The sequence below is a fragment of the Achroia grisella genome, unplaced genomic scaffold (genome assembly GCF_030625045.1).
Source record: "Achroia grisella isolate CSIRO2021 unplaced genomic scaffold, CSIRO_AGI_Agris_v1 utg546, whole genome shotgun sequence".
In the NCBI taxonomy this organism is placed as follows: domain Eukaryota; kingdom Metazoa; phylum Arthropoda; class Insecta; order Lepidoptera; family Pyralidae; genus Achroia; species Achroia grisella.
This window is the reverse complement of record NW_026712931.1, coordinates 3,738,098-3,847,435: the sequence shown is the minus strand read 5'-3', so window position 1 is coordinate 3,847,435 and position 109,338 is coordinate 3,738,098. Positions and strand designations below refer to the sequence as shown.

General features: G+C 33.0%; 12 protein-coding genes and 1 long non-coding RNA gene across 22 annotated transcripts; 6 read left to right on the top strand and 7 right to left on the bottom strand.

The window, feature by feature from the left end:
* Nucleotides 1–2,917: 2,917 nt before the first annotated feature.
* On the bottom strand, nucleotides 2,918–14,292 carry LOC131848206 (tubulin polymerization-promoting protein homolog). 3 transcript variants are annotated; one of them, XM_059197989.1, is made up of 4 exons: nucleotides 14,161–14,292; nucleotides 5,448–5,591; nucleotides 4,601–4,882; nucleotides 2,918–4,031 (listed from the first exon to the last, which is right to left on the bottom strand). In XM_059197989.1, the coding sequence occupies exons 2-4, from the start codon at nucleotides 5,571–5,573 to the stop codon at nucleotides 3,840–3,842; spliced, it is 600 nt and encodes a 199-aa protein (XP_059053972.1). In that variant the 5' UTR covers nucleotides 5,574–5,591; nucleotides 14,161–14,292; the 3' UTR covers nucleotides 2,918–3,839. The 3 variants fall into 3 exon arrangements, with proteins under 3 accessions (XP_059053972.1, XP_059053973.1, XP_059053974.1); XM_059197990.1 differs by lacking the exon at nucleotides 14,161–14,292 and adding an exon at nucleotides 8,862–9,081; XM_059197991.1 differs by lacking the exon at nucleotides 14,161–14,292 and adding an exon at nucleotides 7,393–7,411.
* Nucleotides 14,293–16,199: 1,907 nt separating this feature from the next.
* On the bottom strand, nucleotides 16,200–24,582 carry LOC131848143 (glycerol-3-phosphate phosphatase). The gene is made up of 5 exons (XM_059197907.1): nucleotides 24,265–24,582; nucleotides 21,816–21,976; nucleotides 21,371–21,508; nucleotides 17,082–17,425; nucleotides 16,200–16,628 (listed from the first exon to the last, which is right to left on the bottom strand). The coding sequence occupies exons 1-5, from the start codon at nucleotides 24,473–24,475 to the stop codon at nucleotides 16,457–16,459; spliced, it is 1,026 nt and encodes a 341-aa protein (XP_059053890.1). The 5' UTR covers nucleotides 24,476–24,582; the 3' UTR covers nucleotides 16,200–16,456.
* A 1,632-nt stretch (nucleotides 24,583–26,214) lies between these two features.
* Nucleotides 26,215–28,895, bottom strand: LOC131848194 (uncharacterized). Its single transcript, XR_009357746.1, has 3 exons — nucleotides 28,813–28,895; nucleotides 28,667–28,727; nucleotides 26,215–26,681 (listed from the first exon to the last, which is right to left on the bottom strand). It is a non-coding gene; the product is annotated as an uncharacterized LOC131848194 (long non-coding RNA).
* Nucleotides 26,678–28,281, top strand: LOC131848193 (enoyl-CoA delta isomerase 2-like). 2 transcript variants are annotated; one of them, XM_059197972.1, is made up of 3 exons: nucleotides 26,678–27,076; nucleotides 27,386–27,475; nucleotides 27,591–28,281. In XM_059197972.1, exons 1-3 carry the CDS (start codon nucleotides 26,699–26,701, stop codon nucleotides 27,873–27,875), a joined length of 753 nt encoding a protein of 250 aa, XP_059053955.1. In that variant the 5' UTR covers nucleotides 26,678–26,698; the 3' UTR covers nucleotides 27,876–28,281. The 2 variants fall into 2 exon arrangements, with proteins under 2 accessions (XP_059053955.1, XP_059053956.1); XM_059197973.1 differs by lacking the exon at nucleotides 27,386–27,475.
* A 94-nt stretch (nucleotides 28,896–28,989) lies between the features above and the next one.
* On the top strand, nucleotides 28,990–39,425 carry LOC131848277 (sodium/potassium-transporting ATPase subunit alpha-B-like). 3 transcript variants are annotated; one of them, XM_059198080.1, is made up of 18 exons: nucleotides 28,990–29,157; nucleotides 29,813–29,962; nucleotides 30,747–30,919; nucleotides 31,802–31,972; nucleotides 32,215–32,344; nucleotides 33,121–33,357; nucleotides 33,490–33,705; nucleotides 34,062–34,082; nucleotides 34,457–34,647; nucleotides 34,983–35,154; nucleotides 35,472–35,620; nucleotides 35,849–36,050; nucleotides 36,437–36,591; nucleotides 37,075–37,261; nucleotides 37,712–37,951; nucleotides 38,300–38,488; nucleotides 39,048–39,165; nucleotides 39,236–39,425. In XM_059198080.1, exons 1-18 carry the CDS (start codon nucleotides 29,010–29,012, stop codon nucleotides 39,348–39,350), a joined length of 2,964 nt encoding a protein of 987 aa, XP_059054063.1. In that variant the 5' UTR covers nucleotides 28,990–29,009; the 3' UTR covers nucleotides 39,351–39,425. The 3 variants fall into 3 exon arrangements, with proteins under 3 accessions (XP_059054063.1, XP_059054064.1, XP_059054065.1); XM_059198081.1 differs by lacking the exon at nucleotides 33,490–33,705; XM_059198082.1 differs by lacking the exon at nucleotides 28,990–29,157 and having other exon boundaries at nucleotides 29,873–29,962; nucleotides 31,822–31,972.
* Nucleotides 39,426–40,742: 1,317 nt separating this feature from the next.
* Nucleotides 40,743–48,395, bottom strand: LOC131848276 (uncharacterized). 3 transcript variants are annotated; one of them, XM_059198078.1, is made up of 6 exons: nucleotides 48,112–48,395; nucleotides 47,067–47,491; nucleotides 46,130–46,285; nucleotides 45,299–45,392; nucleotides 43,109–43,193; nucleotides 42,685–42,815 (listed from the first exon to the last, which is right to left on the bottom strand). In XM_059198078.1, the coding sequence occupies exons 2-6, from the start codon at nucleotides 47,415–47,417 to the stop codon at nucleotides 42,779–42,781; spliced, it is 723 nt and encodes a 240-aa protein (XP_059054061.1). In that variant the 5' UTR covers nucleotides 47,418–47,491; nucleotides 48,112–48,395; the 3' UTR covers nucleotides 42,685–42,778. The 3 variants fall into 3 exon arrangements, with proteins under 3 accessions (XP_059054060.1, XP_059054062.1, XP_059054061.1); XM_059198077.1 differs by lacking the exon at nucleotides 43,109–43,193 and having other exon boundaries at nucleotides 40,743–42,815; nucleotides 48,112–48,393; XM_059198079.1 differs by lacking the exons at nucleotides 43,109–43,193; nucleotides 48,112–48,395 and having other exon boundaries at nucleotides 40,743–42,815; nucleotides 47,067–47,512.
* Nucleotides 48,396–48,735: 340 nt separating this feature from the next.
* Nucleotides 48,736–57,465, top strand: LOC131848255 (vacuolar protein sorting-associated protein 8 homolog). Its single transcript, XM_059198056.1, has 9 exons — nucleotides 48,736–49,214; nucleotides 50,031–50,210; nucleotides 50,807–51,616; nucleotides 52,950–53,281; nucleotides 53,846–53,969; nucleotides 54,449–54,602; nucleotides 54,744–54,961; nucleotides 55,454–55,615; nucleotides 55,952–57,465. The coding sequence occupies exons 1-9, from the start codon at nucleotides 49,125–49,127 to the stop codon at nucleotides 57,293–57,295; spliced, it is 3,414 nt and encodes a 1,137-aa protein (XP_059054039.1). The 5' UTR covers nucleotides 48,736–49,124; the 3' UTR covers nucleotides 57,296–57,465.
* A 2,330-nt stretch (nucleotides 57,466–59,795) lies between these two features.
* Nucleotides 59,796–72,244, bottom strand: LOC131848260 (chromodomain-helicase-DNA-binding protein 1-like). Its single transcript, XM_059198061.1, has 7 exons — nucleotides 71,862–72,244; nucleotides 71,022–71,171; nucleotides 66,562–66,705; nucleotides 62,086–62,226; nucleotides 61,219–61,365; nucleotides 60,282–60,406; nucleotides 59,796–60,162 (listed from the first exon to the last, which is right to left on the bottom strand). Exons 1-7 carry the CDS (start codon nucleotides 72,117–72,119, stop codon nucleotides 60,138–60,140), a joined length of 990 nt encoding a protein of 329 aa, XP_059054044.1. The 5' UTR covers nucleotides 72,120–72,244; the 3' UTR covers nucleotides 59,796–60,137.
* A 2,362-nt stretch (nucleotides 72,245–74,606) lies between these two features.
* LOC131848222 (acyl-coenzyme A diphosphatase FITM2) lies at nucleotides 74,607–76,464 on the top strand. Its single transcript, XM_059198012.1, has one exon. The coding sequence runs from the start codon at nucleotides 74,854–74,856 to the stop codon at nucleotides 75,940–75,942; it is 1,089 nt and encodes a 362-aa protein (XP_059053995.1). The 5' UTR covers nucleotides 74,607–74,853; the 3' UTR covers nucleotides 75,943–76,464.
* A 39-nt stretch (nucleotides 76,465–76,503) lies between these two features.
* On the bottom strand, nucleotides 76,504–80,554 carry LOC131848163 (ganglioside-induced differentiation-associated protein 1). The gene is made up of 5 exons (XM_059197932.1): nucleotides 80,310–80,554; nucleotides 79,904–80,096; nucleotides 79,504–79,683; nucleotides 78,458–78,658; nucleotides 76,504–77,787 (listed from the first exon to the last, which is right to left on the bottom strand). Exons 1-5 carry the CDS (start codon nucleotides 80,430–80,432, stop codon nucleotides 77,486–77,488), a joined length of 999 nt encoding a protein of 332 aa, XP_059053915.1. The 5' UTR covers nucleotides 80,433–80,554; the 3' UTR covers nucleotides 76,504–77,485.
* A 610-nt stretch (nucleotides 80,555–81,164) lies between these two features.
* On the top strand, nucleotides 81,165–83,952 carry LOC131848157 (YTH domain-containing protein 1). The gene has a single exon (XM_059197922.1). It carries the CDS (start codon nucleotides 81,370–81,372, stop codon nucleotides 82,705–82,707), a length of 1,338 nt encoding a protein of 445 aa, XP_059053905.1. The 5' UTR covers nucleotides 81,165–81,369; the 3' UTR covers nucleotides 82,708–83,952.
* A 616-nt stretch (nucleotides 83,953–84,568) lies between these two features.
* On the top strand, nucleotides 84,569–99,552 carry LOC131848305 (glutamate receptor ionotropic, NMDA 2B). Of its 3 annotated transcripts, XR_009357754.1 has the most exons (18): nucleotides 84,569–84,646; nucleotides 87,064–87,397; nucleotides 91,117–91,506; nucleotides 91,627–91,766; nucleotides 91,871–92,086; nucleotides 92,200–92,437; nucleotides 92,889–93,202; nucleotides 93,306–93,550; nucleotides 94,221–94,422; nucleotides 94,666–94,989; nucleotides 95,078–95,355; nucleotides 95,800–95,902; nucleotides 96,216–96,364; nucleotides 97,096–97,316; nucleotides 97,622–97,722; nucleotides 98,770–98,999; nucleotides 99,251–99,354; nucleotides 99,437–99,552. XR_009357754.1 is itself a non-coding variant. In XM_059198116.1 (17 exons), exons 3-17 carry the CDS (start codon nucleotides 91,131–91,133, stop codon nucleotides 99,285–99,287), a joined length of 3,174 nt encoding a protein of 1,057 aa, XP_059054099.1. In that variant the 5' UTR covers nucleotides 84,569–84,646; nucleotides 87,064–87,397; nucleotides 91,117–91,130; the 3' UTR covers nucleotides 99,288–99,552. The 3 variants fall into 3 exon arrangements, 2 of the variants coding, with proteins under 2 accessions (XP_059054099.1, XP_059054100.1); XM_059198116.1 differs by having other exon boundaries at nucleotides 99,251–99,552; XM_059198117.1 differs by lacking the exons at nucleotides 84,569–84,646; nucleotides 87,064–87,397; nucleotides 91,627–91,766 and having other exon boundaries at nucleotides 91,432–91,506; nucleotides 99,251–99,552.
* A 1,163-nt stretch (nucleotides 99,553–100,715) lies between these two features.
* On the bottom strand, nucleotides 100,716–106,437 carry LOC131848077 (opsin-2). Its single transcript, XM_059197835.1, has 8 exons — nucleotides 106,376–106,437; nucleotides 103,695–103,883; nucleotides 102,935–103,144; nucleotides 102,361–102,497; nucleotides 101,762–101,927; nucleotides 101,147–101,333; nucleotides 100,897–100,979; nucleotides 100,716–100,827 (listed from the first exon to the last, which is right to left on the bottom strand). The coding sequence occupies exons 1-8, from the start codon at nucleotides 106,435–106,437 to the stop codon at nucleotides 100,716–100,718; spliced, it is 1,146 nt and encodes a 381-aa protein (XP_059053818.1).
* Between the last annotated feature and the right edge of the window lie 2,901 nt (nucleotides 106,438–109,338).

Below are 109,338 nucleotides of genomic sequence, written 5' to 3'. Positions count from 1 at the left end.
GCTAGTGTTTAAATGGTAAAGTAACTGTAAGTCTCGGTTTAGGCCGTGTGAATTAAAATAAAATGCAGTGTTTATGTTAAGTTTAATCTAGAATATGGTGCACCTTGGTATCGATGTTAAATTAATGTATTATGTTATTCTTAACGTGCTCTAAACTTCATCTTAATATATGATATAATGTCCTAATTGTTCAATACACTCAGCGCAAATGAGTGCCTAAACAATTGTTTGAGTCTGAGTTCAAAAGATCTTTAATATTACTATTTGAGGTAATGTTCCATATATTCGTAGAGGGTCCATTCCATGCCCTCTTCTAATCACCTAAAGATGAATTTTCCTTAGTTAATAGGTGCAATAGTTCTAAAACGCATTTAATTAACATAGATTGAGTCGATTGAAAATCCAGCGACATGTCCAGTAACATTGCACTATGCCAATTCACATCAAAACGTTAAATGGTAATAAGAGACAAGGTTTGGATGAGACAGGAAATCCTCATGCGGATAATAAATTGGTAGATTTTATTGGACGTGTAAGAATTCATACAACTTTACCGCTAGATTTTATTGAACATGTAAGTTCATTTAACTTTACCGTGAGACCCTGTTATATTTCAGATTAAATTAATGTACTCAATTGTATATACCATGAATGCTGCACATTGTATTGATATATCGCCATGAAATTTATTTTTTTTACTTTGGGCCCTAACATTTATGTTAGGGCCCTTCTTTACATTGTATATATATTTTTTTCAAATATGTTAATTCCTGTAATTAAGGACAAATTTTTGTAAATTTCTTACCTCCACAACAAAATAATAATAATAACATTGTACAGTCAAGAGCACCTATATGTAAATACTAATTATTTTTTAAAGTCACACATTTTTTTATACCCTTATATGACTGACAATTCCTTATTTCAAAACCAAACAAATAAAAATTTATTACACAACTCATCTAAGGCTGCATGGTTGATAATATTTAATTATTTTTATTACCTTACATTTGTAAATCTTCATTTAAGAATAACACACAAACACACACATAGCTCAAGCCAACATCATTTTTTCATTTATAGGAAGTACCATTACTTCATAGATCAAATACCATCAACGCCACTAAGTAATAAATTTATTTTAAAACGGGCATAGAGGTTAGCGCTCTTATAGGTTACCAATTTCGATTTGGATTGAACTGTATGTTGGAGGCATGAAATTTTGAATGTAATGTCTTTTTTATAACTCACTATTATTTACATAGAATACATAAATATAAGGCAAATGTTACGATAAATAGTTGGTTTAATTTTATGTAACCGCTTTACACAAATTTTAACTTTTCCTATACTTAGCCGAGTTTAGAATTAAAAATGTAACAATAAAGAAGGAGAATAGATGATAATGTTCGTATAAAAGATTATTTGAATCGGTTTTTCTGTCTGTGTCTACAGTTATTGATTACTAAATATATTTTTGTTATCAACCTAATAAAGTTAATAGAAAGGTCGATTAGACTATTTGATTTGTTTATTGTTCATTATAGAGTAAACATTTATGTTATAGATATAGTAATGTCATGCTAAATGGGTCCTGCCCGTTGCCTGTTTGTTTATTATGTACCCTATATAAAAATGTATATAACTCATTATTTAAAATTAAATTCTTATTTTATAAAGTAGTGTTTCAATTTAATATACGTTTCCTATTCTCTTGTAAGTATAATCCTTCGCTATTGTCATACTACCATTATGGCACAATTTCAAATAAGTTTTTATAAATGCTAGTACTACAAACAATCTTTAGTCTGTAAAATAGGTCCTATTTTACAGATGATTCTGGAGTGTTGAAATATGTACATGTGGAATATATACATACGTATGTGTATCTTTGAGCGGCAATGACTTCATCACCTTTATCGGCATAAATTGGCACTAATACGTTAATTATTTTATATAACGTAAAATTACTAACTATACTTAATCAAACTATAGTTAAACCTTCATACGGATGAGTATATCATTTTTTGGTTAATATTAAAAAAAAATGTTATAATATAAAATAACATTTCACGTAAAATAATTACAAAAAAATTTAAGTGTTTTTTAAATGAAGAACTTTAACAATAAAAAAACTTTAAATTTTTTTGTTAGTTTATTATATATCAGAACTCAAGTTTACCAAAAAAAAATATGAATGGAATCGTCTTCATTTACCTACCTGGTTTTGCCATAGTTTATATAAATAATGCTAAATGTAAAATAGGTTCTGTGGCTGCGTCATAATGAATCTACATGACAATGCGCAATGTGACATCGCAGTGAGTTCACATTTACTGACTAGTTGATTGTGCACACTGCCACGCCGTATCTCATTAGTTCAGTTTGTTACCGGTGTTTCCATAACCATAGAGTCCGAAATACAAATTGACACAGTCTTGTTTGGGGTCAGCCGGATTTGAACTAGCGTTGTTTGTTGTAGCGTTATATGTGTAGTAAACCACAAGGCTGTGACACACTCTTGCTTCTGTTTAAAAGTATTCGCAATAAAACCCATGATAGGTAGGTAACCCTGTGTAAATGTATTCACTTATGAACTAATTGTGTCTACGGGTCCAGATTTGGCATTTAGTCTTCTTGTCAGTCGTGCGACTGTATGCACGACTGTAAAACTGTTACTTCTGTAACTTAATAGATAGGAATGAAAACTATTTATTTATGTGTTTTTATTTATTATTATTATTATTAGATATAGAACAAAATAATGAGGTACATGTTATTTTTGAGATAAAATATTGGTATTTTCTTGAACCAACGCATACTATACGGAACTGTGCGTTGTAATATAATGCTTAGCAAGTAGCTACAGCGTAATTACCTACTATCTTATAACTAATTAGGTACCTATTATTATTATAAAAATATTTAATATATATAATAAAATATAATTCATATCCCGTTTCAAACAAATTATGTAACAATGCTGATATTTTTCGTATTATGTATATAAGTAAAATTATTCAGATATTATATACCTATTTTTTTTACTTATGTGCCTACTACACAAACGTACCAGTTCGTGAATAATTATAGCTGCTTGATTGGAAAAAAATAGTACATATGGAACATACACAAAAAGAAAATAAATTGATTAAGACGACATTATAATAAAAATTCCTCTGTACTTAGGTACCTACTTCATTCACGACTAGATAATTTTATTGTAATTTTGACTTCAGTTAATACAGAAAGTTAATAAAAACAGTGATTCAAAAATATCAGGACCTTATTCCCTAATATTACACATATAATAATTTAAAGAATGTCAATAGGTAGTAGTATATTTGAAATCTACATAGAAGGAATGTCATTTGCTGCACAACATACAAAGCTAAATTCCAAGTTCTAAAAACTATAATATACGAAACAGTTATATATAATAGGTACAGGAATTCTGAAGGTTGTTTAATTTTTAATAATTAATACACACCCTTTGAACTTTGTCTATCAATCTCTGTCCCGTAGTGCTCTATATTTTCTTTGTAAAAGAGAGGAAGCATGTTCGATTTCTGAACGACAAAAATTTTGAAAAGATACATCTATACATTACTACATAGTGTTTGCACCGCTTATGTTCACAGTACAAAAAAAACTGGAATCGAGCAATATGGGTGATTTATTGTAACATTATATAAACTTCTAGATTCTTACGTTTTATTCTTTTATAATACATTTAAAAAAATAGTTGTACCGCAGCATATTGAAGTGGGCGTTTTTTGTCCTCATAACAGACACAATTTCATAATCATTACTTGGACAATTACTCTTCCCATTCGCAACTAATGAGATTTATCGTAGGTATCCTTGTGTTGGTAGCCGCTTACGTAACCTGATCCGTCCACGACGTCCTTCCTGCCGGCGATGCCCTTTCCTTTACCGGTCTCATCGAAGCGTTGTTTGTGAGAACCAGTGTACTTGGTAGTGTCTGTCAGCCTGTCAACTGCCGCAGCAGCTGCCGGCGACTTAGTCACCTACAATAGCAAAGATGTATAATATTCTCACACCACAATTATATTTACCTACGCAAATGCTGTTTTTTAGTAGGTATATGTAAGGTAAAATCAAAATCTCTAGTGCAATCTAACATACTATAATCACCTATTTATACGTAACTAGGTACTCACCCCGGCCTGGCACGGGTGTACATGTATTATATAATATATAAAAAAACGCATCAAATTCCGTAGTTTTAAAGATATAAGCATACATAGGGACAGACAGACTGCGACAGCGACTTTATTTTATACTATGTAAATTAAAATAATAAGTAATTTTTAACCCCCGACGCAAAAATAGGGGTGTTACTTTGATGTGTCTGTATATCTGTGGCATCGTATCTCCTAAACGAATGGACTCATTATAATGCGGTTTTTTTGTTTGAATGCTGACTTGATGGAGCGGTTATTAACTACATTTATTAGAGATTTTATGATTCGGGGGTTTATTACAATTTTATAATTATGTACCTATAACTTGAAGTTGTTATAGGAACAGTCTATTAGGTGTATTATAAAAATGATAATCAAATTCAACCACTCACGTGCGATGACACTCCAGGCTGTCCGCAGGTAGTCAGCTTCCTTTTTATTTCGTCAAGTTCAATCTTTTTGCTCTTAGCCAGGTCATCAAGGAATTTTGAATAGTCTTCAACGCCAACTTTCAAAGTCTTGAGTTTCTTGAAGTGTATTGCTGTGTCTGTAGTTGTGATCTTTTTCCCATCTATAACTTTCGCTTGTTTCATCCACTTGTCGCTTTGTGATAGTGTAATTTGTTTACCATCTGATTTTGGGTCGCCAAATTTAGAAAATGCTTTGAAAGCATCCTGAAACATCAATTTTAAGAATATTAATACGTATATCCACAATATCCAGTGTCTAACCGAAACTAAATTTTATCATCGAAACTGAAATACTTTCCGTTGCGCTCGAAACTAAAACATATAAACTACTTTTGTAAATCTTTTGTAGTATAACTTTTATGTAAGTTTCTATTGAAGTAAATATATGATACGTTGTTGAAATTAATATAATTTAAATAGGATAGATAGATTTAATCCTTTGGCCGTCTCATAGGTCTATATATTGTTTTTTTGCAACAAATTCTGCAGTCTTAGAGGCTGTAGTCTTAGAGTTGTTATATGATAACGTTATGTATGATCAATATTAATATTGGAAAAATCTATACCTATTCTAAATTTCTAAATGTAGAAATATCATATCTTATTATTAGTAATAGCTCTATATGCATACAAAATGTTAAAACCAATACATTCGTGGTCGATATGTATATTTACCATGTAGCCAAACTACATGGTAAATGTTTTGTGTTTTGTAGACATAATATACAAACAACGTGAAGTATTATATAATAGGTGAGTATAGATTTACCTTAAACGGTATAGCGTTGTCATCCTTAGTAGCGGTTCCATTGGCTGCTCCAGCGGCAGTCCCGTTTTCCAGCTTGACGTCCTTCACCTCCTGTGTAACCTGCTCTACGGCGTCTTGTGAAGACATTTTTCTTTACTTTATATTCTGAAATACAATAGGATTTCTGTTATTAAATCTTAAATTGGGACTGCTCGCCGTATTGCTAGTAATGTTGGATACGTTTAACCCTAGTAAGTTAACCACCACGGGATTCTCCCTCGAATTTTGGTTAATTCCTTGTAATTTTGCCATTTTTGACTAACCAGATTTCATTTATATCCTATCATCATATCCACTGGTGCCCCGCCAGTATGCCGTTTGTACAGGCGGATACACTATACCATTTTCATCCATTAATGGAAAATATAATTAATTATCATAGCATAGTAAACATTCATATATATAGTTGTATACTATATACCTACAGATGTAATTACTATATTAACTTGTGTTATTACTTCCGTATTCTGTAATTTCAGTTTCCTCAACCGAATTAGAGCTCGCAAAGCACACCAGGCAGCGACTGAAATTGATGAGACAGAAGTAACCACGCAGACTTAATTGTCGTCGATAATTAATAAATACAATATATATTATATTGCGTTTTTTGCATTTTCTCTGATATTGAATTTAGTCAATTATAGGACTGAATGCTTGGACCACATTTCTTATTTTTGAATAGGTAACTTAGTCTGTAGTAAAATCATAGTAACATGGTCTAATTTAATTACATTATAGGTTATTACCCATCTACCAAATTAATAAAGATTCATAAATTGAAATCGTTCATTATTATATTACGCACCCGCGCCACGAATGACCCGGAAAAATTATTCGTGACCTATCTACATATATATAAATATAGCTATTCCAACGTCAAGGCAACATTACTAACGACTGGGACAGGAGTGATGTCATACCAAATATTCAAACATACAATTCCTACCTACCTATCGCATTATCACACACGCTAGATTCACGGCGGCTTGCGTTTGGACGCTAAAAGTGGCAATTACATCACCGACCTTGCAACGTAGCGATTGCCGTAAACTTGTAAACATCAGCTGAGATTCAAACTTAACGCGCACTAAAATGTAAACGGCTATCAATGAATAAATAATACATACAGGTTCACAGGTGAGTTGGTAGGTAGGTACACTAATATAAGTGTAAGTGTAAGTGTAAGTCTATCTTAATTGGTTGCGGGTTGCGGGTTTGATTATCACAGAACTAATATTAGTATTCAAATCTGTAGGTATGCTATTTCCATGGTGCTTTTCTGTGTAATATAATTGACTTAGGGGTACTAAATAGACATCATAACAGGGCCTCTAACATTATGTTATTTAATGATATCCATCAGTATCTATCTGGAACTCCTTTCTATCTGCCAAGCCTGTAAAACGTACAGACTAGGCAATGAGAACGAAGTTCCTGATTCTACTAATATACTTCTATACCTTTCACACTACTAATATAGAGCTCCATTCACTTTGACTACACCATATTTAAAGAACTAAGAGTGGAGAGGCTCGTAGATAGTTAATATATATATTTTAATAAATATTTTTCTCTACGAGGTGAAAGGATTTTATATAAGTAACAGATTTATTCATAAAAGAATTAGAAAAATATATAGCTGATTACTCTATCTAATTCTAAATAAATCTTTAATTACGTTTGTAAGCCAACCTTGGAATAAATTCTGAAAACAATCTGAAACCAGAAGTGCCCACTTCAATAAAACCTGACATAAATAGGTGTGGGAGCAGCAACAATGAGCTATTAGGTACACCTCCGCACATAAATATATGGGTGGGTGCACTGCTGTGTGATCTAGACTAAATGATATGACCTACAAAAGGAATTAAAGATGTACTAAACTGCTAGGCATACGATTATTCACAATAGTTTATAAATATGATCGTTTATAAATTATCACTGACAAGGTCAATTCATGTTATATCTAAAATACTACAGATTATCTTCTAACGCATTCTTTTTGGTATACGTATCACATGGCTACCGTAATTTGTTTTGAACGAATGAAATTAGATAAGTACCTACCTATTTATATTTATGCGACCTCTAAAAAGAAGACGCTCCTTAAAATAATATATAAATATACAATCTCTCCGTCAAAACAGAATTGATGCTTTATTATACCAGTTTTAACGTTTCAACTGGATAATTTTCATGGAAATTTTTGCCACTAATGAGAACACGGTTTTGAAAATAGTAAGTAGGTACCAAATATTATCAAAGTAGGTAATCCATAAATATGGCGGCAACGCTTAGTTACTGTCTAGTATTTATAAAATATTATAGTATCTATCTATTGTTCTGTGTATTCAATACCTAAAAAGTCGCACTGCGGAATCCAATTGTAACATCACCTTCCGCCACAAAGGTTAAGAAATGTGTTTTCCAAGGATATCCTTTCAACTTGTAGACTAAATCAAAGAGTTTCAATCACTTATGTCCTTGGTAGACATACCCAGTCAGATACACCAAGTCAAAACTTAATATGTATGGAAGGCGAAAAGATGAGTAGGTGTAAAATACCTTGAACTATCTAAAACAAATAACTGAAAATTATATGCAGTATTCGTACATTTGACGTAAGTAAATAAACATTTTTTTATAAAAACATAAAACACTGATATATTCCAAAGGATCAAAACGGTAAATGCGCTCACCACTCATTTTAAAAAACGGACATCAGAGAAGAAGGGGTCTCAAGTAATGTTTAGATTGAGCCTTGAGCTATATCTAAATTTTTCATATTTCAGAATATTGACTGTAGTATTATAACATTACCCATGTAGCACACAAACCACAATCATCATTACTATTATTAATAAATGCACCAAACGATAATTTCTTAGTGTAACCTACTCTATAATCCCATAAGCTGTGGTCGCCTACATTAATTATCAGAATAGTTCGTTATTGGTGCCATATCAGCATGCATTATAGTTAGCCGTTCCTACATAGCTGTAAATTTTACAATAACGAATATATACCTACGTAGTTATATGTTATATATTATACTTAACCAAAATTTCAAGTTGATAGGATGCGTCATTAAGATATTTTTATAATTTAGACTGAAAAAATAATAAAATTCATACCTAGTACCTTAGGGTCTAAATGTATGTAATGTAAGTAATATTGTCACTTTTTCACGCAAATGCTACTGAATGGATTTTAATGAAACTTTACAATAATGTAGTTTATACAATGTAGTGTGTATGTGTATGTGTTATATAATGTAGTTTATACTTAAACTTTACAATAATGTAGTTTATACACTGCTAGTATCTAATAGTAAAGTAATTTTAGATGAATAAGTATTATTTATTGTGTACGTACTTGTACTTTTAATATTATTCCTTAGGTACGTGATGGGGGTGCGGACGTCGACTCGTGCTCGTGCCACTAGGTTTGCATGCCACCGCTCCGACCTACTTTTAGTTAACAGCGTATTATGCGAGTCCAGACGTTTATTTGTTCATTTATGTTACTATATTTACTGTATACCTAGAGCTCTCATTCTCACATCGACTACTGGCGCCACCAACTAAGACTGCATTGTACCTACCTGACTTTATGTATTACACCTATCATTAGATATGTGTGCATTCTACCAATCTAATCTTATCTCACCAGCTGTGACAAGACTTGATACAATTATGTATATGTTGAAGAAAAATATTAAAAGTTACATAACCCTGAATGGAATAAGCGATAATTATTAGTAATAGTTATAACCCACAATCACATCAATTCCTAATTAGGTAATAGGTACCTGTGTCTCTGCAAGTGTGTGTGAAATGACGTATCGAGTTATATTTTTCTATTCTAATAGACCCAAAAAAGTTCAGTGAGATTATATAGAATAGATAGATACTTTCACAATAAAGACTAGCGTAATATCAAACATCCTAAAGAAGTACGAGTACCTATATAGGTACCGGGATATAATATAACATGCTAAACAATTATGGGTGTAAATTTACTATACCTAATCAGAAATTATAATTTATATACGTTACGTTTACATGTATTATCTATTTTCCCAAATTAAATAGTAGGTAGGTACCTACGTACCATTTTATACCGCGTTATATTCCCGTCGGGATATTACGTCCTCTAGTCGATAGAGATGACGTCATCTGCGACAACATCGCGTATTTAATCATTCAACGTGAGTCATTTCTGCTAAAATAATATATCTACTATCCGCAATTTTTAGGTACTACTTGACCAGATATTGTTGAACTACAGTATTGCCGTATAATTTCAGATTTAAATAACTCTGTAAATTTTATAACAGATATACGTCACTGCAACATGATAGGTACTTAGATGTTCCTAGTATCGTATATATTATATGTACGGTAATATATATATAGATAGGTCTTTTTGACTTTAAAAGCAATTATGTACTAAACTCTACCACTTGGAGCTTAAAGCTGCTAATTTGATTGATAGAAATTGAAGTCTAATGTTAGATTGATTTAGTAGAGTCCTATATACCAAATAAAATCTAACATTATACATTAATACTTCTGAAAAGAGACCCGTACTCCATTCGTATAACTGCTATTTTACCTAGAAAATGTATACTGTCAAGAGAACCTAAAGAAAACATTAGCAATGAATATCAACCTAAATTTGTAATATAATATCAACATTAAATATAGACGGTTGAAAAATAGGGGAAATATGGGTAAAGCTGGAACGCCAGCACGTTCGAGATTGGAAATAGCTACATAACCAGTAGTCATCTGGAAGAAATTAAGGATGACCTGCATAATATACAATAACTTGGAACAATTTTATGTATTTGTCTTTGTGGCATTGTTATATTCTTCTTGTTACACATTCTCATTATATCTAGGTACAGATCCAATAGGTACTCACTGGTTACTTATGTAAACTATAATACATGACATGAAAACATAATAGGAACAATTGATGACCTCCAGTGGCATAGCAGTAACTTAGCACAGTGATTAAACAAATCGAGTCACGTATAAGTAGACATGTACAGACCCTGATATAAAATTTTCTAATTTGGTTTGGTTCTAGGACTGCGTACCAACATTTTAATTATTTACCTACTCGTACCGTAAAGTAAACTGTATATATGTACTGTAATTCAAGATAATATTAATGTACAGGCCAGATATAATATAGTTATTTACTCAAATTTTATAATTACTATAGGTATATAATTAATTAAAGTATTTGCTCCTCTAAACAATTTAATCATGACAAAAATGATAATGCTATGATTTTAACCAAAGCTCAGGCAACAAAAAATACATCAAAATGTGTTACTAAAATATCGTTTACCTACCAAGCGCAATAAAATATTGAAGAATTTAAAACCACAATTTGGTTGATTAGTAATTGGCAAGCGACAAGACAGAAACTTAACTAAACTTGTTATCTATGTACCTATATTACGAATACAATTGAATACTTTGTTAATTAATACATATATGTATGTAACATTTAAATTACTTACTTGTACGTAGAATAACTAGGTAAAAAAGTTAACTTCAAAAGAAATGCAATGACTTTAGTTGTCTGTAGCAAAATCATACATTGCCGCTCCTAATTTTAATCAATATAGTACTGGATGACAGAGATGGCAATAAAAAGTTAAGAGGTGCTTAAGTACCCGAAAAGATCCTATATTATTTTGAATATTCATATTTTTCTTTTCTTAATAATTCGGGAAAATACGGCGCAATATATCGATAAATTTCAGATTAAAAAATAATAGTTAAGAAGATACGCAAGATTTAACAGATCTATTATTAAAGAAAGATATAATTAGGTATGCAGCAAAGTAAATTTTACATCTTGAAAGATAACCCTATTAAAATTTGACTGTAGACTCTCTTCTACGAATTAGTTTATGATCAGCATGCAGTGGTATATTATTAAGGTAGGTATAGTATGCATATAAGAATAAGAATTCTTTATTTGAAATATGGCGTATACAAGTGATCTTAAATTAATAACATTTGTGCTACACATGTATATTATGCACGTTTAAGGTATGATAGGTATTCCCTAGGCAGTTATTGAGACGCAACATACCTACACCAAACATTATGCAACGTTTCCAAACAACGTAATTCACACTCTGCAAACAATGTGCGTCTTTTTAAATGTATCATGCATAAAATACTGACAATCTCGGCAGAATGTAGAGCCAACAAAACAACATTGGACTGAACTTTGTCTGAAGTCTGGTGTATACAAAACAAAAACATAAAAATACCGCCTATTAAAGAATCTCATCATTTTGATAGTCGGTTTAAAATTTTTCGTGATTCATACGCATAGAGCTGGCAAGACGAATATCCCATAATACTAGAGAGCAATTTGCTTTTACATTTATTTTGAACATAGTTATATTATATGGATAGGCCAGATCAAAATTAACAGATACGATATTGCCGTATTCCAAAGATAGTGACAAAGGGAAATCTGGAAAGTGAAATAGCGTGCAAAAACCCAGACAGGGTGTGAACGGCCTTGCAAGTTTCTATATTGGAGTTGATAGCTAACAGCTAGCTCTACATAAACTTTCCCTGTTTGTTACGCCCGCTTTAAACTGTGATGTTACCATGGCATAACCTTTTTTATGTAACTTTGATTAAATAACAATTTATACGCCTTTATACAAACTTATCGGCCATTTTCAATCGACTGACAAGGAAAGATATTTTTTATTTGACCGTGTTTAAACAGGTATTGTTTACATGATATCATTGCTAATTCTATAGTATAAAGATATTTTTAAATGGAAAAAATCTTTCTGTCTTGCAATAATGTTTCTTTATTTATTTCTGTACATATAATAGGCATATCCACATAATACTGAAATAATATTTTTACTTATGTAATGTAAATTAGCATTCGATTCGTAGCCTTTACACACAAAAGTTCGCAGTCTTTTTTTTATAATACTAGTGTTACGGTGTATAGATGATTAGCTAGGTATACATCGAGGCTATCACTACGTGCATTATGGTATAAGTGTTCATTTTAAATAAATAAATTTGATATAGTATGATGTAGGTACATGTGTAGTCACCCAACTTTCATTTGGATTAGTCCAACCATTTCTTAAATATGAAGTACATTTAAATTTAGTAGGATTGGTTACTAAAAATGACTCAAATACTACGTTTTTGATAAATCAATTAATATTTATACATATGTAGACGTATTATCAATATTATTAACATATTATGCCAACCCCATATAAAAGGGATAAGGAAGATGATCATGATGTAGACGTAGACCGGATTGTAATTAGAAGCTTGCAATATATAGATCTGACGCAACATTTGAAATTAAGACGGTGTTAAAAAAAGTATATAGGTAAGTATGTTAAAAAATAGATAGTAATCTTTTAAACCGAATACGACACAGAAGACAAAATGTAAGGAAATAATATAAAAGTAATATATATTAAATGAATCATTAAAAACGGGTACCATTATACCTACATATAATACAATAAAAACGAACAAAATCATATTTTTATGAAACATACAAAAATAGAAATATATATATGTATATACATAAATATCCCTACAAATATGTCTTAGTTATATTTTTAATATTATTTTCGTTATAGAATTATTTTTTAACTCCAGACACAAAACGAGGAGTGTGAGTGAGTTGGGACGTCCGCATATCGTGGGTATGTCTGCCTGAGGCTTTGTAGCTACTAAACTAATAGACGGATTATAATCGGATTTAATCTTTAAAAGCTAACATGATCGAGATGATTCTTTTCTGATCTACTATTTATTAGATTTTAATTCGGGGCTTACAATTTTTTCTTTATTCTATTATTAGGTATTTGTAGATAACTATATACATATAATTAATGCAGGCTTACAAAGAAACACAGGTAAAATGTACTAATTATATTATACTATTTATGTTTAATGAACTCGAAGTAGGTATAAGGTATTGTACTGATATAAAATATTTATCATTGATGCAACCTTCAGTTACAGGTTTCATAGTAATAACTGCAACATTGCGTAGAACAACACTCGAGATAAACATTTATCAAAGAGGAAACAAATGATATCGGTAATCACTTTTTACACGTATCTATTGTAATTAATAAAAAAACACTGAACGTTGTTAACGTTAAGTATTTCGAAAGATCCCGGCTTAACAAAACCCACAATCTTTCCGATTCTGTTATTATCGACATCATACTGATTATTAGCAACGTTAGTTAGTAATTTCTATTTTATCTAGGTAATTAGAACTTACTCAGACTCTAGTACACTGTTACTACTATTATACAGCGACTCTAGTCTACGTTTCTTAAATAGATCGAGGGCAGTTTTAGCTATCTACTCCTAAAATTGGGGTGCGCCATGGGGGATGTGCGAGGCAGCGTTTACACCCCTGCGATTTCTTTGTTTTTGGCAGTCGACATTTAAGAGGTTAGAGACGTTATTGATGTTGTATTTTATTTGAAAATAAATTGAAATAAACCAGTGAAGATAATCAACAGTATATTTTGTAAAACAGTTTGGACGAATTCTGCAATACTGTTCTAAAATGGTCTATATTTTATTATACATTACATAAACAAAAATAAATATTGACTTACATCAATTAAGCAGAAAGAGAAGATAAAAGTTCCTATGAGATCACATAAACCAAGTTCTATGGTAAATACACTAGTACTACGGCGGCGACGGCGCTCGTCTTTCGTAGCTCTACAGATACTGGCGCGCGCGAAACTCCAGTCCCGCCGCGTATGTTGTATACAAGCAAGGCCCGGCGGGCGAAGCGACCCTGTATTATGAGCAAGATCAGCCAATGTACGGCTCGTATCACACAACGCAAAAGAACGACGCATGCGCGGAAAGTGCTTTCCAAAATATAGGCCACAAGACCTATAATGGAAGGGTAGGTCTCTGGAGTGTTCTCGCCATTATTGTTAGCAAATAGATTTTATTGAGTGTTGATGTGACAGACCTAAACTTAACTGGCATTTGTTGGCTGTTGTCAGGAATATTTTGGGTGCTATACTCACCATTCTTAAATTATTCCGTGTATTAAACAAATGGTATTGTCATTTCTCTACTTACATGACGAATTATGTACCTCGACCGAAAAAATCGTAATTTTTTCATTATCGATAAACATTGTGACATGAAACTATTTTTACGTCCAAATATCCATTATAGGCAATCGAGAATATTATTTGCTTGATAGTAAGCGACCATGTTACCGGATATTTGTAACAATAGATCATAAAATTTATTTATTATTTGTTCTAAATAAATATTAACTATGATTTTACCATTTTAGTAGATATGTAAATATATTATTATATATCTGATATGTTATTATATTATGGCATCTTATAATATAATTAGGTACTTACTAAAATTATACAGTTACGGGGTACATATATCTACCCCTATTTACAAAAGATACTCAATATGATAAATAGAACACAAATGTGACATATTCCAATAATGTAACTAAAACTCGTACGTCTACTTGATCGCCAGTATTATACTTTCAACAAATCTGCTTAACAGCAGAACTTTATTATTTAAAGATACCCACAGTGTCTCAGCCAGTTCAATCACTATTTACGTTCACGTTATATTCAAAGTTGCCTTCCTTATACCAAAAATAAACCGATAAGAATAATCGCGGTTCAAACAAACTCACTTTCGCATTCATAATATTAGTTATGACGTAGTAAATACAGTTTATTTTTATGGTTGCTACAGCACTCGTAACAGCTGCTTTTAAAAATCTCGATCTATCACATTGGCCTACATTTGCAACATTGCACGGAGGTAGTGTTGTTATTTACAATAATACATCTGCTTTCTTCATGTTGTTTTAAAATTGTGTTAGTTTTAGAATATATCTTGCGGTTGTTGTTATTTCGAAAGGTTCATCAAGGTTCCAGGCAAATGTAATGTAACATTCCTGGTGAATTTGATGGGCTAACTGACATGACCTCATGCTGGATGCGTATGATAACTTGATGTCCTTGACTTGAGGGCAAACCCTTAGCACAGGGTATTTCATTATAATCCTTTAAAAAAACTAGGTACATATATAGTGTACTAAAAAGTCCTCACATACATAGTAATTACAAATAAAACCATATACCACAGATATAAATAAATGGAGTAATGTATTTTTTTCTAAGATTTTATGTCTGTCCGACACTAAACGACATATTAAACGTGCTACTGTAATAATAGAGTCAGTCCAGGCAAAATTGCGATTAAAATTGGAAAGTATTGACATCACACACAAGGTCTCTGTATAGAGAACGAATTCTGAAAAACACCTATTAATATCGTAATTTTATTACGTAGACACACTCCTCTTAAGCTATAAAATATACACAGACATACACTAAAATAATAACATCTATATTAAAAATGTTTAACAGATTTATAAAAACGGCTTTACAGATTATATTTTTTACAGGAACTAGTTCAAATATAAATTAACAACATTTGGAGCTTTTACAATACATTACAATATGATATATGCAATCCTGTAACAAGACGGACCTGTTTCAAAGTTGCTTTGTATAGGAACACTTGTTGCAAACAGTTAGCTTTCAGGTTCTTGGCATTAAAAGAAGAAAGAAAAGAAACATCGGGATCAACGGACATACATTTATTAATTATTATTTTGTCTACTTACAAATTATACCATTGCAATTCTCGCATTATCAAATCCCTAATCCAAATAAAACATATTTGTTTTAAATAAATATTATTCAATAAGCGAAATATACTACACTGTACTCTTATCTTATCACAATTGTATTGTTGATATATGTTTGTACTATAATGCGTATTTCATACAATAAATATATAACAAATATACATGTACAAACATTAAATGAAATAATTGCACTATGACGGTATTAGAGATAGCAAATCTCCTAATTTCGGCAAGACAACATCAGGCAGTGGTGGCTTTTTTTCGCTGCGAATTCTCTCCAAATCCTTGGTAGATGTCACACCAGATAGAACTAGAAGTGTCTGAAAACCACAGCGTGACCCAAACTCAATATCTGTACTGCACCTGCAAAAATAAACCATCACTTATAAAATACAAGTAGACTTAGTACTTGTACAATACTAGCTGCATGAAGCAAAAATGTCCGCAATAGATAGTTCAGACTTTATTACGCGTTGACATCGTACTAATGAAAGACTCATTTAATGACGATCTCGGTGGTCTAGAGGTTACTTAGCACTCTGCTTTGCGCTGGGAGCAAATATACGTTTGTAATGATTTGGGTGTTTTCTATGTACATTACGTATTAATTTTTAAAAAATGTATTTAAGTATAAGTTCTCTAGTACCCATGAGACAAGCTCGGCTTAGCTTGGAACTAGACGGCGCTGTGTGAATTGACCAGGATTATTATTACTGTTATTACTACGGTTTTCGTGGTTTTATTATGTAAATTGAAATGCATGAAAAAGCTGGCGACACTTAAATTCAAAACAAACTTAAATTCTAAAATAGTTACCTATCACCGATCATTAAAGTTCTTCCTGGATCAAGACCAGAAGACTCGAGAAATTTCCTGACATAAGCATGCGGCTTTCCAAGTACTAGTGCCTTCCTTTCGGAACATGTTTCCACGGCTCTTACCAACGTGCCCGTACCGGGCACAACTATTGAATTTGATTTAGGAAACCTTTCATCTGTATTGGTAGCTATGAAGAGACATTCTTCAGAAGACAAGTAAGAAGCAGCCTTCATTAATTTTGGATAGCTGATATGTTCATCAAAGCCCACAACTACTGCTCCTACTTCAGGATCAAGTTCTGATGGCTTCATTGATTTGAAATCTGGTTGCACATGGTCAGGCTACAAACATATTTACAAAAGCAACATAATTATTTCCAATAATTACATGACTTATACAGTCATCATCATCATCATCGCAGCCCGGAAGACGTCCACTACTGGACATAGGCCTCCCCCAAAGATCTCCACGACGATCGGTCCTGTGCTGCTCGTATCCAATGCCTTCCAGCGATCTTGACCAGATCGTCGGTCCACCTTGCTGGAGGCCTTCCCACGCTGCGTCTTCCGGTCCGTGGCCGCCACTCGAGGACTTTACTGCCCCAACGGCCATCTGTCCTACGAGCTATGTGCCCTGCCCATTGCCACTTCAGAGTCGCAATTCTTCGGGCTATGTCGGTCACTCTGGTTCTTCTGCGGATCTCCTCATTTCTGATTCGATCACGCAGAGTAATTCCGAGCATAGCCCTCTCCATTGCCCTCTGAGTGACTCTGAGCTTGTTGATGGGGCCCATAGTTAGCGACCACGTCTCTGTTCCGTAAGTCATCACTGGCAACACACATTGGTCGTAAACCTTCGTCTTGAGACACTGCGGAAATTTGGACGAAAAGATATATCGGAACTTCCCGAACACTGCCCATCCGAGTTGGATTCGACGATTGACCTCTTTCTCGAAATTGGATCTACCTAGTTGGATAGTTTGCCCTAAGTATACGTAGTGATCGACAATTTCGAGTGTAGAATCTCCGATTTTTACGGGAGCAGGTACGACATGGACGTTTGACATAATTTTCGTCTTGTCCATGTTCATTTTAAGACCTACTCCTTGTGAGACTCTACTGAGGTCTTCGAGCATTTTGCTAAGGTCTTCCAGGGTCTCAGCCATGACCACGATATCGTCGGCAAATCGAAGGTGATTGATATACTCGCCGTTAATGTTGATGCCCAGCCCGCTCCAGTCCAGAAGCTTGAAGACATCTTCCAATGCAGCGGTAAACAGCTTTGGCGATATAACATCGCCTTGCCTGACACCTCGCTGCAGTTGGATAGGCTTCGAATTCTGGTCGTGGTGGCGAACTGACATAGTTGCGTTTTCATACAAACATTTCAACGCTTCGATATATCGATAGTCAATTTGGCACCGCTGGAGAGACTGTAGCACAGCCCACATCTCGATCGAATCAAAGGCTTTTTCATAGTCCACAAACACCAACCAAAGTGGCAGGTTGTATTCTTCGGTCTTCTGAATTACCTGCCGCAGCGTATGAATGTGGTCTATGGTACTGAAGCCTTTTCGGAACCCGGCTTGTTCGGGAGGTTGGAAGTCGTCAAACCTGCGCGCGAGACGATTCGTGATGACTCTCGAAAACAACTTATAAACATGGCTCAGCAGTGTTACGGGTCTGAAATTCTTCAGAAGCGATTTGTCTCCCTTCTTGAAGACAGAACCACCACACCCCTTTGCCATGCTTGAGGCGTTCTGCCTTCGAGGATGACAGAGTTGAATAGCTTCTGGAGGATTCGTAAAACAGGCCTACATCCAGCCCTCAGAAGCTCAACAGTAACTACATCATCGCCCGGCGCCTTGTTGTTTTTAAGTTGTTTAAGAGCCATACCAATCTCGTACAGGCTGACGTCCGGGATATCTTCGGCATAGTGTCGGGTTAATTTGGCTCCAGGGTCTTTCGCCGTGTTGTTAACAGGTGCCCGTGTTGTCGTGTATAACTATCCATAGAACTGCTTAATTTCCCTCAAAAGTTCGGGTTTGGACGATACGATCCCGCCATCATCCGTCTTAAGTCGCGTCAGCTGGCTCGGTCCGGTAGCCAGATCCCTGTTAAAGACTTTTAAGCCCTTGTTTTTCTCAATAGCCTTCTTTACACAATGTGTTAAAGTGGCGTAAGTCACGAGTCAAGGACTTTGAGATCTGCCTGTTAAGCTGGATACTGGGAAGCGTCAGTCGGAGACTGCGGGACCATTCTTCACCTTTCATCCATCAGTTTAAGAGTAGAGATAGATATTTTTCCGGTTCTTTCTGCGCGACGGGTTTTGAAGTGCTTAGACCCAGCCGCACGGACAGTTTCCACGAACCTGTTGTTGTAATCATCCATGTCAACGCAGTCACCAAGGCATTCGAAACGGTTTTGCAATTCTAGCTGAAAGCTTTCGGGGTTTTGGATCTGTATAGATCGCTAGGATCGATGTAAGCCGGAGCCTAGATTTCACCAGTCGTTCGAGTTTAAGATTCAGATTCAGTGTGCCTCTTACCATCCGGTGATCGCTTCCAATTTTGACGGCATTGATCACAGAGACATCATTGAAAATCTGTCTTCTCGTTGACAAGATGAAATCTATCTCGTTTTTTCTGGCACCATCGGGACTAATCCACGTCCATTTCCGGTGTTCAGGCTTCCTGAAGAAGGAGTTCATCATAAAGAGGCTCTCCTTCTCCATGAAGTCGGCCAGCATTTGACCTCGGAAGTTCCGATCACCGATACCAAATTGCCCCACTCTCAGCACCACCGCTTCGTTTGCCCAATTTTGCGTTAAAGTCCCCCATGATAACGTTAAAATGAAAAAAATTGTACTATGTATGGCTCTGGAGATATCCGCATACATAGCCTCAACCTTATCGTCGGGGTGCGTCGAAGTTGGAGCGTACACTTGGATGACCTTCAACGAATACCGTTTGGTAATTCTGAGTATCAGGTACGCTACCCTAGTCGACACGCTCTCGACCTTGATAACATTATTCACAAGGGACTCGTGGACGAGGAACCCCACACCGCCTTGGGACAGTTGATCGCCCTCCCGGAAGTAAAGCAGATTGCCGGATTCAGGACTATAGAGTCCTCCCCCTTTCTTCGGACTTCAGATAATGCCACGACATGCCAGTGCAATCTGCTCAACTCTTCCTTCAGTTCAGTTAGCTTTTCGTCGGTCCGCAGTGTTTGAACGTTGTATGTTGTCAGGGCCAGTGGTCGTCGTTTCTGGTAGCCTGGTCTAACCCGGAGATTCTTCGCACCCCACAGTTTCCATGACCGCTACCATGGTCAAGACTAGCGGGGCCGCCGGGAACTGGGGGCCGGGGCCTTGGGTGTAAATGCATATGGGGGGATGTTGCCATAATCGCCACGCTTGGCATGCGGGTTGGCGATCGCAGTCTGATGGTATTTACTCAGTAGAACGCTGCTGCCCGTCCACTGGTCGATGTATCCCTTAGTCGCCTTTTACGACACCCACAGGAAGAGAGGGGGTGGTGCTATTCTTACGGCGACACCACACACAGACTTATACAGTAGCATAGCATTATCTTTCCCCGACTGAGACCAGTTTGAAATTCCAAGATTGGAATAAAGCATATTACTGAAATTTATAAAATTCTTAAGTTAGTGTTAATTGTACTACTTCTCCGACACGGTTTACCAATTTTTATGAAATTTTATATCTACCCTCAGTAGGTCTGAAAATAAGTTATCTATTATTTATACTGATGAGAGTGGCCCAATTTATTTTTTGGACAAACTTATATTCTTATATTTTTTACCCTTCTACCATAAATTCCTATTTTAATAACGATATTAATTTATATGGCAAATAATGTTTGCCTGATCTGCTTTTATATACACATTTTTTTTAATGAAATTTTGTTTTTTTCAATGCAGTTTAAGTTTTACTTAAAATCAAGATGATTGTGTGTATTAAAGAATATTACACTAATAATATTTATCATTTTAATAGTCCGTTAGTAACAACAACTAGAAGAATATAAAATTAAATTTGACTACTACTTATATTACCAGTAATCATATAGGTAAACACTTTTGTATTTAGTTAAAGAAAAAAATTCTTAACTTCTTTTTGAACCAATATCTGTAGACTAATACTCCAACTCATAACTTCTGGTTAAAATGTCAGCCAGTCAATATTTCCATGAGTAAGTAATAGAGTTCTACCAAATTAAATGATTACTAATAGAGTTCGTTTAAAAATAGAATGTAACTTACTCCAACACCAATATATCGTATGCCAACTGCTTTGAGTTCCTCCCCAATGCCATTGGAACCCAACAAATAAACTTTCTTAGTAAACCCAATGCCTTTAAGGTAATGTGCTACTAAGTATGCAGTTGACAGAATTTCATCCTGGAAACAGTTCATATTATAAATTGTAAAATATTTAAAGTAAGCAAGTGTATATTAAAACCAGATTTTTTCAAATGTATAACTATAGAATGGCTTCCCCTAAATGTAAATATGTGTGTTAAATTACACACATTTACGTTTAGTGTAGGCATATATGATATAAGTGTGTTATGTCAGATAGTCCATTGTGTCAAATTCACCAGGAATTACCCGCAATGACCTCATGGATGTAGATCTGATATTTGTATTTTGCTGGCAATGGTGGGTGGAGGGGAGCATTGCTCATTTAATCAATAAAAAAAAGTACCTGGGATGCAATAAACCCCAGCTGTTGTGCCTTAGCAGCAAAGTCACTACGAATTTTTGTTGAATTATTGGTGACATAAAATATCCGTTTCCCCTGTTTACGAAAATAATTTATAGTGTCTGCTGATCCTGGTATAGCTGTAGTGTCAATCCAAAGAACACCTGAAAACACCACATATAGTATAAAAAATATAAAATCATATGCTTATAATAAAATCACAAAATTGTGAGGAAGCAAAAACTGTCCGTTTATCAGTAATTGATGATTGCTACTAATATATATTTCATACTTGTTTCTCTTGGTCTAGTGAACAAATATACATTTACTTAGATGATTTAAATCAATTTAGTATTGTAGGGCAGATGTCCCGGTCCCGGCCATTTTAAGACTTTTGTCCACTTTGAGGCAATCATAATTTATAGTTTATCTTGCCAAGGACATATTGTTTGTAAAAAGTCAAAGAAAACATATTACCCTTGCATAACAAAACAATTTTATCATTAAACATTCAATAAATATTTATTAATAATAAAAAATAACCAAAAAGTGATTTTGTGTCATTTTTGGCCATTTCTCCCCCATTTCTGCACACGGTCCTGTGCCAGGCCATCAAAAAAATTAAACACATAATTTCAAAATATATTGTTTTTTATTAGTAAATTGCATTATATTTACATGTTATATTTACGATGTTTTTTATTTAAGTAGTTAAGTATCAAATATAAGAAATTCTAATCAGTCAAGTTCAAATTAAAGTGATATGAGGTAGGTAATACTAAGAACTACCTTATTACTTAAAAAATATACCTTAATCGAAAAAATAGGAACATCAGTAGTAGTTACAGTCTTTTGATTAACATCTTATACATATAATATTTTTATTAATTTTATCTTTGCATTAATAGCTAATTATTCACTTTTGCTTATCCCTCTAAAAAATTATACCTTTTCTAAATTTATCTTAATCTTTGCAATAGTTATAATTGTACTTATATTGCCAATTCAGTAGGTCAGTAAATTGTGTTACTTAATGTCATTGTTAGGTACTCAGTCTTGGATAAAAACTAAATATGAAGGTTTCATGTGTATATGTTAGGCAAAATTTTTTCCATTTCAGTAACTCTGAAGAAGCCTCTATTATTATGCTCGACAGGTGAACTTATAATTTCGACCACATCATGAACTGTATACCAAATTTTGTCTGGTCTTTCTGGCCATCGGAAAGTATTCTTTGTAGATAATATCATTGTGCTAATTTCGTAAAAAAATTTATCTTTATTCTTAATTCTCTCAGGAAAGTATTCCCCTTCATATTTAATAATAACATATGATCCTATTTTTAAGCTCTGATTACACTTTTCATTATTTATCTTTTTAGGTACCTGATTCAGAGGTAACTCTGATTTAGAACTTGTGTCATCAGTATCAGATTTTTTTCTTTTTTCTAGTCCTTTTTTTAGCATTTTACTTCCTTTTCCTATCCTTTTTTCATCATTATCACTCAGCTCAGCCCATTCACTTTCACCGCTTTCAATATAGGTTACCTCACTATCTTCTTCAGAAGACGAAATTTCTTTAGCTTTCTTTTTTTTTTTAGATTAATTTTTGGGCCTTTCTTATTTATGATGCCTTTTTTTTCTATTCTGTCTTTTTCAGTTGCTTTCATAATATCCCGCCATTTATTCGACGTAATAACTGAAGGTATATATATTGCGTTTCTAGTATTTTTAGGTATTACTTTTCCTGGATATAATACACAATCTTTCATTAAATCTCTAGCTGTTTGTGTGATAATTTGCAAATTTGATATTATTTAACATTTGTTCTCGTCAGTTTCAACTGCTGTTATTCCTGACGCAATTTCCTCTTGATTACAGGTATCCATATTGTTAATAGGAAATTATTAATAGTAGTAATGTAAAAGACAAAGTTTATCTATACAACCAATTAATCACAACTTCACAGCGCCTTTAGTTTAATTCTAACAGTGTATGCTTTGCACACCAAGTTAACTTTTGAATAGATAAATTTTTATTGACTTATTATCACTATTATACATTTCACCCAATTCAAACAAATATTTTTAAATTATAGGTTATCTGTCATTCTGATGTATAAGCCATATTACTATAATGTTTCATCAGAATCTGTTCAATAGTTTTTGCATGAAACAACAGACATCCATTCAACTCCCTAATAATCCATCCAAACTTATATATATTTACATATTTTTTATATTCCTGGATACAGCTTCCTCTAATCCCAAACTAAGCATAAATATACGTTTTTTTTTATATAAAAATATAAATCACCCAGACTAATACAATAACGAACATATTCATGTATCAAAAGTAACCGCTAGACCACAGAGGCCCTCAAATTATTAGTAGAAAGTAGTATAGTCTATTTTAGGGAATTATATTTATAGGGTACTATCAGTACCACTTACCATCACAATCAGTCAAAACAGTATCAAAGGAATTTAAAAATTCCTGAACTTGATCTTTCGATGCTTCGTATAGGTTAGAAACTGAAGATTTGAACATTTTATATGATGTATTAAAATTTTGTATTTGCTTCGTTTTTAAGGCATAATTCAAGAGACAAGTCTTATTGTATAAATTATTGTTCTTCAAGATTCTAAGCAACGATTTTACCATTACTTTCTTAATTGAAAAAATACAAGTACTGTATAAATAAAAAATGAAAAATAAATATGATTTTTCATAAAGAAGGAAAAGCCATCAGCCCTTTTGACACATTTGACATTCGAATTGACAGCCATTGACAATAGAGCTGGAATCTATTCGATTATGAAAAATTAATACGAGTTCCAACAGATATGCTTAAACTGGTTTACATCATATAATATAGCGCTTAATTCAATGAAAACAACAAACGTGTTTTTTTTAGCAAATGTAACGACATCTGTTAGATTGAGCTTTTACTCTCAGAAAAAATATACAATTGACTTTAACTCAAAGCTAGTACATTTTAGTTACTTCCATAGTAGAATGTCGTATGGTGTTAAAATATAGGAAAGAACTGCTGATGTAGAATCTATTATTATATTACAAAAACGAGCAATTTGTTTAATATTCAATTTACCCTGTCGTGAATCTCTTATGTTGGCCTATGTCCAGCAGTGGACGTCTTCCGGGCTGCGATGATGATGATGATGATGATGAATCTCTTAGAGAACAAATTTTCCTAGTTCTCAAAAAAGTAAGTACATGTTTTTATTATAAACTAGCTGTTCCCGCGACGTCATCCTCGTAGAAAATAACTTTATTTTTCTAAAATAAAAATAGTCTAAGTTACTCCTCATTACATCAGCTACCTGCCAAAAGAAAGTCCCGTCAAAATCGGTGCAACCAGCCATTTCAGAGATTAGCCGGAACAAACAGACCGATAGACAGACAGACAAAAATTGTGAAAATGTTATTTTAGTGTACGTACCGTATTTATATTCATATGCATCTAGTAAAAAACGGTTATTTCAATATTACAAACAGACACTCCAATTTTATTTATATGTATAGATTGACAGATAGTGTTTTGGATTTAAATGAAGCGAATTTTATGATCCTACATGTAGAAATTACAACAAAGCATGTTATAAAATAAACGGGAAATTGAATAACTATAATGCGTGGGTTTAATTACAATTTTAAGTTTTGTTGAGGTATATATTCGTCATGTCTATGTCAATAGGAAATTAACATAGTCATCAATGTTCAATATTCTGTTTTATATAACAAGGAGTGGTGGTTATAAATTTATTAATGATATATTGTAATTTAAATAATGTAAATTAAATATTGCAATGCGGAATTGTAATAACAATGACATAGGCTGTAACAATCACAGCATTCACTATAGTGTGATTGATACAGCCTATGCTATAAATCCTATAAATGACGTAGTCGAGTAACTTAAAACTGTAATGCTCGGTATAAAGTTTAAACTTGTGGTGGCGAGATGGATCGAATCAATGTGCTCATCTATATGGTTATATGGTTGAGGCTGCAGAATCAATGATGGCTCGCTCATCCGTCATACTCTTGAACGGGTGCTGTTTGTGGGGACAGGGTTACACGGATATCACGGATTTTATTATTTCCTTTTGACAATGCAATATCAATGTTGCTGGTCACTCTATTCTCTCTAATATAAATTAAAAAGTGATTCTGTTTTTCCTATATATTGAAAATAAAATATCGTCTGCTGACTGTAGCGTCATATATTATATATCAGCCGATAGCACGACCATGTAAAAACGTCTGTGATTTTCGGTCACACTAAAATTTGTTAGATGTTAGTTTACATGCTATTTAGAATACATTAAATTGTTCGCTAGCTGTAAGTTGATGGGATAGTAATACTAGTATCTCAGTACTAGTCAGCTGAAGTATTTAATTATAACAGTAATAATTTTGCCCTTTTATAATAATATATAACCCTATACACCAAGTTTAAAGCCCATATCTAAATACTGACGCTACATTCATACTTCTTATAATGCTACCACAAATCCATAATAACCTTTACAGTACTTTTTTTACACTATAAACATGCATCAATCGAATACAAGTTCTATGCGATAGTAATTGATTTGATTTCTTTACGATTATGTACTACATTACCGGTCGCTACATGCGAGTTATAATGTCAGAAAATCAATTAAATTTTTGTATTTTCTAAATGAGTAATAGAAGAAAAGAAAACAAATTAAATTAGACATAATTTAATAGATGTGTCAAACGCTCTAAGTAGTCTGTATTATGTATATAGTTTTTATATCTTTCTACTGATAATGGATAACACATTGACCTCGGTATACACTTGAACAACTTTGTCCACGATCTAAAAAAATAACAATAATGAGCCTCACAGATACAATTATTCAATACAAGAAAGAAAATATTTTGGTAATTTGTTTTAATAAACCAAAAAAGAAGAATGCTCTCGATTCTAACATGTATCAAGAAGTCAAAGAAATTTTCCAAAAAGCTACAACAGATGATGAGATTGCAGCAGTCGTGATCACTGGAACTGGGAATTTTTACAGTAGTGGGAATGACTTGTCATATATACCAAAAACTGATGAAGAATACCTTGAGTTCATGAAAGTATTGAGGAATTTTATTAGAGCATTTATAGTGTTCCCTAAAATCCTTATTGCTTTAGTAAATGGACCTGCTGTTGGAATAGCTGCCACTAGTTTACCTTTATGTGACCTAGTACTAGCGTCAGACAATGTAAGTAAAGAAATTATATTAAATTTCCACATACCTGTTGAAACTTGAACTTTATCTAATTAGTACTTTAAAAAAAAGTGACAGATTTGTTTTTATAATTTTATGTGACTCTGGTAGTTGGTATTCACATATATTTTTATTTTAAAATGTACTATTGTGCTAAAGACTTTTTGTACACAGATTATTCTATTTTATATATTACATAATAATATATAATAATATATATTGCTGAACCAAATCAGAAATGAGAAAGTATGCTGTAATAATAGGTATGTCAAATATAATAAATAAAATATATTTTTGCTTCAGTCATATTTTTCCACTCCATTTACAAAGTTGGGCTTTGTAGCTGAAGGTTGTTCTACATTGACATTTCCAAGAATAATGGGGGATAGAAAGGTGTGTAACATATTACTATTTATAACAGTTATTTAATATTTGTATTGACATAGTTATTTTGTCATTTTATATTTGCAATTTAACAATAAAAGTATAACAAAACTCACTATTACAGGCCTTGGAAATGCTACTATTCAATTATAAACTAAGTGCAAAAGAAGCTCTTGAGTGTGGATTTATAAATTATGTTTATAAACATGATGAGTTCCAGATTAAAGCCTGGGATAAAATAAAAGAAATTACAGAACTACCTACAATACCAATGTTTGCAACTAAAAAGTTGATAAGACATCAAATACAGGAGCAGTTACTGAAGATAAATGATAAGGAATTACAAAAGATTATTCAGATTAAAACAAATAGATTAATGAAGTTTGAAAATGAAAACAGCAAATTATAACAGACCTTTTCTGTAAGAGTTTTAAGTTAATTGACAACTAAACAATGTTTGTTATGAAACAATTAATGATCTACAGACATATGTTAATTGGTGCTGCTTACATTATATGTGGTAAGTTGCAATATGGGGAATTATTTTGGTGCTATAGGGATATTGAGTAGATTTCTAGTCTGTATATTTTAGTTCTATCGAGAAATTTTATATTCATAGTAATGTAGCTATATATATTTGATGTAAAATCCTCTAAATGAGTTATGGGACTAATTACTTAAGTATTTTTTTCTGAAGACTGTCATTAGCAGTAATTGTGAGATCACAGTTGTGAGTGACTACAATGTTGGGGTATATTTTTTTATGGCTTTTATACTTAATTTATATTTTTATTAAAAAGTATTTATTACAACAATCTCTTTTTATTTTCGCCTTATGTAAACGAATACAACTTGATACATTAGAAATTAGTCCAAGTTTTATAAATGCCATTGCCATTAGTCTGAGTGGTATGTAAACATGTGACGAAACTATAAATTTAATGCACCGATGATAACAGGAAGAGCCCAGCAGTCCCAACTAATAAGGACAACATATCCCAATGGTCTCTCAGAAATAAACCCATTCTTATTAACTATTTCACTGTATAAAGTCTGTAAAAGTACAACAAGGGAGGAATATACTTTAATCATCATCATCATTAAATAGAATTTGTACCAGTAATATAATAATAATATATATAAAACAGACATACCTAATCATTAATATAAATATTTATATTATACTGTGAAGCTACCTACGATGATTGTAAGAAGAGACAATTCCAACCTCATGTCTGGTGCGGTAATGATAGTGTGGTACCTGGAAAGTAAAGTAAACTTCATTATTATTAGAACAATTTGTATACTACAATTAATTTAAAATAGATGCTAATTATTATGTACACCTATTAATAACAGAAGTTCATCGATGACGTATCTCAGGGCGCAAACTTAGGCCTCATCTCATCTCCCTATCAATATATTGTGTAGGTATATTTGACAACATACGCCATACCAACCCGATTTCAAAAAATAATAGATTTTGATTAATTGATATATCAATTAAACAAGGCGTTAAAGGAAATAGTCACCACAAGCAATTATGAATTCTAGAAGTTCAAGTTTATCCTCTATTTCAGATTTATTTCGTCCAAATAACCCTAAGGGGCTCAGGTCAAGGGATTTGAGTAGTACTCGGCTTAGCGTACTGAAAAAAGAAATACAGACTGATATACATCTCATACCATTAAGTATGTATGTAATAATATCTGTAACTAATGCATATTTAACTTTTATTCTCTCTCTGTAATATTATTTATTTAGAATTCTGATCCAAAAAATAAAACAGAAACCGCGGTGTATTTTAAAATCATTTAGTGATCAGCTATCCATTTGAACTAGTTCTTGAAACTGCTGGCACATTTATAATAAAAAGTAAATATCTATTTCGTAAAAATAATATTTTTTTGCTAAATAAGTGAGTAGAGTAGTAGTGAGTGAGTAATTAAAACCAGAACCTTATTAGCTGACTTTACACGTAAGCTCTTTCCCGCCCGAATCTGCTTTCACAGAAGATTTACCCTGAATCATCTCATAATAGATGTAATTTCATTAAATAGTTGGCTTAAATGGCTTTATTCGGCAGACCACTACAGTTCCAAACTCTGTTCCTTTTGATGACTTTCGAAAAAGGTGAATGGATGACAATATGGAACTAGATCCAATGACAATTGGAATACAATTACTTATGGGGAAAGTCGTACAAGACCAATACTCATACCTGCTCATCATGCTCACGAATAAAAATGTTTGTACGACGGAAGTTAAGCAGTGTGCTAAACCGCTAGAATACTGAGTCCGTCAAGTATATATTAATATATCGTCTTACTAGCTTATTATTTATAGAAGAACTATTTGTATTACTTGGAACTGATCCTGTACAAGGGTTGTCACTTGCTCGAGCTACGGAACTGCTGGAGTATTATGGACCTAATACGCTAACACCAGCTACGCAGTATGGATGGCCAAAGGTTCTATTTAGGTCATTGTGTACAGGTACCTACTAGCATATTATGTGTACATGTAGTATTCTGAATTATTGCTAAACATGTCAATAAAAGTAGCTTTGTCGCAAAGAGCGAGTAAATTATGGCCAATAGACTATCTATATATCTACTATACTATAATACAAACTAGTATAAAAGACAGAAGTTAAGATAGATGAGGGATAGCGGGAGAAAGAAATATAAAATCTGTAAGAAGGTAACGTAGAGAGATATATGTAATGGCAAACAGGCTAACGGCCCACTTGACGATAAATGGTAACTGTTGTCTATATAATACTAAATAAACAGCGCGGCGCTATGGACATCACATCACCTTATGACACCCGTGATACAACTTATACATTGCCACTCCATAGAAATAATTCAAGTATTTTCACGCCACAATCTTACCACTACATAGTTGTTCTATTTACATTTTTTGCTTCTTATATTTACTATATTATTATAATACATCATAATATGACTCGTTTACTATTTTCTTTTATAACCCTCGGAACCACTCTTACAATATTCTAAAACTTTTTCTCTGCTTTTTCTATTTCCTACTTTCCTTCCTTCCTAATTTTTGTAATTTTTCTCCTTCACTTTGATTCAAACGGAAATGGGCCGTTTCTAGTCTAAGTCTTTGCTCGTCAAAGCGAGGACAGTGAGTTATCAAGTGCTGTACAGTTTGTGACGTGTTCTGATCACACGAACACGACGACCGACGGGTTGACCCGACACTTGGCGACTAGCTAGCTAGCTAGCTTTTAATTTACCATTAATATTTTCAGGGTTTTCAATTCTGATTTGGTTGGGTGCATCATTGTGTCTTATTGCATATTTCATTGAAACCTCCTCAAAACCAAATGCAAGTCATGATAATTTATATTTGGGATGTGTTCTTATCGCTGTCGACATCATATGCGGACTTTTCAGCTTCTACCAGAAATATAAGAGTTCTAAAGTCGGTATTTATGCTTAATTTAATTTATATTAAAAAGGAAATATACGTTAGGTACACGTATTTCCTACTTTCGGTCCTACCAAATCCATATTATAACAAAATTTTGTACTCTGTAATTTCACTGTTATATCTCACTTACAAAGCACGCTACTTGCCGGCAAATATATGTAGGTGAGATAAAAATATGCCAACGCAAAGGACGTTGTACGAATTATATTGTGCATCGGTTTTAATTACAGGTATTAGTTAATAGATCATAGGTATGGAAGAATATACCGTATCTTCTCTTTGTCTTTTAATGCAAAACATTATAGTTAAATCATTTGCTAGGCAAGTATGTATATATATATGTAGGTAAATTAAGGTATGTACTACCTAGGCATGTAAAGTATGTGCTAGCCCAATATAAATTATTTTGGTAGATTGACCGCGATTATAATTAATTTGTTTTCAACACACTAGGTCTACAACTTATTTAAAGTGATTCCTAACTCTTTCTAATTTTAATAGGATAGACAAAATATAATGATCTCAATCGCAGAATGCAAACTGCAGTGGTGATATTTAGTACTACTGGTACCAAGAAGTTTATTTTGCAGTTGTTTCTGTAAAATTAGTGGTTGGTAAAAGGTTAAAGGCTACCACGCGGTAGTGGTGGTAGTCTCTTAGTCACCAAAAGGATAAAGATGAAAATGGGCAAGATTTGACTTAACATGAGTGTCTGTAATTAGACCTAGGTACTCGTATATTAATTAAGATATTTTCAATTTGATTTGTGGCACCCACTGTAGTAATCTCAGTATTTACTTCTTTATTCTGTGGTCATAAAGGACATTACCTAGTCTTATCCCATCAGCTGAGGTTTTAAAATTATATTTTTAGATTATGAAAACATTCAACAGTATGATACCACAGTACTCAACGTGTATACGAGATGGAATACTCAATTCTGAGACACTGGTTCGCGATCTGGTCAAGGGTGACTTAGTTAAAGTAAAAATAGGAGATGTTATACCTGCCGACATTCGTATTATTGACAGCAAAGGGTTCAAAGTAAAGTCTAATTTCAAATATAAAATGTATTTCAAAATCAAAATGAATAAGTGGACCCTAATATCAATATCATGTAGCTAGTTCTCTATTGGTAGAACAAGATTTCCTATTACGACTTCGTATAAATAATATAATAATTGGTTTATTTCTTGTAATAGTCTTGTTACCAGTTTCATAACCATTACCTTTCTAAAACTTGTTGCCCAGATATAGACTCCAATTATGTCTAATCTAACCTACAGGTTGATAACTCGTCTCTGACTGGCGAAAGTGTCGCTGTACCCCGTAGTAATAGTGAAGGCACACCTAATATATTGGAGTCTCCTAATGTAGCTTTCTTTTCCACACAATGTGTTGAAGGTTGGGCGTTAGGTAAAGTACTGATTGAAAATAATAATACACAAAACATCATGCGTGTGTGAATCTTTATGTAACTAAATTTACATAAATACTCCCACACACAAAAATCCTTCTTTGTTATCTTGGCCGGAAGTATATAATTCTATAAACTATTCTTTCGATATTTAGGGTACCTATATACAACTAGTTGTATGCTGCTTGCTTGGCTACATTACCGGATTAAGACAAAAAAACTGGGCCTATAGCAAATAATTTCAAGGAGCCCTAGATTTCCATTCTAATCTAAACTGCTAAATTAGAATCGAGATAAAAACCAGGCGACAAATTAGATTTTGTTTGGGCCCAGTATCGCTGGTAGGAAGTGGATGAGGTGGATGAGGAGTAAATTTTTAAACTAGTTCTATTTCTTCTTTGTATTATGTTCAGACAGAAGTGAGAGAGCAGGTCCGTAGCATTTGGTCCTACTCTTACTACTACGCTAATACGGTGCTTCTTGGCTACCTAACTCTCATATATTTCCGCTAAGCATGTTGTTGAATATTATTCCGGATTGAAGATATGAGATATGGTCGTAATTACAGGGTATGGAAGCATAACACCGTAATTCAAAATTAACAAGGACTACTTTAATTTTTATATTTTTGATCCTTTCCAAGTTTATATTTTTATTAAGGAATGGTAACTGTTCAAATACATATAGAGAAACTACATATAGTGATAAGATTAAAGCTAAAGATTATAGTGACGCAGCCAATGACAATCTAATTATTTAACGTATTATATTTTAGGTGTAGTCATATGTTGTGGAGATTTGACAGCCCTAGGTCGTGTCGCTGGATTGGCAGCGCGATTGCAGCCGGCACCATCGCCACTGTCACGGGAGATCAAGCGTTTCATGCAATATGTGTCTGTGTTCGCTCTAGGACTTGGTTTATTTATTGCTAGTTCCTCTATAGCAATGGGATATCCATTTATGCAAACTACGGTTTTTGTTATTGGGATCATTGTTGCCAATGTACCAGAGGGTAAATAGAATTATTTGAATATATAAAATATTTGGAAATAATTAACTACTTTCAACCATGTTTAAGTTAAGATTTTGTCGTTATTTTTGTATATGGAAAAAATATTTTAATTGTAAATTCAATATCTTTTAGGTCTGCAACCTACTATTACTGCGGCTTTGACCTTAACAGCACAGCATATGATTAAAAGAAACTGTCTTGTAAAGAATTTAGAAGCAATTGAAGCTCTCGGAGCATGCACCACTATATGTTCAGACAAAACAGGAACATTAACCGAGAACAAAATGTCTGTTCAACACATATGGATGTCTAATACTAGTTATTACGTAAAGGAGTCAGAATTCGATAGTAGGCAATTTGTATTTAGATGAAAAATTTTAATCACTTTTGCTGTCTTGTCGATACCTAGTCATTATATTTTTATAAACACTTTTTTTTTTCGAGTTTTGAATCGATCCATCGTATTTCAAGCACTACTAGAGTGCTATGATTTATATGAAATTTGAAATTTATATTAAATTTTAAAGAGATTTAGCTAAAAATAGAAAAAGGATTTTTTTACTTTCTTTACGAGTGACCCAAATTCAAAATAGAGTGATACTAATAACTTACCTGCAGTATCATAGGAATTGGGACGATTTCTACCTTGTGAAACTTTTATTTTTGTATTTTCATTAGTAAATTTTGAATTCTTATTATTTCAGATTTGTTACGCTTTAACTCCGGTAAGTTTACCACATATGCCACAACTCGCGTTTACAAAGTGATTTGAAAAATTATAATCTTACCTACTATGTTGTTAGTCAGATTATTTGCGATGTCTAATAGTTGCCGTAACCTTAATTAATTTGTGCACTAATTCTTAAAACAACATTATGATTATTTCTGTGTACTTCTGCAGGTACCTGTGTATTTTTTATGTTAAAAAAAAAATTTGTAATTTTAACTTCAAATTAATAGCTCGCAATTACCTACTGAAAATCGAATTACGTTTGTATTTGGTATTGCTAACCTGGTAACACTTCAGCCTTTATAGGGCTTGGATAATTGTCTACACTACGTAACACATTAATCTAGCAAAGCTACGTTTCTTTTTCAGCTTTTATAGCATTGATAAATTGCGGCGCATTATGCAGCCTAGCAACTATTAAAACTACGGGGGAGGTATATGGTGATGCATCCGAAACAGCCATTTTAAATTTCTTTAGCAAGTATGATGATCTCAAGTCCATTAGAAAGAAATATCCTAAAATTGCTGAAATACCTTTTAACTCTGTTAATAAATACCAGGTAAGCTTATTGATATGCGTTGGCTACAAACGGTCCTTACAGCTACACGGGCGAGAGCAGAAGACCTTCAGCCACGGCATAGTGGCTGAAGGCCAACTCCGGCCTAAAGGATACGACTTTTATCTGAGAGCACCGGTTTGTCGTAATTTCAATCTCCGTTTGATGGGGACGTGAATTGATCAGACGAGGTATTTGGTGTGAAGTTATTTGATACAAGGATATTCCTATGGGCCGCATCCTGGTAAGCGATTGCATACCTGCAGTTGATACGTGACCCATATAAGTTGGGTTATTTACCATAGATAATAAGATAATAGACAGGTCTCCTTTTGTAGGTTAGCATTCATGAACACAGTGAGGCGTCTAACTATATAGTGGTAATGAAAGGTGCGCCAGAATGTATTTTAGCCCGGTGTACTTCAATTGCCTTGGACAAAAGTAATGCAGATATGACTATTGAAATTAGAAATGCAGCGGAAATGGCATGTGAAAATTTAGCTAAAACAGGTTGGTATCTGTATCTGCCTGCCTGAAATAATATTTAGTACGGTTTCCCTAACAATTTTAAAACTAATAGGTTCTGTATTTACAAAGATAGGCATTGTATATACCTTATAATAATAACCATTTATTCAGCTTTTATAGCATAACAAATTACAATGTGGAAAATGTAAAATAACCTGAAAACTAATGCGCTATAATCAGAAAGGACCTTCACAGCTGATGCTGAATTGTGACACCACTCAAAAACATAGAATACTTACAATACCTACCTACCTACATTTACTCTTCGTAGTTTATACTGATATGTAGTGGTTTTGCAGGAGAAAGAATATTGGCTTTCGCAGATTTATTATTAGATTATACGGAATATCCTTTAAACTACAAATTCGATACTGATAATGTGAATTTTCCATTACAAAAGTTACGATTACTCGCAATAGTAGGATTGATGGATCCGCCCAGAAAAGAGGTAATAGATAACATAGTTTATATTAACTATATATAGAAGTCAGGTATTTTTTATATAATTGCTGGAAAATGGTTGTAAAAGTGTAGGCTATATATACAAAGTAGTTACTATAAATATGTACCATAATAAACGCTCTATTGTCCTGTATAATATGATATTCATAGGTATGCTATTTATTTCTATAAACCACGATCCCACAATCGGGTAAAAATAAGGCCCATAATTTAGGTTCGCCGATCTATTGAACGCGTACGAGAAGCTGGTGTTCGAGTTATGATGGTCACAGGCGACCATCCCGCTACCGCTCGTGCTGTGGCCCTAGATGTTGGTATTGCCACTACTGAAAAATGTCATATTCTTACGGGTTCTGACCTGCGAAATATGACGCCGGATTTACTACACTGGACATTAGACAAGCATTATGAAATAGGTTTGTTACATACAAAAATTACTACATTCACAATTGTTTAGTAATATTTTTCTTCCATACCTTTTAAGCTCGTACCTTATAAGCACCCATATCTACACACCTTATAATTATATAATTGCCTAACACAGTGATGTATAAAGAATAATAACAATAATATTAGGTAAGTGACGAACATTATTATTTCACCACAGTAACTTTAAATGAGTGACTTCAACTGCCGTCAATGCGCGAAATAATCCCCAAAATAATAAGTTTTTGTTTTAATTTTGCTTGCGGAAGTCTTGTTTAATTCTGCTATAATATATTAATAAGTTATTTTTCTTGGGCACAATCTCTCTTCTTTATGATATAACGTTATGTTCTCTTTTATTATTATATTCAATCAGTGTTTGCAAGAACATCTCCGACACAAAAACTTCAGATTGTAGAAGCTTGTCAGCGGGGCGGTGAAGTGGTAGCGGTAACTGGTGATGGGGTTAATGACGCACCGGCTTTGCGTCGAGCCGACATAGGCATCTCAATGGGAATTACAGGCTCACAAGTAAGCAGACCAAGTTGACCACTGTGGAATAAGAATTAACTTTCAACTAAACATATAAAAGAAGGGCTTCGCCAATCGACTATATAATTTATACTTATTAGTTAGGGGGTAGCGAGGTACAACAGGGACAGTGACGCTAGAAGATACGTACATATATACATATATAAACATGATAGTTTTATAAACATTCATTTTTTGTTCATCATGACGACCTCGGTGGTCTAGCGGTTTACCCCCTTACTTCCGATGGACGCAGGTTCGATTCCTTGCACGGTACAGACATTTGTATACATGACACGGATTGTTTGTATACGTTACTTGTTCTCTACATACATTAATATATATGTATTTGTACGTACATATGTATAACATAACAGTTGTCTATTAACACATCTAGTTGTCTATCATAATAACCTCGGCTTAGGTTGATTCTTTATATAATTTGTTAGATTTTGTTAAATTTAAAATTTGATATTTTTACAGGTATCTAAACAAACGGCAGATATTATTTTAATGGACGATAACTTTGCCACTCTTGTTACGGGTATAGAAGAAGGAAGAAAAATATTTGACAATTTAAAGAAATCTGTTTGCTACATTTTAATATCGAATGTGCCAGAGATTTTACCGGTCTTAGTATTCATTCTATTTTCTATACCATTACCTTTGGGTTAGTAACTATATATTAATTTACTATTGCATACTAGCTGTGCCCGCTATTTCACCCGTCGAAATTTATAACCTTTGTGTTATTCTGATGTACGAGTATACCTAAGCTATTGTAAAGTTTCATTAAAATCCATTTAAAATTTACACTTACAAACTTTCACGTTTATAATATTATGTTGCTAGCAATTGCTCTACTTGTACTAATATCTACTGGTAGTGGACTATTACTGACAACCCTTTCCACCCCTACAGGTAACAAACAATCAATAAAAATAGTTTCTCTGAAACCCAAATTACACGGAACTCGTTTTACCTTCTTTCACAAAATGATAATTGATTTCAGTTCATAAAATAAATATAAGTACAATCTAACGTGATTTTTTAAATAATTGTTATCTAGGAATCATATTTATAATACTACTAATCTTAAACAGGTATATTTTATTAACAGGAGTTATGACTATACTGTGTGTGGACCTCGGCACGGACATGTGGCCAGCTGTATCTCTGGCACATGAACCTGCCGAGTCAGATGTGATGACCCGGGCTCCACGCTCCTCCGATCCGCTTGTGTCTTCCCGCATGTTAGCACTAGTGTACGGACATCTGGGCTTAATAGAATTCGCAGCTGGCTTGTTTTCATATTTCATAGTTATGGCTGAACATGGATTCTATCCAGCGGAATTATTCGGTAAATACATAGCGTACAGCGAACAGCGTACCGGGGTAGATATTGTTTTTTTATGTAATTAGAATGATAAATAAATTAACGGGCCCACCTTATCGTAAACAGTAACCGTCGCTTATATACATGAACAGCACTACAGACATCACGTTAACATGTGATACCACTCATGCATTACAAGAGGACTAACTGCGTAATCAGCACCGTACAACCAAAACACATCTTACAAAGCAAGCTGTATGTCTTGAGTGAAATAGCCACGCAGACGACTTTTAACAATTTGTATAAAAATAAAACAATAATAGGCAGATAGATACATTGCTGCATAATAATGAGAATGTGTTTCCCTAAAAGGGATAAGGCGACGCTGGGACAATGAAGCAGTTAACGACGTTCGCGATTCATTAGGCCAAGACTGGACCTACGCGGAGCGTAAGGAACTAGAACGGGCATGCCAAACCACGTACTTCGTAGCCGTTGTCGTCATGCAAGTGACAAACGGAATTATTTGTAAGACAAGATACAATTCGCTATTCCATGTTGGTGAGAGACTTTTGTTTATTAGAGATTGACCTTTTACAAGTCGTCTCCGAAGGTACCTCTAGTCATTTTCACCAGACGTAAAATAGTTTTTTTGTTAGCTGTTTCGGTAGGAAGTTAGACCAGTAAAATCACACGGAGGCTTAACATCTTACTCCTACGGAATAATTACGCTGAGTTTGTATGTTATTACATGTCAATTACATAGCCCCTTCATGTAAGTATATAGCGACGGTTGCCGCTTACATCCAAGTTGGTGGTAGTGGTGATATTTCGCATCCAATTACACTTGAACTTATCAGTAACTAAATTATTATAATTCTTCATTTCATTTTAACCGCCTTACTTGTGATTGATATTTAATATATTGTTTGAATTTTCTTCACTGTATATTACAAATAAAGTCTAAGTATTCTATTCTATTAAGTGTATAATTACCTATTTCTGATTTCATTAAAATTCTTGATGATGATGATTGATGTACAACTTTGGACAGTAGATAGTTATATATATATGTATAGGAGACGCTTGTCTCATTGTATTTTGTGACAATATTTTTCAGGACTACGAAATAAAGTTCTGAATGTCGGTCTGGTGTTTGAATTAGCGTTGTCTTGTCTAATATGTTATACACCAGGGATCAACAATTTTTTTCGAACATATCCTTTGCGGTGGCGATGGTGAGTGCAACAATACAAATTAGATTATGTTTAATTCTATAAATACAAAATTGTATTTTTATTTTTATAGGTGGTTATTAGCTCTACCATTTTCAATGTTAATGTTTATATTTGACGAATTCAGAAAGTACTGTATTAGAAAGGAGCTGTTTGGAGGTTGGTTCAACAAATTAACTTATTACTAAAAAAGTTTATAATAATTGTGAGAATAAATAAATGTTTATTTTTTCTTTGTAAAAATTATTAAATAAAACAATGCTTGTAAGGAAAAAAAGGATTTATATTTAATTATCAAATTATTTGATCCCACGAAATCCACATAGAAATTGAACAGCATGATTATTAAAATATTAAGTATAATATGAAATGAGCAAGATTTGAAAATACTAAACACATTAACCAGGTCACTGCGACATATGGTAATCACATTAAAATATTTACCTAAACGTAACAAGTAATAACAATTGATTCACACCTATTATCTAAAAAGTCTGGTTAATAAAACTAATTTTGATCTACTCTTCCCAGTGAAAATACCATATTACATGCCATACCTATGCCAATTGCACTTTCATAAATTCTTATAAATTAGACTCCATTTTCCAAAGTAGGTGGTAGAGATCACTTAAGTATGTACGTACCATTGACATGCTCCTCAAATATTGTAATCATTATATATTATGGCTATACGAGTACCTACCGAAAATAATTTAAGCTATAAAATAATGATAAACAGCTATAAGGATATATATACACTTATCTAATACTTTCAGAATTCAGAAAAAATGTAAATAATTAATTCATTACTCCTCGAAATTACTTATACAAATTGCCCACGCTGTAATGTTTTATTAGTGCTCGAATTATATTCCTAGATACACAGGACGTTTATACCTCTATAAAATATTAGTAGGTATAGATATAGATTGAAAATTAATTTCGTTATACGGTCTACACACGACATTAAAAACAGGGTCAATAGTGGAGCAATGGGGAGTGTCCTCACTTCCTAGTTGTATGACGTGTATAGGCCGTTTCAAAGATTACTGAAAGACGATTCGCGTGTACTGAGTAATAATACAATATAGGCTACTGAATCAACGCATATTCAAAAGTATGATAGTTCAATACGATGCTTATTGCACTCATATAAAAGACTGCAACCTTGGCTCCTCCATATGCCAATGCTCTATCAATCTACGCTAAAAATACCGTTTTCCATGAATATTGATACAGTAAATGTTTGAGTAGTATATTTTAATTAAATAATTAAAGTAATATTCTTTAATTCGACCGCTAAAAATACTACGAGGATAGTGTTGACAACGGAAGGGCGTGGCAAACAACATAAAGTTATGGCTGATATCTTGTCTAGTCAATGGTTGCTGGGCCTATATAGAAGACACTTATTATTTAATAGATAAATATTGCAATATTTATATTCGTAAAGTATACAATGAAAATATTATAATAAAGGTACATTTCAATACATCCTAATAAATTGTATGAATGTAAATAATATGCCAATGCTGAAGCAAGTCACAAACTATATGTATAGTAGTATAATTTTTATGAATAATTATATTTGATTGTTAAGTATATATTTTTTCTAATTTTCTACGTTAATTTGCACGCTATTGGCCGATATAACATTTTGATAAATCATAATTAAATTTCTGTACCTATTTCAATAAGGCACAAGTCAAAACATATTCAATTTTCTGCCCTGCATTTCCTGTATATCTAATTTACTAATTAAAAAGTAATGTCAAAAATGCTAATAATACCAAATATTAGAAACAATTGGAATAAGTCATAGTACATATATTTTAAATACTGGCTAAAGGTATCACGTAACAATTACCATAATAGAATAGATTCTTTTACATTAGATTTCAGAGTAAAATAAAAAGATAGTAATAATCTCAGCCAAACTCCTGTCATTCTATCTTACATACTAATAACATACATATGAGACCACACAAAGTGACAATTCTTTAGAACAACACACAGCCAACAAAATAGAAATAAAATATAGGTATTATTTCTAAATTTCCTCACCTAAAACTAATAAAAATACATTATTTATATGACAATTAAGAAAATATCTTTTTTTTTATTTTAACTACTTATCATTTACATTCTAACCACCAATAAATACATATATTTAAAAAATTCATTGCAACTAAATAAAACAATGCTCTAACACAGTAAGAACTCATTTGTACATTTTTTTAATATAGATAAATCATTTCTACTTTTAGACTCGAGGCAAGTATTATAATACCCAATAATTTAATAATAATTTAAAAGACCTAATAATATGTGTCTTTGATTTATTTACACTTTAAATAATTACAATGATTTGTAAGTACAAGGCAAATTGGATTCAGTCAATGTAGGTTCTATTAAAATATGTATATATATCTTTCTCTTGTAAAATCTTTGCTATAAGCTCTAGAAAGTATCTCTAAAAATACATAAACACTAATATACTAATTGTAAGTAAAAGTTTAGATGTCTCTCGAGTAACATGATCGATTTATAAAATTTACTAAGTATTCCATTTTCAAATTACGAATATCGCAGTAACAGGTAGATGTTATCATTATGGTCTATCTCTTTATTTTTTTATTTCATAGGTTCAAAAAAATTCACAAATTGAATATAGTAACAGTGTTCAGTGTTCAGTGGAATTTTGGGAAGAATTTAAAATATTAAAATTGTCTTTGTATAAAACTTGCGGAGCGGTTAAATAAAAGTAAGTAAATAAAGTATTATATATGTTAAGAGTTTAGTTTTGATTCATGAATCGTACGTTGTGCTCTGTTGTTATACCCTGTAAAGTATGAAAAAGATAAACACTACATAAAAAAAACCACGCTCAACCATAAGAAATCTTAATATATATGTATTAACAACATGAAATTAATTACGAGCGTTCTATTCGATATTTTATACGATGTTACTTGGGGAATGTTATTAATTTTCATATATTCTCGTTAACGGTTAAACCGATCATGAAAGTTAGGATATACGTAGTAATTATTAGGAAGGTTACACGCTTACAGCACATATTTGCTACCAGTGCCTATTTATCCCGGTTATACTATTATACAAAACAACTACTGTATTGCATAAAACACCTTTTTAAGTTACCTACACAGACGACTAACAGAGGCAATTATCACTCATCCATTCTTATAATCACTCAATCGTATTGTACATAATAAAATTTATACAAAAAAATTGAAGATGAAAGACGCTCAAGAAAGAAGATATAATAGAAATGTCCTACGAAATATAAGATTACATACGTCACACATTATCAGATCCATTCTGTTATAATAACATCTCTACTCTGAACATCTTGATACATAAATAACAAACATATTATGGCTAAAAAACATCTTAAAATAAACAGTAGCAAAATTTTTTCTTTGGCCACACACGATAACATATTTCCACATAGAGTGCGATTTAGTTATGTCGCAGGCGAGACGCTTGAAGTGCATACACGTCAGGCGGACTACGCATGTCTGCTATGGAGTGTCGTGCTTTCATCATAGCCTCCTCACGTACTACGTCATCGTGTAATATACATTCCATTATTTTAGCTACAATTGTTGACGGCGGTACATGCGGATTCCCTGTAATTGTTTTTCATACAAATTAACCACCATTATTTAATTTTTAATCAACTTCCAAAAAGGAAATTTCATTGCTTTACATTTATTATTGGTAAGCAACATGCTGTATTGTATATACCTAATTATAAGTTTTAATTTAAAAATGCATACATTTATATCGGTTCAACAGCAATTTCGTTAGAAATGTAAGAAAGGTCTTTGTTAAAAACATATTACTTTTGAATAATATCTGTAGTTATTAAAGTATAACTGACATAAACGTATAAACATTAATGTTAGTAATAAGTACTTACTGAACGGCAATTTGTGGAACTTGATATGATCTGGGAAAACCAGATGGAATAGGTTTCATAAATCGGCATACAGGTGTACAGTGCTCTGTTAGTAAGGTAAGTATTATTAGTTCGTTAGTAAAATATGGTGTTAAAATATGTTTTGCTGTTGGATAATTTTGTACGAACACCCAATCAATATAATATTTGTTACATGGTTTTTTACATTTACTTCTTATTGACGACATATAATATAATTTATTTTTACTTAGAATTACCTTTTGTTAATTAAACTATAATATTTTTGACAATTAATAACAAAATATCTTTGCCTACATGTCTATAAGCCATACTCGCTCTACTCACAGAAACAAATACATTAGAAACAATTTATACATAAGTAGTTTAAAGTGGAGAAGTCTATTAGCAAGACGCTGTTCCGCATAGAAACCACGATTAATTCCTGTTGAAATTGCTACGATGGGCTAACTGACCTGATCTTATACTCATCTAAATTCCACCACTAGTGCCCCGCTGGCTTATGCGATTAGTGCAGGCTGGTGCATCTTTCCAGTATCGTATCATACATTGGAAAAAATGCTAAAAGAAACCTAGAGTAAATTAATTAGCTATATGGTAAATATTTTCTCCTTCTCTTACCACTATTTTTTCGTAATTAATAATAGTAGTAAAACATTAGATAAAATTAGTTTGTAGAGTTTATAGTTTTCATGAACGCTCCGATAAAGAAGTATAGAATCCGTATGCCGTTACGATGTTTGTAAAACTATCATTTACTAAATTTAATGAACGATTATGGTAAATGATAACTTCATAATAATAAATAATATATCAGGCTAATTCACACAGCGCGATTTAGTCCCGAGTTTAGCAGTGATTGTGTTATTGGAAGATACTAGACAACTGATACAAATACAGTTAATTTTTTTTGTAAATATATATGTAGACTGTTATTAACTTATATACTTAGAAAACATTTTTTTTTATAACAGGGGACAAACGAGCATGCGGCTCACCTGATGCTAAGTGATTACCGCCGCCCATGAGCACTCGCAACACCAGGGGAATTGCAAGTACGTCGTCGGCCTTTTAAAAAGGAATAAGCTCTTTTCTTGAAAGTTTCAATATCGTATCGGTACATCCAGACGGATACAAACAATCATACTTATTAACACAAATGCTTATACCGAATGTTTTAAGGAATCGAACCCTCGATCATCGGATGTAAAAGTAGTGTGTACCACCGCCGTTATACCACCGATCATAAAGATTTATAACCGCCAGATAATAGTACGACTTTGTTGCACGATCAATCTAATAATATATAAGCAACAAAATAAACATAGCAATAAATTTATGTTATTTATTGCTATGTTTATTTTGTTGCTTATATATTATTAGATTGTATGTATCGTGATCATCTCAAGGCCGTATATAGGTTATCTCGCATCGGGGTGCATACCATATGGTCACATCCGGTATAAAATAAATAAATTGTAAATAACTATAAATGTAATGTAGCAATGTACTAGTGGTACATTGCTACATTACACCTATACTTTTTATTAAGGTTTGTATTAGGTTCGAATTAGATTATATTATAGATCGAGACATTTATTGTACCACTTAGTTCAATTAGAGATAAGAATGTAAGGTATTCTTAGAAGTACTAATCATCATTTCATAGTATAAAACAAAGTCGCTCTCGCTGTGTCTACCTATGTATGCTTAAATCTTTAAAGCTACACAATGGATTTTGAAGCGGTTTTTTTTAATAGATAGAGTGGGCTCCTAATTTTGGCGTAATCGTGTTCATTCATTCGTTCATCATCATGACCAAGCAATGTTCATTCAATATATTATTTATATTATTATTATTATTTAGGTGTAAATAATTAAGAGAGTCAGTTGATTTGGTTAGTTAAGGTACTGGGCCCTTTGTCCCGTAGATAGAGTTAGTATTAACCAATTATAGAAATTAATCAAAGTAATAAGCAAAATAAATATGCATTATTCGATCATTTTATGAGGCCCTTCTTCCAAATAGCCAATGTAAATACAGGAGAACATTATTGGTGAGTAGACTAATTAGTAACAATTGTTAGGCCTTTATAACTCTAATATTAGCATCAATGTAATTTAGTTTATGAGATTGTTTCAGCAACATGATGAAAATTTGACTATTCATACCTGTTAAACCTCTGTACCCAAAAATTCCACAGTCATGCATTCTCATTGAGTGTTGTTCATTTTTTATAAATTGTTCTGTACTAATTCCTTTGAGCTGAAACATAAAACAACAATTATGTTGAAAATGTGCAAGCCGTATGGACTTGCTGTCTATTACCTTTTCCTATTATTTAAATGGTTAAAGTAATCCTAATGAAATTTGAGGTAAAATTAGATTGTAAGATGATGACATAAGTAATCTTTTACCTAAAATCAAAGCAGTCGAAATTGTGGCTAGTCACATATATCTACAATAAAAATGACACTGTAATGATGACACCCTCAGTAGTCTAGTGCACACTGTCAGTTTGATGATTGTGTGTTCAAATGTATCTTAACAAACCGGTTTTTATTCATGATTATTTATTTGTATCGGTCTGGGTGTGTTTATAATAATAGTTTATATGTATAAAATATTATTATGATTTCTATTACTTGTGTCAATCTATAATGTACAAACTCCAACTAGTTTGGGACTAGATGACTATTATTAGTACGATATTTGTGCTGAATAACAGCAACAGGAATATGAAAAACAAGTTTCTTGCTACTACTAATATACTGTACAAAATAGGAAGGATTGTAAGGAATGTACCATGTCATGTTAATATCCATGTGGTACATTAATATTAAAATATTCATGAGTATGAGAACTGCACACCAGTTATATATATTGGTACAGAAACTTGATTAAAATCTATCCTAATTAGGTTTCAGCAAATTTATAACAACCAAAACTAAACTTACTATAATGTACTATATTACATAACATATTCATATCATTATCAATACCTTAGATGGTGCCAAAAATCGGTCAGGTATTCTCTGTAGTTTTTGCTGTTTCTCACTAGGTCCAAAACCTAAAGCCAGTAAGACAGACTCAGCATCCACTTTCCTTGCACCAAGTACATTCAAAACCGAACTACCACTTGAGCCACTTGCATCAGACTGTAAAATTATAACATTTTAGTCAGTGCCTTGTACACAACAAAAAATGAAAAAACTTATTAGTAATTTTTAATTAATATTTATCTTTAATCCTAAATAGTTCTAAGCAAAGTTTTCCTTACTTTTTCCTATATCATAAAATCATATATCTATATTTAGTCATATACGAAATATCATCGTTCATCGTTCTCATATACGAAATATACTGTAGCCTTCGCAAGTTCTAAACATGTTACTTGTCGGTTCCTATTTTATTATTAGTAGTAACTAGCAATCGAAAGTAATAATTGGTATATGAGAACTGGCCAAGTTAGACCTTAGCCTACAATATATTATCCTAAGTTATAAGAAGAAAAGATATTTTATATTGTTATAAATACATTTCAGGACAGACCATTGAACTTGGCACCGATTTAGATCTCACCTCTTTTGTCTTAGAAGTCAACAATCAAGGCATATATCATAATATAAAACTCGGCTATCATTTCACATTTATGTTTTTGATGGGATACCCTATTTTCACATGTCAATGAATCTATAAAATCAGAATTTTAAAGTCAACTCCACAATCAACTATCAGCTTTATATAATATTGAAGAGAATTTAAACTATAGTGATAATGAATAGAAATTTGTGAAAAAATGTGTATACATACATTTTATATAATATGCTTAATGTTTATGTCTAATAATAAATATATGATTTACATTATTTTTGTGAATAAATTATGTAATAATATATATTTTAGAAATGAGCTTCATACATCTAATAATTACATTACCTGAAGGGAATGATCCCTAAATAATGGATTTTTTAATCTTGGTGAGCAACCTTCAGATTGGACAGAATGATCTCTTTGCAGTCTTTTAATACTTCCAGTTTGTCTCATTAGAACTCCACTCTCTAATGACTTTCTTTTCCATACATCTTTAGGACTAGGTACATCTAAATTCTGATCTTCATGTAACTTAGGGATTACTTCTATAACTGTATCATCATTAGCTGATTCCTCAACCTTGCTTTCATCTGACTTTATCTCTTTACTATCAGCTTCTTTAGCTTTCTCAGAATCAGTGTCAGTATCAGGCGGGAGTGAGTCTAGCCACTGCTGCACTGGACTACTGCGTCTCATGTCGTCTATGACTCCACTAAGCCACCCCCTAACTTTTCTCTCCAATAATGAGGAAACAGTTTCATTAAATGTATCTGTGAAAATTAATAACAATGCCTTGATACTGCATTACTGATGTAATTTATTTGCTACTCAAATTAAATAAACATGTAAAGGTCTAATAAATGTACTTATATATCTGTAAATTTGATAATAAATGTAGCAACTAGATTCATAAAAAAAATCTATCATAGTCATAGTTACTGATTTTGAATTATCCTTCTTTTGCAAGAAAGCATTTAAATTTTAATTCCCTCCATGCCTCTTATGAAAGCCTGGTGTTCTAAAAGGATACATTGTGTTCTTACTGTTACATAGCGAGAGAAAGTTCAATACAAGAATAATGAATATACTGTGTATCTGCAATGAATGTGTACTTTTTGTTGAATAGTAAATAGTAGTCAAGATATTCAATATTATATTCAATCAGGTGTGTAAATGTTCACCTAAGTATGGTTGTTTTGTTGGTATAACCAACCTTGTTTAGGATCCATCTTCGGTCCCTTTATTAGGCAACGCTGCATGCAATGCGAGAGGAATTTTATGAAAATAACGTGCAACAGGGTTGTAGTACATACTTACAAATGATTATGATTTATTTCTTTCTAATTACAAAACTGAACAATAGGGTTTATAAACATATAATTATACTCACCTCATTTGATGATGAGATTTACGAAACATTCGATATAGGATGTATACAAGAACAAATTCAAATGGTGTCACTCGCAACGAGATTAAAAATAAATTAAAATAAAATTAGTCTAGAGACAGGTATTATTATTATATAGATATCAATTTTTCAGATGAAATAAACATCGAGCAGAATATAGGTAAGAATATCAACACGAACATGAGACAATGTGTAAAACATTAAATAAATTAAAAATTAATATTTCAATAATATTCTACCTATACCTACCTATATTTTGACTGAATACTGAATAATTGTCATATACAGAAATTGTCAATTATGACAATTTACGGGTTACAGGTGATACCACAGTGTATATTATTGACGCCACAGGGTAGTTAGGTATAAAATGATTACCAATATAAATTTTTATCTTTAGCAGCTAAAATTGTTATATTTTGTGTTCTTCTGAGGTAGTCTCGATCTTCTTTACATTTTGTCTTGATTAGCCAATAATTAGAAATAGTTTTGTTTCATACAAAACTATTTGTAATTGTTTGTTAATTCTGTATTTCAGACAGACACTTGACATTGATGGTTTCTTAAGTGTCATGTAATCATCAATAATGCAGTACCTATATGTATATCTTATCATTTTTAACGTCTTATTCTGTGCTGTGATTCCACCAAATTCTAATTTTATTCCCGTTTAGATTCGTTAGTTTAATTTAACATTAAGTTTTTATTCTTATGCATTTACAGCAAAAGTTATAACATCATAATATTACATAAATATTAATTTTCCTATGTAGCTCTTGCTATTATAAATTAGATTACCAAAAGTTTTCTGCACCACTAAACAACAATTTCTATGATATCTCGGAGATTTTATGAATTTCCTTTCGATAGGTTTACTATGACATGATGTGCAAACAGACTGGTTACAGCAGTACTCTTAAATGTATTTTGTTTATTTAAATATACATGAGCAATATAAAGTTTTCTAAAACTATGTTGTAATATTTTTTACAACAATGGATTTATTAAAAGCACCATCAGTACAGTCGCTACTGGATTCAGATTTGGAATCAGTTGAAAGTTTACAATATCTGGATATTGAAGAGGTGACATTCTTTTTTTTGTACAGTACCACACTGCGTTGTTATTTATTTCTGGTTTACGCCCCTATCAATATTTATGTTATCTATTATATATAATAAATACCTCACCACACTAAATAATCTTACTTGTTAAATTTTGACAAGTTATTAAAATATTATACATAGTTATTAAACTACCTGAAAATTTCTAACAATGATATTATTGAAAAAATATATTACCGTATAATAATAATACAATTATTATACAATACAATAATATAATTTAAAACTAATGAAGAAGACAAAACAGTCTATAACTGAGTGAGGGCAATGAGTCCACACTCTCTGCTATTCTGTTATAGCCTTTATCAGCAAAATAATACAATATGAGATAGACAATGACGATTATTATAGTTTCTGGTGTGAAAATTATTATTTATAGTAATAACATATTGCACCTTATATATTATTATATATATTCAGATACTTGATGTAGTATAGTGATATGTAAAAATACTATTAGGAACCTTCAAAGTAGATGAATTTCTAATGAAGTTCTTTAAAATCTTTCATAAAGCTAGACTAGCCTATCTATTAATTTGATTAGTAACACAAAACTTTCTTTTTTTTAAGCTCTTAACACAATATCTTGTTCAAAATCAGTGATTAACTATTCTTTTTGAAGAAGCAGTTACTTCGATAAGGAATCACCATGAAGTACTTTTATCACATCTTTCTCTTTTAATGTTAAAATTACTTAATTTTTACCTCTAAATATGAATAATTGTTTCATTACATTGGGTGTATTATTACTTTATTTTATTTTTCTACTTATTGCAGTTAGATGAAGTGGAATATGCATTACCAGCAAGTGAAGCACCAACTCTAGCAGAAATTTTATCAACTAATGAGGAAGAGAAAGAAAACAATCCAATTAAAGACACTGAAGAACCATCAACTTGTTCTGCTTTACAATTAGATTTTTTACAGGCAGTATCACAACAGTTGGCACAGGCACAAGTATGTTAATGTAATACTTATTAAGATTTTACTGGGCAAAACCGTAAAGTCATCTACATACATGAATGGTACAACCACATGCACTAACGGTTTACACTGTTGGGAATACCAGTAGACGAAATATTTTGTTGACATTATTAAGTCCTGACTGATTCTATGATGTCATTACAGTTACATTTGAGACTTTGAGACTGTTAATTCTTTAAGCCCCTTATTCTCAATGGTTTAGAAGTTTAAGAGTCTTTAACTCCTACCCACACAAAATCACTTCTATAATTATGGTTTTCCATATAAACCTAAAAAAATAGACTATTTCAGTACAGGTACTAATTAAATTATGGAAAGTGAAATACCATCAAAATATCTATATAGACATTAATAAGGTTGTAGATTGTTTCTGTCTATCCTTTCCACAAGCTGCTGATTCTTAGAGCAATCTTAGGTCTTAGAGCAATACTTTATAGTAATATAGTTTATGCACCAGAATAACACATAGCATATATTTTATATTGCAATTAAATTGGTGAAACCACATGCACAGCTAGTATGATTTATTATATAATGTTTGTTTTAAGAAAATAGTTCTTTTTTTCCAGGAGCGGTCCTCGGCAGGAGCTGTAACAACTTTGAGTGTGGGAAAAGATGGAAAGTTAACAGTAGGAACAGCGCATGGTCACCTTATATCATTTTATGAACAGACTTTACGTTGGGTGTGCGACGCAAATATGGACCGTGGTGCTGTATCATGTTTGTCGTATAACACTGACAGTACTCGTTTACTCACTGGATATGCTCGAGGATTAATATGTCAATATGAAAGTGTTCGAGGAATACTGCTCAGAAAACTGACATTAGGTGGTGAAATTTGGGGTATATTGCGAGTCACTTGGGCTGGAACCTCAGGTCTTGCACTTGACACTGGAGGATCAGTTTGGTTGATGAAATTTTCAAGACCTCTTGGTGTACGTTCTGCTCGCACGTCGTGTCTTTTTTCGGGTGCTAGAGGAGAAGTTGTAGCAATGACTGCACGGGATGCTCGTATTTTAGCATTAGCGACTTTGTCACGTGTTATTATTGTAGCTGGCGGTCACGCTGCAGGAATCAGATTAGGCGGACCACCAGACACACTTCCTGTTTTAGAGTGGAGTGAAACTGACAACAGAATACTGGTATGCGCCCGGTCAACAACCTTGCAGTGGCTATCTGTGGCTGTAACTGGATCCTCCATTACCCTTCGTCTGGTTCAACGCGTCCAATTAAAAACTACACCTTTATGGCTCGGTTGGTTAGGTGGAAGTTTAGCTATATTCGATTCAGACGAGAATTTACGTTTGTGGGGAGATGATTACGATAAAGTTTTGGATCTATCTCAAATTGAGCCTGTTTATGCATCAGCATTTTTTAAGGTAGGTATATATGTCAAGATAGTAAATTTTAATTTTCTTTGTAGTAAAAACTGATTCTTGTTACTTTATGTTGCTGTTACTATATGTATATAAACTAATGATTCTTCTAGCCTATACATATCGAATTAAGATACATATGTTATTATATTATTCTTATTAAATACCAGCCATTCTAGCCTATTCTAAATCAGAATTTAGAATGTAGTGGACTATTCGAGACTGTATATTTTTCTAAAGATTTATATATAGATAGATAGATTGATAGATAGATATATCGTTTATTTGTTTGTTACTAATCACACACAACATGTTCATAAGAATATAAAATACATAATACAACATAAGATTTATAAAATTGTGTTATTATGTGTGATCTGTAGCAATACAAAAAGGTCGAAGCTCAGCGTGGAACATTGTTTAGGGAACAAAACACTGATTTTCAGCTTTAACCCAGCTTCAGTTCAACCCAGTTCAGAGTATAATTTGATATAATTTTAACTGAGTGGTAAGTGGTAAGGATCAACAAAAAGAAAATATTAATAAGAGTAACATAGAAAAAAAAAAATATTAAAAATCATTATGTGAGATTGCAACCGCTATATATTTCTTTCAATTCCAGATATACTATAGATTTACGTTATATAGAGTCTAAGCTAAGATATGGTGTCGAATGTTTTGAGATATACTATTTAATAAAACAATTAATTAAGGAATGTATATTTTTTAATTTGAAGCTGTATTTACACTCAACATTAAGAAAATAATGCGATCTGTTACGGAGTGGGTCTAAGGATAATTTAAAAAAAACAATTATTTGTATTTTAAGAAGGAAAGCGCGTTTTGAGTGATGTTTAGTAACATACTGATCATTTCAGTCCTTGCCTGTTAGCCGAAAACCGCGAGTAATACGAAAGGAATGTATCAAAAGGGTATTGTTTTATTAATACAATATATTGATATGGAAAGCTGACATGGCTCTTTCGGAAGCATTGTATGAACAGTGATTGTGAAACTGTAACAGATCTCTCAAGTACTGATTTCGTTTTGTTGAGTCCCCGACATTACTATAGTATTACAATCACCACTATCATAATTTAACAGAACCGCAGCAGGGTTTTTGCTTCATTTGTTGCTACTAAAATATTAAACTCGCTCTATACATATTCACTATATTTTTAACCCAGTCACTGGATTCTAGGTATTACATTACTATTTTCTCGATAGAATTTTTTAAATGTCTGTGTCCATTCTTGGGATATGATGTCGATCCGCTGATTGTATGGCATTAGTTTTGGAAAATAGCAATTACAGTGTGTTGAATACAATATTACAGGGACTTTGGACGGATGGTCGAGTTTCGCGTGCGATGTGTTCAGCTGGTGTGAGTGCTCTTGGCGGCGCTTGTGTCATTGAAGGTGCATTATCGCTCCTCGGCCGCAAAGGAATTGTGCGAGTACGACCAAGAGACGTCTTAACTAGAGCACAAGGTTTAATATCTTGTGGACATTATTTACAAGCATTACGAGTACTCTGTTCCACTCAAGGAAATGCAGCGAAAGAACTTGCAATTCAATTTATACAAAATATATCCGAAAAACCACATGTGCTGAATAATAAAATTGTTGCAGACGAAACAATAAAATTGTGTTTAAAGTTTGGTTTAAGGTAGGCTATTTTATCAGTTTATTTTACAGACAATACTATTAGTACTATATAGACAATACTAATACTATCAATCCTTTGCAAAAAGGGATGCGAAATCTGAGGTCGAAATATCAAAATAGACTAGGTATGTGACCTGTAAGCCAGCCACAGGTCAATGTGACCAATTTCTTCCCGGCCGAAAACTTCTAAAATTGTTAAGAAAGTTGTATTATGAACCCTAGTGAACGTCAGCTACAGTTCCGAGATTAGGTTGAGGACGCTCGATCAATCCTTAATAGAAAAAATCTTAAAATGTAGATACATATTTACAAAATTTAACGCTGTTGCAAGCGTCTTGGTTTCGAGATATGTTATCATTTTTTTTTAATGCATGTACGTATACATAAAATCAAATATTGGCGGTAACTACTATCCATTTGATCAACCTATCAGCAAATGAGTTTATTTCAGAGAACTGTATGTAGGTAAAATAAATTACCTTAGATAAAAAATCTTTAAAATTTACTTCGTGTTTAGAACTTATCTTTGCACTTTATTTACCTGTTTTTATACATATTATTTTAGCGACGAATTATGGTATAATCTATGGGAAAATTGTTCTGGTGAATATGCATTTGTGGAAGCTTTGGGTGACGCGGCTGTTCGCGGTGAACTGACCGAAGCACCACCCTCTCCAGATTCCACACAGGTATATTTTGTATACACTATTCACTAATCCGAGAGGTAGCGTTAGGTTAGGTTTGCGCCCTACCATATTGGATTCAAATATACAGAGCGAAATTTGGACATGGCAAATGTTGCGTTTATCACAACATCGCTAGTTGACGATGTCGACTAATCCGCTCCCCAGAGAACAGCGTGGTGTTAATTCACTAATAGTGATTCAGAATTTTAATTAAAAGTAGGGTAAATAAATCACATGTCATATATTAACCAACATATAATGTTTTTTGTTGGTGGTATCCCAAACAAATAGTTTAGTTCTGTTTGGAATTTAAATTCATTGCGTTACTGTAACAGAGTCATAGTTAAAATATGCGTTCGATTTAGCAAGTATTTAGTTGTATAAAATTTATTACCCGTAATGCAAATTGATGTATATGCATGTGCAATTATAAATAAATAAATATAATTTATTTTATCGTATTCATAAGGAATTTTTTGCAGGCTTTAATCGAATTACTGGCCGAATTTGAACCAGGTCTTGTAGAAAGAGTTGTAGCATCTTTGCCACTTACCTCCATCGACCCGCATCGTGCTAGTGTTTTTACGAGAGAAAAAGGCTTGTGGCGCGGCGTAGGTGCAATCGCAGCTGCTTTAGGTAAAGATCTTTAATTTTTGTATCTAAATTACATTTTTTAATATAGTTTATACGGCTCTTAACGTCCATACTTCAACTAAAATTGGTTTTACTTATGTAATCTATCTTACTTAGTATTTATGCAAGATTAATTGAAAACAGGAGGCAGCAGTGGCGCGATGCGAGAATTAGTAAAGTTCGTAGACCCGTCGTGCCCTTCGGCCGACGGCAGCGGTGAGTGCCGGTGCGCGGGCGCGGCGCTGGTGGTGGCGGCTGCGGACGCGCTGGCCGGGCGCGGCGCCGGCGGCCGCCCGCTGCCCGAGCACGCGCAGCCCTCCGCGCGGCACGACGCCCTGCACGCGCTGCTCGCCGACGACGAGGTGAGCTCTCCGCCGACGCAGACGGCCGCCTGCTGCCCGAGCACGCGCGGCACGACGCCCTGCACGCGCTGCTCGCCGACGACGAGGTGAGCTCTCCGCCGACGCAGACGGCCGCCTGCTGCCCGAGCACGCGCGGCACGACGCCCTGCACGCGCTGCTCGCCGACGACGAGGTGAGCTCTCCTCCGACGCAGACGGCCGCCCGCTGCCCGAGCACGCGCGGCACGACGCCCTGCACGCGCTGCTCGCCGACGACGAGGTGAGCTCTCCTCCGACGCAGACGGCCGCCCGCTGCCCGAGCACGCGCAGCCCTCCGACGACGGCAAATAATAGTAACTCAATAAATTTTTACAGTGGTTTTTCTTTAATTATATTCAAACTTACTATTGATCGATCTGTTATTTAAATTTTTGGGGAACTTATTGTTTTAGCCACCTGAGCCTATATGTTACTGACCGAAAATCCTGTAAAAATCGTTGTGTATCTTGTGCAGGGAGGGCCTGCCCCGCTGCTGGCGCTGGTACGGCACGAGGCCGCGGCAGCGGCGCGGCTGCTAGAGCAGAGCGCGCGCGAGCCACCGTTCGCGGGCCCGCTCGCCAAACAAAATCGGCTACGTGTCGCTCGTGCACTACTCGCCTACTCCCGCGACCTGCAGGTGACGTTCGATCCCACCCTCATGTGTTCTATACTAATTGCACGTTGTTACCTAAAGTACCAAAAGGGAGTAAATCCAGGTGCTCATAACTTTGTGGGTTTTGTTTTTATACATATTAAACTCATTTATTATAAATTATCCCATGTCACTATGAAACTAGTAGTGAAAATTTTCAAAAATAGGTCAAGGATTATTTCACCGAGCTGTATTCTCAGGACTTACTGAGAAAAAAATATTTTTGTTAAGTGTTAAAAATCCCTTCAATAGACTCTGATGCAGAGAGAGAGGTTCATATGCTTAACCGAGCAGACCCTTTATATGACATCTTGTTTCCAGAATGCAGAGGGATGTACTGAAATATTAGAGTTTATTACGAATCAGCTGAATACGGGCGCCTTGCCACCTGATCAAGAAGTCATAAAAGGTGCGCAGGAATTGGCGACTGTATGCAGCGGAGAGAGGGGAGACAGAGCGTGGCTGGCATTGATGCTGCGAACGAGACCGCAGCGGGAACAACTGGCCGCCCTACGGGATGCGGCGCTATGTCGGCCACGAGCACTGTGGCGACTCGACACGCTGCTCGAGCGGCACGACGACGTGTTACGGGATTTCTTTTTAATAGAATCCCCCACTACCCGAGACACTGACGAATTCTTCGAGTATTTAAGGAGTAGAAACGAAGCCAACGGAAGTTTGTTTGAATCATACCAATTCGAAAAACGTTGCGAACTACTACGATCACTAGTGTTACTGCGGCCACGAGCCGCAGCCACTCTAATCAACGAAGATAATGCCGACGTCGTCGTCGCTGTAATAGATAGTACGAGGGACGAACGAGTCCTCGAGTTCGTCACGTGTCTTCTCGACGTGGGTCTCGTCCGAGGCGACGTCGCCGCCGCTCATCTGCGAAGGCTGTGCACATTGAGACCGGACGCCGTGAAAGCTTTTCTATTAAAAAATCCGGGCCTCGTGCGACCGGAGGAGGCCCTGGCGATCGTGCGGGAGACGAAAGTGGAGGACGCCAAGTCGGTGTGCCTCGAGGCGACCGGCGACCCCGAGGGGGCGCTGGACGCGATACTGGAACTCATGAGGTCCGACCTGAGCGAAGAGGCGAGCGCTCGTCTGGTGCGGGAGGCGGGCGCGGTATGCGCGCGTGCGGCTCGCGGCGCGCCGTCGGCGGCGGCGGCCGCACTGTGGGCCCGTCTACTGCGGCGCGCACCGCACGTGCCTCCCGCGTTGCTGCTGGACGCGGCCGCCTGGCTGCCCGCGGAAGCGCTGTTAGCCGGAGCCGGCCACGAGCCGCGCGCCGCGCTGGCCATGCTGGCGTGTGCGGCGGGGCGGCGGCGCGGCTGGGCGGCGGCGACGCGTGCGGCGGGCCGCGAGGCGCACGAGGCGTTGGCGCGCGCGCTGGCGGCGTCGCGGCGCGGAGTGGCGGTGCGCGGGCGCTGCATTCGCTGCAGCGGGCGACTGTCGTCGCGGCCGCCGGTGCGCACCACGCACTGCGCGCGCGCCGCTCACGGCTCTTGCGCGCACGACACCGCCTGCGCGTCCTGCGGCGAACGCCTGCCCTCGGAGGTGGTCGCGCTGCCGCCGCGCTCGCGCCGCCGGTCGCCGTCCCCGCAGGAACATGATCTAAATCTTGTCGCACCCCCGCGTCCCGATCTCGAAGGTGTTGTGTAACGTTGGCGTGTTATTACAAAAGTGTAGTTCTAACCTAAGCTAATGGGTTAAGAGCGAGGCAATGTCGATGACAATAGTGATATTCTAAAGTTCACAAATTAATGTATTTATATAGCATTGTAATTAGAGCAATTATACAGCTTCGACAGACCTTGATGCAGTTTAACGAAAAGAACATTTTGTAGTTAATTAAAAGAAATGTTTATTGTGATGTATCGAATTAAATGTTAAGAATCATATTAATATATATATATATATATATATATTTGAGTTGTTTCTGTTTAATTTATTTCAAAACCTGTCGGGTTCCCCGTTAACATAGACAATGAATAGTTATCCAATTTTTTATAACTTTTTATGACTGTTAGTAACTTCTAATACAATATACTACCTCTATACACATGTAACAATCTAAGTATAAATATTGCACCTACAACTGCATTGTTACAAGTAGAAGAGAGACCATTTTGGATGGATGGATGATAATGGAATGATGCACCCTTCTGCGCTAACGGTTTACGCTGGCGGGGGCACCAGTGGAGGATGATAAGATGACTTCTTCTATATATCCAATATATATTATAACGTCGGAAAATGCCCAAAAAGAAATATACGACTAGTGACGAAACATCTCTCTCAAATATTAATCGAAACGATAAACTGCAAAGAGAACACATTAGATTAGATCCCTAACGAAAATGGATGATAATAGGCTTGTCTAGATCGGGATCGAACTAGTTTGAACCTATGAAGCTCCTATTATATTTGTCGTTGTGTTTCGACATGAATTTTTTTTTAAACTTCACAGAATTGGGCACTTGCTTCTTGAACGCCTAGCGAGTGCGCCTAGTTCGACCAATAAAGTCTATTTATTGGTCGAACTCTTATGTAAATATGTGTCTCGTAAATGTTTGTTTATATTGTTTATATGTATAATAATGCTTTATTTGTACAACCTCAATTTTACAACATTAAAAGGAGCAGTACAGACTAGTTATTACATAGTATAAAACAAAGTCGCTGTCGCTCTCTGTCTGTCCCTGTGTATGCTTAAATCTTTAAACTACGCAACGGATTCTGAAGCGGTTTTTTATAATAGTGATTCAAGAGGATGGTTAATATATATAATACATGTACACCCGCGCGAAGCCAGTTGGGAGTAGCTAATTGCTAATAAAATAAATAAATATCTTTAATATTTTTCAACTCATGACTAAAATATGTTCATTTCAAAGAGTAAAATTGAACTAGAGATTACTTATTGATGACTCAACTATTACGAATTTGTAGATATGGAAACAGTAATATTGCGAAAAAAATACTGATATTAGAAGCCTACCTTAGATTCATCAGATTTCTTACCTGGACTTCTGACTCGAAGGGAACGAATTTTGTAGTTCATAAACCGAACTAATTAGTGATTCTGGTCGGTAATTTATTATGTACAACACTAGGTATATGATAAAAATGTACGCTCATTCTAGTATCGATGTGAATAAGTGCACGTGTTAACGTGTCAATCAACATATTTATAATTGACTAGTTATTAAAATTTAGTCAACCACGACGCTTTCAAATAATAACTACTATACTATTATAATATTTTTTTATTTATTCGTAAACACATATTTTACATTAGTGAAACGTTAAAATAAAAATACATCCCATCTTGATATTGCACTATAAGTTTTTTTAGAAATATCTTGGACAGAATGTATAGGTAGTTAAGCAAATTGAAATGTACACTTATATAAAGACCAAAACATGCCCAAGGTACAAGATATGACATAAGGAATATAAACTACAGCTGAGGGTACATATTTCTTATACTCCCAGCGAATTTATCATTTTTGAACTCAACACCTAATATACAATAAAATAGACTTATTAGTTGCCGACGTTTTTACGGGGTTTTAACTTATTTATTATGTTCAAAATAGTACACTGGAATAACAAGGTGACCATAAATTCGGATATAATGAACGTGGAAAAAAGCCTCATGTTGATAATTTGCATATTTTTTTATACGTAATTAAGATTAGTTTATATTAAAATTCAACTGAGAATCAGTAAGAGGAAGGCACTATGATTCAACAAATATTTAGTGTGTTAAATTGACAGTAAAGTTTATAGTTTTTTTTTTTAAATATTAATAAAAGTATAAATTTGTCGGCAAACACCCTATTGCCATTTTTAAACCACAAACATAAGAAAAAAGAACTTGAATTAACAACCAATTTAGAAGTTATAAACTATTACATTTTAACATAATTGTCACATCATTATTTCTAGGTTATTATCAACACATAAAGTATAGAGAATTTGTACGAGAATCTAAAATCTACACAGTCAATGACCAGTTACAGTACCAGTAGCTGTAGCTCTGTATGCAGGTTACAGAAGCTAAGAAAACAAAAGCAATACACCTTAAAATTGGTTATTTCGTAAGTGTGTTGTTCCGAAGTACAAAACGCTTACGAAATAACCAATATCATGCATACATATAAACATACATCATTAAATGCTTGCAACTCTAATAAAAATTCAATTACAATACAATCTTTTGGTGAAAGATACGACTGGTAGACCTAACTGGACATTGATATTCATTGTATATTATTATGTATTATACTTATAACTTTAAAACTAATAGACATAGACAACTACTTTCTTATATAAATATAAAAAGCAATTATAAAACTCAAACACAGGGAAATAAACTCTAATAATTCCTTAAATTTAGTGACAATCGACTAACACCATAATCAATTCACAATCATGAATTTTTGGTAAAATTAAACCTATAAAATAGTCTGTATATGAACTAAATTCAAGAAATCCTTTATTCAGCGTTATCATAACGAACTCTGAAAAAAATAAAATAAAAATGTATAAATATTATATATGAATATATAAAGAATAATAACATAATTTATTGTACCAATACTAGTAAACACAAAACGGTAAGTTTCTTCGAATAACTTACCGTTGACGTTGGCCACGACGTTTGCTCAGCCTGCGGCCTGAAGATGGGTCTTGTAATGTGAAACGATTTGTAGTTTCGGGCGCCACTCGTAAATTACGCGAATCACTTGAACGTGCAACACCAACCTAAATCGATAATAAACATTATTGTGTGCCTTCTCCATGAGTTATCCAATAATACAAGATTACAATTATTTATTTTCCAATGGCATTAAAAATAAATATATAGAGGAATCAAAAGGTGCCAAAAGTGGGAATCCAACTGAGTCGGATTACGGAGAACAAATGCACAATATATTATTTTCCTCCCTGCGATCTTTTTTATGTAATTGAATTGGCAAAGTTGACAGCCTACCTGAAGATAAGTGGTACCTGTCACCTATTTACATGAAGGATATAACAAAAATTACAATGATTGGAGGATTTTACAACATATCAGAGCTTAATGGATTTGTCCACCACCACCGGAACCGCTATGACCTAGTTTAGTTTCAGAAACGTTGTTAAAACTATGTATGTACTGTAAAAAACTATTGCTGTCCTGACCGTATCGTAAGAGGTCGCGGCCTTGCTAATATAATATGATCATTGACTAACCTCAATCATAATTATAAATATCTATATTATTATGAGTCTGCGTTCCGAATGAGTGGTAGAATAAAAAAAATATGACTATTCAAAGGTGTTTGTATTGAGTTGTATTTGAATAAAAATTATTTCTATTTCTTCGGAACTGGAATAATACATTTTAAGATAGGCTTATCCACACTGATAAACAGACAAAATTTCAAATAATCGTTGTCTTGGTTACATTAATAAAGTACACCAAGAATAGATTTTCTCCTATATCTTTCATGTACAGACAGTGATCAGTTACAAATTTATTAATGCTTAGATAAAAGAAGAAAACTAGCAATATGTCAGACAAAATTGTATACCTTATCCATAAACTTTTTAATTAATTCAGGACAATTCAAGTTGCTTTCAGGCTCCCAAGAGTCAAATTTAGTTGACCATCCTTTCCAATGAATAAGAAATTCTCGTTTACCATTTTTCTTATGGTGCACTTCTAAAATTCGATCAACCTGTAAAACAATTTAATATACAAATGAGACAAGTAAAGAAATTTAAAATTAAGGTCTATTTTATTGCTGTTGGCCGTACCTAGCCAATACATCTTCACCGGACGAACAAGAACAAGGAGGCGAGTGAAAACGGTACTCCAAACACGCGGAATAGACTTATGGAGTGGCTGAAGATTATCTTCTACCTGATTGTCACAACTTCAGATTAGTTAAATAGGAGTTTGAAACTCGCCTTAAACTTCGATCCTGTTTCGAATGGGACAAGGAATCAATCAAGAGACGACCGGAAGTGCCGGTGTGGTGCACCCGGGCGCCGCCAGCCTCCAGGTCCATGTGGTCTGGTAGCCAGCGATGTTTAAAATTGTGCTCTCCTTAATCCTCTCAATTAAGGGAAAATTACTAATAGAAACTTAAAATAGCTGAGAAGTGTCCGAGAGGGTTAAGGTTGAATTCTGCCCTCGGTGAACATATGCGAACAGTTCTAGAGGTTTAGAAAGAATGTCCGCGTGATTCGAACCTTCATTAGGGGACGGCATAAACTATTGTTGGTTCCTAAATAACTGAACTGAATGCAGTTTCGGGAATCGGGCCAGTGCTATCATTTGAACTAGTAAGATATTTGACTATTGTACATTTTACGAGAAATACGGAGTGTACATATATATCGATTATTATTTAATAATCGACATCTAATTACGCCACTCTCTAGTGTAATCTTACCTCATATTCAGCATTTTCATCAGCATTTTCACTGTTCCACTCATTTTTTGGTTTCTTTGCGACCACTTTGGTTTCTTTCTTTCCTTTTCTTTTAATATTTTTTTTAGGTGATTTAGTCTCTTTAGATTTTGAATTTTCTTTCTAAAATTAAAAAATAGAGTATTTTAACGCTATATTTTGTAAAAATACTCATTTCATTAAATATGGTGTTTCATTTCCGTTTTGGTAGAAAATTAGCAGAAACAGAGACAGAAACTACTTTCATAAACATTTTTTATTTCAGACCGATTTTATTGTTAGTTATACATTTTTTTTAAAACAAATTAACTTCTTACATGTATGTCCCTGATTGATTTTGTTTTGGTTTCATTGGAAATAAGAAAAAGTACTTCATATTCCAAATATGATTAATGTTGGTTATAGCAGTGGGGAACAATGGCATAGTAGCCATTTTTAGTTCGAAAAACGGATTTAGATGGCGTCATTGGTATCGAATGGAATTCAACATTGTTTTGTAATCGTTTAAAACCCAAAACTATGTTTTTAAAAAGGTTTAATCTATTTTTAAAAAGTCATATATAGATGTTAAAATGAAATAATGCGTTTTAAAAAGTAATTTTCATATATTTACTCATTTTGTTGTTGCCCTGTATTTGTTTACAATTTAATCATTGCTAATTGGGACTTATTGTTTCCAAAAGACTTTCATAGATGGCGCTGTTTTCATTTGTATCACCGTATTTTAAATGTTTATTTTATATTTTCAAATAATAAGTACTTACTATATTATTATGATAAATTAAACATAAAAAAAGTTTAAGTAAATATAACAGCTAAACAAGAAAACCATATTATGCCAGTAATACTTATTTAGAAAGTGTTGCCATATCAAAAATAAATGCATAGATTACCGATTTTTTCGAATAATCGATAACAGGATATTACAACGCATTATTCGATGGTGCTTTTAATTAGTCTTTGCAAACAGTAAAATTTCATCATTTTGTATTATACTCTTATTTGGAACGAATTGCAATGCGTAATTTTTACTCGACGACGGCAAAATAGAGAGATTTTGACAGGTATGCAAGTACTATACATTTATCTGTTCGCTCATAACTTCAAAACTTGAAGAGGGAAATATTAATTAGATTGATCTGATACAAGTGTATTCTATTATATCAACCTCCACGCGGCCACCCTGGTAATTATAGCAATTAATGACATTAGTGACATTGTTTTTCTATTAAAAAAATAAATACCTACTTATTGTAATTTAATGAATGAGAATTGAATATGGTATTGAGTATATAAGGTCAGCTATACCTTTATGAAACCTCAATAAACAAGTGTTATATGGTATCTAAATTACTGACATTGATAGCTAAATATGAGGATCCTCGAATTTTTACAAATACTCATAAGAAACTTTACAAATACTCGAATTTTGCTTTTGTAGAAGGATATTTTCAACCTTACTAAATTGTACAAGGTTTTGAAACGATAATCATTCATAATACTATGATATATTACTTATCCTAATACCTACTATTCATGATAATTAGTTTTTTAATATCTCCATTCGAGGGTAGGTTATTCATAATTTATATTATTAGATTTCATCACAAATAAAAATATCGATTTAAAATCGTAGGTTGGTCCATATTTTTTTATTATATCGAAATGACTGGCAACATAAATGAAAGGTTAAAAATATAAAATATAGGAATAAAAGAATAGGATAAACGACTTTAAGTCAAATGCTTAAAACATATTTTCACTAGCATTGGATTTTTTCTCTTTTTTCATCATTTAAGTTAAGTAGGTACTGAACAATTCAACTTTTGAATTGTTCCTGTTCAGAGTTCATTGAACTTCTTATTTTTTTGTCAAACTCAATAATTTAAATGTGTCTAAGAAATACTACAAATATTTAGTAAACTATCGTGTCTTTGAGGATTATCTTATACCAGGTATAACTATAAGTTGTTAAAAACTTGCATATGTAGCGTGTGTATCTTTCATATTAAAATATAATAAACATATGTACTTGGTGACCGCTTTAATGTGGTATTATTATGTTTTTATTATTGTTATGAATGTAACTTCAAAAAACTAACACTGATTTTATAATTTTTGATTGATTGACAAAATACTGAAAATTATTAATCAAAATAAAGTACTAAACAGTAGTATTATTTTTATATTTTATTAGAACTGAATGAATATGATGTATGAATAATATGTTTATTGTGCTAATAAGGTTACAGTTTAGTTACTTTCATGTAAATTCATTCATGTAAGTTCATGAAAATGTAACATAGGTATATGATATTGTTTTCAGATTTTCCTGACATCAACAACTTAATACTGAACAAAGTTTAAACAAATAAGAGATGATATTCTAAATCTCCTAGTCATTCAGATGAAGATAAATAACATTTTTACTGTGAAGAACAGGAGTTCAAAAGAATAAGAAATATATATGTATATACATATGAACATTTTACTGTATAAAATAATAATGCAAGTAAAAATAAGAGAAAAAAGCAGAAGAAAAATCTGTAAATTATTAATCACAATGCAATTAATGATATAATTAAATAAGTAAGAAAGCAATGCACTAGTGATGAGAAGAAATTCCAAGTAATTATATTATGTGTAACCGACTGCAAATAAGTTTATGATTTAAACACATGATTATTATTATATTGCTTCATCAACAAATCCAGGAATATTTTGTGTACCAGGAATTAATTATGAAATGATTGGAATATAATATAAAAATAACAGAAGTGTTTGAAGTTTTAGTGGTATAACAGACAAGCAGTGAAAGAAATATTATTGTAAATTATTAACAACATTTGTTTATTCTGTGATTAATAAATTATTTAAAAGTGTTTTGTTACCTGAAATAAAAATTTTATGATCTTCAAGTGTTGTGTTCATGCAATGTTAGTTTCACCTCATTCGATTTAAAATGTCAGGAATTATTTACTACATAATGATTTTGTATTAGATGGTAATCATATATATTTTTTAATGCAATGTGTATAATAATTCCCATTTACATCAAAAAACTTTGTGTAAATCTATATTTCTCTGTCTATAGACTTTGGTCGTGGAATACTAATAAGAAACTAAATCTAGAGACTGTAGTATATCACAGCATCCCAGAACCTTGTATTTAAGTCATATAAGGACTTAGTACCTACCTAATACTTGCTACTTTTTTAATCAATTAATTAATTTGATCTCAATCATCATGATGAACAATGATGATAATGTTGAGAATACTGCCATGATGAATTTTATGGTGGTCATAAATAAATACCATCGTCACTATCGTCAACAGTCATTATTGATCTCATCATCATCACCGTTACCCTCCCTCATCCATATTGTCAAAAGTTACTACCTACTATTATTAACTGAAATGGTAAATAAGCTGACGATCCATCCAACCACGACGCTATCCGACGTACATACATACACATATATTATTAAACAGCATTACGTCATCATGTCGTGCCCGCTATATCCCGCATACGTTATCATTCCGGAGAACATAGATGTTATGTCCAAATATCCTGTAATTTCGCAGCTTAATTTCAACTGAATAGCAACTTACATAAATACAAAAAAACTAGCAGTAAAGGCGTAGTTTGTAGATATCGAAGGTTCTACAAATAGGTATAACATCAAAATAAGTACCTACATGGAATTAGCACCGATGTAGTATCCCTGAAAGAACCTATACATATAACAGATTGATGGTTTGCAGATATTATTTTCAGTTTTACAAATTGCCAGTTTACCATAATTAATTATATATTGAGAAATAATTATACACTGAAAATTATATGAGGTACCCATATGCACATCAATTGATTATAGCTAAAATCTATCACTATCACATAACAATTTAAATAAAAAAAACCGTATTAAAATCGGGCTATTCGTTAAGGAGCTATTGCTCCTTAACCGATAGCCCGATTTTAGTGCAGACGCGTTACGACATATCTTCGTCGGGAGAAAAAAAGCCACACATGCCTAATGTAAAAAAGTAACTGTAACATAGTACATAGATACATAGGTACATTAGCCGTGTCTGTAGACTGTCAGCGAACAATATTATACCTACATTGAATTTTCGATTGTACCCAATCAGGAGTTCGATACAGTTATATATCTATTATGTACGTATCTTTGCAAAACAGATGTCATGTAGACCGAATTCTCTGCCATCTATTTTCATGCTTTATTACTAATCACCCACTAGTAATCCGAACTGCTTCAGATATAGCGACATCTAGCGCCTACGGCGGCGAAATAAAATAGCCCGAAGAATAGCCCGAGTTAGGAAGGAACCATTTTCTTGTATGGGATGGGGTATCTGTATGTAATATTATATTATCTGTGGTTATAGTTATAACTTCCTGTGATGGTAACAATGAATAGAATAAAAATATTTACCTCATCGTGATATTTATTGATAAGATCTGGGCAAGACAATGTGTTCTCAGGTTCCCAAGTATCACTGTCAGCAGAGTATCCTTTCCAGCGTATCAGGTAATGTAATTTTCCTTTGATTCTTTTGGAATCCACCACTTGTTCCACCTACAATTAATATTTTTATATGAATTTATATATTAATTAGAAAACAAACATATGTATTTAAGTATATTTTTAACAAGCATTTATATTTACTTTTCACGTGGTAAACTAATTGTTACAATAAGTACAATATATAAATTAGATATATAGATTGCGTTGATCATGAAACACTCTTACTCAAATTAGAACATTACGGTATTAGATATGAAGCACTATGCATGATGAAATCCTATCTAAATAATAGAATGCAAGTTGTTGAAATAAATGGTGTAAAGTCTGAGGGAACTAGTATTAAAATGGGTGTTCCTCAGGGCTCTATTCTGGGTCCTTTCTTATTTTTAGTTTACATAAACGATCTTCCTTATATGGTAGAAAAGATAGCTGACATAGTTCTGTTTGCTGATGATACTTCATTAGTATTCAAAGTCAATCGACATATTGATGATATGGACGAAGTAAACGGTTCTCTCTCTTATGTTTTAAAATAGTTTACGGCAAATAATATGCTACTAAATGCAAATAAAACTAAATGTATCAAATTTACTCTGCCCAATGTAAGACCGGTAGATTCAAAAATCGTATTGGACAATAAATCTATTAATTTTGTTGACGATACTGTATTTCTAGGTATCACATTAGATTCCAAGTTGCAATGGGGTGCTCATATTACTAAATTGGCGAGTCGACTTAGTTCTGCCGCTTATGCGGTAAGAAGAATTAGATAATTAACAGACGTGGCAACGGCTAAACTTGTCTATTTTAGCTATTTCCATAGCATTATGTCGTATGGTATTTTGTTATGGGGCAAAGCAGCTGATATAAATACAATATTTACTTTACAAAAGAGGGCCATTCGCTCCATTTATGGTATGGGTTCCAGGGAGTCATTGCGAGAGTGTTTTAAGGAATCAAATATCCTCACCGTTGCTTCTCAATACATTTATGAAAATATCATCTATGCCAGAAGGAATATAGACAGTTTCAAAAGAGTTAGTGATTGCACTAATAAAAGCTTACGTAACAATAACAAACTGATTTTACCTAAATGTCGTTTGGCTAAAGTTAGTAATTCGTTTTATGGCAATTGCGTAAGGTTTTACAATAAAATACCAGAGTATGTTATAAATCTGCCAGAAAAAAGATTTAAATGTCAAATAAAACAGTTCCTTTGCAAAAAAGCTTACTATAAAATTGAAGAATTCGTTAACGATAATAATGTTTTTATAGAAAAACTTTAAATCCATAGCACTGACAATATTATCTGATTACATTAATAATGAGTGCGTAGCGACTTCTATGTTGATTATCGCATGCCTCTTACTTGTTATACTGTAATTATTTATATAAAAAAAAAACATCTATTAAAAAGAGCAACACACAAGTTTCTTGCTCATTCTTCTTGTGATGAATCTGCATTCCGAATGAGTGGTAGAATCAAAATATGACTATTCAAAAGCGCTTGTAATGAGTTTATTTGAATAAAGATTATTTCTAAATATGTTAAAAGACAATTGTGAGTTCAACAATATGGATGTTTCCTTATATAGGTAGGTACTAACTTTCCTGATGCAATATCTTACTAAAATCTTATTTTTATCAATGTCAATTTTATAACCATATTTTATCGAATTAGGTGTTATTACGCGGAAGGTTAATTGAATTATATTATTTTATTTAATTTCGCTACAATTAGCAGGTGTGAGATCACAAATATTTAGTGCGGAAACTTGACTACCATTATTAGACCCTCTCTAATGGTGATCAAATTTGAATCATTATTAAGTTTACACCCATATTGCAATATGTGTCTTGCCTCTGAAAAAGTCAGCATCAGGCATTAAATAGAGTTTGGATGTAGATTGTGCTAGCCTAGTGTAGACTGTTCGGTAACCAATGCACGACCAAAATATATCGTACTCTATTCAGATCAAGTTATATCCTTGAGGCTGAAATAAGATTTAAAGATAAGGTAAAGATTGTAATATTCTGAAAATTGGTTTACATGATTCTAATGGATCTGCTGCACTAATGGCTCTAACACATTATTGTGTTATAAAAGTTTCAATTACAGCTCTGAAATTTCCGGTGAGGACAGCGCTAATACAACCGTGGTAAGGAGTAAGAGCTGATATTAGCTTGATACTAGTCTTAGTCTTTTAAGTAGTTTAGTCCTTGGCTAATATTTTTCATGTGTTTTGTTTTTTATATTTCCATGGTTTGTCTAATATAAGTCATAAAATATTTATATCCGACACCTCTATTTGTTGTTCTTGTATATTTATATTCTGTTATTATTTTTAAATTGGTTAAATCGAAATTGCTATAACTTTACTATACCTCTGATATCGTATTTTTCTAATTTGTACAATAATAAGTTAACAAAATTGAACGTGGGAGATGTAAAAAAAAATGCAGATATTGCCATTCTTTACATTTATGTTCATGATGATTTATTGAACAAAAGTGAAATCAGCTAACTAGTGGACTTGTCTTCCTGAATCCGTTTTGTTCCCTTATTATGTATATATTCCTTATATATTAAAGTTTTTAATATATGTGCACTTAGCTAACAGAAAGCAGAAGTAGAAACTATATGAAATCAAACTAGTTATAATCAATACTACATGATTTCAGTTTTCTCTGAAAATGGAGTAAGAAGTTCCACCCTCCATATTATGTATGGCGTAGCATAAGTAGCTTATGCTGTATGTATTATATTTTTGTACAGTAAAGAAAATTACCCATATAACTGTCCGTGAACAATGCTAAGATTATTGAAAGGTTGAAAAAGATATTATACTAGCAACCCACCCCCTAGTGGCTCACAGACCAAAATGTGTTCGCCACATTTTAGTAAGGTTGGTATGTTGATGTGTGTGAAAGTACAGTACAATATTCTGTAAGACTGCGGTGGTATGTCAGTCAGTCAGTAAGGTTCTTCTTTTATTAAAACTAAGCTATCTCCTAATGTGTTCCTTGAAATCAAATGATGTAAAGAACAATTTTGTTCAAAATTAAAAATTTATAATAAACTAGCTGTTCCTGCGACTTTGTCCGTGTGAAATTTAGTTTTATTTTTCTAAAATAAAAGTAGCCTAAGTTACTCCTTATTACATCAGCTAACTATCAAAAAAGGTCCCGTCAAAATCGGTCCAGCCATTTCAGAGATTAGCCGGAACAAACAAACAAAAATTATAAAAAAATATATTTTGGTGTATGTACCGTATTTATATTCATATGCATGTAGTAAAAATGGGTTATTTCAATATTACAAACAGACACTTCAATGTTATTTATATGTATAGATAACTATTCATATAGATAAGGATTACTATCATGTTTACAAAAACAAATTCGCAAATAATGCATTATTTCAGAAGCAATTACCATAAAACAGTTTATAGTGAGTTAAGTTTCAAAAAGAGAGACATATATCGAAGCAATCTTTTTTTTTTAGAACTTTTAAAAGAAGTGTCATATGTTGCGTAACTGGTTTACGCAGCACGCATAGCGGAAGCACGTAAGATGAATATTTTTTTATTATAATATACCTTTCCAATGGTGAGTTTTATAAAAACGGCACAGCGGTACTAGAATTTACTATGAACAAACAAATTTGACCTCTTTATATTAGTAAGATGGCAATATATTACAAAAATACCAAACAAAAAATCATAATTATTAATCTCTGTATTCCTTCTATAAAATAATTCCTTATATTTACACACTCTAAATATAAATGTAAGTATAGGATTAAGATAAATAAATAAATTATTTACTAAGGTAAGATTATTAATTCCAGTCAGTAAAATGACATTTCCAGTGTTGCAGGTTTTTAGTCCCAAATAAATAGTGATGTGGTAGAATCGAGTTTTTACAATTAAAAGTTAGTCGAGATTACATTTTTTTTATTCAATATCAAATTGCCTTTATAGAAATAAAAATTCTAGTATTAATTCCTCTGAATCTCTTTTTACATTTTTTCCCAGCTTTTGTAATAATGTTATAGTGAGAAATTTTAATATGCTGGTAAGGTCCATATTTCTAAAATCGTATTGTTTAATAGATATGTATTAAATATTTAAAATTAAAAAAAAGTCTTCGATACCTAATAAAATAAAGCATGACTAAATGTCTAAGTCTATTGATTGCCGGACATCACTATTGTAGCGGGTCACCCTTTTTTGTATCAGTGATAGTTGCACTTGTCATTTTACTGACTGGAATTAATAATCATACTTTAAATAGTGACACTTTATATTCTCTGTCGCTATGCAGAAATTATTCACATATAAAATTTTCTTAAAAGAAATACTGACCTCATATTCCTCATTTTGTGCATCAGCTTTGTTCTGTTTATCAGATTTCCTCTTCTTTGATTTTGATTTCAGTGATTTTCGTTTAGAAATGTTGTCAGATCGACCATCACTACTTTCTTCAATACTTTCATTGGTTTCTGTATCATCTTTCTGCAACAAGAAAACAAAATGATGTAGCAGCAATTGATCAAACCCCTTTTGATGTAATAGCACAATTCCAGAAAATAATATTTATGTCTCAATCTCTAAGATCATTGGGATTTTCGTAGTCAACATCTCAACTGTCTATTCAAGTTCTATAGTCACCTTGAAGACATGAGGATAGAAGATCAGGCTGCCATCCAAAAAAAGATGGAATTTCTTTATGACCCTAGAATGTATAAGCATTTGTTTACTTCCACCGCCTGCTACAGTTGATCTGTGATTAGGATATTTGACAGTGTAGAAAACCCCCTACTCCTTAAATAATATAACATGGAACATTTGCCCTTTACATATTGTGTACAAGGGTCCATTAATCTTACTGTGTTTAGCAATATGTATGTAACACCAGTTGTGTGACAATCATTTACCATCAGGTAAATGATTCATTAAGATCGATTGCCTTCCCTGCTCTATAAAAAAAGTAGACATACTTGCACATCTATATTGTCCAGTAGTATTAAAAACTACCTATAGCATACATATTTGTATAACTCATATTTTTAAATTAAGTACCAAATAGCGTAAGATATACATAAAAACCACTCTAAAAATGTATGTACTAAACCATTATTTTAATCCTACATTGATACGACACTCATCACATCTTTGCTTATTAAATGTTCCGAATTAAAATACCTCATATTCCTCATTTCGTGCATAAATTTTGTTCTGCTTATCAGATTTCCTCTTCTTAGATTTTGCTTTCAATGATTTTCTTTTTGGAGTGTCAGATCGATCGTCACTATTTTCTTCAGCACTATCATTAGTTTCTGTACCCTCTTTCTCTTTTGATACATTTTGTGCGTCCGTATCTATATTTTCTTCATTAGCCACTGATCCATTAGTAGATGATATTACATCATCATCTGCGCGACTTTTGGATATTTTTCGCATGTTGAATTTAAACAAATAAACTGTACAAATGCGTCAACAATTTTTAATAAAATAATTATAAAATTCCAAATACATAAAGATGCTAAAGTATGGAGGGAATATTGTTATGCCGACGCTAGCTGTGTTTGTCAACCACAGACTAAACACATTTAGTAGTAGTGGTATATTTTATCCACAAGTGGATAGGCAAAGGTACGAGACCATACAGCCTGATCTTCAGTAGTATTTCCATGATATTCAAAAATTTTTCAAGGCGATATCGCCAAATCTTTTCATTAATTATAAATTTGTGTTAAGTCCATGTATGTGTCCATAATTGAAATGTTTATAATTCTCCGATAGTTGCTATGATGAAGTCATAAATTGGTTTAAAAGTTGCAGTGCATTTGAATAGTTCTTGAAGTGATGGCGGAATAATCTTATATAGTTCTTGAAGCTTAACAATGAGCAAAATTCTGTTTAAATTGAAGGCCGGTCAAAAAATATATGTTCTAATGTTTGATTTTCGTTACTAGAGCATAAAAGACAAATCGGAGAATTAATGATCTTCATTCGGTGTAAATGTGCATTGAATTTACAATGTCCAAATCGCAGGCGACAAATTTGAGTATAAAATCTACTCTTTAAAAATATTTTTCCCTGAATAAACCAGAGTTTTTTGCCAACATCGTTTGTTGGCAAAAAACATTGTTTATCCCCGTATACCAAGTACCTTTATCTTTGGTAGTACGTTTGCAATCTTCTTATAAGTTTTTTATAAGTCTTAAGTCCAAGGTAAGAAATTTTTTTTAGACTGACCACCCAATCTATTGACAGTTTTGACAAGGTAATCTACTTCTTCATTACCTGTCACACCTTTGTGGGTAAATAATATAGCTTGTTTTAGCACTAAATGAATGATTTTGCAACGCTGATAAGACTGACATGCTGTCACTAATGATAAGCCACTGATTATGAGGTTTAGCGCATATGTCTTCGTTAATATAATGCAAAGCTTGCAAAATAGCCAAGGCTTCGGCAGTGAATATACTAGTAATGGTAGGTAATCGAAATCCATAACCAGTTTTTATATCTAACCACATTTGTTCTCTGTGCCACAATTTTTTTTATTCTGTTTTACGGCTCGGAATAAAAATATTTTTTAACCCAATTTTATCAAATAAAACACAAACACAAACTGTTTTCCCATACATTATCAGCCTGTAACCAAAAATCGAATAAATGCATTATTTTTAATAAAAAAGAGAATATACGACCGCCATCTTTGTGCCCTCTTTATTGTTTAATGTGGATTAAACAATTATTTATACCGTGTAGGTATACACGGATAAAATATATAGAATAGTTCTATACCGTATTGTTAGTTGTTTAGTTTTATACAAACAATTTCAAGATAGGTATTCGTTATATTCAGTAAAAGACTGTGTCGTCGTTTTCCTGAAATCCAGACGTGTTCTCCTTATACCCCATATGCGCATGCATTCTTAAATACTGCGCTGGATTGGACGTTAGTGGGTACCAGTATTTATGGGTATTAAGAATTTGTCGTCGCACAGTTTGTAGAAGGACGCCCTATATTATTGAAATTAGCACATTGAGCATATTTCACATTATTGTTTCTTTCTCAAAATTTTTATAGCATATCTATCATTACAGATATGAAGGTGCTAAACTCCACAGTTACAAAATTGTTTCTATGTCTCTGCTTTACATTTTATATATTTATTAAACTCTTCAATTCGCGCTTGTTTTCTTTAAAAGCCCATGTGTCTGACATGTTGGTGACACTGGCGCATCACTACTCATGACGATCGCCGCTTTTATCTATACTATATATATAAATAAAATTGGAGTGTCTGTTTGTAATATTGAAATAACCTACCTAACCGTTTTTTTGTTAAATATTATTAGTATTTACAGTACATACATCAAAATAACATTTTTTACAAATTTTGTCTGTCTGTTTGTTCCTGCTAATCTCTGAAATGGCTGGATCGATTTTGACGGGACTTTTTTTAGCAGGTAGCTCGTATAATAAGAAGTAACTTAGGCTTCTTTTATTTTTGAAAAATAAAGTTACATTCCAGGACGCGCGAACTTGCGAGTACAGCTAGTATGAAAAATATATATAGTCAAAAACTATATTGTTACGTTCATAATATTATATTCACTAAATAAACTGTTTATACAGACCAAGTCGTCTTTCCTTCGATCAAGCATATCATGTGCCACATACTAATTTACCTTTGGTTCCTGTGTGCAAATGAAGGTTGATTAAAGAAACGATTAATATTAATATTAGTATGTAATATTATGTTATCTGTGATATTAGTAACGGCACACGGTGTACCTAATCAACGATTAATTACTTACTAGTGTGTTAGTGTTACTTAATCAATGATTAATGATCAATACTCGTACCACAGTAATCATACTTGCCACCACAGTGCTGGCTGACCTGTTCGATCAATGAACTACACAACACCATCCTAAATTTGCACCTCACCACCCCTGTACGAGACTATTTAGTTTTTTTTTTGTGTGGGGAAAATGAGGACTTTTTTTGGTTTTTCCCTTTTCAGGGAAAAAGAAAATTTAAGGTTGGCGACCCTCGACCTAAATGTCATTCTCAATTTATGCAATATTAGCATGTATTGACATTTGCGATTCGTGTGTCTGATGTGACTTTTACTCCTTTTCTTTACTAGTAAATAAATGTTATACAATAAAAAAAATGACAAGTAGAGCAAGTTTTAAAACTTCTCGTATGAATTTTAAAGTACAAAATGAATATTCTGAGGGTAAAGGTAGTAAACCGATAAGGGAAGCGTCATCAATTTTAGAAGTGCTTGTGCTTATGATTGTGCACATTTGTAAGAAGGTACTATTTTTCGATACCAATTTAAAAATAGCTCTCTATCTAGGAGCTCTCTTTTTGCTATCATTAATAGCTGATGTACTTACATTTCCGAAATCATATTTTTCAAGAAGTGATAACATCTTCAACCAATATTTTGTGAAAATCGGATGGTTTTGGACATTATTTTTAACAGTACCGTATGTTTTGTTGACATCCTACACTACTTGTTGTGGTAAAAGAAGACTTATAATCACCGCTCACTTGACAAGACTCTTTATTGCAACCTGCTTTTGGTATACATGGACAACACTTTTTAATATCATAGAAACAAACTATGGACGATGTAATTCCAAACAGTTTAATGACAAGATTTCTTGTTTGAAAAGTGGTAATTTTTGGAACGGATTTGATATTTCAGGGCATTGTTTTATTCTAATATATTCTAGTCTAGTTATGATAGAAGAAGCTAGAGCAATAAATGGTTGGGAAAGAATAAAAGATTATATTAGAGATGAAAAATACTCTCGTAGTGTTGAAGACAAATCTGTTAGCATGAACCCTCTGAAAAATATAGAAGCTAATGAGTTAGATATTTTAAAAGTGTCTTATGAGAATTTTACTCCCTATGTAAGGGCATTTCTAATTGGTATTGCACTTCTTCAGTTATTATGGGATGTAATGTTATTTTCAACAATACTATACTACCACATTATGGTGGAGAAATTTATAAGTGGTGTCATAGCAATCCTCACTTGGTTTATTACATATAGAGTTTGGTACAGTATACCAAATATCTTGCCAAATTTACCAGGAGAGGGTTTGTTTAAGTATAATAAAGAAAAGGCTGCTTCAGCACCACCTTCATATAGAAAACGAGTGAGTACCTCAAATGGTAAACACTTTATGGGTATGCCTCTAAATAAAAGTCAAGAAACAGATGCACCAACTGAAGAAACAAGATAACAGGTCAAATTCATGAACAAATTGTGAACATGTTTTCTGTGTTGTTAGGAGTTACTACCATGATTAATTTTTATAGAATAATAAAAACAATCTTAGTATGTCTTTTAATTTTATTAAGAAGTTAATAGAACAAAATCAATAATAACAATAATTTACAAACTACTATAATAACAGGATCTTTATTTGTAGTCATACCATAATAAAATAAATATTATACATATATTATTTATAAAAGATATGCCAAGATTGTCTCCAAAATTGGTTTGATATAATAAATGAATATTGTGATTAATTTTGTTTGGGAAGGAATTGGTACTAATGAATGTTTTAGAAACAAATGTTAATTTTGTATAAATACAAGCTACTTTTTCAAATTATTGTTTTACTTTAACAATATTGCATTTAAAGTATTTATCACTTTGGTCATTTTATGTCATTATTTTTAAATAATGTGTAAAGACCACATTTGCTTATACATTGTATTTTAGGAATAGCGATAGCAGTTTAATTTATTGTTAATTACTTTATGTGAATGACACAAACTTTTCGTTTGTGTCATTCACAATTAGCATTAGGCTGTGTGTCAGCAACAAACATCACTCAACTTTTGACCCTAAATATTCTATTAATACAATGTTATCTTAATTTAAAATTTCTATTAAATTTTTATTTTATATACCATCTAACATTAAAAGCATTTTATATTATATTCTTTAATTCTATATGTAAGTACCTACCAGATTATCATAACATGTCAATTTGAAAAAAAGACATTGAAATTATCCCAGAACAATAGTTATTGTTCTGAGTTAATTATTGTTTCACAAGACCTGTAGTAGTTATATGTATGATTGTCAGTAATAACGGGAAAAAAGATATTGTAAACAAATGTATATGTTATATTAGATGGTGTCCTAAAAGTGTGAAGGATAGGTATGTAATATAAACAATACCTACTAATTTCAAGTGTCACATAATATAAAAAGCATCTACATAATTATATTTAGAATCAGACCTATCTATCACTTTATATTCACACTAGATTCGATATGCGGTAGATAAATAGCGTAAGAATCAGACCTAATATTATCTGGGTAAATCAATTTACACCTTATTTTATTCGATTCTATTATACTCACAAAATATTACATATGCTTGTTTAATGGCATTAGCTATTCAATAAAAATTATCTATATATTTACACAGATCACAAAATAATTATTTCAACAAATAACTTGTAATATTTTGTATTAGGCACAATATTTTTTACTTTATATACACTTTAAATAGGTAACTAAGATTATTTAAATTGTTAACTAGTCATCTATAAATATATGTCTAATCTATATTTAATACTGTTCGTTTTTATACATAGTGATTCCTATGAAGATCATATCATTATATAGTCTAATTCTAACCTAAATCTAAAAAAAATAAACGAATCTAAATTAATCAACAAATATTTTTGCATCTCTATGTAACATATTATAAGACCCATCTAAATAAAATCATAATATATGCACCTAACATATATGGAAATAATCTAGGAGGTTATTTTTCTAATGATATAAACAAATGCAGCAACTACACCAATGGAGGCTGCACCAGCTGCCCCTAAATAAGCTGGAGGTTGTGATGAAATTATCATCTTTATGTGAAATAGTAAGTTAGGAATAGTTTGCTTAAACGAATCTCTTTGCTTAACACGATAAAAGTAGTTTGTTATATGTGGACGTTTACCGCCAGTCCAAAATCTATCTTCAAGTCCAAGTTCCCAAAGCCTTTGCAATAAAATAGCCAAGTTAACATCTGCTATACTGAATTTTTCACAACATAACCAGTTACCTGAAATTGAAAATGTTTTTTATTTATGAGGTATTAGAGTAAAGGTAAAAAAATCTCTTATTGTAACTGTAACTTGTCTATATGTCCGTCTAACACAGTGCTATATTCAAGAAACTACAAATGCTTTGGATTTAGTATTAGATACTGCTAGACCGAACAGTATAAAACAACTTTACTTAGCAAGGGACACTATAAGGTAGAACACAATAATAGTTGATTTTTATAGAGGTCTACCCCAGCAGTATGGGTCTACTTTGTAGGCCTTAGTATTGCATGTTTTAATATTAAAAAGTAGTATTGTGATATAACTCTATTAGTCGCAGTATTATTTTAGCAGCATAGGTGATAACGATATTTTTGATATTTTTTTATATCTATTAACAGTTTCTAATCAGATCTTTAACGTTTTTGAAAATATACTATTGCCTATGTTCATCAGGATTTTCAAATCGGTCCAGTCATTTCGGAGCATATTCCATGCCAACCTAGTCTATTTCCAAGTAACAACACCATTGCGTTGATGTAGTTAAAATATCTCAGACTTAGATAAATCAAGACTTGGGATGCTAATATTAATGTTGCTGATATCCTTTATGTAAATTAGTAGACTACAGATTATTTCTGAATCAATGTGTAAAAAATCCATTAGTAAAAATATGGACTAAATTACCTTCATTTTGGTTTTGCAATTCATTTTCTATAAGAGAAAATACATCATCAACAACATTCAGTACTTTCAAATACTCTTCTTCATTTGCTAATATTTCATGTTTCTTGTCTTGGATTTCAGCTTTGTACAATAATATTCCTCGGGCCTTAGGATTTTCCACAGCAAGTTTTCTCAGATTCTTAGAACTACCTAAGTCTCCAGCTGAAATAATGTGAATATTATAATGATAACATATATAACTTATAAGCATATATATTTTAAACTATTTTTTAAATAATTCTAATAGGGCTGTTACTCGTTTCGCTGTATGGCAAAGAATTGCGTAAGCATGAGTGAAGCGCCCCAGTGTCGTGATATCCTCAACAGAGGCATAAAGGCATTGTTATATTGAACACACATTGTAGCTTTTTGTATATAGCTGACCCAAAAGCCGCCGTATAGAAAACCTTACAAAATACTTGGAGAAGAGTTATTTTGACTTGTTTTATAAACCTGCAAACATATTACTTCTAACTGCCAATGCTCTTCTTGCACACTTTATACCATTTTTCAATGTTGATGTCCAAGATATTTTAAATTGGAAACAAGGTTCAATATACTCCCATTGAGTGATTTAGAGCTTCAATTGAGGGGGACCAGCAGTAGTTTTCAGGCAGGTGGTGTCAACAGAGTCTGCCATTTTAGGTCTCAAGCACGCAGTCAGTTATTACAGAAACAGATATACCACTGTCTATGCCTGTTTCCTTGATGGAGTAAGCTTAAAAATACGAGTAGTACCCATACCCATGATTAGCCATGATTCTTGGGTATTGGTACAATAATCAATGAAATGGAATGATTCTCTATCTGACCCACTCCACCTGGGGCACCAGTGGAGGATGATAAAATAGCATGAGGTCCAATTAGTTAGACCATCATGACAAATTCACAAAAAATTAACCACTATGGGCACCACATGGAGGTGTACTTGACAGTACATAGTTAGCATTAGAATCACTTATTAGTTATTTTTCATTCTAAATTTTAATTTCTAGAAGTATACTTACTTTTTAGAACTTCCCTTACAGGCTGAACAAATGGCAACTTTGGGCGTCCACATAAATGAGGATGAAAAAATGATCCCACTGTGATTACTCCTACCGGCAATGCTTCTATAAGTTCTCTATATTTATTAATGTTATTTAAAACCTTTTCATCTGTTGATACATTGATCAGAGGTGGAAGCCCTGGAAAATAAAAATTATACATACAGTTCTGAACTTTATAGAGCTACTTATATTTTGAAACTTATGAATGCTAAGACACTATGTTATTTCTTACTCTGTATTTAAACAAAATCTTAAAACTTATAAAATCATAAACTACTAAGTATACAAGTATTAATTTACTTCATAAAGATTATTCCAATTTTATTTTGTGTATATATGAATATATGAAACTACAAACCTGAATCTAAGTATAATTCTAAGTAATCCATAATCCTTGTAGAATCCGATATAATTTCATCCTTTACTTTTAGAACAGGTATTTCCCCTCGGGGGTTTATTTCAAGAAACCATGAGGAATATTGTTCACCTTTTGTTATATCTACCACAAAGGGTACGAAATCTACATTTTTTTCATAAAGTGCCATTAATACCTGTAATAGTCAATTGAAATAGCAATATATTATTACAATGACTCTAGTTGTTTCGAATATTCAAAATTTCCCCTAAATAGAGATTCAGTTTCGCTGATCCTGTTCCAAACATTTATTGGAGCTTATTATATAAACCTATTTTCGAAAATAAAATCATTGTTATGTAGTAAGCATACGAATTTATTTATAAATAAATTAGGAATAAAATCTCACCTTTTGGGAATAAAAGCTGTAATAATTACAATATATTACTACATTCATCTTGTTAACTGTAGTTGTTTGGACATTTCTTTGATATATGGGTAACTTTTCCAGATATTTCTGAGCAAAATGCATTTTTGTTAATTTGGTATACTGAAATCCAATAAATACCACCAACTAGTTTAATGATCGAAACTTCATACAATAGAAAAAAAAATATTGAACTTTAAACTTATAAAACTTTTAAACAGAACACGGGAAAGGAGGAACATTTATTTAGATAACATATTACTTCTACCAACATTCAGAAACAAAAATCAGCTGACAAAGTAGTTTTGTAAACCACGAAATGAAAGGCGTATCTATTCGACAATTGTAAATGAAAATGAGCCTTACGTCTAGAGAATACTGTTCATTTTTCATTCAATATATACATACGTTTCCTTGCGTTTTAGGCGTGTGTGATAATTTCAAAACAATTCCATAGAGTTAAAAAGTATCTATTCATTGACAAGATTTAAATTATAGGTGATATTTACTTACGTATTAACCAGTGAGTACAGTATGTATGCAACAATATTAATCGCGTATCTTTTTTCAAAGCAGTTGATATTCTGAATTGCGATCTTGCACTTCGATATTTGTAGTTAACATTATTTTTATACAACTGTCAAGTAGGATCCTCGATTATGTACACAAAATCTTTTTTTTTTAGAGTATGAAATTATCGCAACCGTTACAGTCAAATAATTTGTATTTTAAAATATGAAGCTACAAATTTACAGGTTCTGCCGTTAATCTGTCTCTAATCTGTAGGTGTCGCTTGTCTTTGCTTTGAGTAGTTTGAAGAAGTCTATTTGGTCTGTGGTTTGATTTCATTTGACATTTCTTCAAGTACTGTCTTGTATATTATCGAAATTCTTAATATACATAAATTTTATGAAATGTTGATACAACTCATAGCAATCTAACAGCTATTGTATTGATAATAATATTATTGATTACTTAAATTTGTTGTTCTGGCTGAATAAAGAACAAAACACTAAATGAAAATCACAAAACACAACTGATAATGGAGGTCTCCAACAACACCGACGCCGTCAACCTTGGCGTTGGTGAAGTAGAAGCAGAAATTGGCGAAGAATTGAAACAATTGGAGGAAGGAAAAGATTTTGACACCCGAAGCGAAGTCTCCAGTTCGTCTTCTAGTGACTCCAGTACACCGAGTATTAGTTCCGTGAGCACAAAATCTAAAGAGAAACGCCTAAACCGTAAGCGGACTAAGTCTAAAAGCCATTCCCCTGTACAAAATAAACGAAGATGTCAAACGGGCGCTAATAATAAAATAAAAACGTATGATTACATGACGAAACTGAATTATTTGTTCAGAGATACACGGTTTTTTTTAATTAAGTCAAATAATGCCGAAAACATTACACTGTCAAAAGCAAAAGGTGTATGGTCTACTTTACCACAGAATGAAGCAAATTTGAACCAAGCATATAGGGAGTCAAGGAATGTTTTATTAATATTCTCAGTTAAAGAGAGTGGCAAGTTTGCTGGTTTTGCTCGCTTAGGAAGTGAGTCACGTCGTGATGTTCCGCCAATATCGTGGGTGTTACCACCTGGTCTATCTGCTAAAGTGTTAGACGGAGTGTTTAAGGTTGACTGGATATGTCGTAAAGAGTTGCCTTTTAGTAGTACTCTCCACTTATACAATCCATGGAATGAAGGTAAACCAGTAAAGATTGGTAGAGATGGACAAGAGATAGAGCCTAAAGTTGCAGAAGAATTATGTAGATTGTTTCCAGAAGATGATGGCATTGAAATGACGCCCATTTTGAGAAAATCAAAGGAGGCCTCTAAGAAAGGTTATTTAAAAAGTGGTGGGAGCTATAGAACATACAGGGCTCCTTTATCTACTAGAGGTGCAAGTTACAGAAACCGTTTAAATACATCCTTAAGAAGTAGACGAAAGACTTTTATGTCACCAAGGAGTAGGTTGGGGACCAATACATATAAGAGAAGGTCACCATCGCCATATATGCGTGACCGTTTACCTGCATGGTTTGGCCGTAATCGAGATGCATACAATGCTGGTGGAGCGTCAGCAGCTGAGGCATATGTTGCAGAATACATGAGGTCTATGCATCATCAGTTGCCTCCACTCCCTTATGTGCCACCACCTGGCTTTAGTGGAGCATTGTCATCATATGACAATCATCCTCCTCCTCTACCACCACCTCCACCACGTTATTATGATATTGCTGACTATGCTCGTTCAGTGCTTGTTTATGATAAAAGGTCTTATGAAAGATCAGTTGATGAATTTTTATGGCGTACTTCAGACAGATCTCGAGGGCGCAGTCGAGATCGCGATACCCACAGATCTTATCGTGATCGTCGATAAAACTATATTGACCACCGATGTATCATTTCAATTAATATTTGCTAATAAAAAATTGTGTTTGAACTTTGAACTTTATTGAATCAAGTCTTTTAGTGTTGTGATGAACCATGTTTGGACAATATTTATATGTTTGAATATACAATATTATAAAATGCCATGTATGCATTTTAGTGACGCTATAAAGGCATGTTACTTTTCAGGATGCTATGGATTTACACATCCCCTACTTATAAATCATATTGTTTGATAATCAATGATTTGACTCCCTTAATCCATATATAAATTCATAGACATTGATTAACAAACAAGCAGACTTCAGTCTATAAGTAAGGGGATGACACTTGAAATGTCATAGTGACCTCTTTATCATCTTCATTTACTAAGTATCAATTAGTATAATTTGCATTGGCTTATAACCAAATACATCGACCTATTGAGTTTCTTGTCATGTATGTACTGTGATCATGTGTGACACTGAAGACTGATAAAATTGTTTAGAAGTGGCAAGTATACAGAAAACTTTTCATTGGTTGTAATGTCTGTGATATTTTTCCGTCTATTTTGTATATGAAATTATACATTTTTAACTGATTATTAAAATTGTAATGAAACCAAAGAAATTAATCTCAAATACTGGATTTTTAAGGAAAAGTACTGTTATTTTTTTGGTATATCTTTATTAAAAAAAATTATATATTCTTTCCATCTTTCTGCATTACAATTTAAAGAAGTACCAGAAGAGATTGATGGTACTGGGATGTATTAGTGCAGGTATTAGCATAAATCATAATAGCTCAGGTGGTACCCAATTTATGTAATAATTGTGAATACCATTAATTAGTAAATAAAATAAGATATGTACTTACATGAGGTATTTATCAAAAAAGGTGATGATTGGTATCAATATTATTTACAAGCTTCACACATTATTAAATATGATTTGTAATAGGTATTGCTTCAATCTGCACTTACTATTATTTGGATGTTGAGTATTTAATACCACAATATCTTCGCGTTCTGAACTATTAGCATTAAAAATACCGTAAATTTCACGAGAATGCGAAATGTAAGTACAAATTATTTCATATCACTGAACTCAGCAATGGATACAAGTATCACTGTAAAATTTTACAGAACAATACACATATAATTGTGAATATAGCATTAAAATAATATATGTCACTCTGGAATAATGTTCCTTTCAAATACTTAAAAATAGTCTTCAATCAGTCAAGTAGTTTTTGAAAATAAACAAATATTTCCTCTTTATAATGTTTGTACTTCCATGTAATGCTGTACAACCCGGGCGAAGTTTGAATATGACTTATGAACTTTGGGGCTTAATAACACCTATTTTAGATGCAACCATTAATTTATTGTTATACATTAAAAATGGTCCACCCATATCTTTGGAAAAACATTCTCCGGAGAAGATTATGGGTTTCACTACCAAAGTGTCGCAACGGTCGAATTAACTGTTAATTTTGAAAAACAATATTTTTATTTACTTATGAAAGTGTTTTGTTAGCGAACTTAAATATTAATAACATTATGTGTTGACATAAATCTACCACAAAATAACAGAACATATCACGATATAAGTTTTCATTGATAATTGATGTGAAACTTATTGAATTATTAACGATCTAGTTCACCACGAGAACGAGAAATCTTATGCATTCAAAATAAACTAACCTCTATATATATTTCTTCTTTCTCTTCTCTTGTTTTCCTCTTTATTTCGTAAATATTTTTTAATACATGAACCTCGACTTTCTACGTAAACTGACGGAGACGGAAACTGTTATGTCTAAACGCTGAAAAATTAAATTTAACAGGTGTTCCCAATATCACAGAAAATGCTTATACAGGACAAACCTTAATCTTCGTTAAAAGTGACGGTTGACGGCAAAATTATTCGATATACTGGAGGGCTATGGTAAGTTATAACATAATTATCTGCCAGTGAAAGTTACATCAAAATCTGCCTAGCTTTTTTAGAGATTTGCAAGAACAAACAGATATACAAAATTCTTTAAAATTATTGTTTTGATGTAATTACCGTATAAACTTTTATATTCATTTAGTGCAAAGCTATTAATTTTGAATTACATAGCCTTCAATTTTATTTATTCGTATATGTATCTACATGTATATATTCATACATATATGTACATGTACATATATTATAGTATGTCTACTTTTACTAATAATTAAATAAATTTAACGGATATAATTAAATTAATTTATAGACGTACAAGAGACGTAAATTTTTTGTAAAGCTCTCTGTGTTGGTATCTTAGTCTCATAAATCTTACCCAATAAACAGTTTTGTTTGTGAGATAAGGTAGTGATATTACAGGTCAAGAGATGTGAGATCTTAGTCTTCCGGAATGAAAACGCATGAGTGTCATATGACACGTTATATCCGTGGTGCCATTCGTGTATATAAGCGTCGGTCATCATTTACCTTACCTACCCATATGTACCTGACATACGAAGTGCTAGTACCGTTTTGTTACGATAGACTAGGTATATTTATTAAGCTAGGTGACGTTGATGTGTAAATGCAACACAATTAAAGTAAAAATGTATATTGCCTAATGTATTATATAATTACTAGCTGTCCTGTCAAACGTTGTTTTGCTATATAAATTAATAATAAAAAATAGGGGTTGGTGATAGAAGGGTGAAAATTTAGGGTTGTATGTATTTTTTAATGACACATAGCAAAAAAATATCAATAAAAAAATAATGTTAGCGGTGTGTGAAGGATGGAGATCAAGATGACGAGCAAAAAGTAAAACGGCACCGTTGTAGTTGTAGAATATTTTTGTATTAAATTGACTTATGTCATGTAAAAACAATATAATATTATAAAAAATATAGACAATAAAAATGTATATAAAATAGTTTCCAACACGGTGGACAACCCTTATCACTTAGGGGTATGAAAAATAGATAGTAGACGATTCTCAGACCTACTGAATATGCATATAAAATTTCATAAAAATCGGTCAAGCCATTGCAGAGGAGTATGGTAACTAACAACAAGACTACCTGCACCCGCGACTTCGTCCGCGTGGAATTTAACTTTATTTTTCTAAAATAAAAGTAGCCTAAGTTACTCCCTATTACATCAGCTACCTGCCAAAAAAAGTCCCGTTAAAATCGGTCCAGCCATTTCAGAGATTAGCCAGAACAAACAGACCGACAAAAATTTTAAAAAGTGCTTTTTTGGTGTTTGTTCCGTATATATATATTCATATGCATGTAGTAAAAACGGTTACTTTAATATTACAAACAGACACTCCAATTTTATTTATATGTATAAATTAGTACAATTCAATTGTATTTTAATCAAGATGCAGTTGATTATAACTTAATGATTAGGAGAATAAGTCACATAAATTATAATATTAGTTACATGTATTGTCATTCATAACATATCTCATCAACAACTCGTATTTCAAGAGGCAGAAAAAAGGTGGTGCATTTTATACAATTGGGCATATTTATAAAAAGTTAGTTGTTACCTGCGCTAACGGTATACCGTTAGCTACACCAGTTGAGGATGATAAGATGAGTTTGAAATCAGTTCTGCTAGCCCATCGTAGTGAATTGTTTGAGAGTTTTCACGGTGACGGCAATGATTATTAGCAATGGGGACTTACTACTAAGAATACGATTAAACAGATTAGGTAGGCCATATAACGAATAAACTTTATCGTATTTTCGAATCGTATGAAAATATCCGTTTTAAGACTGCCTAGTCCATCGAATTACGCAATCATTATATGACATGATTGATAGATGTTGATTGCTTTCATAAAGTTGCTACGAAAATAAGACTTCGTACCAAACTCTACGATAATATAGCCTTATGTTTACTCGAATACTATCTGAATTTAGAGAGCAGCATTCAGACATATCTGTATACATATTGTAGAATTTCTTTAATATTTAAATACTATCAAATATATATGATAGTATCACATGACAAGAAATTAGCATTTTTATAACATAATGTAATAATGATTAACCATATATAATATATATACCTTTTACATCAAACATCAAGAATCAAATCGAATTTATAGATTTGTTACGATAATATATAAATTTGCGTAACTTTTTAATGGAGATTTCTCTTATTGCCTAAAGCTATTGGACAACGAATTAAACCCTATATTAACTAAATAAATTATGACCAAAAACGATAACAGTTGAAACTTGATCCCTGGCTGTGGCTCGGGTGCTGCTATTCGCAAATTCGGGTATTGCCAATTATTCGTCTGCTTTGGGCCTAGGGGGATCGGTAAGGCTTTGTCGACGTTTAGTATTATTATGTAATAGGAGGCGTGGAGGTTGTAAGCTGTTGACGCAGGCGCGGTCCAGCAGGGTGTTTAGGGATGAGAACGGGCGCGTCAGTCGGCGCTCGGCGACTGGAGGTGCTACGCGCTTTGCGCCGCGCTCCATACCGCCGGAGCGTGGCTCGGGGCGTGGCGCTTACGTAAACACGCGTGGCTCACAGTTGGTGCTGCGGGCGGCGCGGTGCCGCGCCATTGTCCGTCCCAGAACGACCCCATGTCGGCCCGCGCCGCCACCTGAGTTTATGAAGATAGCTGCACGCACGCTGCCGCGCCGCCGCCGCTGCCACTACCACCACCGCCGTATAACGCGCTTATAGGTGTGTTTATACATATCACTAGCAACTGTGTTTTTTTATATGTAGCCCCGCGAACGTAACAAATATCATTTTCATGTAAAAAGGTAGATACCAGAGGACTTCGTAAGCAGTATTCCATGAATATATTTATGTAAATTATATCTTTTGCTTGATCAAAATATGGAATGAAATTTCGTGCCCATATTTATATACTATTTTATTAGTATGCAATTACCTAATATTAATGCCAAAACATACATACCTAATAATATAACCGGTAGAACATAAGTTATATTATTCATATAATATATGTACACATCATTTTTATAAGTACATATGAATCTATGAATAAATATTGAAATAGCTTTTTATAATAAAATCTCAGCACTTGAATTACGTACTATATTTACATTTTCTTTACTCAAATATGCAAATTATGACAAAAAAAACTACAAGAATTCCTATGTGTGTTATATTATTAACCTTGTGTACTTACTTATAGGTGTAGGACACGACGTTCACCTATTTCACATTTCTAGCAACTGGATTGAGTAATTTGTCATTACTTACTTAGATAATCCAAAAATAAGGATATAGATAGATATCTACAATGTTCTCCGAGTCAATCTAATCCAAACTAGCTACAAGAAATTTGTATGTCCATAGTAGTTTTGGGAAAACATACATACGAGTATATATAGTTTTGTAGATTGTATTAAATATGTAGAGGTAGGGGGCGGGTATATTTGAGTACATGTAGATCATAGTGTGTTCATATTAGTGAAACAATATTGTAGGCGTGGTAAGAAAATCCATCGTTAAGAGTTGAATCTTATTCGTATTTAAGATTTATGGTAGAAATGTAGCTCCTTAGATTTTTGATAGTTTCAATGTACGTATTAATGTATACTTACGTAATAATAATAGTAATAATTTCACTTAAGAAACGCTTGTAAACAAGCACCGGCCCTTAGGTGTGATCAAATAGATATACCTATTATCAACAATAATACAAAAAATAGAAACTCGTCGCAAAATGGGTTCAGTTTTGTACAACTCTAGAAGCTTGAATGTAAATAAAAAGCTTTAGGATAATCTTTGTACTAACTTTGTACCTTGTTTACATCACTTTAAGGGATACAGATTTATATAAACTTATCATCCGGTTATATAAAACATATATACCTATCTGCTAAACAAAAATTGCACTAGAACACTACTGTGTTTTTTACCTCACTAGAATGGCAAAATAAGCTGACGGCTCACCAGATTGCACTTATGTAGTACTTGTTATCTATAATCTTTCATGAACAGCATCAGAACATCACATTATTGTGTGACACCTTTAGTAGCTACCACTCCGGAGGACTACGATGGCATGCTTCCGAGACGTGTAATTTTATTGAATTATGTCAGCCTTAAACCAAAACACATCATTCAAATCAACCTGTTTGGCGGCTCAAGCAGGCGGAATTAAACTTTGGTTGTTACTTTGTCTAAGCACTATAGAAATGAGAATTTGGAGGGTTCTTAGTCTTCGCTTTTCCTTCCAAAATCTTTACCTCTTTTAGGGGGTGTGATTGAGTGTAATATTAGTATCTATCTAATTATCAAAACCGATTAGAGAGTACTAAATGGAAATAGATTAGCTATGTGGTTATTTCTAACTGGTCTAAACTCGACTCTATGTAGAGTTCACTAACTGTACTATTTTCTTTTATTACTAACAAAACATTAGCCAAGGTAGAAACTAGTTAAAAATCATAATCAATAGAGGTGTACGGGCAACCGCACATGCCTGTTTACTGTGCAATACGCAATTGCCGACACATGCAATTTCACCTAAATGCATTTCACCTCATTATATTTCTATTTGAGTAATAAAAATCAGTGTTCGAGTAGCATTTAACCAAGGCGGTTTTACCTATTTAGCTACCAAAAACCCCTCATCATCAATCAATCAATATATCAACTAATATCATTATCACGGAACTGTGGGCTTAAACCTCCACAAGAGGTATAAAAAAATAACGATTCGATTACTTATCTCATCTATAGCTAAGAAGATCATGTTATTGATTCAACTTATTTTCACATTCTATGTGGGCTACGTAGAATTTGAAAATAATTTAAAATTTGAAAATCGTTAATTATATAATTTTGATATTGGGCAAAACATTTTTCTAATTGCTATTATATTAATAATATTACAATATGTAGAATAAAATAGTTTCAAAATTCATAAAAATGTACGACAATAACATTTTTTAACCACATATAATATAGTTATCATAATTATGTATAGGTATCATAACAATATAATAGATAATTATCTATGGTACGCATACTCACTTTTACTTCTTTGGTGTAGTTAATTTTCTAATTACATTTTTTTCTCCATTTCAAATCCAATATGCACTCCTTTTTTATAGACATTAGGCAAACCATATCAATTATACATTAACTAATAAAATTTATATAAATATCGCCTTAAGACATTTTATCGTCTGATTACATGTTGGGTTTTTTGGTATGGTCTGTTACATATATTGTAGTTTATTATTATCCTTCTTGATTATATTCTTAAACAAAAGTGGATACTATTCTCTTTAGATTTTTAATTTTGTTATTTATTTATTTAATTCAGGCTATTAATGGCCCATGTTACGAATACGTCACAGACTAACATACATACGAATGACATTAAAATTAATAGAAAATATATAGATATAAGTACCTATAAACTGTTTCATATATTTCTGCAATATGGCAAGGTTGCCGAATAGATGGACGAACTGACCACTCTAAAATTCATATATGGAATGTGCCTCTATTCTAGAAGATTATTACGGTTGGTGTTCATGACACTACATCATCCTCCATTGGTATTCTGCCGGCGTATACTATTAGAGAAGCCCGGCGAACCAACTTTGATAAGATTTTATGCAAATAGCAATTTTTATTTTATTTTTATTTTATTTGGGATACAAACAGTTTCACAATGTAGTATGTATATAAGTACATAGATATGAATTAATAATAGTAAAACCAATACAGATATCCACGGGTTAATACTTATGTTATGTTACTCTTATTATTATATACATTATTTATTTACTGGTTTCTACTTAATATGTCTAATAGGGTTTTCTTAAATTTAAAGTATGACAAATCAAATATATCTAAATCAGGAAATTTGGTGTTAAATACATCAACAATATGGTGAAGAGGCGCTCGTGCACCGGCGTACGTCCGATAGGTTGGGGTGAAGAATACACGGCGTACCCTTACCGAACGACGGTGCACACTGGTTGGTACCACGTAGCACAGCTTATTAGTTAACTCAGTACAATCAAATGTATTTGCACAAATTTTATATATAGCAATGTCGAATAAGTACACAATTTTATTAGTAAAAACATTTTAGTTCAATAAATTCTCGTAATTAAAATACATATTTATCTAATAAAAATAACACATAAATTAAAAATCCTCAAAAATTATAACATATAAGTGAGCAACTACTTTTGCAGCAGACATATTTTTAATTTTAATTTGATTACCGCTTTAATTTTGATTTCGTTTTTGTTAGAAATTCTTTTTTGGTAAATGGGGTAATATTATTTATTAGGCTGACAGGATCTATTATGGAGCTAAATGAAAAAGGCACTGAAAACTGAAGAAATAAATGTATTCTTACATGTAATTAATCGTATTTACTATGACCATCATTGTTTTAGCATCAAAATCAGAGATGCAGGCGCACACGGCGCTGATGGCGCTGGCGGCGCTGGGCGCGCTCTCGGCGGCTACACCAGAGCGCGGCGGTGGGATCAAGGTGGGCGGCGGTGCAATGGGCAGTAGCGGGCGCGACGGTGCTCGGGGCTCAGGGGTGCGCATAGGCGGCGATGGGCTGCGGCGCCCTCGCACCTCACCTGCACCTCCGCCACCTCGTGCACCCTCTGTCATCACAGCCGCACTCGTTGTACCCCATAAAGCCTTTGGTTCACGTGATTACACCAAAGCCGAAAAAGCAGCACTAGCAAAACTGCCACGCAAACTAAAACTCTTCTCACAAGTGCGCCTAAATGTCACGCTTTCTACTCAAGGCCTGACACCTAGTCCAATGTGTAAGTATTAAGTAGTCATTTATTATTATATATATAAAATAAATATAATTTAAATGTAATGCTTTACTATTTAGCTTTAATTTCCGATCATAAATATTAAATATCTGTAAACGCTTTCAGCTATCCTGGACTCTTTATGTAAAGATTTTCTAGCAGTCAACGTATCTGCTATCCTCTATCTCATGAATCATGAACAATATGGTCGTTCTACTGCCTCCGCACAATATTTTCTACAACTTGCCGGCTATCTGGGAATACCGGTAATTTTTACATTTAATTATTCTTTTAAATTCTATCACAAATCTAATTTTGTCTTTGCTTGCCCATTATAATTTATGTATTAACTGTTTTATTATTAATTCAGGTTATTGCGTGGAACGCAGATAATAGCGGCCTAGAGAAACGCGCACCTCATGCTTCTTTACGACTTCAGTTGGCCCCGTCCATTGAACATCAAACCGCTGCCATGCTCTCTATATTAGAACGATACAAATGGCATCAATTTAGTGTCGTCACATCTGCTATTGCGGGTCATGACGATTTTATACAAGCGGTTCGAGAACGAGTCACTGCATTACAGGTTAGCACATGATACTAATGAATCTTATACTAGTAGTAATTTAGTAGTAATAGTAGTAATTAAAACTTTCGTACAAATTTAGTATAAAAAATTGTGCACATTATTTATTTCAGGATCGATTCAAGTTCACAATATTAAACGCCATTGTGGTGAAACGTTCATCAGATCTCAAGGAATTGGTAACAAGCGAAGCAAGGGTCATGTTGTTGTATGCTACACGGGAAGAGGCTGCTGAGATTCTGTCGGCGGCTGGCGACATACATCTCACAGGAGAGAACTTTGTGTGGATTGTCACGCAAAGTGTTCTTGGTTCAATGCAGCAGCCTAATAAATTTCCTGTTGGCATGCTTGGTACGTTTTCTACAGACAATAGATATACACAGTAGTCACATAGGTTAAATAACCTGATTGTAATAAAATTAACACTAATTTTAAGTTAAGTAACTACAATATATTAGAGAAAATCGCACCCAAATTAGTTAAGCCGTTTCTGAGATTAGCTCTGAACGCACTGATAAATAGACATAGATTCTAAAAATAAAAAGTTCTCAATAATGTAAGTATGTGTATATTTTCGCTGTATTAAAAAGTAAATGGCAAAAATTATTAAAGCTATTATTTTATTAAAAACCAGTATAAGTGTGTAATATATTAGAAAGTTATACCTATATGAAAGACTAGAAGTAGGCCAAAAGTAAAAAATACTTTATAATACGCAAATAGGAATTAATATTTATCCAATATCAGTTCTTAATTAATATTTACTTAATATGTTGTTTATCAATTATATTTTCCATTTAAGGTGTCCATTTCGACACATCAAGTTCTTCGTTGATAGCTGAGATTGCTACAGCAGTCAAGGTATTCGCTTATGGTGTCGAATCTTACATATCTGAGGTAGAAAACATCCGGCATCCACTCGGTACACGTCTATCATGTAGTGGCGCTGGGGCTGGCGAAGCTCGATGGCCTACCGGTGAAAGGTTTTATCGTCATTTACGGAATGTTAGCGTAGAAGGAGAAGTAGGAAGACCAAGCATAGAATTCACTCCCGATGGAGAACTACGAGCCGCAGAGCTTAAAATTATGAATCTTCGACCATCTATCGGAGAACAGGTAGGATTTACAAATTGCTATTTCTATCCTTTTTTCTAAAAATGCCTTTAATAATTGTGATAAATCTATTATATTGTACCAAATATAAAAACTTTTCTTTCAGTTGGTATGGGAAGAAATTGGTACATGGAATTCGTATCCAAAAGAACGCCTTGTCATCAAAGATATAGTTTGGCCTGGTGGTTTACATACACCTCCTCAAGGAGTACCAGAAAAATTTCACATGCGGATCACATTTCTTGAGGAGCCACCATACATAAATTTAGCCCCACCAGACCCCGTCAGTGGTCGTTGTTCACTAGATCGGGGCATTATCTGTCGCGTTGCACCTGAGATCGATGTTGTAGGGTGAGTCAATAATTGGCATATATATCAGTCAGTATCAGTCAATATATGTCTTAACAAATATTATAAACTTAAGTAACTGTATAGTTACTATTAAAAAGACGTATTGATTAATCAGACTAAAATCAAATGTTACATACAGTTTACTTCGGTAGTTCGGTAGTTGTATAGTGTGATTTATTATCTACAACAATATTTAATATAGTCGTATATCTAAATAATGATTTATTCATAATAGTATATAATTGATCAATTTATTAGTAGTGGGTGTCGGCTACGGTGTGCTAAACCGTTTAAGGTTCGGTTCGTAGGTTATTATTATTAACTAGCTGACCCCGCGACTTCGTCCAAATATAATTTAACTTTATTGTACTAAAATAAAAGAATTGTTCTAAAATAGAAGTAGCCTAAGTTTCTCCTTATTACATCAGCTACCTACCAAAAAAGTCGCGTCACAATCGATCCGGCCATTTCAGAGATTAGCAGGAACAAACAGACAAATAGACAAAAATTGTAAAAACTGTTATTTCGGTGTATGTACCGTATATTCATATGCAGGTGGTAAAAAACGGCTATTTCAATATTACAAACACACTCTCCAATTTTAGTTATATGTATATTTGTCTACTTATAAATTAAATAAACATTCAAACTACTTACTTACTTTTTATAGATTGGAAGCAGGTACCGCACATGGCAACAGCTCTTTATATCAGTGTTGCAGTGGTTTTTGCATTGATTTATTACAACAGTTAGCAGAGCAATTGGGATTCACATATGAGTTGGTACGTGTAGAAGATGGACGTTGGGGTACACTACATCAGGGAAAATGGAACGGTCTTATAGCAGACCTGGTAAATAAAAAAACAGACATGGTGAGTACACCGGTGTAGTAGTTGTAATGTTGCTATGTAGTTATTGCACTAAGAACGATTGGTACATTAATCGTTTTCATTTAATTTCATTATAATGTGACTTAGTCTAAATTAAGAATTTAATTCTGTCATCATTTTTATATAGTGTCTTAGTTATTTGTTTATACAATATTATAAGTACGAATTATTAAAAGTGCTTGTCTTTCTTAATTCTAATCTAATATTGTAAATATTTTATTTCAGGTATTAACGTCATTGATTATCAACTCTGACCGAGAAGCAGTGGTAGATTTTAGTGTGCCATTTATGGAGACTGGTGTTGCTATTGTGGTAGCCAAGCGTACGGGTATAATTTCACCTACGGCTTTCTTGGAGCCTTTTGATACTGCATCGTGGATGCTAGTAGGGGCAGTTGCAATACAAGCTGCGACTTTCTCTATATTCTTTTTCGAGTGGTTATCACCAAGTGGATTCGACTGCTCTACAGGCCACAATTCGAAGCGAGTCCCTCAAAATCGTTTTTCACTTTGTCGAACCTACTGGATTGTGTGGGCCGTTCTTTTTCAGGCAAGTAAAAGATTTAGATATAAAAAAAATACTTGAAACTTGTTGTATAAAAATACAATATCTTAAAGAAATGTTTTTGAATTCACAGGCCTCAGTGCACGTGGATTCCCCCCGTGGATTTACTGCCAGATTCATGACTAATATGTGGGCTATGTTTGCGGTTGTGTTTCTTGCTATCTACACTGCTAATTTAGCCGCTTTTATGATTACACGAGAGGAATTTCACGAATTAAGCGGTATTGATGATCCAAGGATATCTAGGCCATTATCACAAAGGCCAGCACTGAAGTTTGGAACTGTGCCTTGGTCACACACTGATGCTACATTAGCCAAATACTTTTCCGAGCCACATGCCTACATGGCCCAGTATGTACATATTATATTGTAATTGAATAAACATAGGTTAATTTCGTCAAATCATCACAGTGATTTGAAAATATCAAGATATGGCTTTGATGAATCAAAGCATTCGTCAGTCAGTCGTCATTCAGTTACAAGCAGTGCAAATTTTTATAGGGTTAATTACAAATTAAAAATAATTTGAGTGTGAATGGCATCATGTTCGATAACTGGTCTATACGTACTAAAGTATATATGAAGCCCTTTACTCCGATGCGAATTGCTTATAGTACTTAAACAAATGTGTTGTAATAACATGGTTCTTGAACAACATCTTCCGTTCTTGATTAATAGATTTGTTTCCAAGGGTAGCATTTACGCTTGGAAAATGAAAGCGTTTAACATTAGCATGTAATCAATCCTACAAATGCGTAAAGGCAGTATTTATACTTATTACTGAAATATTTGTAGGTACAATAGAAGTACTGTGAGTGCAGGAGTAACAAGTGTACTAACCGGAGAGCTTGATGCATTTATATACGACGGTACTGTACTGGACTACTTAGTATCACAAGTAAGTTTGAGTAATCTTTATTTCGAATTGTTCCAGTATTATTAGCTGCAGCTGGCCTTTACATATTTACCGGGCAAAAATAGGGGCGTGTTCTGAAGGTCACCTGTTGACTGACGAATGCAACTCTAGACTAAGTCTACCATCGCTAGAGTTCAACTCTTGAACTCAACGCTTGGCTAATGATACAAGGGATCGTTCGGAGGAATTTGAAATAAAATACATTATATTATAATCATTCATTACACATTAGTGGACATATGATTACCGATTTCATGCAAGTAATTGTATTCTTTTTATTACTATTATGTTCTAGGACGAGGACTGCAGACTCCTGACCGTAGGGTCTTGGTACGCTATGTCTGGCTATGGATTAGCATTTACACGCAATTCTAAATACCTCAGTATGTTCAATAAAAGATTGCTTGATTTGCGATCTAATGGAGATTTGGAGAGATTACGCAGGTATGTTAGATTGAAAATTAGGTAGAATGACACCCAAATATGTCAGTTATTCTATCATGGGTCTAGTGAGATATAAGGAAAATAACTTTATCACTTTAAATTACTTAAAGCACTCAAAACCATAACTGCTGCACCTCTATTCATTAGAATTAGAATCAGAGAAGAAGTAGAGTACAGAACAAGAGTATACAGAGATCGTATAGGGGCGCATACCAATATCTTTGCAACAGCACTACGAGACCCATTGCAATGCAGAAGGCTTAAGAGACTCCATGCATGGGATCTTATTCACCGATGAGACAGTTTCCTCACTGGAGGTATAGTTCTCTCCCGTCAACAGTCCCACAACCAATCTGTGAAAGGCTTGGTAAGCCGATTGCAGGATAAATAAAAAAAAAGAAGAAGAGATAGATCACTTTAAATTACAAAAAATATTCAATTTCAGTTCAAATCTAAGTAGAGCTAGTGTTGTTGCTACTAGAAAACTGATAGATATATATTTTTTGTAAATACATACATAATATACACATAGAAAAAGGCCCAGACCAATACAAACTTGCATACTCATAAATACAAATGTGTGTAGTCTGTGGAATCGAACCCACAACCATAGGAAATAAAGCATTGTGCTAAACTGGTACACCACCGAGGCCGTCAATAAAATAAATAATACCTACCTATGTATATGATATGTATTTTATACAGTTATATGTGTTATTGTATGTACTTAGATACTGGATGACTGGAACATGCAAGCCAAACAAACAAGAACATAAGTCATCCGACCCATTGGCACTGGAGCAGTTCCTGTCAGCATTTTTACTTTTAATGGCGGGAATTTTGCTGGCGGCACTATTGCTGTTGCTGGAACATGTTTACTTCCGGTACATGCGAACACACCTCGCTGCCTCCAGTGTGGGCTCTTGTTGTGCCCTAGTATCATTGTCCATGGGTATGTGTTTATATGTTTACACCTCTGAAATGTTTTTTTTTTACTAATAAATCCATTGGTACATATATGTATATTGTGTGTAAAACAAACATCTTGCAGGGACATGTCAATAATTTTATTCTTCTTATTAATTAACAAAGAGCTACTTAATATTTTAATGCTAACATTGAGAGACTGTAATATTTTTCATTCATGAAGAATATTATTTATATAATTTAGTTTGTTTTTTGTATTACATAGTATATACGTATGTATTTGATTTATAACAAAGGAATTGCTTGATTATGCATAAATATTATTTTCAGGTCAATCTTTGTCATTTCATGGCGCCGTGGTAGAGGCAGCAGCTCGAGGTTTCGGTACGGGATCTCGGGGTCACTGTCGCTCTGCTGTTTGCGCCGCACAGGTATCTATTGCTTTTAATTACATTACGTTTAGGTATAATTTCTATAAGTATATTCCAAATATAATATAATACATTATATTATGAAGAAAATCAAGTACAAATAAGTTACTTTAACTATTAAATATACTCGTCAAATTAAACATAATTCTGAAATGCATGGATTTATCTGGTTATTGACATTAGGTTTTCATAAGTAAAGTAGTAAAAGTCAAGATCTGATGATGATATTTTCCTGTGAAGTATCTTGCTTCTCTCTTTAACTCCTCTTTACTGAGCAAGTAACAAATATATACTTAACTATTAAGTTTTGAGTTGTTTTAAATGAATGATAATGGAATGGTGCATCCACCTATGCAGTACAGTTATTTTTTATTAAGAAAATAATATATAAATAGATATTAAAGACAATTATTTTACAATAATATCTCAGGTCAATGCACACAGCGCCATCTAGTTTTAAGCTAAGCAGAGCTTATGTTATAGGTACTAGACAACTGATATATTTTTTTCTTTCGTAAATAACATAGGGAACACTCAGATTAATACCAACAATACTCATTAATACAAATGTTTGTACTGTGCGAGGAATCGAAAGCTAGGCCGTCAAATCTTAATATTATAATCGCAAAAGTTTGTGAGTATGTATGGATGTTTGTTACTCTTTCATGCAAAAACTACTAATTAATAATTAAACTAATTTTGATGAAATCAGATTAACATATAGGCTATAAACTTCACGCGGGTGAAACTGCGGGCACTGCTAATCTATACATATAAATAAAATTGGTGTGTCTGTTTGTAATATTGAAATAAACGTTTTTTATTAGATGCATATGAATACGGTATACATATACCAAAATAACATTTTTTACAATTTTTGTCTGTCTGTTTGTTCCGGCTAATCTCTAAAATGACGGGACTTTTTTTGGCAGGAAGCTGATGTAATAAGGAGTAACTTAGGCTACTTTTATTTTAGAAAAATAAAGTTAAATTCCACGCGGATGAAGTCGCGGGAACAGCTAGTAATTAATAAACGTTGGTTATAAGGTGTGGCGGGCGCGTCACGAGCGCGACGCGGCAATGGCACGCGCGCGTCAGCTGGCGGCTGCACTGGCGGCGCACGGGCTGCAGCCGCCGCCGCGGAGGCTGGCGTCGGCGGCGGCGCTGCTGGCGGGCGGACTGCCGCACGACGCCACCAGGCCGCGCACACTGCACGCCACCGCCGACCTCCTCCCAGATCTCGACCGTCCGCTGTCTTGCGGTGATTTACGCGCCAGGTTCTCCCATTATACTTACAAGCGTTCTTTCTAAATTGGTTCCATGATCACATTGACAGATAAGCGTAGTTCGGCTGTATAGGAAAATATCTATGTAACTTATCGTCTTCTATTGGTTTTAGTTCTATGGTACAATTTATAGTGAATTGTTATTATCTACACAACTTATATGTACATAAAGTAGAAGGTAGTATAGTTATAATATTCAATGTTTAATTTATATGGATCAATAGTATGTTTTACTGTTTCAGAGAGCGGACACGAGTAGAAATGGAAACAGTGCTGTGAGGCGCATATTGCGCCACCCTTTTTCAATTCCTGAAGGCTGTTCTTACACCAAGTTATACAAAACGAAGTTAGTTATACCTAATGTTAAAATACGGACAGATAAAAAAGCGTTGTAATTATTAAATAAATTATTCCAATTATTAAAACAGAGAGCTGGACGTAGATAGCGAAGCGTTGTTGTGGGACGCGCGCGCAGTGCAGGCTGGGCGCCGGGCGCGCGCCCTCGTGTTGTCTACTACAATAAAAATATATTTTTTGGACAATATTATATTGTTTTTATATTTTCAGTGGATGATATGAAGCCTTTGTGATTTACTTTTTTATTGGAATTCTCCAATGGTATATATATATTTATTTATTGAGTGAACTACATCTTATACTTTTCCATGTTTGATTTCTAGATGGGTAAGTACCAAGATATAAAGTCCAATTGTGGATAAGCTAATTGGAGCTAGATTGGAATTACGAATTATATTACAATGAACTCCCTATTTATATACAATTCAATAATAATAAAATCTATTTATTCTTATATAAATACAATTACAGCGAATAAGTTACACAACGCAAAGCTGTCATAGTAATAGTAGTTTATTTTCACTTTGCACCAGTTAAAAATATATCTACGTATGCTTTATTGACCAATGAAACATGTCAACCAAAAGACAGATAGTTTTTGGATCGGATTCTAATTGTAACTTATAATATATAATGTAATTTCTAATTGTTATATATATATATAGATAGGGCGGTAAACCATAAAATGTTAATAAATGAAAATTTTAATTAATTTTAATGGAGATAGATAAAGTCAACAAAGGCACGGACCGCTGTCTGTGGAAATAAAAAAAAAACAATAGACAGTACCTGCTATTAATATCAATTAAAATAAAATAAAAAAGAAACAAACTTAAAGAAATAACTAATTCGAATTCTACCTGAACTAATAAAATATTGCCTAACTATGTTATGTGAATTTAACCGATATTAAGAGAAATCGATTTTTTTCACATTTTGCTAAGATTACTATTCTATCTATTTCTCGATTCTCTAGTATTCCATAAAAGAGGATAAAAATAAACTTGAGTAATAATCATAAGACTTTCTTCAATATTTGAAAAAAAAATTGTCCTCTTTCCTTTTTCGGGATTCATTCCTTTGGTATGTATAGGTAGTAAGAATAAAAATGCCGTTATTGCATGCATTCTAGTATTTTTTAACAACGATTAATAATTAAATAATAAAAAAAAAACATTAATCAAGATCCATTAGCAAAGCCATTGTCGTTGTTAAAATATAATGTGGCTACATTCAGTCAGAAGAGTACAATTATTATGTAAAGCAATAAAAAGTAATATCCATTAACAGTATACAAGAATATATTCTATTTCGTCATAATACACCGTAACATTCTATAAAAATTAAGGTCTAAGCGGTCGTGGCAGGAGGAGCACTGTTCACCGTATTCATCGTAGCAGTGGAAGTAGTATCGTCGGGTTCATGGATTTGAAGCCATGGCATACGCCGTTGAAGTTCTTGTCTAAAATAAATAAATTAATAAGAACACATATTCATCGTAACAAACTAACAAATTTGCTACGAAAGTTACCTATATTTTGGATGACTTATTGCATAAACCCATGGATCTATACAAGCCACTGCTTTACACGCCACAGCTGGTATCATTGTAACCTGAAATATGTAAAAAATTAAAAACACCTATCCATACTTAAAATCAGTCTACATTTGGTACAATACAGAAAAATGTAAGGTATCTATTTTTTATTATTTAAGAACTCATTGCATTTCTTGATATTTATTTTGATTTTTATATGGCATATTAATCTCTGAGTAGGTACCCCAGGAGTAAGGAGCTGTTGATTTCCGAATGCACCTATAAGAGCCATTACGCCGTACGGTGTCCACGACGCCACAAACAGGAAACATACTGTTAACGCAGCTTTTGCAATGCGGATTTCTGCTGATTGTGCGCCACTATTCTGGTTTGCTCTCAACGATTCCACATTCATCTTCTTAGCTTGCTCCCTATGGATAAAAGGCGGGAATTCTTTAAATTTCTTCTAAGTTTGTCATCAATTGACATTCTTCATTTGATTTCTGGAGAGTTACTACTCGTATAGGTATATACTTTATTACCTACTGATATTATATAATTCATGCCTTAATGTGAAGGAAATTAAAACTTACCACCAAGTAAATAATAATTAATTATCTTCACATTAAAACTGAATAGAATGAATAGTAGGAACTCACAAATATTTTGTAGGAATGTTAGGGTACCCATATTTTTGACATCTATAGTAAGTATTTTAAGCAATAGATATGGCCAGGACAGACTTTATTTATGAACAGATATTTCATGCAAAACAAATCAATCGGTTTGGTATTTTTTAGAAGTAAGTTGAAATCCAAACTCTTAAATTTGTAAATATAAATATGTAATAATTATTTACCTCAATGCTGCTTCATGTGCAAAAACTTGCTTTACGATGCCACTGTAGAAATACATTATCATCGACATAGGGAAAACATAACTGCAAGTAAAAATGCATGCCACGAATAATTTTGTGTCAAAAGTGTTCGTTAGATAATCGAAACTACAAGACGTTAGGTACCCCTCTGTGAACAAATCGTAAGTTAAAGCTTAATAAAATGAAATATACAATTGCGAAATTCCATTCAATTTAGACGATATATTTATAAAAATTTTAATTGTAAGAATTATACTATTGGGGTTGTAACACATAAGCCATCCATGACTTGGTTTGGTATTGACTTTGGTTAGGGGGATGCAGAGGAAATGGTCGGTCGACAAAGTGTGATAATGGGTGGGAGAGGTTCTAAATTTATTATTACGTTATTTTTTAAAATATAAAGTCTAATTATAACATGTAAAAATTAAGGATAATGTAAATTTTATATTTATTTATACAATGTTAATAAAATTACAAAATTTGTGAATTTCTACTAGCGAGGACGTGCCAAAACGTGACCAGTTATTGCAAGGACAGTGGGTGAGACCAAAAATTAATAAAAATTCAATCATTTTTACCGGGCACATATCTTCCCCAGATCTTAAATAATGGCAACAATGCCCAAGGTGTAGCATAAATCCAGACCATAGCTATCATCAACAGGGCTTTACCACGTGACAATCGCCCATCTAAAGGCCGTGTGATAGTTGAATGCCTGAAAATATTTGTTAGGACAAATAAGTTGATTGTATATATTGTATTTTTTTTAAAGTACCTATATATTAAAATAGAAAACCTAAGAACTTTTATATATTTATTAATATCTACAAAAACTGATTAAACCGTTGTAGGAGACATTAATTGTAAAATAATTCTTGTGTGCTTGTGATATTCGCTTTTAATGTAAATTTTTTATTATACAATTTTACAATCTAATAATAAGTACATAATAAAAATATTCCAACCGAACCATTAGACAGGGGAGAATTCAATTATTATAATATTTCTACATGCCTTATCTATCTACAAAATTCTTGTCTGTATTAATTTATAGCAATATAGAATAGATAGGTCAACAGTTCTTTTCTTTAAAATTTACTTGAACTTATAATCAAGGAATTTGCGTAATATAGATGATAAGTATATACGGACCTGTCATATGCTATGCAAGCATTGGTCATTCCTGCACCAATACCACTATAAGCTCCCATGACAGCAAATATTTGACATCCAAGCGTGCCGGCAGCGAAGCCTCGCATAGCGCTGTTGTAGATAAATATAGGTGCCTTCGCCATCATAATAAAGTCCAGTATAGCTAATTGCAGGATCAGAAGATTGCTTGATGTTCGAAGACTCTTTGTTCTGTAAATTAATAATAATTAATTTAATCCGTAATAAACCTATTACCTTATTAATTTAACGTATGTGAATATAATTAAACGTTATGGTAGTAGTTATTTATGTGTTCATTTATTGAATCTTAAGAGGACTGTGTCCACGCAATGAAATTACAATGTAGGTACGAGTATTCATCAGTATTCGTTCTATCTCTATTCAGAGACCTTGCGCCACCCCTCTACCAAGTGCGATAACAATACTTTCAATTTAAATTTCGCCATTAATATTTATGTTTTGCTCTACTCGTTTTAAAGTAAATATAAATATCTTCGTAATTCGTAATTTTTCAAATTATATACTGTTTTGGCTTGTTCATTTTTTGGTGAAAATCTAGTTTTTCTACAGTTCAATTAATTATTGTAGGCTCTTATCCAGAGCGCGAAATGACACTGGGTTACTGCGGACGGCGGTAGGACGATATCTTATGTAAGAATACTCAAAGACACAAATAGAACAAAATAATACTTCAATATAGCACAGTGAAAAGATATTAATAGGAGATAAATAATCTAACGTTGAAAATATGAATATCACAAGGCCGTTTCCAAGCAATGCAGCTGCTGTGAAGAAGATGTATAGCAGGGCCAAGGCAGTGTGAGCACTAGCGGGGGGTGCGGGAAACGAGAGCCAGTGATCTGGTACTGCGGCTAAGTCCTCTCCGACTAGACCGGCGCCGAGCATCTCCACTTCATTACTAGTTCTGCTGAAACAATTATAACAGTCAAATTCTATTGATAGATAAAGAAGTAGAAAGCAAATTGATACACTCAGGGAAAACCTTGTTGTAATACAAGAACACAACAGTTTAATTATTATATAATAAATACTTAGTAGATAATAATATTTCACGACAATTCGTACAGCGTCGCTTAGTACCGCTAAACTAGCTAGAACTTGAGTTATAGGTACTAGACAACTGATATAAATTCACAAATAAGTATATCTTTTTGTAAATACATACATGTTTATTATATATAGAAAACACTCAGATAGATACGAAAAATAATACTCATGGATACAAACGCTTGTACCGTGCCAGGAATCGAACCCGTGACCATCGGAAGTAAGTTCTAAACCACTAGACTACGGAGGATATAAATAGTAATTCATATAGTTGGTAATTTATTAAATCAAGTCCTATTTTTATATAGTTATATCTGATACTGTTATGATTAATAAACATATCTAGTACCTAATTATAATCTACACGTAGGTATATACTAGTAATATCGCACCCATCTGTTCAAATAATTCTTTACTTTTTTATACTAAAATGGTGGCCAACAAGCATACGGGCCGTAGGCTTGTTTGCCTGATGGTAAACTTTTACCATAGCGTATCGACGAGGCGCGGCGGCGACACGAAGCCTAAAATACTAGGGTGTCATGAGGACTTCGCCGATCCTTAATGTAGCCTTCTTTTTTGAAGAACATCTGCAATTCTTTCATTGGTGGTGCAGCCAATGAGGATATAATTTTTCATTTAATACCGGCTTTTATTAAATTGTAGTCTCTGGGAATCGGGCGTAAAATCAAAATTTAAATTGAAAAGAGTGTTGGGAAATTGTCATTTAGCTTATGAAGAGCTCAACACTGTTTTGGTTCAAGTCAAGGACGTATTGAATTCTCGACTGCTCACTCTGTTAGCATCAGACCCAGATGATAAGAAGCCATTAATATATTCCCTCAACGGATCTTTTGACATCATTGCTGGCGCCAAACTACATACAAGATGCTCATCATCATTTGAAGTTGGATTCCTGCCGATTAAGCAACTATGTCAACATTATTACATCCCGTTGGAGCATTGTACCAGAATTGTAGTAGCGCATTATATGGCGAACAATCACCGATATTTTCAAGGTGGTCATTGTCCTAAGAGGAGGACAATCTTCCGTTATTTAAGTGGAAGTTGAGACTTTTAATCGTCGTTTAAACGCAATTAGTCTAGTTGATGATATCAAGATAGATACTGGAATTGTCTGCAAGTCATTCTCCCATATATCTCGTCCACTTCTTGAGCCTGAAGATGGTTGAGAGTTAAGGCTTTCAACGCCCGGGGGCATGTTGGAGATTAAAACCTCCTTGTTAATACTTTTGTATAGTCATATACTTTTAAATATTCCTGTCACTGTTCTTCTTTTGTTTTTTTCATTGCATTTGATCTTTTCACAATATACGGAAGCAAATTAATTTCATTTATCCACAATTGCCTAGTTTTATTACAATCACCATAATAACCAACTGAGAAATCCATAATACTCTTCAACATGGTCACTTTTTTTTTCTTTTTTCCTTCCTTCTTCTACAGTATACTAACACTCCATACTACAGTATAGTAGTAGTATATCTCTAGAATACTACCTTTTTGAGATCCATTCCATTACTTTTATTATATTAGATAGTCTACAACAGGTCTCCTTATATCTTTTAAATAGATTTGAATTCTATTCTTATACTGAACCTGCATTTATTTTTTTTAATTTTACGGTAAGGTTAAGCGTGTTCCTAACATGTGTGTTATCCGATATTTTCGCTAAAATGGAACGGATTTCAATGATTCGCTTTGCAATCGATAGGGTTTATTCTCAGGTTGGGCCAATATTAAATTTCGAAGTTACTTATATTTATCAGTTTGAAACGATATTTATATGTATACATATAGTGTTTGGAAATGAAATTAAAAATTTTGTTCGTCAATTGTATAATTATGTCATCGAGCAATATCAGAACTTACTAATGCTGTCGATTTCTGAAGCGACAAAGCGGAAATATTGTAATTACAGTAAATAAAATATATACGTAAACACACAGTACAGGATAACAAAAAAAAATTTAAGTAGCATCGTTGTGAAAATCCAACCATTATAAAATTATAGGTAACTATTTGGTTAAAAATAGGTACAAATTATGCAAATTGTATTAGGCATTCCTATTAAATGCATATAAATTGTAGTGAAACTAAAAATAAGTTATTATGTATATTATATTATAACTTATTTGTTGGAAAGCTTCTTTGCGCTAATGTTATTTATTCGTCTTTTATACTTTGATCAAATTTCAACCGTAAATTATAGACACAGTAATGAACCCTGTGTCCATTTTTTTTATTTGATTTTGTTAGCATTTTTAATCATATAGGTCATATATATGTTATTCGAAAGTATATATAAAATATAATTAAAAATATACTCACCTATAGTACTCAAAACGAGGATCATGTACGTGGTTGTATTGGTTGTATGTTTGATTTTCCATTATAGATAGGGAAGGCGTGAGCAGTCCTTGGTAGTGCGACTGCTAGCCTAACCAACTGACTGACTGCTGGTCTCGGGAGTAAGTTTTTCAGTTTTATAACATTCGTATTACACGCTAATGAAATTCTGTGGATTATCTGCCTTGACACCTTTGATAGGATTACCTCAGGTATTAGTGCGCAGATTGTGCATTGAAAACTTTCAGTGACATACAGTTTTATTAATGTAAGAAACCATACAATAACTAAAACGATAGTGTTATAAAGGATGTATTTTAATTGCAGACTTAACCACAGAAAGTTATCTTAGAAGTTCATTGAAAATTATTTGGTGCCAATCAAAGTATTGCATAGTCCGTTTATCACATTACACAGTAGTATTGTTTACATATCACTGTGTTTTATTTTAGAAGTGAATACTATCACTTGAAATTTGGAATTTCAAATTTTTAAACACCCGGTTCGGTCATTGATTATGCATTCAATCAGAAGCCGTCCTGATGGATAATCCCTAGTATATGTCCAGTCGAGCGAGTACATGAAAAACTATATGATTATATTAATTAAGTCTATCGAACGAACTAATATATATATTTTCGTCTGAAACAAATAGTCAAAAATAAAAGAGATATCCTTATATTCAACAAGTTTAATAGACATCACAACAACCATTTGGATCGAGTACACATCATCATTATTTGAAATGACATTTTAATAATTACAAGAGACTTGCATTATGTACTAATGTATATATAATTATTTCAAGTCCGTATAAAAGTTTATTAATACGAATTAATTCATCAGTCAGGTAATTGGCTAATAAAAATAATTTTACAAAAATGTAATTATTTAAAGTGATAAAATTTAATTTTTTAGTAACATAAATATAAACTTTACATCGCTTCATTAATTAGAAACACTGAATCAATTTTTTTATTTAATTAGTACAGTAGTGTATTGCGAGTACGTTTTCTGTGTCCTAGTTCGAACGCTTTAACGGCCCTGAACAAATAAATACATTTTAAGATCTATTACGAGAGTGATACATAAGATGCTTACACATTAGAAAAAAAATTGTGACACGGACTGAAAGAATGTGTATGAGGACGCAACCGTCTAAGTTAATCTATACAGCTAATTGATTACAAATATGCAATCCTAAAAAAGGCGGGGATTGCTCCTCTACGATATTCGTAGATAATCGACACAGATAAACGGCATAGCTCACTTTAATAATGAGACACTGTAGTGCCGTGTTATTACGGGAACTGTTTCGTGGGTCCACCGATCTACATTAATAATAGTTCCTACATGAATATAGTGTAATAAATACTTCTATGCTATGTGGATGAATGAATAAATACGACTCTCTTCCATTTAACGTCCGACTTTAAGTGTCACTTTTTTTAAACTAGGCCCTTGTTGCGAGTACATGTAACAATGTTTGCGTAATTTATTAATATATAGTATAATGAATAAAATAATAAGAATGAAACTATTTTAATTACAGTTTTAATAATATAAATGTTTTGAGGATCTCCCTAGTTAAATCTGTTTGTGTTAATTAGTTTGAGTATTTTCTACTATATTAATGTGTATGTATTTAAAAAAATACTTTTAAGTGCGTCTATTAGTTATTTAGTGTCCAGTGTATGGCATGTATATCCAGTGTGGTTGAGATTAAATTGCGAAATGAGAGTAACAGTTATTTTTTCACTTTAGAAATATAACGTACTTTTACATGTAATTGTTACTTATGTCATTCACTGATTATCATCATATCTTTATTATGTAAGAAAAACGTTACAGAAATCATGTATATAAAACATTCAAGTATAGAAGTTTTGCCAGGATAAAACGTAAAATAAGTTGTGTAATTATTCACATAATTATATTATCTACCTTTACAAATATACAAGTTTCATGTATAAGTACTACAATACGTAACTAGACTTAAAACGAGTGAATTCGTATGTGCTAACTACAGAATGCAACACAACGATCGCCGGTCCTCTCTAACAATAAGTTAGAATCGTTTATCACATTCTTATTTAAATTGTCACATAATTTATGTTATATATAAAGCTGCTGCAAAATATAGGTACATACATAACCACTACAAAAACATAATACTTAGAAAATTATTAATGAATAAAACAATTATGGAGAAAATTATTTCTATGTTTAGTTTCATGTTGACTACTATTTAATATGTCTATAAACAAAATAAGCTATTCAATATAATACACCCGTATATAGAAAATTTTTAATATTGCAAACTAATGCTCCACTGCTGGGAAAACGAGCCTCCTTATACTGCCATTAAAAAGACTTTTGGAATAAAAATATACAATTAACATTTTTTTATTTATTAATTTTACTAAATACTATCCTTCAACTAAATAAATACCTCCACAATTGAAATGTCTACATTGAAATTACTTAATAACAATAATTAGCAATATAATCAATTATATATTGCTATTTAAAGTGTAATATAGAAAGGTATTTCATTTGCAACTAATACAAAGTTTGCAAATGTACATTAGGTAATATATTTACAGCCACGGCGATTTTTAAAATGAAGAAACTCAATTAGATATTGTAGATGATATAGATGCATATTAGCTATGTAAAATGTAAGTACAATATTAGTAGTAAAATAACAAGCAACTGTACTTTATAAAAAATAATAATTCTAATTTATTACATTAATTTATGATTTTAGATTTATACAAAATTCGCTTTATCAGTCTTATATAATTAATGTTCTGAAACGTAATAGAATTATACACATTAATCAATTTTTGGTACTATTTGTAATTTAGTTATACGAGTATGTAAATTTTAAATAATATACGTTTAAGATATGAATTACGTATTCTGTTTAAAAAATGTTTTAT

Excerpts from the sequence above, each read along its gene's own strand:
- LOC131848206 (XM_059197989.1), bottom strand. The coding sequence starts at position 5,573 with ATGTCTTCACAAGACGCCGTAGAGCAGGTTACACAGGAGGTGAAGGAC. Across the intron at positions 4,883-5,447 it reads ACAACGCTATACCGTTTAAG|GATGCTTTCAAAGCATTTTC; the intron begins GTAAATCTATAC and ends TTGATGTTTCAG. Across the intron at positions 4,032-4,600 it reads AGCCTGGAGTGTCATCGCAC|GTGACTAAGTCGCCGGCAGC; the intron begins GTGAGTGGTTGA and ends TTGCTATTGTAG.
- LOC131848143 (XM_059197907.1), bottom strand. The coding sequence starts at position 24,475 with ATGGTAAAATCGTTGCTTAGAATCTTGAAGAACAATAATTTATACAAT. Across the intron at positions 21,977-24,264 it reads TGTTTTGACTGATTGTGATG|GTGTTCTTTGGATTGACACT; the intron begins GTAAGTGGTACT and ends TGGTGTTTTCAG. Across the intron at positions 21,509-21,815 it reads TGGGGTTTATTGCATCCCAG|GATGAAATTCTGTCAACTGC; the intron begins GTACTTTTTTTT and ends AACTGTTTCCAG.
- LOC131848193 (XM_059197972.1), top strand. The coding sequence starts at position 26,699 with ATGAGCCTCACAGATACAATTATTCAATACAAGAAAGAAAATATTTTG. Across the intron at positions 27,077-27,385 it reads TAGTACTAGCGTCAGACAAT|TCATATTTTTCCACTCCATT; the intron begins GTAAGTAAAGAA and ends TTTTTGCTTCAG. Across the intron at positions 27,476-27,590 it reads GAATAATGGGGGATAGAAAG|GCCTTGGAAATGCTACTATT; the intron begins GTGTGTAACATA and ends TCACTATTACAG.
- LOC131848277 (XM_059198080.1), top strand. The coding sequence starts at position 29,010 with ATGAATTCTAGAAGTTCAAGTTTATCCTCTATTTCAGATTTATTTCGT. Across the intron at positions 29,963-30,746 it reads ATTTAGGTCATTGTGTACAG|GGTTTTCAATTCTGATTTGG; the intron begins GTACCTACTAGC and ends TAATATTTTCAG. Across the intron at positions 39,166-39,235 it reads TATCCTTTGCGGTGGCGATG|GTGGTTATTAGCTCTACCAT; the intron begins GTGAGTGCAACA and ends TTATTTTTATAG.
- LOC131848276 (XM_059198077.1), bottom strand. The coding sequence starts at position 47,417 with ATGAGACGCAGTAGTCCAGTGCAGCAGTGGCTAGACTCACTCCCGCCT. Across the intron at positions 45,393-46,129 it reads GATTTTTGGCACCATCTAAG|CTCAAAGGAATTAGTACAGA; the intron begins GTATTGATAATG and ends TTTATGTTTCAG. Across the intron at positions 42,816-45,298 it reads TGGGTACAGAGGTTTAACAG|GGAATCCGCATGTACCGCCG; the intron begins GTATGAATAGTC and ends AAACAATTACAG.
- LOC131848255 (XM_059198056.1), top strand. The coding sequence starts at position 49,125 with ATGGATTTATTAAAAGCACCATCAGTACAGTCGCTACTGGATTCAGAT. Across the intron at positions 53,282-53,845 it reads TGTTTAAAGTTTGGTTTAAG|CGACGAATTATGGTATAATC; the intron begins GTAGGCTATTTT and ends ATATTATTTTAG. Across the intron at positions 53,970-54,448 it reads CCTCTCCAGATTCCACACAG|GCTTTAATCGAATTACTGGC; the intron begins GTATATTTTGTA and ends AATTTTTTGCAG.
- LOC131848260 (XM_059198061.1), bottom strand. The coding sequence starts at position 72,119 with ATGCGAAAAATATCCAAAAGTCGCGCAGATGATGATGTAATATCATCT. Across the intron at positions 66,706-71,021 it reads CACAAAATGAGGAATATGAG|GTGGAACAAGTGGTGGATTC; the intron begins GTCAGTATTTCT and ends TATTAATTGTAG. Across the intron at positions 61,366-62,085 it reads ATGAAAATGCTGAATATGAG|GTTGATCGAATTTTAGAAGT; the intron begins GTAAGATTACAC and ends ATTGTTTTACAG.
- LOC131848222 (XM_059198012.1), top strand. The coding sequence starts at position 74,854 with ATGACAAGTAGAGCAAGTTTTAAAACTTCTCGTATGAATTTTAAAGTA.
- LOC131848163 (XM_059197932.1), bottom strand. The coding sequence starts at position 80,432 with ATGCATTTTGCTCAGAAATATCTGGAAAAGTTACCCATATATCAAAGA. Across the intron at positions 80,097-80,309 it reads ACAGCTTTTATTCCCAAAAG|GTATTAATGGCACTTTATGA; the intron begins GTGAGATTTTAT and ends TGACTATTACAG. Across the intron at positions 78,659-79,503 it reads TGTAAGGGAAGTTCTAAAAA|CTGGAGACTTAGGTAGTTCT; the intron begins GTAAGTATACTT and ends ACATTATTTCAG.
- LOC131848157 (XM_059197922.1), top strand. The coding sequence starts at position 81,370 with ATGGAGGTCTCCAACAACACCGACGCCGTCAACCTTGGCGTTGGTGAA.
- LOC131848305 (XM_059198116.1), top strand. The coding sequence starts at position 91,131 with ATGCAGGCGCACACGGCGCTGATGGCGCTGGCGGCGCTGGGCGCGCTC. Across the intron at positions 93,203-93,305 it reads GACCATCTATCGGAGAACAG|TTGGTATGGGAAGAAATTGG; the intron begins GTAGGATTTACA and ends CTTTTCTTTCAG. Across the intron at positions 97,317-97,621 it reads CCTAGTATCATTGTCCATGG|GTCAATCTTTGTCATTTCAT; the intron begins GTATGTGTTTAT and ends TATTATTTTCAG.
- LOC131848077 (XM_059197835.1), bottom strand. The coding sequence starts at position 106,437 with ATGGAAAATCAAACATACAACCAATACAACCACGTACATGATCCTCGT. Across the intron at positions 103,884-106,375 it reads CCTCGTTTTGAGTACTATAG|CAGAACTAGTAATGAAGTGG; the intron begins GTGAGTATATTT and ends TAATTGTTTCAG. Across the intron at positions 102,498-102,934 it reads GCTTGCATAGCATATGACAG|GCATTCAACTATCACACGGC; the intron begins GTCCGTATATAC and ends AAATATTTTCAG.